General features: G+C 43.6%; 1 protein-coding gene and 2 long non-coding RNA genes across 6 annotated transcripts; 1 reads left to right on the top strand and 2 right to left on the bottom strand.

Moving 5' to 3' along the window:
- Nucleotides 1–51,496: 51,496 nt before the first annotated feature.
- On the bottom strand, nt 51,497–112,094 carry LOC106038680 (uncharacterized). The gene is made up of 4 exons (XR_010831297.1): nt 111,542–112,094; nt 69,233–69,299; nt 57,785–57,870; nt 51,497–51,733 (listed from the first exon to the last, which is right to left on the bottom strand). It is a non-coding gene; the product is annotated as an uncharacterized lncRNA (long non-coding RNA).
- A 4,133-nt stretch (nt 112,095–116,227) lies between these two features.
- On the bottom strand, nt 116,228–121,788 carry LOC125183095 (uncharacterized). The gene is made up of 2 exons (XR_010831296.1): nt 121,573–121,788; nt 116,228–119,057 (listed from the first exon to the last, which is right to left on the bottom strand). It is a non-coding gene; the product is annotated as an uncharacterized lncRNA (long non-coding RNA).
- PITX2 (paired like homeodomain 2) lies at nt 118,620–134,049 on the top strand. 4 transcript variants are annotated; one of them, XM_048066486.2, is made up of 5 exons: nt 118,620–118,930; nt 124,164–124,229; nt 129,650–129,918; nt 131,034–131,239; nt 132,706–134,049. In XM_048066486.2, the coding sequence occupies exons 2-5, from the start codon at nt 124,174–124,176 to the stop codon at nt 133,267–133,269; spliced, it is 1,095 nt and encodes a 364-aa protein (XP_047922443.1). In that variant the 5' UTR covers nt 118,620–118,930; nt 124,164–124,173; the 3' UTR covers nt 133,270–134,049. The 4 variants fall into 4 exon arrangements, with proteins under 4 accessions (XP_047922443.1, XP_047922442.1, XP_066852543.1 ...); XM_048066485.2 differs by lacking the exon at nt 129,650–129,918 and having other exon boundaries at nt 118,627–118,930; nt 124,164–124,219; XM_066996442.1 differs by lacking the exons at nt 118,620–118,930; nt 129,650–129,918 and adding an exon at nt 121,804–121,938 and having other exon boundaries at nt 124,164–124,219.
- Nucleotides 134,050–144,179: the final 10,130 nt, after the last annotated feature.

Here is a 144,179-nt window from a genome sequence, read left to right as displayed (position 1 = left end):
TTGTTACTTATTAACTAGATGGCAAAAATTTAGTCAGGATGCTTGAAAATAAAGTTAAAAAAAAAAAAAAAAAAAAAGGAAGGTCTGATCAAACATGCCCAAGGAAAGAATATCACATACTTGCTACCTGAAAACACTTTTCTATGAAAGGCAGCACAAAGAGAAAGCATTCGGCAGTGGCGCAGTTGCAGAACATTTGAAAGAAAAACAAATGACTGACTCTGCAAGTGCTGACACTTCTATGAACTGCTGCAATTTAGCAGTTGTTTGCTGGAATATTCCTCTGGAATAAACCGGCTTAGTGTACTCCAGATGAGACGTTTTTTTCTCTAAACCTAAAAATACAGAGGCAATTAAAATATGTATTATATCATCATAAACGCACACTAAAACTTTGCACTGTTAACAAGAATATTTATCTCAGATATTTGCAAAAGGAAAAAGCTATACTACCTCGTGTAACAGCACTTGGAAGAGAAATATGAACAAGTTAGTGTGCAGAGCTGTATGCCTCAAGAAGATGAATATTTAAGGTCTTTACATATTTACACACCCCTACACAACTGTCAGACGCTCTTTGTATGAAACAACTCAAGCTACTTTACGCACGCTAAAACTATTTTACTACAGTAGGGAGAGATGACCCTGGAGATTAGGCGATGCCCTTATCACTGCTAATGTATACAGTACAACTGGAAATCGCGCTAGCGCAATCTGCATAAACTGCTTGGGAAGATCCCTTCTCCACTGGTCAGAAGCAGCAAAGCGCATTGAAATGGCATTTCTTGCAAAGCCCAGAAAAATCTGGTTACGTGACCTGGAGAAGCTGCAACACCAGGTTTAGAGAGCCGGTGGCATGGTTAGAAGAGGAAAGACGAAGGTGGGGTAGCACTGAACGGCTTCCTCGGAAGAAGCCCTGCACTGCTGGTGTGGCCCAGGTGGAGGAGACTTTCACCTGGCGCTCACTGAGCTCTCTGCAATGGGATTTGTTTTCTCAAACACCTCCTGGCCCGGCCCCTTTCTCTTCCCCCAGTACCAAGAGGGGCAGGAAAACACACACCGCATCTTCCCCCCCACAACACCTCTGCAGTAAGCAGTGGAAAGGCGAGGGTCTGACCGCTGCAGGGATTTCTCCAGGCAGTTTGTTCGCAAACCGGGCGAGATTTCCTCTCTGAACAGGCAGCAATCAGAGTTTTGCTTTGGGGATTTTTTTGGGGGTGGGGGGATGAGGGAGGTGGAGGAGTTGTTCTTTTTCCAGCAGAAGAAACAGCTCAGACAGGCACGCCTAAAGCTCAGTGGCAACATAAAGAGCGTAACATGAAGGAGAGGGAGTCCGAAAATCCTGCATACCTTCCCTTTGACTGTCTGTTGTATGACATTTACCAGATGAGTATATGTAAAGTACTCTGTAATTAAGTTCATCTGATCATAATAACTTTAAGAAAACTTCAAAAACCTATGTCAAAACTCAGAAGCCAGAATAATTTGTATTTATTCTAAGTAGATGAGCATGTTGTTCCAGCATAAAGTACACTTTTGTTCAGTACAAATCAAACCAAACGATTTGGTGGGGTCATGCAACTGCATTCAGAGGGGACCCACGCTCTGCTGTGCTGGCTGCGCCCATGCACCAGGGTGCCCGCCTTCAGGCACAGCCCGCCTGCACCCGCTCCTGCAGCATCAGCCCAACAAGAGGGAAACTCGTAGAAGTTTAAACCCCTCCAATACGTAATTACAGGTGAAAACGCCAAATAGAAGACTTGAGCTTGGGCTTTTTGTAGCTCGCGTCTGACACAGGAACCAAATTCTGCAAATATGTCAATCCCACAACTATACTGGGTCATATGCATACACAAGGCTGCTAAATAGAAAGCTGTTCCCTCCTCGTATTCAGCGTGGAAGAAAAATAAGTTTATCAGAGGGAATAAATTTAGACACCAGTGTCTCTCAGCAGCGCATCCAAAAATAACAAACTATAAAAGCTGTACACTAATCTCAGCAGAGAGAGAACTAAAATTAAAAAAAAAAAAGAAAAGCATCCATCAACACATGTGCAGGGTATAAATACCTCCTTTTGAAATCCCTAAATTAAATTGTGCATGTGTGCATTTCCCTCTTTTTTGTTTGTTTGTTTTAAGCCTTTATAATCAGGGATTTAATATTAAATACCAAAGTTTCAAAAAAGCCCTGAGATGAAGTCCAATAGTGGAAGAACAGCTAAACCCTGCACAGAAACCAAGATTCGTTGTGTTTAGCCATGGAGCCCAAACAAAACACTCGAGGAAAAAGCAGTTCTAAACATCTCCATTTTCTCCCTTTGCTCAAAAGATTTTTCTGGACAAATACATAGTGCTGCCTACAAAGCATCTTAGCTGCCTTATGCTGTGAGTTTTCAGTGAACAGGAGAGTGAAGGACAGGCAGGCACACGGCTTGCAGCCAGGACAGCGGGCACACATGTGCTGCAGCACAGCCAAGCCAGCGCTGCTCTCCAGAGATGCTGCCTCTCCCCAGGCTGCTCGACACGCCACCACCACCTCGTGCCTCAGCATCCCAGATCCCCAAAACAGGAACAGTCCTGCTTTCCCACCTCAGAGCACCCCAAGACACGCAGATGAGTTTTTCTTTATGAAAGGGAAGATGCTGTTTGCATACAGTATGGAAGACGCATAAACGCATTATTTAGGTATTGATTGGAAATACAGCATGACCCAAGAAGCACGGTTTGCCAGTAAGCATAAAAATACCATTAAGATGTTCGGATTGTCATATCCCAAACCTGAAACTGAATCTATCATCAGCTGTGCTAGCAATATCTTTTCTGCCAAGTTGCTATGGGTAACAGAAATGCATGATGACAGCAATAAATAACTTTAATGACTGCTGATAATATCATGAAAAGAGCTCTGTAATACACTGACATCATTTAAAGGTTTACTAGCCATTATTAAGTGTTGTATCATGCCTCAGCTTGTCAGATAATCATAGCAAATCGCTTGTGCATACATATATTTTTATCCATTACTGTGTATATGTAAAACTAAACATTACAAACTACATGCTACACAGTTTATTCAAGTTATTTTTACTTAAGCAAATTTGAAATAGTATTCCCAATTACTTACACACCAGTAGAAGTACGTTTGGTACCTGCACAAACCAAATGCCTTTTTGAACAAAAGCGGTCCCTCTGCTGTGCCTAGCGATGGTGGGATCTAGCACCACGCACACAGCCTGTTCCTCTCACGTACGCATTATTTTGGAGGTTTTGTTTCTTTCTACTTGGCCTTCCTGGAAGTCTGCGGCATCACCACCCCTACAAATAAGCCTTGCTGGGAGCTGTTCAGCTATCAGCACAGGTGCCACAGTTATCTCAGCGATATTAATCTCTCCAGTTTTGCCTCTTGCTTGAAGAAGCCCAACCCCTGAAGCATGCCTTCATGCTCTGCAACACGCCAAGAATGGGATGACACATTTTCACAAATACCTGCAGTTAGAAAAGTTTCATAATGAAGTTTCCTTCAAATGAAATCATTCAGAGGTTGGCTGACCTTGCTATTACCTTTTACGTTAAAAAATACCAAATGCTTTACATTGTACCTTGACATGTCATCATAAAGGGTTTGGGGGATGAGAAGACAAGTACTACCACAGAAGCAAAGACTAAGATTGCATGGCTAAGGCAACATAACCCTTAAATACAAACATTACATTGTTTTCACTGATGTTTTCTTTTTCTTAAGGAGTAAAATACCTTTGCATTTTTTGCATCAATTGTGTTAGAGCATCTGTTACATAGGAGAAAGATCACTATTTGTATACATGACATTTTCATGATCCCCTTCAAGTCAAACATATTCTTAAGACGTAAAAATAAGAGTTCGCAATTTAAAACAGAATCTGAAAGCCACCAGCACTACAAATACGACAAAATACCTTTAAATAAGTGTCATTTAGCAATACATTATCAACACACAAGGACTTTGGAAGACGACATTAAGACTTGTGGACACACAACATCGGCATTTACATCTTCCCTGAAAGTTCCTCAGAAATGTTGATGTGCACATCAACATGGTCATGCCAAGGTGGGTTATGCAGCATCAAATATGGCTGCCTATCAAAGAGTTACAGATATTTTTCTTTCTTCCCCTTAAGCAACTGTTCCATGTGGGTTACATATCGTACAGCATTTAGATACAAGTAAGGGGGTTATTTTTTTTGGCAACTTCCAGTTCTGAAGTGACACTATGATCAAGATTTATGTCACAAGCATGCTTCAAGCTCTGGTTATTAATTGCATTTAGTCAGAGACAAGATTTTTCACCTGCACAAACTCAGGAAGAAAATATAATGCAGGTAATAACCATTCATAAGCATAACCAGAATGTTACGCTGCATTCACTTACACTCTTATTTTTTAAAGCCTTTTCAGTGTCCCACAGAAACACCATACAGAAATTTTAACAAAGGCATGGGAATAGACTTTTTTTTCTACATTGTACTGCATGTAAGTGGCTATTAAAAATAAAATACACCAGAAAGGCCAAAATGTCTTCCTAACAAATCCCAAAGACAGCATAGTGTACAGCAGGATGGTCAGTGGTCCTAAGGAAAATTAAAAACAAAAAGGAAAAAAAGATAAAAGTAAAAAAATCATTATGGCTAATTATATCACCTCAATAACTATAAAAAGGACCTGAGCCTCCACACTCTTTCTGATAAAGCTTCTAGTACATAACGACAGGATTTACAGCTACCAAGGTTATGAGGTGGCAGGAGTCAGATCCGTTTCTGCACCTCCTCTCAAGGGCCATGTAATGTGGAAGAAGTAAAGCCTGTGGGCCCTCGTTTGGCACTTCTCAGTCTGAGGAACTCCAACTGAACCAAATGAAAACCGAGTTCATTGACAAGCAGCATCCCTGCTAGGAAGTCTGAGTGAGGCTGGCCTCGTAAGGCTTATTTTGCAGCAGTGAGATTTTCTGTTCCCTCAGAATAAAGTGTTTGTGGAGTCATAAGATGCCTCCAATTCTCAAACCAGAGCCCGTAAGCTCCTAAGTGCCACCTCTGCCCCCCCCCAGTTTCAAAGGACTTTGCATCTGTGTGAGCAGCAGCGTGCAGAAATTGGTTAGCGTTGGCAAACAGCATGACAACTGCAACACAAACCCAAGAGGGGAAAATAAACAACCCTTCAGTCATCCCAATTATTGGAGCCATGTGGGCATTTAACATGCTGTGGGTTCCTTGGGCCTGGGAGAACATAAATTAGTGCAATAAGTGATACAATTAATGAATTTCAGCAGTCAGATATAAACACAAATAACATATCCAGGAATAAATCAGGCCGTCATTAACAAAAAAACCCTGTTGCTTCGGACTACCCTGGGTTCCCAGACTCTCCTTAAATCCACTCACAAGACAAAATTACTTTCCAGACAGAAATTGTAAACACAGAGGGATGAAGTTTCCTCTCAGACTCCTTTTTTTTTTTTCAATGCACCTGTTTCCCAGGCCTACCTTGCACCTCTCCCCATGGATCTCATGTTCCCAGGACCATAGGGAATCATTTTCTCCCCAACTGGCTTCACTCAAAGTCTTCCAAGTCTAGATTCAGCAAGGAAAGGATTTGGCTATCTGAACATCTGACCCTGGTCATCTGCAATTTAAGACATCTCACCTCCCTTCAAAAGACTGAATATAGTTTTTCCAAAATCTATCGCAATAGTTTAGGATGAGTGCATGCAGCAGTCTGTGCTGTACAACCCATGCCAAGCAATTCCATCAGGAGTGCAAGAAGTTCCATGTTTAACAACACAAAGGAAAAAAAAATCCCCTAAATAATGCATAAATCATATCATTTTGAAAACCATCATCTACAGCTTCATTATCTAAAACAATGCATTTTAAGACCAGTTACCTCCCATACAAATATCTGTCCTGCAGATAAAAAAAAAAACTTGCTCAGTTTAACAGTAAACTGTTCAGCACAGTTTATGAAAAGTGAAAAAAAATACCAAAGTAACAAAATCAGATTATTATTGCTATTTTAAAATCCTTGTGAGCATGAACAGACAAATGTAAGGCAGAAATCCATTTTGAAAAAGTGAATGAATTCAAGACACCACTTTGGAAATGGATTACTCTCCTGCCAATTTTATGTCAAAGTCATAATATTTTGGGTAAGAGCCCAAAATATTAGGAAAGCGACTTATCAAAGCATGGACTTTAACCATCTGGTTTCCTTTGTTTGAAAACTTAGAGCATTGGTAAAAACAGGATTGTGAATGATCAGCATGGATTTCACACTGTTTTAAGACAACCGGACATAGTTAGAAGAATCAGAGTCCATTTGTGCTCAGCTTTGAAACAATTTCCCTAATATTACAGCACTTTCCTTTCCAGTGTTTTAGGAAATAAGAGAACTGGGTAAACCCAAGCAAAAAGGTGACTGTAAAAAAAGCCTCAGATGCTGCAGTGGAGAAAACATGCATGTTTTTCAAATACTCACATCAGCCCATTGCAGAAAATCCTGCTCCCTAGCCTTCCTGGAAAGTCAATCAATAAGGAGACCAGAAAGCGATACACCCGTAAAACATCAAAACACTAAAATCTATCACAAAGCAATCCAAATAAAACGGTCTGAAGTTTTGCATCTGCTCAAATCACAATCCCCATGAGGCGCCTCTGTGGATGCAAGGGCAGAAAATGGCAGCTCTTTGCCATTTCCTTCCATGCCCTCACTCCTGTGGGACCTATGAGCCAGTGGCCACCACCTTCTGGACCAAACATGGGCTGGGGACGCCAAGGGGCCATGGGAGCCACTTGGTTTCTCACTCAGAGCTGGAAAGGGTGAGGTGTGGGAGGGCCCCACACGAGCACTTTTCTCCCCCGTTTTGGATAGCTTTGTGCAGAAGGAGCCATTTCAGAGCACGAGGAGGTGAACCACCACCGTGCGGGCTCCCCACCACGCGGGAGGGAAGCTGCTGGATCCTAAGAAGCACTCAGGAGGCTTTCTCAGGGCAATGGCCAGCAAGGTTACCTGAGGATGGCACGTACACAAGCTTTCTAATGCACTGGTACAGATTCCAGGCCTAAATATAGGTGCAGGCCGTTGCCAGCCCAGTTCGGTAACCTGAACCCCGAAGGGCAGCTCTGAAGGCCGGCACCCTTCCCGCTGCTCACTGGCACGAGCGCAGCAGCTGCTGGTACAGGCCCTGTTGCTGGGGTCTGCCAGCCCGGCACCCTCCTGACAGCTGGTGACGCTCTGACAACACCTTCTGACAGCCCCCAGGCAGGGCAGGTGGAGCAGGAGCGGCCTTGCCTGGTGGCTTGTCCCCTTGGGGACACCTCTGAGCTGGCACATGGCAGTGCGGCCTTCAGGCTGCTTAAACCCCTCAACCCACTCCTCCACCAGGCTGAGGCACAATCAGAAGCCCCTCATCCACGTCACCCTGGACACAAGTCTTACTCAGGTCTCCATACCTCAAAAACTGCTCCGAAACTTGCTATAGAAACAGAAAATTTTGGGAGAGTCTCAGTGATATCTGGCTTCTTTTACTGTGAGTCAGGGGACCGAAATCTGATGAAGAACTAAAGCTGTGGAGGACCAACAAAATAATGCACAGCAAAGTTTTCTCTGTCAGGTTCAGGGAGATATTTCCCAAAGCATGAATATGTCCCACTTATTCTGGAAATGTTTTGCTAGGTGGGGGTGAAGTGTTGGCCATCACTAGGCCTTCTCTCCCCACCTTCTCTGCAGAGAGCCTGCATTTTTCATAGCAAAAGCTCATACTTGTGACGTAGATAAAATAATCAAGCTAGGAGTAAAAAATAGGAAATTATCCTGGGGGTAGGAGGGGTGGGGACACAGATGATTAAATGTAATGAGTATACAAGAGGAATAAAAAAAGAGGAGAGAGAGAGGAACCCAAAGGGTGAGAGCACTGTGGAAGGGAACCAAGCAGCTTCCAGATACTCACACGCAGAGACTCGCAAAGAGTACTGAAGGCAACTCTGATCTTTATTAAGTTGACAGGACTTCAAGTTGGCCAAGCTTTTGAACCCCCACATAAGACTGTGTAAGAGGTTGATGAAAACCAAGCCAAGTTCTTCCAGATTCATCACATGCAACTCCACATACTTGATTTTCCCGATTCTTGACGTTTTGGGTGATGGCTGTCGGGTCCATTCCCAGCAGTTCTCCCAGTTCTGTTGGGGAACATCCCCCCCTTATCCCATGGTTTCCTCTGATACTCCCCGCCATCAGCTGGCTTACCCCGCTATCAAAGGCTTCTCCCACACACCAAAGCAAAATATAAAACCTACCATCCTCCAAAATACAGCCGAGGGACTCTTGGGCATTACCGATTTTTAGAGCTTCACTGAAGTACTACACAAAACTGAGGTATCATTTTTTACATCATTACATCAAGATGTATCATTTTTCCTCTGTCTTCAACAGTTCTCTTTCCCAGCCACTCACATGGCTTTGTTACCTCAGTCCTAGGGAACAACAGCTATGGCTGTCTTAAATTGTATTGGGTTTGATAAGAAACAGAGGGAACAACAAAACTGCTGGCCAATAGTAACATTCAAATATTTCAGCACCACAGACTTGGTTATCAGTATCAAGGTTACATATTTACAACTATAAAAATGTGTTAAAACGCTTCACCAAATTAATAAGCCTATATTTGTTCCTTTTCTATAGCCATAAAAAACGCAGCTAAAAGAGATAAGAAAGGTAAGAAAAATAACATGGGGGACTGAACGTACCTATGCATTTCATCATTTAACAAGAGAAAGAAGCCTTTATACCACAGGTCTCAATATTTTTGATGAATCAATTCCAGTAGCATCTTAGGAAGGATACCAGACAAACACATTATTCTGCATAGGTGAATTGCTTCTCTGCACATTTTCCTTAAGATTCTGGAGCTCTTGGATTATGTTTTGTAAATCAGTTAGCTTCCTAGCCAGAGATTAAGGTAAATTCTGCTAAGGACTAAAAGTTGACTTAGAGCATTAAGAAGGATTAATGTTTAGCTGTGGTGAAGCTGAAGTACTAGGTTAGCATGTTTACGCAGTGCTGAAGATCACAATTAATCCAAAATTAGTATAAAAGATCAACAGCAACAGCTCTTGCATGCCAGTTTGGCTTAGTCCTGAAATCAAGACTTACTTTGGGGGCAATCTGTGTGCAAAGTTGCTGTGCATCTGCCCTAATAGGTTTAAAGCTTTCAGGGGAATCCATGCATTTTAAATGTTTAGCTTCTTTGCCCTCTGCTTTGAGAAAATAAATGTAGAAGTCAGTACTTGAGACACTTCTGCTTCTTATCTGTGTCACAGATCTGTCGGAATAGATTGGTGCTAGCAATGAACAAAAGCAAATACAATTTCCTGTCTTACAAAGAAAAGGTGCTTAAAATATGTACTTTCCTTCATCATCAGGGATTAATAAAAATAACAGGGATCTTCAGGCAGAAAATATTCATGCTGTATAACAATAAAGATAGCAAAAGCATACATTTATGTCCAGGTATATTCATATGTCTATAGGCACAGGCATATACAGTAGTAAAAAATTATATCCTTAGCTCTATAATTCTACAGCTATAGAAAGTGTTTCTGTAGTGATATATTTAAAGAGACAGGCAGTTGATTTTACACGGCATAACTGAGTTGTTCTTGACAAAAACATTTAACAGCGTAGGTCAGGAGAGCTAGGTGGGTTTTTTTCTCCTGCTTCCGTACTTCAAAGTCAGTTTAAATGATGATTCCTAGCTCCATGCCCTTACAGGCCTGCCCCACATACCACCACCACTTCAGGGCCGTCCAGTGATGAATGCCATGGAACATCACCAAAGGCAATGTGCCTCAAGAAGTGGACTGGGTTTTGAGGTACCATTCACGGACCTGGTGGTCCTACAGTTGCAGAGCTAGCCTGGCCAGCTGCAGGGCATTCATGGCCCTTAAATGAGAACGCAGGTGCCAAATTAAGACGCTTAACTAATCTGCAAGCTGTGAAATTAAATAGATGAAAGTTAAACAAGCCCTTCCCTATGAGCTGGATTATAAGAGCCTTGAGTTTTTCTTGGGAAGGGTGGCTGCAGGGGGTTGGCATATTTTTGTAGAGGTTTTTGTTTATTTATAATTTTGGGACAGAGCCTTTTCACCTTTACATGTCTTCCCTTAAAGCGCTGTATCACTTTAGTTACATTACTACAGACAATACTAATTCCAGTGCTCATTGCTGAACTTGGTTACTAATGACCAATCTTTTCAGCTGTACTTCCATGATAAAGGAAGGACAGAAAAACCTAATTCTGAGCGTGTTTCAAAACTTTAAAATACACCGAAGCCAAAAGAAAGATCAGAGCGGTGCAGTGTTTTATTGGGAAAGACACCCCACACACATCCCAGCAACACAGAAGCTGCTGATGTCAAGCCGAGTTGAGAAATTTAAGTCTAGTTGCTGCACATTTCACAGCTGCAACAAACATTCTTGATGGGGTGTGCCCAGCACTGAAGGCTATTTGCAGAACTGTTTGGTAAGCAATTTTTTAATTTTTTTTTTAAAATAAAGTTACAAGGTCCTAGACTTACAACACAATTCATTGCTCCCAGTGGCAAGAGCATACTGAGAGATGATAACATCTGTGCCTATGCTTAGCTAACCGCATTCAAGCTGTGATGGTGATGACATTTGTGAAACCAGATTAATTTTTTTTTTTCTTTAATCCCATTCTTTATTTTAGAAACACACACACGAACAATTTCAGCTCCAAGTCTTAAAGGAAATTCTAAGCTGATGCTATTGGGCTCTTGCAAGAAACTTAAAAATGCCCTTCCTGGGGCCTGCCTCCAAGAGACACACAGGGCTTCCTGTTTATGCAACTATTCGTGCCCACAAGCTAAGTTTAAAAATAAAATAAATAAAATAAAATGGTATGTGAGCATAACCCAGGCGGCTTGCTCACTAAAAATCAAATCAGAGCAGCTCACTATGGGGTTGTGTTGGATTCTTCTCTTTGATTCTGAGATTTTCATTACTAAAGAGAGGTACTCATCCTCTACATTTGGGAAGTTGTTGACCAGCACTCTAACTCAGGCCTTCTCCAGCTTTCCTCTTTTGTACCCATGGAGAGGTTCTTCCTGCTGATTTTCATTCAGTGACCCTGTTCTTTTGCCTTGCATGGAGGAGAAAAACTTCCGAAATAACAGACGCACAAGCTAAGCCTCAACTTTGTTCAGTTAGTTCTGCAAGTGTTGCGGAAGAGCTTCAGAATTTGTTTTTTGTACCAGGAAAGCTCAGCTAAGGTACAACATCGGGTCCTCAAAGAGGCCTTGCTTTACTGCACGGTGACCGAGGCAAGCAGAGGTCAGGATGCTTGCCTAAGGTGGCACAGAGCTTAACAGGGTTTAGAGCACATGGCATCCACCTGGATCATAAGCCTTTATGCTACCTTCAACCCTACATGATGACCTTTGTTTATGGTATCCTCTGTTTCAGTAGCTTTGTATTTCCTGAGCAAAGGTAGGTCACTCTGACAGGCCTGCAAAGCCTTGCAAAGCTCTTATAAACAGACACCACAAGCAAAATAAGTCTGGTGTACAAGTAAAGCAATGCTCTCTTTGCCAAAGCTGCTTTGTTAGACAAAAGGAGGCACATGTGTGCACGTTCATCAGCTCTGCAGGGTGCTGAGGCCTCCAGGCAATTAGCTCAGACCTTCGGCACCTGCTGGACCAACACACCTGATATGAGGTGGCCCCACGTACATGTTAACTAGCTTATGTCTTGGAAGAGCACATTTTCCTTGTTAATAAAAGACAGCCTCATGTGGCAGCACGGGGTCTTTATTTCAATATTTTTTTCACTTGTTTAGCTGTAGCAGAGTTACATATCCCGATTAAAGGAGAACTACTGTTTTGTGGTTGATCAAGTAAGCACGCTTTCCTCCAGTTCAAAGCCACAAGGGCAGAACGCACAGTAGAACACGCCAGCTCAAAAGGAAAGGGTTACTAACCCCTGCTTTCAAGTATGAATGATTGATATGCAAATATAGTTTATGGTAATGCTCATGAATGCCTGCTCTTCTGGCAGCTTGGTGCTCCCGCATACATTATGCTCACAGATCAGGGCTCTGTAAGTATGTTTCGGGGGCACATGTGCACATTCAGAGGCACAGTTTGCTATGGAAGCCTTCCAGAAAGCCAATCGCTGCTTTGCACCATTAAATTAAACATATATTTAAAACTCCTCGGAATCAACAGAAGCAAATAGTATATCAAATGTCTTCGGTCCTATGCAGCAAGGGTACTGCCAAACCCCAAACATTCAGGGTAAATCGTGGGCAGAAACCTCAGATCATGAAAGAAACCTTTAAAGGAAGCACAAGGTAGGAGCAAAACTCTTACAGCACCTTTTGTAAGCCTAGTTTTGAGAAGTTTCATTAAGTCACATGTTAAAACTTTTTTTTTTCTAAACAGCTAAGCTCTCGCACATGCCTTTTTACACAATGAAAACTGTGAGTCAGCTCTTGTCACTTGCCTCCAAGAGCTAGGCTTTTGCAGAGAAAACACACAAAGCGGCTCAAGTTTTTGATAAGATCGTGAACTAGCAGCAGAGAAGTCATACGAGACACCACCAACACAACACCCCTCTGAAGACTGCAATAAACCCTTCTCTCCAACTAGTCAAAACATGTTAAGAAACTCCAGCTCTCCCAACAAGCAAGCATAAAACCCTATCCTTAATTTCCCCCGTATTTACCTCCTCCGGTAAGTGCCCCGCAACCCAGCAGAGCCAACGGGGCTGTTTCCCATTAGGCAACCATGTGCCGCAGCTTTCCCACACATGCATCCATGGGTATGGCTTTTCACTGGCATTTCTGTGCACCCAATTGCAGCAACAACAGCAGGAAAAATAAATAAATCAAGCTACAAAAGCTTAAAACCAGTACCTGCAAGCTCGAAGACAGCACTAGCAATAGAGCGGTCCCTGGAGGAAGAGCTCAGCACCCTGATCTCCATGGCACAGCTGCAGACCTGGCCCAAATGCCCAGATTTAAAGAGACAGAGGAATGAAACTACAACCCTTTTATCGAGGTTGAGGTAGAAGAAACCACTCTTTTTCTTTCCTTTTTTTCCTTTTTTTTTTTTTTCTTTTTAATGGACTATCTTTAAATAGAACACGGCCATAAAGTATCACTTTTGTGTACTTTGGTCTCTCCAGAGCCAACTGCAAGACAACAAGAAGTAGCAAATCACAAGTATATATCACAAGTCCTAATGACTTGAACATGTGTTTGGAGCAAATGTAAATATTCCAGTCTGAATGAGCAAAGCTCTTAAGCATGGGCTTAATTTTATCTCTCCTCAATAAATCATTTTTAAGCATATACCTAAATATAAGCCCTCGTTTTACTCCCATTAATACTAATAGGACTTAAACATGTGCTTAAAATTAAACATATACTTATGTGCTTTGCTGAACCTGGCCAGGAGACACCGTGATTATGTGAGTGGTAAAGTCCTGAAGACAGATTACTTGCTGGACCCTGTACACGTTGTGCATGGCTCACGGCGAGTCAAGCAAAATCAGAGGACCTGAGCCACTGGGGTGAATGGGCCCATGGCAGAAGGTGACTATATTTTGTACTTTTTCCACCACAACAAAGATGTTTACAGATGCCATGCAGTGAGATTACACAAAACCACATTGGATTTACCAAAGCCAGGCTAGCAGGTGTTTCTGCAACCACCTCTAGCTGAGGCCGATGCACGTGGGGAAGCTTGCTGCTTAGCTGCAGCAGCTGAACAGGCGGCTCCCATCCAGAGGGGAGGTGGGGGAAAGATCTTGCTTCAGCTTTGTTTCTCACTGCCCAACTCTATTTTAATGGGCAACAAATTAAAACGATTTTCCCCAGGCTGAGTCTGTTTTGCCCACGATGCTAACTGGTGACCTCCCTGTCTTTATTTTGATCCACGGTCTTTATTTTGATCCACGAGCTTTTCCACCTCATTTTCTGCCCCTGCCCTGTTGAGGAGACAGAATGAGAGTGGCTGGGTGGGCATCTGGCAGCCAGCCAAGCTCAGCCCACCACGGATCCCAAAGTTTCCAGCCCATTTTGGTCAGAATCATCTTTTCTTTCTTTAGGCGAGATGAAAGAGGTAATTCATGCATATACATATATACATACACCTAGATATATACAGACATAGCCTTTACAGAGTCCATATTGCATAGGTCAACGAGTATGATAAGATGCCTTCTACTCTGCCCATTGTTACAGCTTTCAGGATTATAAAATGATTTTTATAAAAGAAAATGCCCCCTCATTTTACCAACTGTTTATTTTATTTGCAAAACGTAGATTGTTAAAGACCTCCAAAGACAAAACTGGGAAACAAAAACACATGAAAAAAAAAAAAGTACAATTACTATTTATATGTTAACCTCAGACCCTCTAACCCACAAGGGTTATTATTTTTCAGCTAATTTTAGAAGATGCTTATGTCGCAGATGGGCACAGGTATTTCTGACACCATGTTACGCTGTGCTGAAAGGGGTAACTGTGACTACAGGGGGTACACGTGCACATCCAGCGCAGTCCTCCTGCAGTGCATCTATGTTAACACAGAGATATAGGATTATGAAATTACCCAAATGAAGTGCTTTTTCAGAAGACCAATTTGGCAACCCTAGCTGTAGGACTGGGGATGTGAAATCAAAGGATTTAGTATTTTCTGAATGCAAATTTTGAGTCCTATGGACTCACTTGTGCAAGTTGTTCCATGTCTGTTGGTCCCAGCACCCCATTCAGCCTCACAGTTGGAAGCAGTGAAAGATATCTTAGAAAATATCCGCTTGTAGGTATAAATCTCTACATCTCTTACTAATTTTTCTCTGACCATCAGGGAGCACGAGAACAGGAGTAAGAGCTACCAAGCCATTCTCCTGTGCTCTGCAGCACAAAGCTCATGCACTGCTGCAGTGGCTGGTGGGTTCCCTGAGCACAGCACAGTGGGCACATGTGACCACTCATCCCACACCTGTTATTTAACAGTTTCATCTCAAATTTATATGACTATTCCATGGTGAACATTCTGCATGTACATTTTTGCAGAGCACATTCCATATTTCTGTATTCACGTGTTTACATGCACACCATAATAAGATTAGGCAGTCAGTGTTTTTTTTTTAAAAAAAAAAGTCTTGAAAATCCTGCAGCAAAAATAAAAGTAGGACAGTATGAATTTTTGTTACCAACCTCTTGCTGGCAGACAAATTACACACAATTACATCACTGCTTCTTTATGTGGTTGATTTAATTACAACATTGGGCTCTTCAGAAGGCCCATTCTTTCCTACTGAAGTACAATATAAAATATTTTTACAGAATCACAGAATCATCCAGGTTGGAAGAGACCTCCAAGATCACCTAGCCCAACCTCTGACCTAACACTACCAAGTCCTCCACTAAACCATATCGCTAAGCTCTAAATCTAAATGTCTTTTGAAGACCTCCAGGGATGGTGACTCAACCACTTCCCTGGGCAGCCTATTCCAATGCCTAACAACCCTTTCGGTAAAGTTCTTCTTAATATCCAACCTAAACCTCCCCTGGCACAACTTTAGCCCATTCCCCCTTGTCCTGTCACCAGGCACGTGGGAGAATAGACCAAAACCTAGAAACCACCCAAGCCTAGAAACAGGTAATACAATTCCTTCGCTGCCTTGCTATAAACCATAGACAACTCAGACCAGGGGCAGAAGGAGGTGGGCACTGGATGCTGTTCAGTGTGGGGGATCTCGGATTGAAGAAACCGCATGTCCAGATGAAGGGCCCACAAAATCCCCAAACTGGCCTCACTGCCACGGTCATCCTTGCCTGCAGGCCACAGGTCCGTCGCACTTTCCCAGCTGCCCCAGAGCGGAAGAGTGTCTAAATGGAAGTGCTAACAAAAAAATAACCTTCAGCTTCCCTGGGGCTAGCTTACTTCCCATTGCAGTGTTGGTCAATCCTTTTTGCAAATGCAGATCCTCAAAACCATCAAGAGGCCGAGCAACAGAGGCTGCGTGTGGCAAAAATAAATAAATAAATAATCCTGCCTATGCTGACCTGAAAGGTATTTGGCACCTGTGAGCAGGGGAAATGTTTTCAACCTTGTCCCTTCCCCAAACCTGTACTTCTAAGTTCCCTTCACAGGATAGGCACCTCTGTTGAATCCATGGGTCCCAGACTCCAGCCTGCCTTCAAAGTTCTGCAGAACAAACAGCATGCCAACAAAAGACCTAGCACTTCTCAAAACAATCTAGAAAAATTGTTTCTCCAGCCTAAAAAGTGCTTCTGCATATTTTTTTGAGTACATGGTTTGTCTCAATATATTTCCTGCTGAATAACCTGCGTTTTTGCCAGCAATTTAAAATGTGTAAAATGCTTGGCTTTCCTGTTGACATAACTCACAGGCTGACTAACGCAGGGGAAAACGGCCTAATTCCACAAGTTATTTGGCATTGGAAACTTGCATTGATTTTTGACACGCGCAAAGTTTTTCCTAGTGCGGGCAAAGATTCAATCTGCTATTGTGCGATCAGTCTCTTCTTATATGTTTACCTCAGCACGTCGGCATTCTCATTTCAGTTGCCAAAATGCAAATTTGCTAAAAATCTTCCCCACGTTATTGACTATTTAACTATGTTTACCAGTGAGAGTCTTCCAGGATAGGGGAAGCCAACAGGTCTCAAGTTAGGACTGTAAAAATGAGATCATACCACACATTAATTTACTGCATACGGCTGCTTTGCAAAGTCTGCCATGAAGCATTTGGGGGGATTTCAGTGCCAAATAATCTCTGTAAGGTTGTATTGCTCTTTTTATCAAGTCTGCTTTCACCATATATTTGCTCAAGTTTACAAATAAAATAACTTTAAGAAGAGGTTCTTTCTAAAGCTGCTTCAGCCCTGGATTTTAAGAATTGTCCTTCTTCATCATGGTGAAAACAGGTTGTGCAATGAGGAGAAATAGGTCAGAGGGGGCTGCCAGAGAAAAGCTGTCATCAGTAATGGCACATATCTGAAAAAAAAGGCTGTGCATAAATCAAAGGTGCCCTAGGGTAGCTTGAAGTCTTCTGGAATGAATCACTTGCGTCTTCTCTCATACCACAATTAGCAATACAGAGAGAAAAGCTTCCCCTGGAACTCTGAAGTGTGTAGTATTGTATAAAGTACTGGTTACAGAAAATAAAGGATTCTCTGGAGAAATCCGTACAGTTACGTACTCTCCGGAGTAGTATGTGACCATAGTAACCTAATGAAACAGAAAAATTATATTAACTCAAAGCTCGGATTAAATGCCAAACTGAGGTGAACGTATGGATGTGAGGAGATGCATAAAAGCACCTGTGCACTGCTTTGGCTATGAGGTGGTTTAGTGCTTAAATCTGAAGGCAACAAGAGTGATGAGAAAAAAGCCTTGTCCAGAATTGTGAGTCCGAATTTTTGGGGTTCTTTGCAGATCAGAAACGAAATCTCTTACCCAATAACCCAACATTTCAGGAAAGACCAGTTAAGTGAAAGCTTCTCTGTGCTAGTCTTTCTCTCGCTTCTAAGAAAAGAATGGTTTAATTCTGAAACACAGACAGACATCAGTGAGAATTGTATATAAATCTGTGTCATGTTCATTTCTTTCGTATATAAGGACAAATTGTGTGAAGAAAGGAAAAGAAAATGAAAAGAAAGGAGGAAGCAGGAAGGAAGAAGGGGGGGAGGGGAGGGGAGGGGAGGGGAAAAGCAAAGAAGAAAAAAGAAAGAAAAAAAGGAAGGGAAGGGAAAGGGAAAGGGAAAGGGAAAGGGAAAGGGAAAGGGAAAGGGAAAGGGAAAGGGAAAGGGAAAGGGAAAGGGAAAGGGAAAGGGAAAGGGAAAGGGAAAGGGAAAGGGAAAGGGAAAGGAAGAAAAAAGAAAAGAAGGGAAAAGAAGGGAAAGGAAAGGGGGAAAGGAAAAAAGGCTTATCCTCATATCTCCTCACTTCAGGGAAAATTTTCTAAAAACTTCTTGTTAAAAAACACTTCTCAAAAACAAAAGGGGAGGGGAGTGAAGAGCTTTTTTTTCCATTCTTAAAATATTTCTATTTGAAAACAATAAAAATATTGTTTTAATACAAGTAGATTATATTAAAGTAGTTGTTCTGGTAAATAGAAAAATCTTTTCAGCAGGATAATTAAATATTGGTTGGGTTGCGTTTTAGTAGGTGATTTGATTACTAGTAGGTCTTGAAATTCTTACAGGGAAACAAACCTGCAAGTGGGTACACAGAAACTTACCCTTTCATTACGTATTTAATATAGGAAATTTCAGGAAGATTTTTCTCAGTAGCATTTCAATAAACCTATGTTTTCTTACAGCAGATTGTCACATGTGCATCCTGTTCATCTGTCAGTGCATTCATTTGAAAACAATTTTTTAAGGAAACAGTTTTTAGACAGTAGAATTGAAAAATTGGTTGCAGTCTTTAGCAAATAATGCATTAAAATTCCTTCAATTATGTCCTTATCAGCTTAAAAAGAATGAAAGAGAAGTGGTACTAAAACAAGGAGACATTGTGTTGTGAATGAAGGCTGGTAAACTGATTCCCTTTCAGACAAAGCTGAAAAACATCGCTTTAGTTGTGGCGAGCAGCACAACAGAACCTGCTCTAATCACATACAGATGATGGGAATTTGTCTAATGTTTTATGGTGAATCGTTGATGAGGCCTGCAGAAGGAAAATTTGTAGAAATAAAATCACCTTGACAGTAAAGCACCAGGGTCAAAAAGCAAAGTAAAGCCAGTGTTCTTAGCTTTAATAAAAACAGTATGATCTGTCATCAACACAGCATTTTTACACTCTTGGACAATGCACTCTGGGAGCTCCTGCTGGGTTTCATTTGATTTTCACCAAAACCAACAAAGGACAGCTTATGCCTGGTAATTCATTATGACAGCGGAGAAGTTATAAAAATACACATGTTTAGATCCATGTAAATAAACAGCCCACACTGCAATTTTCAACACAAAAACTGTTAGCCAGGCTACGTAAAACACACTAATAAACTAAAAAGTAGTTCTGGATCCCCCCCCCCCCCCCCCTTTTTTTTTTCCAACTGTGAATCTGAAAGCACAGATTTTTTTAATTTATTATTGTAGTTTCTTGCAGTTAATCTGCCTTCTGTACTACAAGGGTGTTCAAGGCACATTTTGGGGAAGAAGCTTGGCAAAGTGTAAAGAGGTATTGTTAAATACCTGAAGGGACCGTACATACATTGCATCACTGTCTAAATACTGACTGTGCAAGATTATAAGGCAAAGCAAACAGCAGAATAATTGAAAACATCTATGAACTAGGTAATCACCAAAGTAGGGTGATAGCCAAAAGGATAGACAATTCACTCTTCAGTGCCTGATTTTAAACTGGGGTTAGTCCAGTAAGAAAGAAAAACATATAGGAAAAAAAGAGGGAGGACAAAGTAAAAAGGAGAATAGAAAAATAAAGAGAACATTTGAATTGTGAGCTTCAGGAGCAACAGGGAAGTTTCAGAGAAATTAACCCTAATGTCCAACAGCCATTCTGGGATATCTTAAAATATGTAATTTAACTGTTTATATTTTGACAGCTGCAGTCATTGACAACATTATGAAAAGATATGATGTAAAGCTCATTCTACAAGGATATTGCACAGAAAAAACATGTAAGTACCTGCATGCATTCCTGTACTACTCATGTTGTTTCCAAATCAGTACTGATATATACATCCTACTACACACATAAACCATGGAGGGGGAGACTGGCATAAAGCACTTGCAGAAGTACGACCTGTGACCAGCTGATCTCTGCCAGCAGAAATCCTTGTAGACACAACACTACTGACAGCGTGCGATGCTATCAGCGCATCTGGTTCAGCTGGTGGTTGGGATACAGAGCAATACAGAGCATCTCTTTGCCTCGGTGAAATGTAGGTTGTGTGGGTGGTAGAGCACGTGTACACACGTGTACATTGAGACTTGACAATGGTTGGATTTCAGAAGCAACGAATGATTCCTTCTGTCCTGATTTTCGTGTTGCCATCCATTCACGCATTCCCCTAAGTCAGATAACTTTGGAAGGTTCCTGTGCTCAGCTATCCGTAGGCTGAGGCACCTGGATGTTGGTCACCACTGAAATGCTGTATGACTGCTGTAATAACTCCCCAGTGTATAATTTCCATAATTTCTGCTTTATTTCTCTATATAACTTTACTGAGAGATTGACAAGAATCACTGCTACATTTTCACAAATGGAGAAAAGGGCTCCAAGCAGCCAGCCACTGTGCAAGGAGACGCCATGCACAGGGAGGGAGGGATGGGGTTGCCCCTGCAGTTTGGGCAGAGACTACTGAGTGCACTGAGCATCCCTGCTCGGCTGAAGCTCTGGAGATTTTCCTAATCCCACCCAGGCACAGCCCACACTGCTCACCTTGTTCACAAGCAAGTTCCTGTTCAGATAGGTGCAAAGGCTTGGGAAATTTAAGGTCGCCATCCGTGTTGCCAGAGGGTTATCTCAGCAGGCAGGGGCTGCAGAGGTGTGACGCTTGACTCAATTTCTCAAACTCCCAGTCCCACTTGAGACATTGCAGTCCTTTTCTCGTAAGTCATTTCAGTGCCTACATCACTTAGGTTCATCACTTAAAAGTCTGTGATGGTGCAAAGAACTGAAACAATTTCCTGCATCCCAGCTGGCACCTTACCTGCCCTTCCCGTCATGAAGGGCCATGTGCAGCAGCTACATATTGGCACAGATTCTTACTCATATTTTTCAAATTCATTCTCTATTATGAAAAAAAAAAATAAAAGTAATACAGACAGGATAAATAAGATTTAGTTTTACTGGGGAAAAAATAAATAACAAATCTCTAAAGAGGGGATAGGGTGAATAGTGAAAAGATGCAAAACCATTATACAAATTGTACTTGTCTCCCAAGAAATTCCTCCTCGTCAGGTTTTGGGTGCACTACTTCCATTGGAACTTCCTCTCTCCTCTCATGCATTTGGAAAAACACAACTGACGGTGTGTTTTGTTTTGTTTTTCCTCCAAAATGCACTGATGACAGACGAGTGTGATTTCTACTAGAAGCACCCAGTGCAACAGTCCTGATTCAGCCACTTGTCACTTGCTCTGTCTTTTTGTTCTCTGCCTTCTGCCCACTGAGCAAAGCTTTTTTACCTGGCCCATATTTCTGTCTGAGCTTCCCTGGTTTCTGGAAATTCAATTTACGTCTGCATACATGCTTATTTCTAAACACCTGAGTGGTGCCTGAAGCATCACAGCTTTCAAAAATGGCAACAAGTGGAAGTCAAAACTCTACATTTTCTGGCACGCTACCCACTTCTGTAAGTATCCATCCCCCACCAACAAGGAAACACACAGTTTTTACCAAACACCAGGGGCACAGGAGGTAGAGAAGGCAGGAACCTCGAATGCAGGCTGGAGCAGCCCAATCCCTTACAATTTCACATTTTCTTCGCCGATCTCAGGCATATGCTTACCACAAATCTCTACCAAACTCAAAGACAACTGCACAAAAGACAGAGTAGATGCTGTTTTTCCTCCTCTTAGACCTCATCCTTGAAAGTCTGGCTTTAACGGGCCTTCTGCCTACATAACAGCAGCAGAAATGGGCCCTTGTGGAACAAGAAAACAACAGCTCGGCTCATTTCAGACCTGCGATGTTTTATGGAACTGGCAAAAATTTCATGTGCAAGGGTAGCCCTAGGAACTAAAATAACACTTAGTAATAGCCAGGCCCAATGGAAATCAATGGGAGCTTTGCCATTGGCTTAAACAGAGCCAGGATCTCACTCACTACATATATATGTAGAAGCAAAAGATGAGGGAAAAGATCTTAAATAAATCATCTCCCAAATAGGAATGATTGCTTTTCTTTCAGTCCTTCTGGAAGGAAAAATGATTATGCTTTTTAGCTGTCAGAACAAAACGCCAGGGTAATTCATAAGGTATTACATTAACACATATAAAACAAAATGAAAAACAGCTCTGGAGAATGACCTTTCACTCCAGCAAAAGCTGCAGCAAGTGTATTGCAGGCCAAATTAATACCCATTCTACTAGGCAAATAAATTCAAAACAGCAAATTCATTCGGGCAGACTCTCCTTAGTGAGTTGGGACACAACACTTTCAGCTCAAGGAAGACTCAAAGCAGAAACTCAAAATACCAATATACTACACATTGACAATTTTAAATCATCTTTAAAAAAAAAAAAAAAAGGATTTTACAAATGTATCCTGTATCACTGCATGATGGCCTGTAATTCTGGAATCAAGTCCAGGATTTTACTGTCAGCACCCTGGGCCTTGGCCTTGTATTATCTTCAGGCAGCAGCCCTAGAAATCCAACTTACACACATGCACTTGTACACATGTAGCTCAAAAAAGAGGTCTTTAACTCAGAGAAGACGTATGATAAATGGAAAGAAAATTACAATAAATATGCTTCATTAAAAGGAAAAAAAATAAAACTAATCAAATCCAGTGAGAATTAAAACAGAATTCCCCAAAATCTTAAGAGTAAAATAAACCGGGCTTATGTAAAAATGCAATGAGGGAGATTTTTCGTTCCTAACTGAGCAAATGGTGCAGAAAATATCGTGGGTTTAAGTACAGTATACTGCATAATGCCATATAAACAGAGGAAGTATATTTACTATAGAGGAGACAGTCTGCTATAGCTCTTCAAAAGCAGATATTTAAAGTTTACTTTCACATGGGTTTTCACTTTTTGACCTGCTCTTGACCTGGGTAATACTTGCAGACCAGTGAGTTTAAGAAGGCCTGGGATCTATTAAAAGAGTAGTAGCTTGACTTTTACTGACTATCACGCTGATGCTTTAAAGTAAATGTTATGGTTTGTCACAGGAACCAATTTGGTTACCGTTTGTTCTTCCTGCCCCTGCCTGCTGATATTTTTTCAAGTGTTTTTCATTCTTTAAATTCTATAAAGAAATCTGCATGCTGTTATTTTAAACTTCTGTATCTTTCTTTCGAGTAGTTCATATTTAAACACCGGGCTGCACACCCAAAGTTTGACCCAAGAGCCACTTGGTAGGACTCAAACCCAAAGTACACTACCATTATCACCTTCTTTTCTGGCCATTCGGTTATTATAGTGAGGGATCCCATTTACCTGATTTCTAAAGGCTGTGCTTTTTCTATCCCAAAATTAATCAAAAGGGAAGCAGTACCCCACATGCAAGTACTTTGGAGAGGATAAATAGCTTCATCACCTGTTTAAATTTACACTTCAAATATTATTGGCTTGTTTTTGTTAACACGATTATTCCCTATCAATACTTTGCAAGATTTATATAATATTTAGTCAGAAACTTTGAAGAGTTTGGCTGTACAGGGGCCAGATCCATCCCCTAATTTTACAGGGGAGAATTTTTATGCCTACCTTTAATTTGTTGTCTTACTAATAGTTCTATTTCATGCAACATGACAAAAAAATATAATAATTTCCCCTTAAAATCACAAGATCTTAAAATCTGAGGTTCCTAGTTAGCAACATGCGTGAGAGGTCCTGCATTTTGGGGGTGGGATAGGCATATGGGAAAACAGAGGATGAATCGTCTCTCCCCAGACATCAGCAGATACTTGACATAAATGCAGGAGGGGCTGAAGCTCTCATGGGGCTGAGCCCTATCCTTTCCTGCAAAGCATTAGTTTCAAAGGCGTAGGAGTTGTGTAAATCCTCTGACTTGTATTTTTTTTTTCCAATGTCTCATTTTTATTTGCCTCAAAACAAAAGGGTTGTGTACCAGCCATGACTTATGTCCCAAAATGATATCAACTGTGTAAGTTTATGTTCACAAAACTAATCACCTGCGTTCTCCCAGCTCGATGCAGAAGGGGATGGAGCGCAGCTGGGAAGCTGTCTCTCCTGCTACAGCAGCTTTATTGGCTTGAATCTTCCATGAATTATGTCTGATATTATATAAAGGGGATTTTCTGTGGACTGTTCTCCAATATTGCGGAGTCTGTCAAACAAAAGAAATCTCTAGGTTTTTGAAGTTTTCTATATTGCACCTTTAAACAGCAAGAAATCCCAACTTGAGAGAGTTTGTCTGAGGCAGAGCCACTGAATAACTAGCAGGGTTGAAAAATTCAGTTAAAGAAACATGAGCAACTCCGATGGTGATGAAAATATCCAGTTACAGCCTCAAGACGCTTCAAGAATGAGATGGGGCAAAAACAAACACAAAGGAGTTACTCTGCTAAGCAAAAAGATGCAAACATTTCTCATTTCTCCTAAACATTTTTTCTTGCTTATACAGCTTCTGAAACAATCATCCTCATGGCCAAAATTGTTAAGACCTTGCCTGCATTTCTAAGGTATAAGCTGAAGACTATTCCTTTGCCTTTTTTTTTTTTTCAATTTGTTCTTCACAGATTAGAGCTACAGAAAACAAATAAACAAACAAAACAAAACAAAAAACACACAAAAAAAAGAATATGGGCAAATTTCAAATCTGCAAAAAAAGTCTTTTGACATTAAATGTTTTTGGAGGTACTACCAGTTTTAAAGGCTTTATTTTGAGTAATGACAGTCACAAGGCTACGAGACCTAAATGCAGTTTGGGTGAGTAATTTAAGCAGACTTTTCCCATGTCAGTTCTCTCATCATTATTAACAGTGAGAAGTACCTTCACCATCACAAAGTAACACCACGTAGATCCATACTTAGAAAGCATTTGTAAAAGTTACTGCCACTGTACAGTGTCATGAAAAACTTACTGAACTTGCAGATGGACTAAGATGAATCCTGCTACATAAATCAGCTTGATTTGGTTTTGTTAAAGTAAAACACATAATTGGATTGTGGCTAACTGAGGTAAGGACTGTGATTCTTCAAAGAAATCCATCCAGTCCCACTGTGTCTCTTCTGCAACATAAGAAGATGTCACTGCCTTTGGTAACTGATTTAAGTATGATTAAGGAGGCTACACTTCTGCAAAGAACTTCCTATTGCACAAAATGAGTCTATTACCTGTGCAAGTGGAAGGGGTCAGGTACTGTAGACAATATAAAACCACACTAGATTTGGTAGTAAAATGTAAAAGTAAATTATTATTATTAGTAGTAGTAGTAATAATAATAACAACTCAGTGCTTCCCATTAAAGAATAAATAACATCTGTAATATCTACATCTTCTATTTAACTTAATAGCTTACCATTGCAAATGGTTGATTCAAGTTGTTGGTTTAAAAAAAAAAAAGTGTTCAAAGAACAAACATTTCCTTAGATTTAAAATATATATATATCCATTGTTTACCTTTTAATTTTTTTAAAGAAAAAAAAATAAATTAAAAGAAAAATCATTTGCCAGAATTTTCATTTTCCAGACTAAAGAATCATTGCTATTCCACTGTTAAATGTATAGCTAGAAAACAAACCAAAGGCTGCTGCCATTCATAGCTCTTACAGGCTGCTGTAATCACCAAAGTAAAGCTACCTTGAACCTGATGAAAAACCATTTACATGAACAATGGCCTCCAAGATTTTAGAAACTTAATTGGCAAGTAGAGGTTAAAAAGATCTACATAAGGGATTAAAGGGATAAGAGAGTAAAAAAGTATAGGTATCATTCATAAATAAAATAGGTATAAAATTGTTTTACTGATGGTTACTCCATTCCCATATATTTCCCAGTGTAATGGTGATTGCGCATGTAAAAAGATCAATGAGAAATAAATGGAGTCTCAGTGAACTACCAGCACGTCCATTGGTTTCTGGGATTTACTCAGACACCAAGATTCAAATTCAAAGCTTAAAAACATTAAAAGTGTGATCAGTTTGTTAACAAGAGCTCAGATGGGATTTTGTAGTAGTGAAGACAGAATACCAGAAAGACAGTATTTCATTTCCAATAAATCAACATGCTAACTGGAAAAGGGGGTGCATTTGTACAGCTGGAGCAGAGAAGATGGGGGAAAAAGCTACAACATTTAATTCATTTAAATTATTTTGTCAACAAGAGCAAATGGGTCTTTTTCCTAATGAAATGAGAGAGTGCTGGAGAGGGCAGGATGGGCTAATGCCATCTCAGTATATTTAAAACTGGAAATTAACACAGTCACAGCATTTGGTTTTGAATCCAAATGTATATTCCAGTTTTTGAGATTTCAGAGGTGTTAACCTCTGGGGTTTTGAGTTCAGGCTCCTGTAATGTTAGAGATCATACAGACCCAGTAATGACTTGCTCTTGTACTACAACAAAGTCAGCCAGTGCAGAAAAATAATCCCAAACTAAAGGCAGGTTGGAAACCTGAAGACTCTGACTACATTTCACTGCTGCTTTCCATCTTGTTCTGGAATTAGAAGTAGAAAAAAAAAAAAAAAAAAAAAGCCAGATCCCCAAAATATTTGCAGCTGGGACTTAAAGCAGAGTTCTTTTCTTTTTAGATTCTTGTGATCTAACAAGAAACCTTTTATCGCAGAGTGGGCAGGTCGTCTCCGTGGATCAGAATCCTCCTTCCCTGGCTCTTTGAAAAGCAATGAGAAGTTTGCCGCTTACTTCAGCACAGACAAACTTCAGTCCAAAGCTCTGATGTGGGAAACGCACGTAGGCTCTTTGGTATCAGGTTATAGACTGCATGGCACGACTGAGAAATGCCGAAGTATCAACAACAAAAACCTTTCATTCACAAGAGCATAGGGAAACTTTTAGAACGGCAAAAATGCTTAGCTCACATTTCCTTGTCTGCTCCTCAAGTCAGAGTAGCCCCCAGTTCTCCTAATTTCTGACTACACATTTTTACCAGATTTCAAACTCCAGAAAAAAAAAAAAAGAAGAAAAAAAAAGAAAAGTCCCAAGGTATGAGGTTCACTGAAATGTTTCTCAGCATACAAAACTGCATTATCTGAGACCTCTGTATGAAGACCTTCAGAGAAGGTGAAGCGTCACAGGGGGCAGTACAGCAAAGCTGCCTGGTAGCCAGCTGGGAAACTACAAGTCACCTCACTTGGTGTGGATGCATGGGGAAGAATGACGAGCAGGAAATTAAAGCAAAAGAACCACACACCACCATTTAAAATGAACCCAGAAAAGGGGAAATTTAAAGGATTTGAAAATACAATGGGTTTCCTGGATCAAAGCGTTGCAAAGGGGATACAGAATCTTTAACCTTTAGGTAGCCAGTTCAAAATCCAGCTGAGGTCAGGAGGGATGAAAGGTTATCATCCTCTAATGACTTTCACAAACTTAATTAAAGTCTCCATCAAACTCCTTATGTCCAAGTGCATAACCCTAACTTCCACTGGAGACAATAGCAAAACTCACACTGACTCAGAACGCAGCCAGCCTTACACACCAGTGTCCATAAATAGGCATCACGTCAATGGCCGGAGATAAGGTTATTTAGAAAAAAAGTGCTGAACACACTCCAGATGTAAAGTGATTTTGGATCTAGACATGCATTTCACAATCTTAGCAGCAACAAAATGAGCAGTCTTGCTAAGAGGATGAAGAAAAAAACAAGCAAGAAGCCAGTAAGACCCAAACTACTTTAACGCACAGTCAGGCTGTCCACAGGAGAATGAGCACCACTGGGAGGACAAGAGGAAAAAAACTGGGAATAAGGCTGTACTGAATCTCTGGGGGGTGAGCACTTTTTCCCCTTTCACAAACAACCCAGGTCTTGATCTATGGTGTCACAGGCGCAAGCAAAAACACTTGTCATATCAACATAGTTTTCTGTTTTAAATCGTGTTACAGTCTGCAAATGCAAATCTAAGGAGGAAATGCCATGTCTGTGTGTTGATTCAGCAAGAAATGGAGGCAGAACATTGAGCCTTGGGTTAAGCCATAACTCTGAGAAAGAGATTTGCGTTCACTTATACATTCTTGATGCAAACACACAAAACTTGTAATATATATTACAAGTCCACATCTCATTTGGCTGACAAAGTCTTTGCATCTAAACTTACGAGGCAGTACAGGCTGCATTATGCCAAAGGGTTTTGACGAAGAGATTTCTGTACCTTCCCATGACCCCACAATTACTGTTCAGGTTTTCTCTGACCGTAATGAAATTCATGAGCTAAACTTGGAGCAGGTGAAAACTAAGAGGAAGAACCAATGCATATGAGATGCACTCAAGAGAAAGCTGAGGAAGCTGGGTACCACCAAGACCTCTTGGACCCTTCTTGAAAAATTGCATCTTTCAGTCTTTCACCCTATTTGCATTTGCTGCTGGAGCTGCTTGAAACCCTTCTCAAGGCAGTGCCACATCAAACAGGAGTGGGTAGAACAAGAACCAGGTTAAGAATCAAAAACCCACCTCTTTAAAAGTGTGAGTTTTCAGCCTTTCACCTAGCTAAAGGTTCTCCTGAGATTTGTAGGAAACTATATCTCTTTTCACCTCTTGTTGCCCAGTGTTGTTAAATAACAAGTGACTTCAAAACTTCTGTAACTGACACAAATTGAAGCAAAGAGGTTCCCTGAGAATCACATGAGTTAGGACAAGCACACAGATCTGTTACATTTCCTCAATAATTTTGGGTAGTGTGAGCATCTTCCTGAATAAACACTTAAGTGTTCAAGATAAAACTGAGTCCTTTACTGGCTTACGATCAGGATTTATGCCTTACAAGAAGTCTGAATGCTTTGGGATTTGCCCCAGGCTGGAAAGAAAACACATCTAAAATTGGTTTCCAGCAACTGAAAATTTCAAAAACAAAACAGACAAAAAAAAAAAAAAACAATGCTGATTGAGTGCCTCTTTCAATAAAATCAAATCCATTTTTTTCCCTCCATTTTCATTTTAAAATCTGACGTTATAGCACCAAAATGATGAAATTAAAAAGCTGAGCTTTCCATTATAATAACCATGGTTACATATTTGCCTGGTTGATGGTTTTTCCCAGAAAAATTCTAGGAGGATGAGAGAATGAGCACATATTTTTTGTTGGAAAATAACTCTTCATTAAACAGCATGCATTGATGGAAAAACATTCCACCAAACAACTGCACCAATCTACCCTTAACCAGCTGTTCTTTCACAAACAGAAAAAAAAAAAAAGACTAAGAGACCATTTTTTTTTGCTAGAAACCTTGAAAATATGAAAATGTAAACTAAAATAACTGTTCAAATATTTATTGATGTTAGAAACCAAAGTATGTGTTGTCATTTATATGCTGAACTGTTTACAGTACTTGTCTTTCCTGAGCATCTGAAGACCTCTTGAGAAACCAATGGGGAAAAACCAGAAAACAGGACTTCATTCCCAGCATTCCTTTAAGTTTGCTGGAGGAGATAACCCAGACTTATTTGTGCAAAATCTCACTAATTTTCAATAGTTTCCTATGGAAACAACAGCTCACAGTGACATGAGACATCTGATGTGAGATCTGCATCGTACTACGGGCTTTGGAAATGGCCACGGTAGCTGGAGCCCTTTTGGGTTGAATTCTCTCAAGATTTACGGCATCTGCAGAACCTCTATGTAGCTTGGGATGCCCATGCAGCCCGGTGACGAATACTGCAGCAGTCAATGGATGGAACAAGAACCAGAAATTCCTCAGATAAGACCCTAACATTTCTCTATCTGGAGAACTGCTGAAGCTTCCTGCCGCCGTCTCCCCACCCGTTAAATGCAGAGGATAATACCAATTGCTCCAAAGGCACCAAACACTTAAATCAATGGCAGAAAGAAAAAAAAAAAAAAAGAAAAAAGAAAAAGGAAAAGGAAGTGCTGTAGAGACAGAGAGGTCTACACCTTTTCCCATGTGAAGGAAACCTGAATGGGCACTGCAGTACCTCTTCCCAGATAAGTCTCTCTTCTGCTGTCTTTCTGACCAGTCTCAGTCAGATCATTTATCAAACTAATTTCTTTAAAGACAAGCATTCTTAGGCAATCTGTTCCCTCTCCGTATTTCCCATTACAGTCATTGAAAGTAATGTGTGCAGATGAAAATGATAACAGGCTCGAGCGCCTCCAGAATAGTCCTTTTTAAACAAACACTAAAAACTCCAACAGCAAACGTGGCTGAGCCTGGTCCAATCTGACAATACTCGGAGTAATGACATGTAATAGAAATATTAGCATCAAGCAAATGATCCCAGGCCATTGTTTACGCAGAAAGTTTCAGGGATGATTAAACACTCAGCTTGAGGTCCAGAAACCCACTCAACAATTGCACCCATGGAGCCGACTGACGACACATATCGCCACCATCGCCAAGTCCTGCGAATAGTCCTCATGTTCTCTCTTTCTGCTCTGGACAGACAAAAATTAATTTGACACCAGCAAGTGTGAATAACTGCTGAACTTACCCAAGATGCAGTTTATGTCAATCTGCCTGCAGATAAATAGAGACATTCTTGTGCAGAACTTCAGAAGATGTACGTAATTTATTCAGGAAAAAAAATAGCCAGCTTTCAGCAAGAAACTACCCTAGCTCACAGCCTGTGAGCATCGTTGTGGAAGGGAGCGGACACAATGCTTGCCAGCAGGTCCAGCAGCCAGCTGGCTTGTCCTCAGGTGCTGCAGACCATCACTTCATCATTGTGGACACCCCACTCCTCGACAGGACTGCCAGAGCTGCCTGTCCCCTGGAGACTGACATCACCCTGCCTCACGGAGGGACCATGTCTCCATCACACAGCAAATCCAGCAACCCCCCTGGTCCCACCGCTCCCCGAGTACAGGATGGAGCAATCAAGGGCTTGTAGAGTTCGAGGCAGATTATAAAAGTACAGGAAGACACAAAGTTTCCCTCTGCTTTGCCTGTGATAAAAGATGCTTTTTTTTGTGGCTTTTTACTCCTCACAAACAAGGAAACAGTCAAGTGCTGAAGTCTTTGAAGAAGATAATAACCAGGCATGTTGACCGACCTTCTCTGCTGTAGGGCTTGCTTACAGACATGGTTAAGACAAGACAGACCTAAAACTACCTTAATGTGCTCCTCCATTACAACCCTGCTGTGCTCAGAAATACAATATGCAGAGGGACAGTAAGCGTCATGGCACTCTGAAGAGGAAAATATTCAAGTACTATATTAATCACTACAAGCAGATAAAAGATTACATTCCCTCAAAATATAAAGCACTTAACAAGATATATAAATTTAAACCAAAAATTTATCTGAAGGGACAAAAGAACATATGTTTTTTTACTTCATTCCAAAACTATCCAAATATTTTTTCAAAATGAAATAATTTAACACAGTTTTAAAAAGTATGTTTCCATTAATTTATTGATTTTTACTCATGAATTTGGGAAATTGTTACCTCTCATCCCAATTCTGCACTAGCCTACATTATGTTACGTTCCTGTATACTTTGTAATGCACTGCAATGACAGGATCAGGCCTTCCATAGTATTTTAAGCTTCCACTCAATATCCAGTGGTATCAGTGAAAGAACTTCCACTGACTTCAGTGACCAGTGAGATAGTCTGGGGTATCAACATGTACGAATATATAGGTAAGATAAGCATTTTAAAATCTTGCACATTGCTAGAAAGACTTACTTGTCCTCAGAGGAAATAAATAATGTGCTGTAGAGTTATCAGTACTGTTCTATAATGATGGTAATTAAATAGCTTGATTAAAGTTTAACTGGGCGAAAAAAATCAGTGGTCATTCTTCAAAGAGGAATTGCAGAGGTTTCTAGAAGTTCATACTTAAGCTAAAATATTAACCTGATTATAAAATAATAATAAAAAACAATTTTCTGATGTGTTCTAGGTGTTATTCCCTATGTTGCATACATTTGAGTGCACTTCTGTTTCTATATGAATGCCATTTTTCTTGGCTATTCCCCTTTTCAATTATGAATTTTATGCCCCCATTCAGAAGGACATAGAATCACAGAATCATTTAGGTTGGAAAAGACCTCTCAGATCATCACGTCCAACCATTAACCGCCCAACTGCTGTGGGTACTCTCTTCTATCCCCGTGACTGGTAAATCCCCTTTCGTGATACTTTTCAGACGCCAAACGACTCAGTCATCGTGGTATATTTATATCAGCTTTGATGATGTGATCAAGTTGCTGACAGCTTGCTTGTGTTAAATAGACCTCGGTTGCAGACCTGGCTCAGCTCAGAGTCCACTGATGTTGATTCTGTTCTCCTCCAAACCTCCAAGAAAACTGCAGGTCCCTTTGAAATATCAGCAAACCCTCAGTGAGAAGGACGTGTCGATGTCACCTAATTTATATTCACTTTCTTCATCACACACACGTTTCAGTGCCTTTTTCCTGCTGTGCCCGTAAGTTCTACCTGGAAAGTTCAATCCGCTCTGCAAGGCAGCTGCCAGTCTTTTTCATGTCCATCATTTTATTCCACCTATTTCACCCTCTGTGATGTGCAGATCCGTTCATAGACCCAGAGCAGGATTTTCCTTCTTTGTTAGTTGCCTATAAAGCAACTAGCACAATTAGATCCTAGTGCTTTTTTGGGTGTTTGCAACCTCACAATAGTCATTATAAACACTCGAGACACAACTCTGAAATACATTCCCTTAGATTTTTTCACACAGGACTAGATGTGTCACAGGGGCATTCTGAAATATTTATAAGTTATTACAAAGAGATAAAAAAAGAAAAAAGCTGAAACCATCCTGAATGTTCCCATGCATGTTTGAATCTACTCAAAATTCTTAAGATTCTCCCAGAAAACAGTGTTCTACCAATGCAGGGTCATGGTCTTTGGCCTCTACATTGCCCCAAGCACATTTACCATTATTATAAGACCTGTCATTCATCTCTTTAGATCTCTGGCAGAGAAAAAAAAAAATGTTTAGCTATTTTATCTATTTAGACAATATCTTGATGCAGAAACAAGCACTCCCAAGCCCCTGTGTGTCAGCCACAGAACATCTGTGCTTTTGTGCTGGTGATTTTGTGACACTTAATACATAAAGAAAAACTTCTTCCAACTTTTGCAGTAAAGATGTTTTAAAGGCATTGTAACAAATGCAGTAAATGCAACACCTTAAATGTCCCTGGTGCAAGAGGAAATCTGTGCACAGCATGTAATGTGATGATATATCCATCCTACAAATGATTTCTCAGTATTCCCAGTTTTCAACAGAAGCTGAAGTTGCACCATAAAATTATTGTGGGTAGGAATGAGGTAGGAACTGTTTCAGTTTTATGTGTATGGTATTTAGTACTCTAAGGCAATTCTCTCTCTTTTTTTTTTTTTTTTGATCTTTTAAGCACTCATGTAATACAAATAACTGATAAGTTGACAAAGAGTACAAATAAATTACAAGTCATGTCCAAGGCCAGACTCTCATTCTCTGGATGTACAGGAATTAGTTTGGCCACTCAGCTGGATGCTCCATTTCCTTAGTGAAGACAAAGTATTGCAGGGGAGTCCAGTGCTCCAACTTTAAGGCTATGCTGCATGTGTTGAAAGTACTGTACGTGTGAGAGAGACAGAATGAAGGATAATTATACTGTACAGGAAACGTAGCTATGTTCTCAAAGTAAATTGAATTACTTTAGACTCAAAGTCCATGCATAAGTCTTAGTATTCACATAGATTGTTTTAAGTATAACAAACTGTGCGTGAAAGTCTGTAAGGGAGCCTCTGAATTCAAAGGCATTAGCCTCTTATTTCTCTTAGACTTTTAGTCCTGAGACCATAAGCCTGCCACGAGCTTTAACAACTGAATCACAAACCCGTGAATTGTTCCATGGATCAGTGAAAGCCAAAGGAGTAACCCATTTCCTGAAGGATGGGGTGAAGGAGACACAGAAAGTATGGACAGCCCCTTTGTGTCCTCCACTATATCAACACCAAGACAGCTCTGCTCATACTTCAAGATCACAAGGTAGGAAAACAACCAACACCTTCAACCTTTCCTTTCTGAACCCGCTTGTTCCTGGCTCCAGCTTACACAGAGCAGCAAAGAAAGAGGAGGTTATACAATGGCTAGGAGAGATTGCCTTCATTTGTGCTCTTACTCTCTCAGGTAGGAGAGGCTGAACCAGTCTCTGGGATTTAGTCATGGGTTGACAGGAGATTGCACGTAGTGGCTCGGGGAGCATCTCAATACCCCAAATCCACCTGTAGACCTTCCACCAGCTTCTCCCCACAACCACCCTCAGAGCAGCAGAAACCACGCTTGGTGGTTCTGCAGCTGGTTGACCAAACGAAACCACGTCTGCCAAGCAAGTCCACATGCTCACACTCTTCAGCTCAGTAAGCTGGTGTTTCTGCAACAGAAATATGAAGAGGGAGAGGACATCTATGTTATTGTTTGAAGGCTTGAGAGGACAAGGAGCCAGCAACTACAGAACTACTGGACCTTATGAAATGATGGGAAAGAAAAGTATGTTGTTGTAGCTCTATCAGGGAAAACAGGATTCAGGTGCAATTTAAAAAGACAATGCAAGATGGATCACCCAAAGAAAATTTTAGAGTACTAAAGGATTAAACCAGATGATGCAATCTTTATCAGAAGTTGAAATGTGAGGTAGAAATCAGACAAGCTTGGGAACAGCAACAAATCTACAACAGAAAATTAACACATCACAGGATCAGTGAAAAAATGTGAGAAATAAAGAGAAGCAAAACCTGAAATTTAAAAGCAAAGGAGTTTTAAAAGAAAAGAAGATACAGCTAAAACACTTTTCCAACCTATTACTCTGCCATTTTCTCAGTAATTGTAAATTATGTGAGTTAGACTGTGACACTTCAGGGCATACGCACGACTAATTTTCATCCCACACATTCTTCCTAAGCAAATTACTCATTTCATCTGAAAAGACTTTATAAGGGCATCTCTTTTGTTGACCTGATCTACCAGTGTAATTTTTAAAGGATGTGTGCGTATCACCATCTGTGCACTGATCCGGAATAACGGGAAGGAGGGACCGGCGCAGCTCACCTCCCGTGAGCGAGCAGAGCCGCGTTAACGCGGCCAGGAGCAGGAGCACATGCCACTGCATCTCAGCTAAACTCTTATGCAATAGCTGGGGTGATGCAAGATCAGGCTCAAAGCGGGAGCTGGGCTTCCTATTCCCCGTCCTGAGAGACGCAGAGCATTGCAGAGGTATCTGGTGAATCTCCGGGGATAAGGTTCAAGCCTTGTCACTACAAATCACCCTCCGCCAAGCAATTTGTGCGGCAGCTTATAACAGCAGTTAAACAAAGGAGTCATGGGGCCATCCTCCGGACTGAGGGCAAGGCAGTTGCTACTGGGGAGAGGAGACTGGGAGATAAAAGCAAAGCAAACATGCCAAAGTTAATAGGGCAGAAAAGCCTCAACCTCCCTCCGATGCCGGCTGCGTGGCAGGAAAGGACGGCGCACGGGCTATGAGCGGGTGCATACGTGAGGGCATCGGCACGAAGCAGTCACGCTGACATCCGTCAGCTTTTTTCAGCGCTCGCCCCAACAGGTGGGCTTTTCAGCCACCCTCTGCAGGCAGGATGCTTGCAGCGGTGCCCTCGGACTCGGTGCAGGAGCGGCTTTTTACAGACTCACTGGAGCAACTGCAAATTGATTTACACGGGGAAAGCTATATTTATAGCAGAAATGGAAAGTATTTCTCGCAGGTCGGATTGCTGTCTGCTATCGTGATGTAGCAGATGCCGCATTATGCAAGAAGAGATTTTTGTCTTAAGGGCTCTAAAACGAAATTGTAGAAGCTACTAAAAATCATGGAAAGAATTAAAAATGTGATGTTTTGGAGAGCGTTAGCCTGTTGCTCCTGAGATATTCCCTAATTGCTCTGGGCATTTTCCAGAGCACTGAATACCGTTTCGGAGCACTTGAGACAGGTTTTCCAAAACTCACTAACTCAGAACCAAGTGATGATTCCAAAAAAAAAAAAAAAAAAAAAAGAGAGAGAGAGAGAGAGAGGATGTGCCTGAAGGGCTTTTGCTGCATAAGTAAAAGCACTCAAACTTTATCTGCCACTCCAGCACTCCAGGTGCACTGCCTGGTTGCTCTCTTCATCCTCTAAAAAGATGCGTCTCATTCCTGGCAAACAGGGCTCTTCCAGAAAGTTTCATAGTACACCCCATGATTCACCAGAATACTTGAATAGAGCCAAATGTCCACATACTTCGAATAGCGTTTTGTAAAATATACGAAGATTAGGTCAACTTAATCGGACCCACATTAATAAAGACTATGACCTACAACAAACCAACCCAAATGAATCCTGGAAAGTACCCAGCATCTGGGGGGACCGTACCGTGCAGGCTGTGTCAGGTACCTGACAGGACTGAAAACTCTCTCAGTGATGCCCCTGCTGCTTAGACAATATGTGTCAATATGCACAACCATATTACACTCCCTATACCACTCATATAGATCTATACGGACACACAGGAACCCTGAAAGTACTGAATGAGCCTCCAGGCACTGCAGAGCTCTTGGCTTCCCCCCACCCTCATTTTTGTGAGGGTACTGCAGGTGGCACAGCAAGTAGACCAAGCAGAGGAGAGAGACATCGATGTGGTGGACTGACCCATACGAACTCCTGAAGACACTCCATAAATATGCATTTTCTGCCTCTGGGTAGGTGTTGCTCCTCTATGCTCCCCCCAAAAGCAGGGATATATGCTTTCTGTGATCACTGGGTATGGGGTTAGAGGAGAAGCAGCTCAAAGCCTGGGAGGGAGCAGGGATTTCCCACACGCACGCTTGATCTCATGGGATTTTCTTCTGTGTGGAAAGCAGAGATCACTTAGAGCCTGATGGAGCAAAATAAGCTTGGGGCTTAAAGGTTTCACATTGTGGACAAGTTCTGAATGAAATCTGGAGGTTGTCTAACTGAGCAACAGATATATGCTATTAAGGATATTTTAAACTAAATAGGGGACTGACAGAGTGAGGGGGATAACAGTGGAGTAGCTGAGCATCTCTCCCACCTTTCAGCTGAATACAAACAGCTGAAACTGGGGGAGCTGCCAAAAAAAAAAAAAAAAAAAGAAAAGGTGAAGTAGCCTTCTGTCCTTGCCAGGAGAGCTTAGCATGTTCAAGTACAGCAACCTCTGTCATCGTGGTGCAGTTAAGGTTGCTCATTTTTTCCAGGAAAAGGGAAATTTCTGGGTACGTTTCCTACAGCTTTGCAAGAAGCTGAGTCAGGGATATAATTCCAAAGTCATTAATAAGAAACATCAGGAATTTTGACATTCCTGCAGATACCTTGAGCCAATAAATTGAACAATTGCAACAAGAATTCCTCTTTTCCATCGTTCTTTAAATAATGGTTTAAAAATGAAATGTCAGTACAAAAAATCTACACTTTTTTCCAGATTTTGCCTTAAATTTTTCACTCCCTTAATATCATAATGTGTGTTTCCTATTATCATTTTGATTCCTTTCTACTTATATGTAAAAATTACAAGGCACATAAATATTGCACATTACCTTGGATGAACTGTAATATAGGCGAGATCCTGAAACACACGAGAAAATATTTCAAAACCATCAAAAAAAATTTCTATTGAATTTTGCCACAAGTTCTGATATTTACATTTCAGCATCTGCTTTCAAACAGACAATATACTCCAAGTACAAGTATTTATTGCAGTACCATAGTGATGCAAAAACTGATTTTTCAAAAGTCAAGCCAAAAAGATCACAAACTTAGCAAGAAAATGCGTTTTTACACATTGTGCATTTGCTGTTATGTTTTGCCACAAACCTTGCATGTTCTGATAAAAACAGTCAATGAAATAGTAAAGCCAGTTGTTTAAATCATGCAGTAAAATTAGAATAGATATTTAAAATGAGCAAAACCTGAATACATTAAGTTCTAAGCTAAAGTAACCCTTTCCCTCAGGAAATACTGTCTACAAATGTGTTATATTACACAGGTATTTTTGAGACTCTTTTTAGTTACAAACTGTTCTAGTGTTTTTAGTTTTTTGGGTTTTGGTTTTCTTTTGGTGTGTGTGCATCCTTTTTTTTTGTTTGTTTTGTTCCTTTGATTTTGGATTAATTTGTTTGGTTTTGAGTACAGAAATTCTTTTGATCAATACTTACAATTTCATACCTGACTTGCAGGAGCAAAACCATCACTCAGCGCTGCTCCAAACTCCAGCCTGAATTATGTAATAGTCAAAACCAGAAGCATTACCCAAAAACCATAATTGAACTTCATTGTTCCAGGGACAGATTCTGTACCACTCTAGGAAACCCAGGGGACCTCCAAAGCTATGACAACTCCCTTCTCAACAAGCAGTGTTCTTGTCAATTATTTATGTTCGTACCACTGTGACACAGAGATAAAATCTATAATATTCGTCAACAGGATTCCACTTGTGATATTCAGCATTTGGAAAATTTTACATTGATCCTGTAAACACATGGCAAAAGCAATCAAACATGAGCACATCTTGTTATTTTCAAACGCAGCTCCACCTTTGACTAATTTTCTTGGCAGTAAAGTGTTGGTGGGGCCTTTTTGGTAGCAGCACAGAGCTGCAAAAGGCTGCTACGAGTCACATGGAAAAAGAAAAATTCAGAAACAGAAAATAATTGAGTATATGCATAAAATCCTAAGGGCCAATCTGAGTATGTGGATACACGGTTAACAGGGATTGTTCCTGATGTTTCAAGCAAGGCAGGAAGGTACACTTTAACCCCCCAGTACTGGGTCTTCTCTTCAGGTAAACAGCTCTACGAGAGACTTTGAGGCAAACTCCAGCTTCCGTCCTCTACAGCTGAAGATATTAATTTTAACAGAACTAAAAAATCAGCCCCCCATGTATGAAGCGTTGCTTTCAATGTTGCACTTCAGAAGGGTCTTGCAGGATTAAAAAAAAAAAAATCCTTCATAGAACAAACAAACATGCCCAATTCTTTTTCTGCACTGAAACATAAAGTTTTCATCCTAATTTAATTAACGTGTTACCTTGGGGCAACAGAGCAGTTCAGAAAAAGGTAGAAGGAAATTAAAAGGGCAACAGAGCAATCTTACCAAATATTTCTCCAAAGGAAAAACATTAAGAGACTCTGACAAAAGTTTATCCTCTAAGGAGAGATAAAAGAATTCACTCAAGCTGGCTAAATATTTTTTTATTTCATATGATAACCAAAAATGAGGCAAAAGCTAAAGACACTCAGACATTTTACCACATGGAGAATGGTTTGTGGCAAAGCTAAAACAGAAATCTATGGCTGCATTTTTTATTTATTTTTTCTCTGTGGAGGCTCGCTGTGGAAGAGAGGAGATCTACTTGCATCGGGGTGCGCATGAGCTGTGTTTAATGTCAGGCCTAACTTCAGAGCTTTGCTTTGCATTTCATGGCACAGCACTACCTGCACCCTGGTTTCTGGGCAGCCTCACACACGTAGTCCCGGACTTTGAGTCCCCAGGCGTGGAAGCGCCCTGACCTAGGGGTGAGCCTGAGGCCATCACAAGGAGATGAAATATAGATGTGGGCAGCTTCTCGCAGCCCATCAGTAGCATTAATCTGTTTGTCTGCCTGTTTATCCTCACTTGGGTTGAACAACATCAAGACAAAGCAAACGTGGACATGCTGTCGTTATTCAGTCTAGCCTCAATTGCTGCTGCCCCGCTCCCGCTGCACCTAAATCTCAGCTATCTGGTGTTAACTATATACAGCAGCATGGGCTATATGGAAAAGCAGATGTACACGCTGCCACCTTTTGGTGATAACCAACTGGGTGGTTACACGTTCCCCAGGCTCAGAGACGTTGCACCTGTCTCCCAAAGTGGGTCTGGCACATGGAGAAATACCCTTCAGCTCTTGGCAAGCCCTGGAGGTAGGCAGAGCTTGCCCTCTAGAAAAGGCTTTAAAGACACATATATATTTAAATTAGGGTTCTTCTAAAGCCACCTGGCTGTGGAAGGAGCTGCTGCAGTGCTTTAGACTTTTTCTGAAGAACGACTGCAGCACAAGTCCACCCCAACAGCTTGTTTCAAGGTCTTGGCATGGACAGCAAGTAGGCCCTTTACTCACCAGCCCTCTGCTCATTAGTAGTGGCTTTTACAAGTAGCCTCCTTGTGTCATCTTCCACAAGGTATCACAAGAGGAAAGAGCAGGGATGCCCCGTAGGTAGCAGAAAGCTGTTGGGAGGAGCGCTCTCCCTGCTGGGAAGTAGAAGGATGCCTGCCATCCTCACCCACCTCCACCACACGTGCCCTCGTGGCCTCACAGATTAATTCGACCCCAGCTGAGCGGGTCCCTTGAGCAGGGATCACACATTTCCCTCTGTTCCCTGATCGCTAATGCTTGGTCTCTCTTTCCAAGCTCACCTGGCTGAAGACTTTGAACCGAATTACATTTGTAAGCTGTGAAGGACTTTGTCACTGCTACCTGGGCTATCCAGCGACCACCTCATTGAACATGAAGCTGCATTACTGCCAGCCTTCAAAAAGTTCAGGAACTGGGGAACAGGTAGGGATTTGCATTTCGATCTCTCCACCCTGTAAGGACGATGTAAGGGTGACAACAGATTTGTACTTCAAGGAGTAACCATATGGAGGACCAAGATCCTGATTACTTCTGGAAGCACACGGTCATACTTTTTGTGCGACTGGATAAGAAACATGAATGTTCCCATAGATCAAACTAAATATGGCCCATGGGCAACCAAAACTAATGTCATACAGGGAGAATTAACACTTATTAGACTCATCTCTCTCACAATGCAACTTCTCCTCTCTCGAGAGCTTTACATTTGGTCTACAGCTAAAGGTTTCCATTATTTTTAAGTGAAAAAAGATACATTAGCACAACAGATTTTTAACTCCACTTTAAAAAATAGATTTTCACAGGTTTAACTACAATTTCTCAATCATCTATAATTTTACGTTTTTGAGACATCACATTTCTTTATGATACTGGTGAATGAATTATACTGAAAGGTTATTTAGCACTAATGCTTCAAATAAAGCTGAGGTTATTTGTAAACAGGTGCATCTAGGAGTTAACATTCTTAGTTATACTGGGCAGGTTTTATTTCACTCAAATGACGAAATAGGTTTAAATGTGTATTTTGTTAAAATATTAGAGATACACAGTGACATTCTGAATGTGGAGTCTTAAAACAAACGCCACACACGCAACCTTGTCCAGATTATTTGTTATATTTTACAGGTATTGCATGTGAAAATCCATGAAGTGTTGCCACAAAGTACATACACCTTTCAAAACCAATCCATGCTTCTCTGGCACTCAGTTGGTGTCTGCTGAAGGAAACTAGATGGTAGTAGTTTTAAGCAGTAAAAGCCTCCATCTCTCCTCAGCCCCTATATCCATGCTTTTTTCATCCTTTACACTCCTAGACTACGTGTGGGATAGTTTACGGTTATCTAAGAAACAAGAACCAGCATACCTAAAAACTGGTATCTGTATTGCATCTGAAAGTATGCTGGGGCAAAAACGAGCATTGGCTCCCTGAAAACTGCCTTAGCCCATGGATTACAAGCATTATTTAACTCATAAAAAGGCATTTTCAATGCTCTCTAACAAGAAAAATAATGACAATAACAACAAAACAGCCCATTTCGGAACTCTCAGGAGCAGGTGGAGCCAGGGCAGTGAAAGGAGACCAAAGCTTCCTCCACTGCATACTGCCACCAGCAGGGAAGACGCAAGGGACTGGACGCCTGCACCAGGCAGCTTTACCACCCACTGGGCTGGGAACAGAGCGGGCTCCCCCCTGGCAGCAGCAGGCACCAGCCCAACCTGCAACACCAGCCCAGTTATACTTGGACAGAGGTTCCTGACGTTCACCTGGTACAAAGAGGGGTGAACTTTGCTCCCACTCCGATCCCTTTTTCCCCCCTTGGTGCATCTTACCTGCCTGTCCGCATTAGCGCGTTAGGTCACAGAGACCACCAAGCCACCTCTCGCCCTGCATCCATCTTGTCAAATATTGGTCCAAATCCCACCGGTTATAAAGGTTACCTCACGAGGCTGTGACCACAGCATGATAAACTGATTCCTGAAAGGCAGGGCCTCTGGAAGAGAGAAGCCAGGACTCCTTCCCAGGCAGCGAGCTGGGCAGCAGGTTTACCATGCCAGGCGGATCGTTTTCATACATATTTAACAGGTATGTCCCCTGCTGCAATAAGCTGATACAGATATTGTCCAATATCCTCTCAAAAACAGAGCGGCTACTGTAACATCCCATTAACTTAGCTGCTTTTGTAACTTCTTCCCTTGGAAAACACTGACCTGAATGTAAACATACTGTGCTTTAGCATGAAAGAGTTGCACCTCATAAAAGAGTAGCTGACTTTATAAACCTACTCAAAGCCTTTTACTGAAGAGGGAATTCTTGGTTTCTGTGAAATTGATAGGTTTAATGAATATATTCCTGTCATAATATGACATCTCATTCTTTTCCATCATAAATACTTGTCAGGTTTATGATTTTTCACTCATTGGCCGGGAATTGTGTTGCACAAGCTCAGATTGTGGGTGCTCATACCAAGTTTAATTTCACTCACAAGTAGAGTTGACAAAAGATCACAGCCACTAAGCCCTGGAATTACCCTAGATATTGCCCTCTGTGCTCTGCAAATGAAATCCTACAGAAGACCCTTTGGAAGAGGAGAACACGATGGTTAACACTCAGAAATCCATTTTGCACAGGGCAGCGTCGGTACACAGAGCCTCGCTGAATGACAGGCAGCTCTGCCGGCTCCTGGGTGACCAAAGTCAGATGCTCAGCGCCGCGCTCTCGCTGTCCGCCTGTCTCAGGCTGTTCCTCTCCCGCTCTCTCTCGCTCCTCTCTCATGCCCTTGATTGACTACCAGGTCAGATAAGAAATTAAGACCAGTGAAATCAGAACCAGACCGCACCTGTCCCCGGCGCAGCCAGGAGAGAACTGAAATTAAGCGCTTACGAAACTGCTGTGATTGTAACCTTCAAAACACCCGGCTCCCCCAGCTGTCTGCTTTCTCACACCAGGGCACTACAATGGGGAGCCAGGGAGGAGGGCTCAGCAAGCTATTTCTAACGAAATGCTGTCACTTTGGGAAAGGCTAAAGCAGTCCACAGCGCAATGATCTGTTTTTAGCAACAAAGCTTCTGAAAATAGACATGACTCTACTATTCAGTTCATCAGATTACGACGCGGTAATAGAGGGATCGCTTTACTTCTATTTAATTGGATGCTGTAAAGGGACAGGATACTGCTATTATGAACAGGGGACTACTTAGCTATGCCAACAATTGTCATGGCAAGCATTTATTCTAGCAGAACATGTTTTTCTCGTAGCTGAATCCTTAGCTTGAAGTATTCTTTATGAATTACATGAGTTGCGCTGCAGGTCCTGATCCTAAAGGCACGCATGTGTAGACTGAAATATAATCACTATATAAGCACGCATTTTCCATACCCTCAACGCTGCACTCCTCCTTTTATTAGCAGTGCATTTCAGGAGCAGCCTGATTTAACTGATGCAGACGTAGCACTAACAAGACAACTGCCCTGGCTGAGGAGCAGGTAACCCCCAGCCCTACCAATTACTGGCCAAAGAGACCCCAGCATCAGAAAAAGCAGCAGGGCTGCTCCAAGGAAAACACAACCCGGCAATGACAATGGTTTAGCCCAGAGACACACAGGAGATCACCATCTCACTGCACCCTGCGACAGGCAGCAGGGCTCCCAGCCCCATGGCAGAGGTGGGAGAGCTGGGGCACGCCAGGCTGGGCAAGCGAGGAGGCAAACCTCCTGCTCACAGCCCTGCTTGTGTACACCAGCCCAGGACCCCAGCCTCCACCCACAGGCCCTCCAGAGCAGACCATGTAAATCACTCTGCAAAGCCAACAGAAATATGCATTTATCAATGAAAGAAAGCAAATTGTGGATTAAGGGGTTAAAAACAGGAGCACCTGGAAGAAGCTTAGTGTCCCCCAGAATCCAAATACCTGGAAATACAAATGCAATTCAAGAAAGTGGAAGAGGTACTTGCAGAAGTTAACTTCATGTGAGCAGATGCAGCTGAAAACAGCACTTTTGTGTTTCAAAGAAGTATGAAAGCACCAGCTGTTTGCAGGGCAGAGAGAAGCGTTCAGTGTCACGGAAGACAAATTATCCCAGCACAATGATGCCACATAATGACACACAGCAAATAGATGTTGCAGGGATTTTCCTTACGGTGGACAAAATAAATGGGTTGTTTAAAATACAAGGAAAATAAAAAGAGAATCTCAGAAAGATATGCATTGCTGATGCAGAAGTGCATCTTTGAAATTGTTTACAAATAGCCTTCCCTGCTGAAAAATACATCTCCCTGCAGATGCCTCTCCTGTGAGCACCATAAATTAATATTCTCTTTGTGAGTGATATTCACACATAAAGAGATATTCTCTTTATCTCTTTATAATTACTGACTGTTGCCTTCTTATAGTTGCCACAGGCTTCATTCAAAGTCCACCTCATATTGAAAATCTGAGATCAAGACAGTTTGATCCTTCGCTGGTCACAATTTGCTTCTCCTTGATAAAGTTTAAGAGCCTGACTTGAATCCTACTGATCTACCATTTGTAGGGGCGGGCTCTCTGTAAGCGTGTAAATTCAGAGAGTGCTTGAGCAAATCTCCCTTTAATTATTAATTAGTTCACAAAGGAAGAAGAACCAACATATTCACAGGGCACAGAGTTGCACCATGCAAGTATTTTGCATTACGTAGCATGCTCAGGAAAGACGGCTGAGACGTCTTCAGGTTGGGACCCCTCAGTTTTAGCTGCAGGTTCACAGCTCTTGCAGTGAGCTCAAGGCTGATAAGTTAGATCCCTGGGCTCCACTCAGTGCTAGCAGAATCTCAAAAGCAAATATACGTGTGTGTGTGTATGTATATATATATATATATATATATATAAATAAAATTTGAGTTCTACCTGTTTAGCATCAGGTAGCCATGGATGGAGTGGCAAACACAACAGGGAATACCCTGGGCTGAGGTGTCTTATTAAGGCAGCTCAGGATGTAAAAAACAATTTTTTTAATTTTTTTTTTTTTGCAGTATAAGTACACTCATTCTTTTGAAAAACAGGCAGGGATCACTCCTTTCTTTGAAAGGACCTTGTACAAGCCAAGGTAGCAGCAATCCCTTTTGTAAAACCTTCATAATACAAGCACTAGCATAGAAGAAAAAAAAAAAGTACTTAAAAAAGGGAAAATAAAATGTCTTCCACACTGTACTCTGAATTGCTCAAATTCAAATTTCCTTCATAAATCCAAATATTTGCAGCTTCAAAATGAAATGAAGTTATGAAACACTCTTGCCAGTTGGAGAGAAATACTGTCAGATGTGCAACAAATGCTACACTTCAAAGCAAGAGAGATGCGCGCTAGTTTGGTCTGAAAGACAGCAAAATGAATAGAAGTGGAATTTCATTAGGTAGTGGTCTGTTTATGGTTTGTCTGGTTTACAACCACAGCATAACCCCTTTGCTTATTAAGTTGTCAAAGGAACACAGATTAGCACTTAGATTAACAAGGAAAACATATACTACCTTTCTAAAAGAATTACCCATTTCAATTAATCACTGAAGTGTGAATGAAGTCACAGGGCATCTGCAAGGAGTTTTCACATACTCTTTTTTGGCTGCACACACAGTTACACGCATTAAGATATACATTTCAAGATCACCACTGATCTGAGTAAAACAAAACAAACAAACAAACAAAAAACCCTAACATTATGTCAGCATGCAAATAAAATACAAAGTACTTCCTGAGTTTCAACAGAGAACAACAGGGAGTCAGCAACAGAGCAGCAAGTGAAAACCTCCATGGATCTGGCTCATGTGTTTACTGCTGCTGCCAAAGCTTTTTAGTGGAAATTAAGAGAAGTGTATATATAGGTAATTTCACATCAAATTTGTTCGTGCTTATTGCAATGGTTATGATGCTCTCTATCGATCCTTCATTAGCCTAGCCTCTCTGTTATACCGCTGTATCGATATAGATTACATAGCTGAACACTTCTGTTACAAAGCTGTAGTCAAGGAGAAAGGACAAGACACTGATGCCTCAACCCCAGCCCCAACACAAAAGCTTCCTCTTAGTTTGGGGTTGAGCAAGTTCTTGCATCTCAGAGCCAAATCAGGACAACACCTCAGTAAACCACTGAGGTTAGCTAGTCTCAAGGGTTGTAAGGCACTCTGTAAATACAAGCTAATTTTAAACAAATTTGTGGCTACTTAGGACTTCACTAATACGTTCTGGGAGCCTCCTGTCACAGCATATGTCCCTGGCACCTAAACTAGAGGCAGCACCCAGTTGTTAACTGCATGCACCCCTGCCACAAGACCGAGCGCTTCATATCCCAACCAACAGAGAACATGGTGCATGCAAGCACCGATGCAGCGGCCTGGTCACCATCCCTGGGAAGAGACCTGAAGGAAGAACCTACAGAACAAAGGATCTTAGTTGTATTTTATGTTTATTTTTAGTTCAGAGTAATAATGAGAAGGAGAGTGTGTTAGGTACAATTTTCATCTTAGTAGGAGCTCCAGACCATACACTCCATGTTGGACTCTGTCCCCATCCAAGTGCAAGGAGACTTTAGGGAAAACTAGGCAGTGTCAGTGATTTATTTTGCACCAAGATTTCAGACAAAGCAGCAGCAGCAGAGAAAGGTTAATGAACACATGCAAGACTGTATAAAAGTTTTGTCCGTGGACAACAGAAATCAAATGCACATAAGTTATAATTACATGCACTACGAGATCGGTTGTTATTTCAACGTTCATCAACAATGGAATAACGCTTAGCCACGAAGGAAAATACAAGCATACAGACAATCTAATACTCTGAGACTTGTCCACAGTTTTGGAATACATTGCAGATTCTCTGCTATTTTAAAACACATGGATTTTCAAACAGAAGACTACATAGTTGTTTATGGGTAATACATGACTACATCCAGAAAAGTAGTTTCCATTTTACGAGGCAATGGCATACAGCAATATCTGCAAAGGAGCTCAGTTTGAATAAGGTAATTTAATGTAGTCATTTGTAATAACCCGAGTAAAATACAAGCCAAAACTAAAATACAGACCAAAAAGTTTTAACAGGCGACCAGCTGTGTGTGCCTTGCTCTTTATCCCCCTGGCTACTTCTAGTGGACAAGACCAAAGATGCTCTCACATCTTTGTGGGACCTGCAGCTGAAACCAGCTCCGTACTAGTTTATTCTCTAGCTTCACCAAGCATAAGCCATAATCCTAAAATTCATGTGGAAAAATATTTCTTATTACTCTGGTTGTGTACAGAACTGCATGTTTCTTTGAATCTGTCAAGCAATTTTTAAACATCTCCATAACCTGAGTGTCATACTTTTAACCATGAGATCTGGTTTGAATTTGAAATAAGGAAAGGTGGGGGGAGGGAACAGGACTGGAGGGATAGATAAATCCTGTGTTTTTCTTTATATTTTACAAATTTTATTACTTCAGTCAAAAAATGTGACTGAAGCAATAAAATGTTACTGTTGCTCAGTGTAATGGTATGTGTTTGAAATACAACCCATTTGCTCTTCATTCACTTCATCAGAGTTTTTGGCAACCGCTAACGGCTTCGAGTATGTGTGTAGAATATTCTTTATGCTATCATATTCGTATTATTTCTCCACTTGCCATTTCTTAATGAGCTATTTTTAACGGTTGCCCACTTATCAATTTTCTATTTACGGCTATGTGCCTTCCTCTGTCTAAAAACATTTAATGAGATTTGTTTATGAAACCTGTTTGCAATGCTTTGAATGCTGGCAGCCACTACAAGAGGGAGATCAGGGACCATAGGTACAGCTCTTCTTCCAAACCCCCACCTGACTACAGGCTAGGAGTCACTGCCAACTCGCATGAAATATGGTCAACGATGCAATCCCAGCAATTATGCAGATGACAGGACACAGCTTGAGTTTATATCATGACATTGCTTCATTGACCCTCTCTCCAACCTTAGGGACACCACCTCCAGGAATCATGGAAAGCAATGGCAACCCTGAAGAGTAAATATACTCTAAGTTCAGTTGGATATTTGGGGAGCTCCAAAAGGCAATGTGGCAAGCTGATACTCAGCTGCCTTGTTTATCCCTTGTTCTGGCTCCCAGTGTTTATCTAGCTGTTTATGGACACCTAAAAGCTCCAAAAGCTGTTTTCTTTGGCTGTGAACTCCAGTCTATAAAATACTGCTCAGTAAGGGGATCGTATTTGTGTCCTTTAATACCTAGCCAGGTGCTCTTCACAGTTGGCAGCGGTGCCTTCACTGATATCTTTGACTGCATTTTATGTCTTTTCCTTTGCCATTACAATGTGGACTGCTGTTCAACTATTGCTCTCTCTAAATTGTGCATGAGTTTGGATTGTGGTAAAAGTAATTCAAAGACAATTTCCCCCGAGCAGTATGCCATACTTGCTACAGGAAAAGAAATAAAAAAGGGGGGAGTACAGCAATTCCCACGTAATTAAAATGAGCTGGGGATTTTTTCTTCCCTAATTTCCTAGTTACCTAAAGGCTGAGAATTATGTTTTGTCATAGCTTGAAAAACTCCATTTCTGAAACCAGAAGAACAAGATCAGTACAGAAAACACTGCAGAATGGTCCTACAAAAATACATTTGGTCAGAACACTCCGTATTGCATTGCAATCTTTCTGGCACATTTTGATTCCAAGTGCATTATTACAGTAGAAGACCAGCTGCTGATTTTACTATATCTTCAGTAGAAGAATGGCAATAAGACCAAGACACAACAATTTCCAGAGAGGGACAGAGAGGGATACATCTCAGCCATAAAGTTTAGTGAAGAATAGGGATTTTCATTCTGACCAGTTTCAGTCATTTTTAGCATTAATTTTCCTGCCCAGTTCTGTGCTGGGAAGTTTTTCCTCCGTCTTATGAAACGGCACATTTTATTAGATCACATTAAAGTGAATGAGTTATGGATATTTTATTGTATGCTTCTTGCTGCTTCATAGGAACAGCTCGGTGGATATCTGTGATATGTGACAGCTGTCAAGACCGGCCACATTCCTGGAATGCAGCACAGAATGCCATCCACAGCACAAGGATCATCTCTTCACATAGCCAGGAAGGGTACACAGACCTTGGCTCTGTTCAGACACGAGAGCTTACCGAGGACCTGACACAACAGGTTATCTATTCGCCAGAGTCACCTAGGAAAACTTGCATACTGTGACAAGGTCTCAGGAGGTCACTCATCCTGTTTTAGAGAAGCATAACAGGACACTGGTGCCTTGGAACCACTGTAAAGGAATTTTAAATAATTTCTAACAGCATTGGAAGTAAGCATTGAATAGGCTTTTCCAAGAATTACCTGTTTTCCTGCAAAGTTTGACATAAAACAAACGTAGAGGTGGTAAACAATTATTGACCAAAAAAATTATTATTGACCAAATTAATTATTATTTAATTAATGACCACTGATTATTGACCAAAAAAAAAGTAAAATCACCAGAGCAGTGTCTCAGGCCAAACACTGAGATGATATAAGCTCTCTGTTGTCTACATGAGGCACATCGGAAAAGTATAAATTTCTATTTACCTTCCAGTACCTCAGCAACATGCAATTTTTATTCCCCTGAAGCAAAATATCTCATCTTTCTTAACTAGCACAGGGTTCACAAGGCACATCTTGTAGCACTACTAACATCTCTGATGTGGCCCATTTACGTAAATGACAACTTACATTCAAGCCACTATTCACCCCTTGCAGAAAATGTGGGATTAACAGACTTCCCCAAGTTCTTCACAATAGTACTCTTTCACATAAAAGTACCTGTTCCACAAGCAGGTCAGAACTGATGAAAATACTATTTTATAAGGAATATTATAATTTTCTGATCATCTCATTAAAATTAAATGTTTTTCTGTATTCCACGAGCACCGAGCTGAACATGGATCACTAAAAACAGTGCTCTGAGGGAAGTTCACGTTATGTAAGAGAAGACAAGAAAATTCTGCTTGTTTGCAGCTACATGGGGGTAGATAAAAGTGTCAAAATAGGTAATTTCCCTGACACGTATGTATGCGCACTATCCCTGATTGACCTTGGCAACATTTCAAAGGGAAGCTTTCAAGGATTAACTGTTCAATCAATCAGATTTCATGACATACACCAACTGGTTCCACAAATGAACTTGCAATCCAATTGCAGAAATAACAATTAAAAAGTTTTAATCTGTTGTTAGCTCTTGCACCAAAATGCACATGGAGAAGTTGCAGGCTTTGGCAGAGACAATCCCTGGGTTTTAGAAACTCCTTACCAGATGCTGTCTGCAGCAACAGTAGACTGTGAACAGCTCACATAGGTGTTTGGAGATACGTTCGTATGTGAGGGCACCCTTCTGTGCCCTTCTCTGAGAGTGCTGAACCGCAGCAAAAGGCAGTTCACCCCTTTTGTGGCCAGAGGACAGGATCCTTCCCCAGGTCCCCTTGGCAGGCACACTTCTTCCCAGCACTCCCATCGAGACCCAGAAGGCTGCATACATGCAAAACATGGAGGTAAGAAGGAAGAGGCAGCCTGAATAGATATCTTGCGCATGGAACGGGGTCTGCCTCATTCCTAGAAGAGCAGAATTGTACCTACGAGCCCACATCAAGGCTGGAGGTTGCAGCTGTAGGCACAGTCATACTGAAAAGACAGTCTTGCCCCCAAAGGGCTTGAAACCAAAAGATAGAAGCAGACAGGTACAGAGAAGCCAAGAAACAATGCCCCCAAACCAGCTCCCAAATGACAACAGCTATCAGACAGATGGAAATACAAGATAAAGAACATGATCTTTTATCAACCCTTCTTCTAGCAAGTAACAATTTTAACAAGAGGAGGGGAAAAATCAACTATTAATTCAGCTCTGCATTACTGCCTCGGTGAGAACAGAGCCTGTCATGACTCAACAAGGTGTGCTTTATTTTACACATTATAGTGATGCAACAGATTTCAGGCATGTTAGCTGACATCAGGGTAATCAAATATGTAAGTGCTTTGTTGAGTGAAGGCCAAAACCCACATACTTCATTGCAAAACATTTGAGTGAGATCAGGACAAGCAATGACAGTCTTCTCATGCTCAGAGAATCCACACAGAGTCTCACTGAACCCAGTTACCCACCAGTAACATCCATTTGGTATCTCACATCTTCAGCTATTTCTAAGGCTCTTCCTATAAAAATAACTAACAAAGAGTATAGCGTATTGCAGGGATGGAGAGAGAGGTTTGGAGCTAAAAACAGGTAAGAGTAAGACTGAGATGCTCTGGCCCCAGACTGTTCTTCCTGTAAAATCTGGCCTTCCAGGTCATGGCCAAACTCAAAGTATGAGCCTGGAAAAACCTTCCTACATTTCTACATTCCTGCTTTAGTCATACCAGAATATGGAATATCTACTTCATATATATATATATACACATACACACACACCAAATATACGTTTTACATATATATAATGCATCAAATACCTTTGTAATAAGTAATATGTAATTTATCTGATTTATTTTTCTTTAAAATATCAATAATCTTCATTTTAACACTTTGTATCGAATATCCTGATGAAAACAGATTAGCCAAAACTTGATACCTCTGTTTGGTTTGATTTCCATTCTACTAGGGCTGCAGCCATAGCCAGCAAGTTCTGGGTAGAAAACTATTTGACCTGAGCAGCAAGCAATCATTCACAGTCCTTAACTCAGCCTGGATGACAGGTGTGAAGTCACCTTGGCCTACAAAATGACAGGTTTAGTTTAACAGCTTTGCCCCCCTACTTGTAAGAAAAGTCCTAAGGACCCTCCTACAACCTCTACAGCTACAACTTCCCCCAGTTTTCTGTGGAGCGCTCTGAGCAGAAAAAATCTGAACAACAAAACATCCTCTCCTCTGTAGCACTGACAATGAAATTTAGAAGCAAATTCAAAGCTCAGGAATGAAAAGAAACCTTTCCACTACATTACCCATATATTTTTGTCTGTGGTTGATACATTAATATCAATTAAAGTCACTGCAAACCCAAAAGGAAGAGACACTGAGCTACACCATTTTACTAAATAAGGAGTACTTAAGCTAAAGGTTTGAAGCATGAGTTTGTGTTTTTAACAGATAGAATTGAAGAATCATGGAAGAGATTAAGCTGGAAGATGTCTCTGGAGGTCATTTGGTCAAGCCCCTGCTCCAGCCATGCCCAACTAAGAGAGGAACCGTGAAAAGGAAATTCAAATATGCATTGATTCTTGAACCCTTTGATATCCACAATTAAACGAGAAGTTTACCTCTTTCTCACAGTGTATATCTACTAACACTTTCTTATTTGAGCAATTGTTTCGTTCATGCTTTACCATCTCTTTGAAGGTGTTAAACAGTCAAACAGCAACGATGCAGCCTTTGCCCCGCACTGCTTACAGTCTGGACTTAGCTAAAACTTAGGTGAAGTAGTTGAAAAGCTCTGAAGCAGACTTGACGTCTTTTTAGAAGGAGAGCAAATAAGACAGCCAGAATCAGGGTTCAAATATACATATACACACAAGGAATAAAGCATTTTTCCTCACCTCAATATATTTTCCAGCTAAATGTCTTCCAATAAAAACAGTGACCTATTGTTGAGTGATTTGCTCAAAAACTGTTCGACTTAACTGTATTTAAAAAATTAATGGGATAAGTTTATTCCTCTTGTAATTTTCCTTAGTTTCCAGTCTCTACAGCCCAGACACTCAGGGAGAGGGAGAAAAGGAAAAAAGATGGGGAAGAAATCAAGAATATTTGAAGTATACTCTTTGGCAAAAGCTCTAGATCAAACTGATAAGCCTGCAGACTGCTGTGCATTCTCCATCACAGTCTTTAAAAAGTGAAACAACCATATCATACTTCCAAAAATAATATTCAGAAAATAAGACTCAAGATAACAACCCGATTTTATAAGAGTCCCAATAGTATAGTCAGAAGAGAAAACCACTGCCTTGTATTCCTGCTGTGCTTTTCGTGTCACCTTACCAGGCCTAAAGCCTCCATTACTGGAGACTAAAGATTTTGAAATTCTCGTTATTACACAAGACAAAATAGCATTTCTTGACATGGCAGAGTAGCTACCCTTAGCTCTCCACTCGTGCAAAGAGCACCACAGTGGTACAAGCTGTAGTTCAGCTGAGAAATCCCCCGACTAGGATAAGCAATCCTTTTCTCTAGGAACACAGATGCTTTTTCCTGCGGCCCTCCTTTGCCTTCCCTCGTACACCCTCTAATGTATACAGCTAACCTGATTCACCTCGTCAACACTCAAACGCCGCGAAAGCGATCATTTTGCTCAATTGTTACCAGTTTTTTTCTTTATATGCATGAAGAAAATGAGACACAAAAAAGTGAAGATTAGTCAAATACATGTGCTATGGGTAAGGAAGGAATACGCTTACCTTCTGACCCCCGTCTCACCTGAAACTTCCTTCTAAGAGGTTTTCACTCTGAACTTCTTTTGGAAAGAGGATAACTAGAGAATGTTAAAGTGTAGTAGTTCCAAATAGAAAGGAAAAGAGGAAAAGGACATGTGCCTAAGACACCAGCCCAGCCAGAGCTTGAGGGAAAGCCTAAAAGGTCTGTGCCTCAGCAGTCCTGTGGTTTCGAGCAAGAGCTACCCTTGCAAGGCGTATCTGCTCTGGTTCTGCCAAGGCCCATGCACACTGCTCCATTGCTCCACTTACTCTGGTGGAAGAGTAGGGCATCTGGAGATTTTAGCAGAGCAGGTGGAAAACATAGGTGTCAAAATTATACCCATTGATGCTGGAGCTTTCCTTAGTTCGCTTTATTAACAAAAATCTTACATTTTAAACAAAAAAATATCATTAAATTTGCAAAGTCAAGGATTCAAAGATGCATGAAAAGACCATAGTTTAGGCTTTCAGTGCAAATTAAATTAGTCTCATAAGACACAGGCTCATCTCTTTCCTAAGCTGCGGTCTTTCATTACTTTATTATCTGCATCACCTCTCTTCTCCCCCCCAAGTAAGATCAAATGCTGCTCACCAGTTCTCAAGTGGAAAAGCATAGAGACTCTAAAGGTTTTCTTTTCCAGCAAAGCAAGATACAAGACATTTTCCCTTTGTAACGTGGACAAAACAATGTCATTTTCTGTCAGCTCGTTCAGAGAAGTGACTGATTTAAGTTTGGCTGAAATTCTCCCCTGCCACCAGCTCTCCCAGACAAAGATACCTGTCTGGAAAATCTCAGCTTAAACTATTTAAGCTTTGGCAGAGTTAACAGACAGTTAAAAACACGACCTTCTGGCTGAAAGCGTCAAGCAACCTTAAGCATAGGTAGCATTAGCAGCCCTGTCCGTCACACAAACAGAAGAATGAGATCCTAATAATCTGAACTTTCCACAAAGCAGGAAGGGGATCCATTAACAGAGTGAGGAATACATTTAATGCCTCTTCCAGCCAATGCAATGGCATCCTTCAGTAACAGAATTAATATTTGCACATTTCCCTGCAATAGTTCTGCCAAAGGAACTTGGCCCTGGCCTTCCAAAACTTGTCATACCTTCAATTACACTAGCCCAGCTCTAGGAAACATAAAATATTCCCTTCCTTGATGAATGCTCAAAGAATTCCCTTCTATCCTCCAGAACTACAAATCTTAATCCTAGCAACAAAGAATTATCCAGAAGCTTGTCCTTACTTTAGTGCTATTCAATTAAGACAGCTATAACATTATCAACCTTAACAGTTTAATTTTTAAGAGAGAGCACTGCTACTTTGAAAGGATTACAGCAACACAAATGGTAGGAAGTATGAATCTAGCGTTCACTGATCATCAAGCAGCATACGAACATAAGTTTATGTCAAGCAATGCCACGGAGATAAACCATGCCCTTCGTCTCCCACTCTCTGGTTGCAAAAGAGGTCCAAACCAGCTGCAATAGGCTGCCAGGTATTTGCTCCCCTGGCCAGGGCACCCTGAGAGCTGCTCCACACTGCTACAGCAGGGGGGAATGACCACAAGCAGCTGGTGGGCTGGCGACAGGAACAGCTCATTTAGTGCTGTTCTCCCACGTCCTCAGACTGGAAAGTGGCTAAGTTAATTCAGCAGTGAACAGAGGTGAGTATTTTTAAACATAAAGCTCATCAGTGTGCCCTGCTGGTATTTCCCAGGCTGTGAGGCGCACCTCCCCATCCTGCTCAGAAATTTGCATCTGTTATAGTCATCCCCCAATTCAACGTTGTGACAATAAAAATAAAGAAGCAGGCTGAACTGGCTTGGGGACGGGTTTACAGCCAAAACTTCCTTTCAAACCACCTCTCACCTTCTTGTGCTCCCTCCCCTCCCACCAGGATGGTTCAAGTTCACAGCCCGGGCGATCTCCTCAGCTGCCTCATTGCCTGCCTTGGGATGCCAGCCGTGAAATCGCCCCCTGCCAGCATCAACACAGCCCAGCAGCCTCCGAGCTGCTTCATGTAACCACTCCCAGGCGGCCACAAGGTCATTTGGTTGAAGAGGGAAATGTTTGGTTTGCGTTAGCTAAAATTAGTCGGCGGGTGGAAGGTATTCTTATACTTTACTGTTAGAAGCTTGAGAGTAGCTGGATGTTCTACATGGAAAATTATTAACGACAAGGAAATATCTTCCTTTGAAAAACAGCGTGTCCTCCACGTGGTCCAGTGCTCACAGTCATCCTACACAGAGTAGGGTTATAAACACAGCAGGAAGAAAGGTTCTGGTTTTTTATTACATGTGTGTGCATATATATATGTGTGTGTGTGTGTATATATACATATACACACACTTTTTAATGCAGGTTTTGTAATGATGGCCCAAATAAATGCTAAGCGGGAACAGAGCTCTGTTTACAATCATTGATGATCAACAGCTAATATATTATGCATTTAACTTTTTCTGTCACAGAAAAAGAACATTCGACTTTTTTCTTTCCTAAAGCTTACTCTATTATTTCTGCTTCCTTTAAGAATGCAGTTATATAAGAAACTGTATGTGGAAGTGAGGGAAGTACATGCACTGACCATAATAAGAGAAATAAGTAGCCAGCACTTATTTTTCTTTGTGGTGCAGCGTCACATTTTACCATCTGCAGCCAGCTTATGATGAGGGTTTGCATAGCATAACGTGCTGCCTCCCAGCCCACGCAGAGCGTTTGGGCTCTGCATGGGGGCAGTTACATGGGAGAGCTGCTCTCTAGGCATGCACGCTCACAAATCCCAGAGCTGGTTCAGGCAGCAGCAGATTTTCTCCCATTGGCCCCTGGATGGAAAGCCTTTGCCTGCAACACACGCCAGTGGGGCTCACAAAAAATCAGGGCTGCTGTCCCTACATTGAGATAATTGCATGTTGATATAAGCATGCTTTTCACAGAGCTACAACCTTCTTGTCTTAAAAATATATTATTACAACAATGAAGTAATTCTGCACAGGACAATCTGGTATTTGGGACTAGCTGTACTAAACCTTTGAGAGCTGAAGAGCCACTTCATTATGAGTACAAGTGATGAAAAAAGCAGCTTGACAGACTGGTACTGGCACTCTGGTACAGTAGTACACTATTTTTTGACACAAATTAAAGTGTTATCTAATAATACAAAAACAGAAATTAATGGTTTGCTATTTCTATCCATTCCCCCCTTTGCTTCAGAGACTGATTCATTAAATGCAGCTTCAAAAACAAGCAGATATATGCCTGACTTTTCTCCAATTCACCAAAAAACACAGAGCTGGAAAAAAAAGTCAAATCAATGTTTCCCATTTTCCAATCCATTTCAAGACTCTACATGGTCTAAACCATGTCATAAATATCTCAATTAGCAAAAACTGTGGGGGTAAAGCTGCATCCCTCAGTCTTTTGGCATGAACAGACTATACTGTAACTCTAAGTAGCGGTTACTGCACCGTTAGCGTGATGCTAGAATTACATCAATAGCGCCACCGCAAGAAAAATCAAGCCCTGACACACCAGTTTGCCCTTATCAGCCAAGCTGCCTGCCTGGACTCTCTGTTAGCTGCACTCTCAGCCCCAAAAAATACAGACACTTGCAGTGCAGTCTTCCTTACAGAGTCTACCCAGAATTTGGCAAGATTTGGAGAGTCTTAAATGGTTAACTCCACATCTGCTTCCATATGTTGGCATTTATTTAATTCTAATTGAAAAAATGAAAAGCTGTAAACTGGATGACAAACATGGACATCAACTATTAATGTTCCTCTTCATTTGCCACGCAAAGGAAGAATTCCAGATTACTACTTTATTTTTAGATATTGCTTGCTCATAAGCAGCCTTGTATCTTCCTTTTGGGTTTTGGACTTGAAAAAGTCACACTAGGTATAACATTTTAATGTCATTTTAAAGGTACCGATCTTTACATTCTGCCAGCAGATGTGCAAAAATAGTATTTATTATTATTTTTAGAAAGAAGAAATATGTTAAGATCTTTCTCTTTGTCACAAATAAGTTACTCCTTAGGAAAAAAAAAATAAAACAGATGATAACTACAAAAGGGGAATGGAGCAATGATAGAGAAGAAGTGCTGATGTGCAGCTGCTGCTCTCATCGTCTTTGAGGCTTCTGGAGGGAGCTATAATGGACAGGCAACTTGACATATGCTCTTAAATGCCACCCGGCAGAAACATGAACCAGTGGGTTCTTGTTTTACACATGTGGGGAGGTGAACTTGCCTTTGGAAGTTTGGCAAGACTGATGTTAAAAATATTGCATGTGCTGGGGAAAATGAACGGCAACAGCACAGATTTCTCAAGAATAAACAACAGGATGAGTGATCACTAACCTTCCTTTTCCACTCTGAAGGTGTCCATTAAGGGTCCAAAATTAACCAAATCACTGGGAAGTATAGCGGAAATCCACATCTGGGTGCTGAAGTCAAACCAAAGAGAGCAAAGTCACATTTTTTTTCAGTAGAACTAGTAATCAACCAGTGGCACAGTTATCTCCTGGCATCTCTCCACACAGACTAGATACCTTTTCAGGTTGCCTGCTCTAGTTTAAAAATAAAAGTTATGGAGTTCAACATATACACAGTGAAAGGGTAAAATATAATGGCCTATAGCAGCCTATAATTCAAGGAACCTTATTTAAATCATCTCTTAGCCTCAGTCTGTGAATGCTCTCATCAAGTTCAAAGAGTAGAGTAAGAAAAAAAATTAAGGACAGCTGCTCCTCTACAAAACTATAACAGTGCAATTTATTTCTCTTTTTACTTAAGCAACTTCACCTACAGAACATAAATAGTCTGGTCCATAGCACCTAGCCATAAACCTAACTCCTTGGGGCATAGCAGCAAGAAACTCTACTAAAACTGAGAAGTAGCATCCACCCCAGAGGGAACCCAGGCTATCAGTCTTCTCTTTTAGAAATTTATTATTTATGGCCTAGTCTTATTATAGCAACATTCTGCAGATTTTTTTCTGTGTCAGAGCATTTAATAAATGCTGTATATTCTCAAGCTATAGGTGCATGGTATCAATAAACTATGCAGTGAATGTAACCTTTGTCTTCTAACCCATGTTTGCAAATGACTTTCTAACATTTCGCTGAACAGGTGAGAAACACAAACTGACACGCAAATAATGCGGCAATTGGACACTCCAGTCTAGATTTTAAGACTTCAACAGGGGCTCAAACATATGAAAGAAGCTATTGTAGCCAGTTAAAGTAATCCATTGAAGATAACGAACATTTTAAAACACATCATCTGAGAATACTTCTCATTTCAGCTGTGGGCAGGTTTTGGTCCAGAAGCAGGATTTTACACTTTCAAAGCAAATACAATGAGCTAACAGAACAAATAATAAAATGCATCTAATTGAATCCCTCCCTGCTGAAACCAAATAAAGTCTTCTTAATCATGCCAATATCTGTGATCCTATCCCACTTTGGTGACTATTGAGTCTAGCCTCCTTTTGTTAAAAAACAGAAGCTAGCCACACACGGCTCATCACAATATAAAAAAAATATAGAATATAATCTCAAAGCAAACACTCTGCTACAGTATCTGTGCAAAGCAAAATAACACCGAGGTGCCACGGCCTCCTCTCAAAATATGCATGAAATTGCCACTGACATCTGCTGGGACTCAGCACGCAGCAAAATAGCAGGATGTGGCCTCATGAAGCAAACTGCTTCGGAGTGCTTCATAAACAACGTACCAGACCAGGGCAGAGCCCTACACCTCTTGCTCATACAGAACACACACAGGTCAGCGGGAGAGCTTCATCTGGAAAAGCAGTCAGAGTTTTATGCTATTAAAAGTTAGATTAAAACAAAGACAGATGTAGACTTTCATTTATTTTGATTCATTTTAATCATTTAGGTTTTAATTCGTTAATATGAAAAGTGCTTTCCTTAAACAAAATATGTTAAATGTTACAGCATTGGGCTATGGCCCCTTTTCCTTGTATTTTGCACTTATTACAGGCTGAGTAATATGAACCTAACCATATCCTTTCCTTTAAAGCTAAAAAAAAAAAAAAAATCTGGATATTCTCTCTATCAGCAAATAAAGATAAGAGCAGCATGCTGAAAATGCCAATTTTACTGCATATTTCAGGATGCGATAATACACTTTTCATAGTAAATTCTCTTTTCTGTATCCAGAAATCAATAATTTAACTTTGTTTTGCTCTTTTCTTGCAAAATGCTGGAATTTATAGAAAACATTAATTACAAAGCTATCTCTGACTATTACTGCAAATTTAGCATGTCTCATGGAGCACAGAAGTTGTAATTATGGCTTAGTGGAAAATGAGTAAATAGCTAACTATTTGTGGTGGGAGAGCTTTCAGGAAAAATAAACTTATGCAAGTCCACATGAAAATGCTGAAAACAAATTGAAGAATGTGAAACAAGAGCATTTCTACCTAAGCAAAGGTTCATAATCAGCCAAGAATTCCACTTGAAGGGCTGGAGCCTACAGTGATTGAATACATGACATTTACAAATAAAAGCAGCTGGCTGTGAGGAGTCTCTTAAAACTAATCAATTTTCCAATACGTTTTATTATGGTTGTCAAAAATCCAATGCCGCAGGTTAGTAGCATGCAGCTATCAAAAACCCACCATGGTGGCTGCATAATCTTTGCTTATTTGAAAGTCTGACAGTTTGCCTTGATTAAAATAAGAATACTTCATTAAGAGTATTAAGCATTGCTTTATGAGTTATGTAAAGTTTATGATTTTTCATTTATGCTTCAGAATCTTAACCACATTGTCTCACTTATGCATAATCCATCAACCCAGGTGACAAATAGTCTTCTATATTTGCACACTAGGAATATACAAGGAGCATACTGTATTAGCAGCTGAAACTACAAACGTCACTGTCAATCAAACCAGCTGGCATAGGACCATATTTCTTGTCACCAAGAGGCTTAAAGCAAAGAATCTGTGCCTAATTCTCTTAAACCTTACAGGTCAAAAGGTTTTAAAATTATTTTTGACACCATTTCTTTGCTTTGTCAACAGGCCTGAGTACTTTTTAACATGTAAAGGATATCAAAAAGCTGCTCATCAGAACAGTCTGGCATTAACAATTTATGGGTTTAAAGTCCAGAGTGTGCAGCAATTCCACTGGCATAACAGCACGCCTTTCTGTAATGAAAGGATGGAGATGCGGCTGGAGGGCCATAACTTTTATTAACGCAAAACCTCCGAACCTCCAGGCAGCCAGCCCTCGCTTCGCCAAAGCCTCCTCACAGCGCAGAGCAGCAGTGCAGTGCTGACACCCTGCAGGTTCTGCCACGCAGCCACCTCCCTCTCCCTGCTTTTTTCCTCTTTCAGTGCCCCACTTCACTTCCCCACAAACCCCAAGCACGCACAGCACATCCCTGAGCTTGCAGCAGTCTCACCCATTTCATTTCTTGAACTACTCTGCACCCAGATGACACCCACCGTTGAAAAATTGGGGCTTTTTCAGGCTTTGGGGAGCCCAGCTGTTTTAACCTCTCTCGGTGAAGGCGCTGCTTCGCAGCAGAACCCCAGCTGAAACTTTGGCCCTGTCCTGATGGGCCAGCAGGAGGAAACGCAGTTCCTTCCCAGCAGAGTTCACAGCCCAGAAATTCTGAAAATACTGAATGACTGAAAAGCAATCCCCCTGTGCATACTGCTGGCCGCAGCTCTCGGGGACCGTCGCCAGCATCTCCCGCTCTCCGCATTCAGGATACAGTCCCTGAGCCCTGGCAAGGAGCGCAGGAGCCACGCCACATGATGGGCAGTACAGCACTTCTCACAGAGCCAGGAGCTCGGGCTGGCATGACTGGGATCCACCACCTCGAAATCCCTACACAAATCCCATCCCCATTTGCCCGGTAGAGTGAGCCTGGTGAAGACACCCAGGAGAGCAGAAAGCTTTCTGGCTAGAGAAAAGCAAGAGAACAGACTGGGGTGACAGACTCCACAAGCAATGAGAAGCTTACAGGGTGAAGAGGAGTAAGGTGAGATTTGAACGACAATAGGGATGAGCTTGAGCGTGGTGAGGGGAATATAGTTTTGAAGAAGAAGGAAAAGAGATGGTGGAATAATGACGTGGGTAGAAAGGACAAGATAACAAAACAGTGGAAGGGGAAGGACTGAGGGCACAGAATAAGACAAAAAGAAGCAGACCATGTTTACACTGAAGCGATCATCAGGAGGAGAGCCCAGTACCTGGACACTGCCTTCAGATGCCAGAATAAAGAGGAGCACTGCAGGAAACCCGCAAAGTTTGGTGTAGTTTGGTCCATTTGCCTTGCACCAAGGTACGTCCCAGGACTTGTTATCAAGGTTCCCCCTTTCTGTTTCAGGGTACAGGGATTTGACATCCTGTAGCGAATGGTGTTACAAAACTAAGAACACTAAATGCAAGTTTGCTTCTTGCGCAGGAACAGAGCTGATGGCCTGGTGCCACTGAAATCAGTGGCTCTAAATGCTCTAAGAGAGGTGGTGGTGGGAGTGGTGCTCTTGTCCCCACACCTCTGCGCTGCTGCAGAGCTACCCTTACCAAAGATGACTTTCTTCCCCCACCTCTAAAAGAACAGGCACCATTTACACAGATTTGACCCCAGACTTTCCCCGATGTTAAACCTCAAAATAATAAATGATAGAAGTAGTAATAATAATCAGCCTGGAAGACCCCAGACTTGCTGGAGCAGGTACCTCCACGTCCTTCTCCACCCTTAAAAGAGTTAATTCTCTTGTCTGCCAAACTACTTAGCTCAGACACTGGAGCAGAGGGAAGAGGAGGAGGGAGGAGGAGAAAAAAACAGGGAGGGTAGCCAAGATGACAACTTCGTGCAACCCCCGGAAGTGCTCTGGGGCTGAATTTTGGCCTGCGGCCCAACGCTAGCAAGTACCACTAGCTTCAACTCTATTAGATGAAATATTATCATAAGGTTATATCCATTTTCCTCCCTGCGCTGTATGTGTGCACTGAGTCTGGTTTTTATTTTGGTTAAGGGCAAGGACACTGCATTCAACAACCCAAACCGAACCTCCTGATTAAAACTGTATTTCATTACAACATATGCGCAGGGACATAAGTATCTAAATAAACATGGGTTTGATAAAAATTGTCATGAACCAAATCAAAAGGGAGACAATAAGCTGCAGAGAACTGCACACAAAGATCACGGCTCAGTCTTCCTTAACTTTACCCTTCCCTAGCTTTCACAAGAAGCTCAAGCCTTGGGTCCGCAGAAAAATTACTCGCCACTGTTAGACCTCCCTTCCTTTGCCCTGCCATTTTGCTATGTCAGCTTGCTGCATTGAAATTCGAAAAGCAGCACAGCCACGAGCTTCTCACATCTCCCCGTAAACTAAGAGATGGACACGAATCTCACCCCTGGTTCTGACTTTTGTAAAGGTTGCAACCAGTCTGTCAGGATGGGGTAAGTGATAGATAACAGCCCATCTTAAGGAATGGGGAGAGGGAATAAAGCACATCTTCCATAGTGGGACGCAGGAGAGATGAAAGGCAGAGATACAGGATTCCCATCAAAAAGAGAGGTGAAAAAGTTATAAGTGTCTTTGGAACAGAGACTGCAAAATTCATGAAAAGCAGCAGAAACAGAGACTCCTAGTGAGAACAGAAACAGTCCAGGAGAAGAAAGACAGCAGTCCTATGATGAACCCATTCCAACTTCAACAAAAGGAAGTACAGGAATTTCTATTATTACTGGATGAAAAAAAAAAAATCTGATGTTTACAAGGTAACAAAAACACCACTCTTGGTGGTGGATTATGAAGTGCAACTCATACTTTCTGAACACTGTCAAGGTTTTCTTCTTCTCCCCTCTAACATTTTTTTTTTTTTACCATCTTTCTCTTCCTATCCCTGGTTTAATTAAATCCTTTTTTACTACAACATTAAAACTCAAGTTGGTAAAAACAACTCTCCCTTTCACTGAAATTGCAAAGGTCTTTTCAATCCTTACTTCTCTCTTTTCCACCTTTAACAACTCCACTGAGTTCTAGTGTGCTCCTTTCATCCTTATTAGGTGACATTTCAGATTGTTCTGCTTTAATGTAATGCAAGTGTACACTTTTCTGCTGATTTATAGCTGAACATATATATATTGCTTACAATAGTACAGTTTTATATGCAACATAGAGCTGCTTATGGTCCCTCTGATCTCTCTAGAGATCTAGGGTACTTTTTCCACATTGAAGGAAAGGATAACACATCAGTAAAAGGACAGTTAAGAAACAACTGAGAATTACTTTCCTGTATGCACGTACAATAGAGCTGTCAGGGTTTAAAGTTAACAGAAAATCCAAGGAATTCTCTAGAAACTGGGAAACATTACTGGTCATGTGGTGCCTACTTTGGGTTTAGAGATTTATGAGGGTCTCCCCCCACCCCATCTGTTGTGAATGCAACCAAATACATGTCACTCCTAGATGCTGACTGTACCTGGTGCCTTCCAGGTTTTCCCTGCAAAGGTTTCTCTTGGTAGGGAGCTCTGACTGCTTTCAACTCTCTTTCAGCTAGAACAGTTGTAGTGTAAGGTACAGAATTCTTTGGAAATATTTCCCTTTCTTACAAAAGGTACCGAGAAGTCTCACGTACAAGAAAAACAAGTTACAAATAGGCAACATCAGGTTTCAGTAATAATCCCTTTTCCATTGTCTAACTAAATCTGTCTAAATCTCAGGCCTTTTGCTTGTCTGTGTTTTAGATGCTTCAAATACAGAGCACACAGAAGAAACTCCCAAACACGGAAGATCTGAAGGTGGTAGGCAATGCAGCAAGGCTGTCGGACTTGTTAAAACAGATTCAACATTGATTCAGTGTATACTTTGAGGGGGGCCCAGGAACAGGCTTTTATCCAAACCTACTGAATTCTGGTTCGATCTGACGTTTAGGCTGAGGTTTGGACATGTTCTTATTTTTTTGGGAGTGATTCATCCAAAACTTTAAGTTATTCAGGAAAAAATGTGGGATTAAATTAATCCTGGATGTTAGTATTTAAAAAGGAAAAACCATGTTTAATATGATCTGAACAGCAGTAGAAACCTGAAGCCACAGAAAAGCGATACATATATGGGAACAATAGCACAAGTTATTAAGATCAGCGCGTCTTGAATACCAAAACGCATCCAGAAACAGCATTCAGGAGAGGCATCCTGCATTGGACAGAACTGGCTAGGAAAGTAAATCTGATAAACCTTGCCAGCACTAGGACAGAGTCGGAGTGAGAGGTGCTTCGCCAGGCGTGTACCAAATTAGCCCCACTAACCCAGCTGGGTACTCCAGAACAGCTGCTTCTGGTTGCACACGCAGTGCAGGCAGGCGAGGAGGCCCTGGTCCCATTTACTCCTCTACTCACATCCCCCAGCAACCCACACAGTAAAAATAAAAAGCTGCTGCACTTTCTTGCCAAGATCCTAAACTGCGGGATTTGAATCTAGGAGGAAGGGAAGGATGAGAGGCAAAGCAAAGCCTGCAGCTGGTTTGGGTCTCGAGTGGGAAAAAACGGAGAACCTGTAAACTATTCTATTCTTCAAGAGAAGATGGGCTCAGAAGCTTGAAAAGAGATTTCTGATTGCACTGGAAAGATTAAAATGATGATAACAAAATAAGTTTCAGAAATGGAAAATGGTCTGGAAAAGGAGTCTCCATATCTGCATATCTAATCTGCTTTTCTTCAGCTGTCTAACCAAATGGCAATTCTGCACTGTAGGTTCCTATTAGCAAAATCACAAGGAAGGATTGGGTGCCAAAACATTTATTTCCACAGCAAAAGGCACATTAAGTGTTGAAAAAATCATCAGTTTTGTTGATGTTTACATTGTGAATAGTTAAGCTGTGGTAAAGTCTTAAGCGATCATTTTTGTTATGAAAAGCAATGACAGAACATTTGTATTTTGAAAGCATCTGAGTTTATCAGATTATGATTTTTAGCATACTTGTGGTCTTTCCCTAGAGCATATTGTTTGTGTGTGCATGTGCAGCTCAAGTGTTCCTATCCAGTTAGCCAAAGCATGCGTGGAAGGAGTTACTTTTATTTTCTAACAGGGGCTATCCCTCTGTACGCCCTATGCCTGGTGCTCCTCTCCCCAGCTGAGCCCCACGAGCCACAGTCCCCACAGGACCCCTGCTCCTGCCCCAGACCAACAACAGGTAGGGCAGCCTTGAAACCCAACTCAGAAGTTCAAAACCATTCAGAACTACTCAGGTTTACCTTCCCTTCCTGCCAAGCCCTCCCTGGCAGTTTGTCTGAATGCACCCGCATCGATTCGCTCCAGCTTCTGTTGCTTCAGTGATGTGTAGTCTTAGGGAAAAATAAGAGAAACCTTATCTGACTATACTAGTGCTTACAGAAAGTTTTTAAGGATCCAACAAGTCAACACAGCATAACAAGCCATGCGCTGAAGATCCTGAAGCAGTCCCGAGGACAAAGGGGCCATCATCTTTTCCTCCATACATCACCACCTTATCTGTCCCTTCAACAAGCTGCCTGAAATGAGGGATTGACACGGCCAGGCTGAAAATCCTGGTCCCATATGAGACGAAGGAGGTCACCGTCCTATTGCCTCTAAGTGTGTGCTGAGGGGGGACGGAGGCCGCAGTCTGCCACCCGACAGGATGCACCAGCATCTCAGGGCAGGCTGAGAAGTGCACGTGCCCCAGTGCAACTTTCCCCCGTTCCTCTCTCCTCTCAAAGAAATATACACCACTGCACTGTAGGACTTTTACCCAGAAAGACTCCAAAGCTCTGCAGGCTGACAACGTACAGGGACAAAGCCCAGCTGCTGCACAGACATCTTGCAAAGGAATGCACTTCCATGAACATTTCTGCACACACCTAGGGTGTCTTAAACACAGAGGGGTATAACCAAAACAGACCCCTTCCTCCAACCTGTCAAGCTGCACACATTCAATGTGCAACTCTCAGATCCGATTCCTTCTCCAGGCTTCCCTCCTCCTGGCCCCAAATCCTACATGTTTCCAGCTGAGTGCCTTAACTGCTTTCTTCCTCACTGCACAAACCTGTGTGTCAGCAGGAACTGCCTGGCATATAGAGCACCCGGTACTTTGGGTGACCAAGTGGGAGAGAGGCGGCACCATCTTCTAGGAGGAACCCACAGTCACAAGGGCCTGGTAGAAGGCAAGTCACCCAGTTATGGTTAAGGTCCAGTGTACCTCCCTGTGCACTGCCCCTTGCCAACCACACATCCCCATCACCATGCATCCATCCAAGTAGGAGCTCACAAGGAGCGAGGAGGCATCCACATCTCTGGAGGAACGCAGCTCCATAGTCGTGGCACTCCAGGAAGGAGAGGACTGTGCTCCCAACCCTGCTCCAACGCCCATTTATGCCCTCCCATGAAATGAAAGTGACACACCACACAGGTTTTGTACTGGTTTAGACGGTGATTTTACAGACTTATACCCAAATGAAACAGATAAGAAGACAACTTATGCATTTCCCTTCTTGTACAGGAATAAATAATTGTAATAACAGGTCCATTTCTATAGCTCAGCTAGACAAAAGCTGCATCACTTTATGGATATGGTTAAAAAAAAATGAACTTCTTTACTTGGACAAGCATGGCTCTGGATGAAATTCCTCTGAAGTGAATTTACCGTCAGCATAAAATGCAGGTCAGCCAGTGGAGGAACCAGCCCCAAAGATCTGAATAGTTACCCTACATGATCAAGAAAAGGAATCCATGTTCCCATCTTTGCAATGCACATTCAAACACACCATTAGCCAAATGCTGCCCAGAGGCCATTTCTCTGCCGTGCATTTTCAATGGGCGCGGTGGGAGCACGCAGGTCTCCCCACCTGTCCCCTTGTCCCAGGAGTAAGGCAGAGCTGGCACATTCCTGCTTTCAGGCCTGTGTGCTCTAAGGCGGCTCTGCAGAACGGTCCCTGACTATTTACTTGAGAAATTTAGCTCCATTCTCTTTAGACACTTATGTTAGGACTGCTACCAAGAGTTCTCCGGGTGAGTAGTTTTAAGTACTACAAAACAACAAGCAGCAGCTACTTCAAAACTCTGATTCTGCCACCCTTAGACGTTTAGGCAGCTGATAACCTGCATCACCTCTTGTGCGGCATACCATCATCCCAACACTCACAGCCAGACGAACAGAACCAAGACAAGTCAGACAGGGATGCATCCCAAAGCCTGTGCATTGGGCGCATCCTCTCTTCTCTGAGATAATCTTAGTGGATAATAATTTTAAAATACACATACAAATAACAGTCTTAAGGGCTAGAGCATGAAAAATGAATTTGCAGGTGTTTACACATGTAAAGCTGTGCACACACAAAGGAGACTGTGACGAGACCCCTTTGCAAATCAGATCTTTATGGAATTTCAGTAGAGAAGTAGGAAGGGGCAGGTTTACTTCCCCTGACCTCGTGCAAAGAGACGGGGTGAGGGAGTGTTTTTTTTTCTTTTTTTTTTTCCTCTCTTTTGTGTGTGCATACAGATACTTAGTGCTGGCATCCAGAGACTGAATTGAAGTTAAATTTATATAATTTCCAAAATCCTTCAATATGTCAGTAGCAGCGCGGACCACATGAAGTGCCAAAACACAGCTGTCCCACTACGGATTACTTTCCTCTCTTTGGTTGAGAAATCAAAAGGTTACTTTTCCCCTTTGTAACTCAGCCAGTGTTGGGTTGTGTTCACCCCCAAAAATCAAACAACTGCTTTCTTCCAACTTAACTGATTTTGACTTTTTCCCCCCTTGATTTAAAATATTGGAATGAAAATATAATTTCCAAATGTACTCTGGTTTGACCTAAGTTTCATTTGGCCTGTTGTATCCCTCACATGCAGACATCTGATATTCTGAATTTGCAGTGAATTTACAAATTACCTGCTCATAGAGAACCACTCAATTTTTAATAGAGAGATTTATAAAAATTCCATATTTCTTAAAATCCCCCTATTTGTAAAATCAAAGGGTACAAAGACAAAGCTGCTGAGTAAGAGAATACAGTAGGGAAAGCACCTTCCACAGGGTTGGAATTTGAAGCATTTGAGTATGTTTCATACCAGAAGCAGCTAGAAGCACCACAGAAAAAAAGTTACAGAGTGGTGTACACAGCAGATTGTTACAACAGCTATTTTTCCTTATATAAATTCAAAACCGAGAGGTTTATACAAATTTGTTGGCACCTGGCAAATTCAAAATTATCCAATAAACATTACCATGCACTATATCATTACATCAAGAAATTATACTCTGCAGGAAATAAGAGAGAAACCTGGGCAATACTAAACTGGAATAGAATAGCAAAATATATATAGGTGGATATGTGGATATACAGCTAAAACTGGCAACTAATTTCAGAAAGTTACTAAATCACATCCTACAAGGTTCAAGCCAAATTCTGGCTTAACAATAAAAAAAAAAAAAAAAAGGAGAACTTGATGAAACAATATTCCACAGACTGTTTCTTGGTTCTTACCAAAAGAGGCAGTCGACTATCCTAAACTGGAACAAAAACCAAATTATTAACAAGTGATTGAGAGAGGGGAAAAAAAAAGAAAAAACAGGGATGACAGAAGAAAATTTTGACTTTTTGCAAAACACAAGTCATAATCCTGTCAAGTCTTTGTTTACCTTGCATCTCTCTACTAATGTCATTCTTTCATTTCGTCTCATCACCTGGAAAAGACTCCATTATGGAATGACACCATAAAGAAAACTTAAGGACTATGAAGCAGCTGAAGAGGAAAAAACAAGCCCTAATCCTTACAAAGAAACCCTTACCACTCACCTGCAATGGTGTGAACAACACGGCTGGTGAAGCTTAAGATTTGGTAACAGGTCTTCACATCATAATCCTGTTGAAAAAGATTATATGAATGGAGAATTCCACTTCTTATGGATCATCTCAGTTGGACACTAGCTGAACACTGAGCTTGGAAGGCACATAAGCAAGGAAATTGCATTAGCAATCCGTGGAGAAAGAAAAGGGCGGAGGAAGAATTAGGCAAAGCACAGCCCTAAATCACTGAGGTTTACATAATCAGATCTTCAAAATGGCCAACCTTGAAAATGAGAAGACTGTAAGATAACCTAATGGAAAGGAAAGAAACAGAAATTGTAACAGAAAATTAGCAGTTCCAAAGAAATAATTAGTTAAGCAGGTTTAATTGATTAGGAGAAAAATGGACAACTACTTTGCCAGTTCAGAAAGGGTTGACAGATTTAGAGAGGAAGAATGGGAAAAAAGGTAGGTTTCTTCTGGCTTAAACCAAAAGTTTAAAGACTGAGTACTGAAAAAAGATCTGGGATCCAGACTATTTTTAAAATATGTTGCAAATTTGAAATGGTGCAGGGAGGAGCCTCAAAAACCTTCTGAAGGCTGGAGAAAACGCTCAGTAGACTTTAAAAGCTTAATCTGTTTGGTTTACTAAAGCAGAATATACTAGTATCCTCACTGAAATAAAATATACTAGATCCTAGAGGACTTGTTTTTGAATGAACAGCAAAAGTTATAAGTAGTATCTTGCAAGTAAAGACTGGCAAATGCATTTTTTTTTCCACAGAGAAGTTGATTAACCATTGTAGCAACTACAAGAAATGGAAAATTTTTCATTTCAAATTAATGTTTTGTGTTCAAAACAGTCCCAACTGTTTTGGGAAGCTATGTTTTGACTAAAAATAAGGAATGGGGATTGATACCTCTGTATTGAGAGTGATACTACACAAAGTTTTCTCTCTTAGCACAACACAGGCCATTCAACCCAGTCATATCATAATCTCTCCTGACTATTAATTCTGTGCATTTTGTGCCTGCAGCTCTGGTTGCATGTCCTGTAAGACCCCAAAACTGAGCTTCAAAGCAGTGCTACTTACGCCTGAAACTAAGCCATATTTACTAACCTTTTGTTCCCCTTTCTCACTATTGGCAGATTAAATATTACCACTTTGCACTGTCCACTCAAATATTACTTCACTTTTTGTATACAGCTCCCTATTACATGATTGGTGCTACCACATGTTTCACACCATCTCTCTCCGGTAATAATGATGATGTTAGCAGAGTTGTACCGTCCTCCACCTACTCTCTGCTTCTATGTAGTTTAAACAAAAATTTGGAACGTTTCTAGGAACCTAACATTGCTCCAGCTTTTGAAGTTACAGCACACAGAAGCATAAGACCCAGACTTCACTAGGTCTTCTTAAACACAATGCTGAATCGTGATCAAGTATACCTGAACTGCCCTGTTTAAACCACTTTTAAGACCTACTAATAGATGGGTCCCACAGTCTGCAAGGCAGCCTGGTAAAGACCAGAATTAATCTGTATCTTGGGGGCTAGATCACCAGCTGGTGAGAACAAGCACTATTCAGTGGGCTGAAGGAGTCACCAAGCTACAGGACAAGGTCTGGCACGCAGGTGATTAAGATGCCTGCCATCCAAGTAGCTCCAGTCCCAGAAGACAATAGCTGTAACTCTTGGTAGCAATTCTGTCACACATGCATTCCCCCACCAAGGAAACAATCAGAACCATACAGAATAAAAATCTCAAGCGCAACTCTACCTGCGTCTTTCAAGGCTGATTTTTGCATGGGTTAGCACCGAATACCAGGCACTGTATAGTAAAACATGTTGTTCGCTGAATGACCTCAGCATTTCCAGTTTCACACTGTCATTTTTCTCTCTAAAATAGACAAGTTCTACTATTGTATTTCATGGGATGCATCATTTCTGTTCCCCTGACAGATGCTCCATAGCACCTGGGAGAAGGCCAGCTATTGTCACCTAAGTTCATTCATTAGACTTCAGTGGAAAGGTCACACCATTCAATGGAAAGCTATCCCTCATGAGTTAGTTTTGCAGCTCACAGAAAGGGTTATCCCAAGACCCATGCCACTGTGTTGCATACTGTTTGTGTTTTCCTTGCATCTCCTAACCCTGTCATCGTTCACACAAGATGTTTTCAGCTGGTTTAATTTGTGCCCCCACGATGAATTAGAATCTGAATGCTCTTGCTCCTAATTACACTGTCAGCACCAGGAGCCAAGGAAATATGGATTTAGGTGCTCAGATTTATGCCACAGCTGAAAGAAGCAAAACCAAGCGAATTGAATGAAACACCTTTGGAAAACGAGTAGCAAGCTATGGAAAGCACGACCAGAGCCCCTAATCTACAGAACTGCAGCAGAACACCAAAGTCTATGACATGTGTCAATAAGGATATACAAGCGTCCTTCACAGGATTTACAATGTATATATTAAAAAGCTAGAAGGATTTAGCAAAATTGCTGTACTGACAACCTTAAAGCTAACTGCATATGTTTTGACATCATATATGGTGTGGCAGGATACCACCACAAAGAGGTGCATTCCAGAAGACTCATGCCAGTGTTTTGAATAAGATATGATTTATATTTAGTTTTGTTGTGTATTTTTACTAGGGGATAAATAACAAAATAAAACATGTCACATTTTGTTTATTCTTTTTTGGCCTTCCCAGCCAAGCATGCTCTCAGTCTGCAAACATTTAACATTTTCAGCATCAGTGCTTTACCGCAGAAGACATCTGAATGTTATCCTCTTCCCTTTACTCTAATAAATTATATAACTCAAAGGTTGATCAAAGCACTCTCTCAACTTGAGCAAAGTAATGAAAGAAAACTTTAAATTAAAATCACTTAAATTTCCTCAGTATTGAAAATGTGGGTATGCATGGGGTTTGGGTTTTTCTTGCTGATTTTTATTTATTCTTATTTTATTTTTAAACAGGCATGATCAAGTTTTCTTTAAAGTTACAATTAACTCCTAGCTGGGAAAGGGCGCAAGCCATATGGAATTAAATTTCTCTTTGGAAATCATATGTTTGCATTCCTCCTATATGATGATTTTTACCACACCAGAAACTTCCTAATTAATTGCAACCTACTTCACTATACTGAAACAGATGCATATAAGTATTTCTCTAGTCATTATAATCATTCCTCACTAGGCGTGTGGGTACAAATTAAAGGAGGGCACTAGAAGCCTCGAGCACCTACAGACTAAACTGCATTCACCACCTCCTGCAGAATAACTGCAGTTTTCCCAGCTAAATGAAGGACAGAAGCAAGATTAAACAAAAAAAAATCTGCTCAGAGGGAAGTCAATGCTTAGACAGGCCTCTTTGAACATCCCACCTAAAGCAATCGACGTATTACAGAAAACGGTTCAAAGGGATGAAATGTAAAATATGACCATGGAAGAAAGACTTGAAAAAAGTCACCCTTACTATGTTGTGCTTCAGAAACAAGGGGATTTTATCAGAACCTGAGCATTTGGGAAAATCTGCCAAGTGATCGAGCTTGGTTTTAAGTAGAAAAAGGCTGGCAGGATCACAGGAGAGCTTATATTATTGGAGAACTTAAAAGTGAGAAAAAGTTAAAGCAGAAAAACCCAATGAAAACAAAATACTAGAGAATGAAACATGCCCAGGAGAGGCACATGTGGCCTAATGCCAATCATCAGCAGCTTGAAAGATGGTACTTATTAAGGAGAGAATTTCATACTCAAGAGACTGTTTTGGAGTAAGCTGTGGAATCAGGTAAAGGGGAGCTCAGATGATCGGTATCGCCACTGGAAGACACAATAGGTTTGCTAACAAAGCCCCCTGAAAATATTAAAAAATAAAGAACTAGGAAATAACAATACTCTCCTTGTCTAACTCTACCTTAGCATCTATTTTCCTATCTAGAATTCATCAGCTGTAAAGCAGTCTGCAGCCCCAGTAGGACTTTCTCAGGCATTGGAGGTTGAAGGTCTGCAGAATAAATATCTGGAATTCTGAAGCCAAACGACCACGACTTTCACTACATAAAGGTAGCAACCTTAATGGTATTGCATAAACTAAAAGTGAACCATGACTTGCAAGATCAGAGCTTTTAATGCAGTGCAACCCCAAAAGGAAAGAAACCTCCTGTTACACAGCCTACGGCACTTTTGAAAGGAGCATTATTAGGTTAGGAAAATTCAGTCAATGTGATTGGTATGAATATCTGATTTTTAGATCTCTTAAGGCACTGGATCAGGATTTGGGAAACCTGCATTCAATTTCTGTCTCTGCCAGAGACTTCCTGTGTGACCTTGGGAACATCACTCCATTTTTTGGGTCTCATATGCATAACGCAGATGATATTTCCCTGCTCTGCCATATATACGCCAGCTGTAAATTCATACCACAGCTGCTGCAGCACCTTGCACCAGGTTGTCTCAGGCTCAGTGGAAGACGAATACAAATACTAACTCTTGCCAAGTCTTTTGCTTCAGTGAGTGCGTACAATAATGGTCACTTCCACGGGCATGCTTAAAGAAAGAGTGCCTATCCTGCTTTAACAGGCAATCCTTTCAGAACAACTCTAACCTTTTTAAACCTCTTCATTGCTTCAGAAAGGCAATGTCTCTCCTACAGTGATTTAATAACTTCCAGGGAAATGTATCTCCAATGATTTTGTGCATTTTAAAGGGGCAAAGCTGCAGACAACCAAGAGAGAGGCCTCCTTTTCTGACACCAAAACAGCTTCACCACACAACTTTTTTCTAATTCCCTCCCCAAAACTATTTCTGTTTCAACATATGCAGTGGTTGGCTGGGAGCAGAAGTCATCCTTGCTTTAAATGGACACAATATCTGCTCTCTAGAACTAAAACTTAAATTGATAGTAAATTCGTATAAAGGCGAACAGCCATTTTTTCAGTTGAGTATCTTGCCTCAGCTAGTCTTCTGTTCAGCTCCCTCTTCACAGAGTACGTTCAGGACTCAAGGGCTACTCCAGTTCTTTGGGATTCACAGTTGACACAACTCCTCCTCACGCTGCAACAGACTCTCACTTTCAACCACTGACACATCCCATTCCCCACCATCCGTGTCAGGGGCGGCATGAGCTTAACAGCAGTGTCTTTAAAAAAAAAAAAAATACAACCACACCATGTTTAAGAACATCCAACTGTTCCACATCTGCACTATGCTCAGCCAGACCGAAAATGTGTTCTGAGTAAGTGATGGAAACAGGTCAGTGTAAATACTTGGCAACAACAACAGACATGGCAGTGTCCCGCTTCTTATTTCAAAAGCTAGTACACAGCCTCTGTAATGGAAAGAAATCTCCGAGGACAAGGTGATTTGCTCCAGATCGCCATTCAGGCTGCCTGTTTTGATGTTCAACCCTAGAAATCTATTATGTAAACACACCTCCCCAGAGCTAGGATTTATATTTCTTCATTTGATGATCAGAAAGGTCAAATATATTTAATTTCTTCAAGTGACATTAGATCTAATGGCCTATCATTAGTATTTTGAGCTGCTGTCACTGAAGCCAGGCATTTTAACAGCACAGTCACTTCTCTCCTCCCCATCCCTTTCCTTCCTTTAGGATGCTCCCAAAAAATTACAGCAAGCAAAATTATCAGTGTAATCATCTTTGACTTGTACTTGGAGGGAACCTAGCTTATTTTTCACACATAAAAGCTACTCAGCTTGTTTGAACACTAAGGACAAAGAGAGCAAAACCAGATAGAGGTATTTTGCTCTTGGAAGCAGCCCTTAAAAATGTATAACTTCATGGTAGTAGGGGGATATGGTTTCAATTCTAACCTGGATCAGACTCTAAATATTCTGACACAGATCAAGCAGAATTGCCAAAACATATTCTTCCCTTTCAAAACATTCCATCGGCTCTGGCCTCATTAAACAGTTTAAACGCTATTTCATTTTAAAAAATTAAAAATACAATGTTAAAAGTAGGTTACATTGAAACAGCAAAAAGATATGAAACAGTATTACAGCTCCACCTTAATTATTCTTCTATCGTATCTCAAAGTGCACAAAAGTGTTAGCTGTCAGTTTAAATTAAAATTAGGTGTTAATGCAAATGATTGACTGTTAAATTTACCAGGTTAATTTCTAACGGTTATTCTGGAATTACTAGAATTGTTTTCTCCTCAAACTTTCAGCCCCTTTCATGGCAGGCTAGGACAGCTTGCTGTACACACCACTAGGAGAAACCCTTCAAAGAGGGCCCACAGCTGGTCCTCCTTTAGAGTGGGATTGGACCAGTTGACTGTTAGAGATCCCTTTCAGCTTAAATTATCCTATGACATGCTTAAACACCTTTTTCCACATTTTTTTTTCAAATTAATTTCCCAAGCATTTTCTTGCTTGCACCAACAAATACATTAGATTATATCAGCCACATCTTCTACTGTCCACGCAAGCTGCTCAGTCACATTTTCATTAACACTACGATACCAATCAGAATCACCAAATTTCTTTCACTGTGAAAACTTCTGTATCTGGTCACTAAAGCAAGCAATCCAAATGTTCTAGTTTAAATACAAATATATATATACACCACACATTCATGTTTTCTTTTCTGTCCACATCTTTATACATTTTTCAGACTTACTGGTTTCTCGTTTGCCTTTCTGCAGTGCAAAGAAAGAAAAGCACTTCAGTGAGATCAACAATACCATGAACCCATAATATTTCTTATCACCTGCTTTCTTCTCTTGTATGACAGGATATTCAGCACGGTCGTGACCTGAGTATCTTTGTATTCCTTAGTTCTCAAGAAAAAATCCTGATATCACTGGTGTTTGCCATTAGCCCCAATGGGAATTGCAATGATTTAGACCAAAGGATGTAGTTAAAGAGGCACAGACAAACAGAAACCAAAAGAACCTACTTCCTGGTGGCAGATTTGCCTACTCACACATCTGTGGTTAAGTTGTTCCTGTAACTCTACTGACTCATAGCTCTGTTTGGTGACATCCATTACACAATGCTCTGAAGAAACCATGCTACTATAGAATTAGAGAGAAGGTCCTTTTACAGACTATGACTATTTTTCAGAAGATCAGGGTGGAACAATTAATCAGCAAGTAATCACCTTTTCACCATGGAGTCCTACAAGATATTATGCACATTATGTTGGTAAACAGTCTAAACACAATAAATAGCAAAATTCCTATGCATACCTACTTCAATACAAGGTTTATGTTCATTATTATAATTCAGAAAGACCCTGGAGCACTTGCAGAACATCCCCCCAAAATACCATCTGAACAGCGAAAGCATGAGCTAAATTAAGAAATTATTAGGAATTTACTAGTAAACAAATAGAAGACCATGGTATAAACTCAAGGTACACTTGTGGAAAAAGCAGGAAGGGTACACCACAGGAAAAATTATTTCATATTTACACTGTTTCTTAAAATTCTACTTATTTACGGCTCAACAAACTCAGAAACGTTGTAAGGTCCCAAGTGTATCTTTCGTCTGGATCACAAAGCCCATTCTTAGGCTTACCTTAATGACTGAAGAATTTAACTGCCACAGAAATGAAATGTTTCCCTGACTTATTTTAGCCAGATCTCTTCATGCCACGTTTTGCAAATTGCAGCGACAACCTTGACAAGCAGCAGAGAATTTATTGTGTTTCCTTGAAGTGCTTCTAGTCCAACACATCAGCTGGACCATAGGTACTTCATACTAGGCCAGTCACATATTGAGAGAGCTCAGAAATGTGCACGTAGAAAATAAACAGAATAAAAGTAGTGACAGGAGAAAAAAAAAAAGAGGAAAAAAAAACCAAGAAGAAGCCTATTATACCAACTTAAAAGTCACTAGAGTAGCCTAGGCCAGCAGTACCAATTCATCTAGTTAAATGACACCAAGATATGCCGTTCATACCCCTAATGAGGATTAGTTTGCTGATGGCATTCTAAAGATAGCATTGTTAAATAAGCCAAATATACCCCAGGAATCAAGCTCAATATATAATGCCAATCTATGCCCATCAATTAGGATGACACATAGGCAGCTAAAAATATACAAATCCATAACAACCACTGGTCCTCTGAATCCAGTCCAGCTCTCTAAACCTACAAGCTACAGATACAAGCTGACACCAGCGGGCTGCGAAGTCCAACAGTATTTGTGGTCAGCCGTTCTCAGTCAGCAGTCTGCCTGGAGCACAATACTCTTACGTTATCTACACCTCGCTAGGTGAGATATTTATCTGCTGTATAGCTGTAGATGGCAGATGTATTATTTGGTTTTTAAGAGGATGCTTTCACGTAGTTTAAAATTCATAGCTCTCAAGCAATTAGAAATATCAACTTTCTAAAGCAGCCTTTACAAGAGAAGAAAGCTCTGGGAAAGTACCTTAGTAAGCCAGTCCTGTGGGGCTAAATCTCCAGGTTCTGGAAACAAGTATGTGATTAAATGCCCTTTCGCCCTCAGAAAGAGAGGTTTCTTCTTGCTAGCAAAGAGACAGAAGAGACTGAATACGTTTTCATTCCACACAAGTTAACTTACATTCTACTCTACTTTTTCTTGAATAAAACATAATTGGTAAGGCTGCTTATTAACCGAGGTTTGCTCAATAGCGATCACTGGAAAGAACTTCTATGGAGAAGAGCTTAGTGTGCCTACACCAGCTTGCACAAGGGACGTGAACCGACATGGACCTCTTTGGAGCTGAGATTCTTTCATTTGGAAAGCTAAAATTTCAGTTGCCTCAAGCCAGCTGGAAAATGCAGCTGCAGAATAGTTTCATCAGTAGAATTTATTTTTAAGAGAAGTTATTTTGAAGGCTAACAATAAGTTACAGAGCTGGTTTTAAATGCCTGCAAATTGACTGGACTGCAATGGAGAGAAATTTCAGGTTGGAAGAATTCAAGAATTTTCCTCAGTGTGGTGACCTGAGGCATCATGCATAGCAAAATAACTGTTTTTAAGGACTTCTAGAGTTGCTGTGAGAAACCCAGAAAGCAACAAAAACCTTGACTTCAGTAGGAGCTGACCTAATACCCAGTAAATGAGATGAGATGACTCTTTAACAGGGGTTGCAAAGGTAGGATGCCATTTTGCACTTGTTATAAGGCAGAGTGTGTTTGAGCAGGGTGGTTGGACCAGATGACCTCCAGAGGTCCCTTCCAAGCTTAACCATTCAATACAATTCTGCAGGTAGTTACACAGTTTGTAGGACTGTGTAATATTATTGAGCCTGAAAAAAGTTGAGATTCAAGTTCATACCATAAGGCTCATGAAACTGCACATTAAAGAAGATATGGTCGAAAACCAGAAATTAAATGCTTTCTCAGTGTTTGCTGCAAATGTGTATCGGATTTAAAGCCAGCAATCCACTCCTGGTTCTTAGTGGTATAAAACATTGCCGTGAACTGCGGAGTAGCTATCATGCTATGCAGCCTGGCTGCTTTCCAGTCCTGGGTGAAGCAATCCCCACAGCATTTGCATGGAAGAAATGATGGGTTCCTTTGATGTGAAGGACTGTGAGCAAGTAAAAGGTGGGTTTGGGTTTTTCTGGCATTAATATGAATTCTTGGGTGATGCCTCTCTCTCACAACTGTGGAAGGAAAAAAAAAAAAAAGAGATATGCCAGGTGTCCCAGAAACTCTATCAAAATGTTTAAGTATTCTCTCTGAAGTCCCATGCAGAAAACCTCCAGTCTTCACATCATATGTTATGCTGTCCTAGAATTTTTTTCCCCCCTGTATACTCAGGCATTGTCAGCTGCAAGTATGCTGTGAAAAAGACAGTGCCTTTGATACAACGCAAGTGTTTTTTATCGAAATGCATTTGTTGGTTTAACTTTACAGCTTTAGACAGTTTCTGCAAATCATTTTTGATAATTACTTAAATGTTATTTCATATGAAAGTCATTACTACTAAAATCTGCAGTATCCCACCAGCAAGAAAAAAAAAAAAGGAACAGGCAAGTTGCAAGCACAGCTCATCTATTGTTTCTGACTCAAGCCAGGCTGAGAATGCCAGAGACTGTTGGCATTTTGAAACGTCTGGAGACTCCTGCAGTTTTCTAGAATTACATGGTATGGCTCTTGGCGTTCCACATGCATTGCAGCTGATTTACTGAAAAAATTAAAGATGCATTTCTAAAAATTTGTGTAGTATGCTCCATGCCTGATTGAAAACAGGAAATCTGTACACTGATGGCTGCTCAGGCAGGCAGTGAGCCACATGGTCGCAGTAGATGTAGAACAGGTATAAATTTTGCACCATAAACAACATAGCAGAGAGGTGAAGCCTGAGGTGCTCAAACGTTTTTGGCCTCACAAGGTCCACCACTACTCTGAATTTTGCTCTTTTGTAAGAAAGGCTGCTAGTGCTAGAGATTTACTGGAGGAGAGAAATGGCACATCTGCTTTATGAGCAAGTCTACCTTGAAACAGGATTCCGAAAAATAATCCAGTAAATCCTTACCCTGACTGGGAGGCATTCCTGTCCTACCAGTACCTCCAGTTACCCTGTGTACCTGGCTGCGAACTACACTGGAAAACCCACTGAGACAGTTCTGAAGAGGCATCTCTGCAGTGTTACATATGGAGTTAAGTTGGGGGGAAAACACCCAGGTTTATAGCATCTGCACAAGTCCCTCTATATTTATTGAAGGGGTGCCAGGCAAGCCAGCAGCAGGGACCTCCACACTCTTCTGTGCTGAAGTCAGCCATGCCTGGACCCTGGCACCAGTAGAACTGTATGACAGCTTGAAAACTCAGGCAAGAGCAAGTTAAGCATGCTTTCAGCCTCCTCACCCTGCAGCTTCAACTTCACAGCTTGAGGTTTTCTGTCCTCCCAGGCTTTTGTGGTTTTTATTTTTGCCCTACTTCCATTTGTTTCCAAACTCTGTCACAAAGTAGTTGCACTTCACGTGCAGAAACAGGAGGGAGAAGAACAGCATGAGTTTGGTGGGAGCTTGCTCCATTAAGTGTTGTGGTCCTCCATTTTCCCTTAGAAACCCAACAGTCCCAGATTAATGTAGTCATTAAAGGAAGATGTAGGATTTGATCATCTTTAAGGGACTTTTCTAATCTGTATAGATAGATCCTCAATCAGATTGAAAAAAACAACCAGACTGTCACTAGAAAGTGAACTAGAATTAACCCAAAATAGTAGAAAAGCCATCCAAGGAAAGATGTTTCTCCCAGTTTTGAGACTTATTTTATAAACAGAAAAAATATTTTAGATCCTAAGACTTCCCCAGAAGTTCAATGTGAATCCAGAGAAAAAAAATATTGTCTGAGAATGAACCACTGCTTCAGTAAAAAGAAGTCTTCAGGTAAAGCAGAAGATTCTTGAGGTATAAAAATAAAACATTTAAAAGCAGATCAGGTTGTGTCTTTCAATGACAACTAAGCAAGAATGAATTTTCACTTCTGGTAGAGGTTTTTTTTTTTTCCCATTGTTTGTGTGTGTTTTTTTTTCTTCTGTAATTGTAAGTGTTACAAATACTAAAGCCTTATATGAACACATAGGTTTCAAAGATAATAGGCAAGAACCAAAACTTGGGAAAAATACGCTGTGACCAAAAAAAACACCATCTATCTCTTCATAAGATCTGCACAGAAACACTGGTTATTCAGATGCCATAACGACTTGAATTGTCACCAAAGTTAGTGCCAAGACACTGTTCTGGCTTTAAAAAAGGTAGTTTCAGCACAGGTTAAGTCAATTAAGTTTTGCTACTGACAAATTATGAATGGGATGTCCAAACATGGCTTGTCTCAGCTAATCTGGTTCTAAACCAACTTTAAACTTAAGCAGGGCAGGTCTCATGTTTAGACAGAACATACACATATTTCTGGGATAGCTTAAACATTCTCCAGTAAGTAGTATTTTAGTATTTATGTTTCCATATTCTATAATATTGAAAGTCTCCTGAAAAACATTAGGGCTGTTAAGATCCTGTCAAGTGTTAGGATTATCTTTGCACTTCCTTGTTCATGTAAGAAAAGACAAAAAAAAGCATTGGTATTCTTTTTCCTCCATATTTACTATACACTTACACTAGCCTTATACCAGTTCTCCAAAAGTTTTCCAGCACATTTGTTAATATTCAACCACAAAGGAAATTCCAGTGCAGAAAAAAATGACTATATATAAATGCATTTCTGAAGCAAGCAAACAGAAAAGTCACAATAAAACTAGGTGCTCAGAATTCAAAATTCTTCCACAGTTTTGACACCTGATCTGAGTATAAGGAATTTAACCTAGTTTTGCTTTTTTGATTTGTTTCTATAATACAGCTTGAAGACAAAAAATAAAAAGAAACACTCAGAGCTGAAAACATGTATTTTTCCTTGATGCTGCTAGCACCAAGGAAGTGTTTTATTAAATAAAAGTTATTCTTAACCATCCACAAAGTTCCATGATCTTCTCCTTCAAATCCATTTGTAAAGCTCTCTTCTGTCACAATGGTCATGAAAGAAAAATAATCTTTGAGGCCAATGGATGTGCAACGTCTACATCTGCATCTACTGTTGTCATTTGTCAGAGATTTTAATTGCAACCATTAAGACCTGTAGCACCTTTCCCACACCCCACGTCCATGGAGAACCTTGTGGAACAGTGACTTAGGCTTCATACGCATCATCATTCAGATGAAGAGTACATTTAACCAATGACACCGAAACCAACAGGAAAGGATGTTAAAGTGGGGAAAATACAATGGGGTAGGGACAGAAATTGACCAGATGCTTTCATAAGAGGCTGCAAATGTTCCATGAATTTGTGCATGAGTGCTGTAAGTGCCATTTCAGTGCTGTCTTTGGAGAGATTTGTCCTAGTAAGCCTGCATTTTTATGGTACCAAGACATACCCTGGTCTTGAAATTAATAAATTCAGGACAGTTTAATACTTAATGCAGTGTATTCCATTTAATTAGTGGATAAAGAATGTGCTTTTTAATTATGTACAGAGACAGACTTGATTTAACAAAAAATAAAGTGTAATCCAGAAACTGGAAGTAGTAGGTGACTAATAACATTTACCCTTTCAATAATCATGGTCAAGTTCTCTTTGTGTAGAGCTCTAGGATAAACTCAAGAGATGATTACTCTAATTAAGGAATTTATAGATATTTCTTTAGAGACAAGCTATTTGGCAGAGAATTGTAGTCTCTTGAATAAACTCCCTCCCATCTCTGAACTTGCTCTCTTATGCTCATTAGATTCCCAACCAGCATACTCACGTCGTCGATGCTGATGCCAGTCAAGGACCTATCTGAGCCAAATGGCTCTTGCAAACAGACATTTTTCCAGCTATCTGACTTCCCCCATCACAAAGGGACGCTTCCAGTCTCAGGGGAGGAGGCAGGCTCCAACAAGCTCCAACCCACCAAATACTTGCTTAACCATTACACAGCCAGCCACTCCATGAGACAGTTATAGGCCCAACTATACCTACGTCCACCCAAATTGCATTGAGAACACCAGAGAAATCCCCCATTTAGACACATGTAACTGAACTCAGACTGTGGTGTCCTCAGGGGAGGTTCCACCCACACCACCCAAGTTATTAGGGGTTTATATGACACCAATGGGTATCTTAGACACAAAAGCAGATTATCCCCTACTAGGAAAGATGGGTTAAAGGCAGCACACAAGCCTGAAGTTTGGAAGATCTTCCTTCTGATAAATTACATCTCAGATTTCAGCTGGGAATAAGAGCATCTCTTATAAGACTGAAGGAGCTGGATATATCTCCAGATATAGTGCATTTATCAATGCCTTAACCAAAGCGGTAGCAAAATATCTTTTAGCTTTAACGTAGTGTTCAAGTCCAAAATAACCCAGGCTCACAATTAAACCAAAAATATCTACAGAAGTCAACCAAATCAGTGGTGAGTTTTTCCTGAGTCAATTATTTGGGCTGCCCAACAAGTACCTCAAGAAGTATGATTTTTTACAAGATAGGCACGGGAGAGGTACTGATTGTTTGGTACACACAAAATTACCAGTGGCCAAAGTTGTTAGACAATCCTCAGTCACAAAAGGTGGAGATATGCCATTGGTCCCCGCATTTAGTCCCCGCATTTAATTTTTTTTTTTATTTTTTTTTGGACTGTGAAGCCATCTCATTTGTAATACACTTGAGGAGTTGAACAGGAGGAAAGGGGACATTCAATTAAATTAGAAAAAGAATTTACACTGAGTTTATCACACTTCATGCAGTAGGCTCTGAAATTCATTGCTATAAGTAAAGAAAATCGCTAGTATCCAAAGGCAGATCAAATCTAGACACAGATAAGAATATTTAGAGTTATAGTCACTAACCTAAGAAGACTGCTGGAAAGGATAAAACCTCCTGCTTCAGTTTTAGCTCAATTTCTCATTAGAAGGGATTAGAATGAAATTTTCATAGAAGCCTCTAATTCCTATGGGGTCTACCATCCTCATCTCAAGCATCTGGTATGGTCATCAGAGAAACGGAAGTACATTAGACAGACCACAAGCACAATCCAATATGGCAATTACTACACGGGCTTTTCTGCTTGATAAAAAGTTAAACAGCCCATCTGATGCTGCTGTCCAAACGGAATACTGGAACAAAGCACCAAACAAACATTTGTGTATGTACAAAAGAAGGACTGGATACGCTCACTAACAGCAAAAATTAATATCCGATTCAGAAAGAGATGCAAGATTACCTACCCAGACCACAGTCTATCCCACTGATCCCTTTGGGAGGTTTTTTTTTTTATTTTGTTTTGAGGATTTCCTATTTGAAATATTTCTTTAGGTTGTGGTGAAAGCAAGCATCATCACTGGACTATACAGTCAAGTTAGGAAAAGGCAGAGTTCACAGTTTATTTTTTAGATTAATGTGAGCATTTCAGTATGATTTTGCTGCTTGGTGAAAGAAGGTAAAGGAACAAGCAAATTATTTTATTTTTTTTTAAATAAAATTTATTTTCTTCACAAAGCAGGCAATACAGAAAGTGTCTCAGAACCAAATGAAAGGGATAACAAGGAATATTTTAATATTAAAGTTACAGAAAATATACTTGAAGTTCTCCTTTAGCAAAGGTTGGGGAGGAGAGGGGAAATACTGTTATTGTTAACTCCTTCCTCCAGAAGGAATCTCTTTCTAGTAATACATTAAAGAAGTGACAAATGATAGTCCAGTGACCTCTAACAACTTCCTCCTCTACCTAGCAGCACAACTGTGTAGGGATTACTTAAACATGACAATAGATTATAATTTAGCAAAAATATTATAGAGGCCAAATACATCATTCTTGGAATTGAGGTTTAAACTTATGCTCAGGTGAAGAAAAAAATTTCTTAGGGTTGGTCCAGGATATTTAGCTTTCTTAAAAGCTGAGCACTAAATACCCCAGTCATGGTAGACCTACAATGTAAGTGATGGAGCTGTTCTCAAGCACTTTGATAGGTGAAATTCACACCATAACCATCATAACCAGTGCTTAGCACAGCAGTGGTGATAAACCGGTTTTACAAACCAAATCTAAAAGAACAGCTTCTAATGGTGTATCCATGGCATTTTATTCTTGCCACTGTATTTAGTGGAGATTGAAAGGAAATTACACCAGAAAAAAAGTGATGTAAAGTCTTACACCTTTCCACATGAGGCAACTCATAAGAAAAACTTTCTAGCTCCTTTTTGCTTAGAATGTGCTAAATCATGAAAAAGTAGTGGTAGAAGGAATGATAAGATGACTGTTCTTCAAGCGGAAGAAATGCACACTTGCGTAAACTGTACAGCTCGGCATCAACAACATGAAGCCTCACTTGCTTTTGGTGCATGTGGAACAGGGGGAGTCACGCAAGAAAACACATTTGTAAAGATGCTTAGTAATTCAACCAAGAAGCAGCAAACAGAGAAAAAAGTGACAGCCTTTCACAATGTCTTCTGCCCTATAATCAGAGCCTAGAGTATGGGCACACTTCCCCACGTATGGAAATTCAGAAATTAGCGTGTGATGTTAACTTCTTTCATTTCAGTGGCTGTTAACTCTGATGTTAACAAAAACACTAACACAAATTACATTTATAGTTTCACCGCTAAGCGAAATAAACACAAAGTTGAGGACAATCTAGGGCTATGGAAAACTACTTGACTTTTATTTCAGCCACAGGAACCTCTCAGCTAAACTATGCTTTCTGGCTAACTGTTGTGTTGTTGGGGAAAGCCTGTAGCATATTTAGCTCTATATAAAACTGAAAACATGCACAGAGACACTGGATATTTGCTTATTCTTCCCCACAACACATTCGTTTATGCATCTGTCTGAAGCACCCTTGGAAAAAAGAAATGTCTGGACAAGTTAGAAAGAAATTCCTACACTTCAGAAAGTATTCAGCACTGGGAAGCAAAGAAGAGGAGCCAGGAGAAACTAAAGATGGATAGGCTTTAGGAAGATGCAGTGGAGCTGGAAGGGATATGATTAGTTCCATTTCTTGAAGAAAGGATTCAGCTTTCTAACACATGGGGAGAAGTAGTTTATGCGGTGGGGAGGGGTAGGAGTCGAAATCAGAGCTTTTGTCAGTCAGTAGGCTGATTCTTGCTCTAAGGCTACCTTTTATGTGCATATTCTATGGTATTCACCTAAAAGTTTAATGTAACATCATCTTTACAAACCTAAAATGTAATTTAGTTTTTTTTATCTAGGATGATCCATGAGAAAGAAATTGATAGCTAACACCATTATTTTTGATACCCATGAAATACTTCAACTGAGCAAAGTGAAAAGGGAGATTTCCTACCTACTAAGCTGACAGAGCTCTCACTGAGAAATGTGAAATTATGCAAATGTAGACTTTAAGAGCAACAGAGGAACTTTCTTCTATTATGCACACACAAGTAGGAACAGAAGGTCACACAGTGGTTAGCTAAGCTTCACTGCAAATACAGCCTATTTAGGAACCACACAATGGTGTATAAAGACTTGACATAAGTTAGCAGCAGCTACAGCAATGATGTAAATTTGACTCTTCTGAGATGACTGCGAATTCTTAGCTGATTTAAACAGAAATAAGTTGCTCTTCTTCCTGGACGCAGATGAGATAGGAAATACCAGTGCACCTTGGACAAATAGTGTTCTCTTCTAAAAGGAGATTGACTATTTATTTCCTCAGGTCGAAAAGAATGAATAAATATGGAACACCTCAATTAAGGTAACTTTCTCCATACTTAGTTATACCCATGGCTTTTAACTTTTTGTTTTTTTAAATAAAGTCACATGTCTTTCTGTGATGAGCAGCACATGCATAAGAAAAACACTTCAGTGTGCATGAGCCTGAAGCTGCATTTACTCACAAGCCAAGTTAGAAGACAGTGAAATTCCACTAATTCTAGTTACTAATCTGAGAAACTGGAACAAAAAAAAAGTTTACATTGCTTTGAGATTAGGACCCGTAGTTCAAAGCTCGTGAGAAATAGGATCGCCATTTCTGTGCTTTCAGATTTCAGAAGCATAGGTTTACATTTTAATATTTATTAATAAGACAGGCCACAAAAGGATTTGCATCAGAAGAGAACCATTAGGCAACTAAAAATGTATCAATAGGTGTTAATTTCTAGATGAATTATCTAATAAATTCAAAGTTAACATTAACATGGTATGCCAGTTTGACGTCCGCCCTAGATGTATTTTAGATAGCTTGGGCTAGTTCCCGCATTTGGGGAAACATTTTTTACATCGTTTTTTCCACTGTTAGTTACAAGGCTTTACTCCTCACAGGGTAGGTGTCTGGAATCACAGCATTTTTAAAGGATTCACAGAACTTTGTATTCTTATAATTGCAGATTTCATTGCATCTAATGATGCAAACAGATCATCTCATTAAATACTCAGAGATCACTGGTTTTCATTACTTTCCAACACAGTCAGGTGCTGGTAGCACACTGACCTTTACAAGTGACTTGAAATCGCATAGTAGTAATTTAAATACAGTAAAACTAAGACATTTCATTGCAAAAAATCCTGGTCTTCATACTGAAGAGTAAAAATAACACAATATCTAACGGAAAGAGGCTGCCCTTAAAGCAGCACTATATCTCACACTACAGCATGTTGCAGGACTTGTTCATTCAAGTGATCAGGTATGAACATAAGTGTTGAAGCCAAATGCGCAAAATAAGAAGCTGATCAACTCAAAGCTTTTGAAAATCTAGTCAGAGTTTTAGCTCCGTTTAAAAAAAAAGCTAAAACCATCTCTGCTAAGCAGATAACTCTGGTTACTAATCTGAAGACAAAACAGTTGCTTATGTTCTCATTTTAACCATAAGCTTTAAAACTTTTTCAGAAAACAACAAAAAAATTAAAAAGTCTCCAAATCACGTGATATAGTAACTTTTCATACTTCCACAAAAGATAGTGGCTTCTAAGGCACGGCTCTCTCTCTTCTTTGCACCACAGCAATAACAGATAGCTTTTAGTATACAGTATTAGCACATGCTAGATGGACAGGAGAACCAACGGGAAATTCATTTGCATCACTGGGTCATCATACCCCTCATCTTAATCATTTTGCAACAGAACATATGCATTAGTTATTTTGGGGTAAAATGTTATTAAATCTGTGATTGAGCTTTGAGAGAATTTAATTTCTGTCCTAGTTCAAAGGGGATTAAGCACTTCAAATATCTTACATTCTTCCACTAAAAGCATATAATGCTACATTATAAATAACAATTTTAGGCAACCAGAGTATTTCTCAGCCTTGTGACTTCACTCTGGTAATTCCATTGTCCATCACAAATATTTCCAAAAGCTTCCCATTTAGACTGAGTGTAAGCATTATAATTACAATAAACCTATTATTCTAAAATTAACAGCAGGTAAATAGGATGCAGAAATAGTAACGAGATCAGAAGCCTTTAAGTCTTACTGCTACAATAACCCTGTAACCTGCCAATAGGTATGATGATTTTCTTGCCTCTGAGTAATCTCCTCACCTACACCAGCATTTTGCAACATCACGTGTCCTATGGGCTTTGCCTGTTAACCTGAAGTAATCTATGGTTAGCTAACACATAGCAGTCTTCCCTTATCCCCTTAGAAGGGCTGGATTTTATTAAAACACTATTTTCTAATAAAAGGTAAAATTACTTGAGCTAGTTTCCCACTGGGCAGTACATTACCTATAAAGAAAGTGATTTAGCACAGGAAATACACAGGCAGCTCCCCCCCACCATCCACACATACAATGAGCAGCTTACTGCCAAAATGACACTTCTGTGCATTCACCAAACAGGTTACGTTTGTTTTGATTTTGCCCAACTGCAATTACGTCTCCTGTCTTCAGTGAAACTTTATCTGTTCTGTCCAAATCTGGATTTCCCTTGTGGTTACACCAGCACCTGAGCTTTAATGAAAGCTTTTACTAAAGCTAGGACTAACTTTTACGTTGACCACCGCACTCAAAAGTTACAAGACCAAATCCCTGAAAATCCACCCAAGCAGCCTATCTTCTATTTCATTGTCTGACGAACTGACTTTTCAACAGTCATACACAAAGGGGACTCCGGAATAGGTTGTAAAATGGGTGCCCTTGCCACTTGTATACCAACACCCCTGTTCCAGCTTTACTGACAACATTACATATCTACAGCATTTTATTATAGAGGATGGACTGCAGCTTCTGACTTCCAGCACAGAAACAAACATGCTTTAATCATTCTTCACAGATGCTTACTTAACCTCTTCTCTATGTTCTCCAAGGAAAGAGACTGTATGGGCTCCCAACAGGATATTCCAGTTTCATAACTTTTCCATCAAAATAAGTCACACAAAATGTACTCCATATCCATCCTCCTAGCGTTCAAGCCCATTGCTACTAGCCCTACTCACCAGGAAGGCCATTATTTTGCTTTTAAAATAAGTTTGAATATTATTTTTTCACCCTTATTACTCTCTTCCTCAGGTTCAAGAACCCAGTCCACTCAGTCATTTCTCATGGATCATCTTCCTAAGCATCTAATGACTCCCAGTGCTTTCCTTTGGTCTCCCTTCGACTAGTCTAATTCTTTCTTGAGAGGCAATGCTTGAAACTATGGCATTCCAGATGAAGTCTTACAGTGACAAGAGAAAAATCTAAAGTCCGCCCTGTAACAGCCATGTTCAAGTTTTGGCAATATCACAATGCAGTTGTATCGTGTTTCTCTTGTGACTCACTTTAAGCATTGGATCTTTTTTTGTTGCAGAACCTCTGCTTACCCTGCTGCTTCTCATCCATACTTGTATAGGCAATTACCACCAAATAAGCACTTGACTCCCTTGAATTCATCCTATACTTTTTAGATTATTCCTCATTTACAAGAACGCTTAGAATTCTAATCCCACCCTCAAACAAAATTGCAGCTCTTCCCATCTTCGGTTCATTGTAGACTTTAAAAATAAAGAGTCAAGTCATCAAGGAAATCTTCAAACAGAAGCAAGCTCCAAACAGACCCCTGAGAAAGTCTGTTTGATACAGCTTCCCACTGAGGCCACAAATCACTGGTAACTATTCTGTGGTACCATTGCCCAACTGATTTTGTACCTACCTTACAATAGCTTCACCTAGCTCACATGTCTTGAATTCATTACAAAAGTGTTGTGCAAGACTTTTAAAAGCCTTTCTGAAGCCAGGATACAGGAGGATTTATTGCTTTGCCTCTATCCACAGATACATTGCCCCGCCATGGAAGGGAGTTGCATTAAACGTGATTTGTTCCTGAGATATTTCTGGCTGCTATTCATCCATTATTTCCTAGATACTTCCAAACTGCACATTAATTTGTTCCAAAATTTTGCAAGAGACTACAGTCAGTCTGACTAGTCCACAAGGTCCCTTGCTTCTCTCCTTTTGCCAATCTTCTCTATTTCAAGTGAGAAGTGAGCATTGCCCCTTTTCAGTGTCTCAAACCACCCTCAACAAATTTGAGAGATACTTACTAAGAATTGAATAAATCACTTCATGGTCAAAGACAAGGCCAGATTACATGAAAAAAATCCAAATCTTACTTTCCTATTCACACATAAGCATTGCCCCTTTTCACAGTGATTTTAACTGCATCTGCATTTAACAGAGTGATTTAACTGCATTATAAAATATTAACTGCACTGGGTAGCAGCATGCAATTGACCCATTCAGTGATGATGGATACAAAACGGTTAAAAACTTTTGCCTTCTCAGCATCCATCCTCAGAGGCACAGACCAACATGGTGTATTACACCGCAGAATTTTACCCTCCTGAACCACAGGCAGAACAGTACATCTCAACCAGTAAAATGGAGGAAGAAATCCTTCAAGCTTTCAGACCAGATTGATCACTCGTGAGACACAGCTAACTCGGATAAATGTCCAAACTCAAGGTTGCTTTCTGAATTGATGCTCCTGAGGTTTGTTCATACCAATCATTAGTCACTACCATTTATTAGCTTGCAGATAAACTGAAATAGATCCTGGGAAAGAGAGAAAAACATTCTCCCAGGACCTTGGTTATTAGTTTTATTTATTAACAAAACTCGAGCTAAGGCAAAATTAATAACTTTCCGCATCTGTAGCAGAAACTTGGAGGAAAGAAAGGAGACTATAATGCTGTGTGAAAGCAGGTCTCTCCCATTTGTACACCTCTGAAGAGGTCACCTATCACAGGCCTCACAAATTCGGGACCATAAAGATCAGTGAGCTTTAAACACCGGTACGCAGGAACAAGGCACGCACCGGGTTATTTGGGAGGCATACCAAAGGACTGCGCCAGCACAGCCCTTCGAAGTGACCCCTGCCACACTGATTCTCGGACCCTAAGCAAACAGGCATGCACGAACAGACACTGAATTTCTCATGTCTGACAGATGGGAAATTTGGAGCTGACTAAACACATGCCCAACCCCATATTCTTAACACAGATAGCACTTTATTGACCCCTGGCTGATGGAAATGCCAGAAGAGTATCATCTGAATGTGACCCCTTAATGTAGTCCATGTGTGAAAACCTTAAGAAACAGTTCCCTTTCCAGTGGAGACCAGGAAATGAATGAAAAACATCCACTGAAGTCAAGGGATTTACATTGGCATAAATCTGACACACAGAAAGATTAGGGATCCAAACTCTGTCCTCCAAACTGAGGCCAAAGGCATCCCAGGCAAAGAGCTTCTCCATTAGTTTCCATACACAGCCACATCGATCCATTTGGAAATGGAATATGGCACTGGCTATTTTTTTGCAACATTAAGAAATAAAATATTGCCCTGAAATAGGAAAAAATCCTTAAAATACACTTTTTTTTTGCATGCCTAAACACCTTTCCAAGTTAATTAAGTTTTCCAAAAGAGCCTAGGGGCATAAGGTACTGAAATTGTATTGAAATTCAATGAGAGACTGGCCACTGTGTCTTATTCCAAAAATCCTAGTGTAAACTAATTAACTGTAAAGAATAGATCTTCAGAAACATGTAATTTACTAAAGAGATATCCCCAGTACATATGATCTTTGCCAAAAGGAGTTCGTATTTGCTTCAGCGCAAGTACATCTGTACACCAATATTTATAGATTACGGCGCTGTGATTCATTATCAAATAAAGTCCATTTTCCGCACACCCAGTTGAGTTAAAGAATATTAAAATGAATTCTAACTTCCTCATTGGTTATGGAAGAGCATCCTCTTATTGACATCTTTATTTAAGAAAAATGCTTTGAGAAATGTGTTTGGCAAATAAAATTGCTCTTACAGATCTCGTTGTTTCAGAAACATGACTTCTCTGAGGAAACACTAGATCTTGTAACAGAAATATCTTTAAATCTTTTAGATAGCCAGTCCACAGGGAAAGGTTTAAGAAAGGATCAAAGCTTGTCCTTTCAGCTTGAATTATTCCATTACAGCTGAATGTGACATAATTACAAAAGATGTTGGATGTGGAATCTCATCAGGATTATCTGACACTCATCTTTGTTGAAAAAGTCTCCCCAGCTGTTGCTCTGATAGCACAAATGTGACAGGAGTGCAGAGCACAAAAGTAGCTGCGAGTGACCGCTGCTTTGGGGCTGGTTTAGCTTCCTGGGGCCACGTTGCAACATTTCAGCCACCACAAACATCAGGACTGTTTAGGACTGACTTGCAGGTGAGAGGGAAGACCAAGCATGCTACTGAATTTGAGTAAGAAATTATTTCAGAACAAACAGTAAACGAGTAATTATGTTATTTAGCTGATGCGCACAAACAATTCATCTTTTCTTATATGATAGTCAACGTAATTCAGTGCCTACATTTTTTCTTTACCCACAAACAACACAAAAATCCTGCTATGTTGACTAAGTTTGTTTTCATTGAGGCACGAATACAGCATAGCCTATAACATTTAAGATAAAGCACTCTCTCTTTACAATCTACATTTCTGTGGACCTACTTGATGCCTTCTAAACCAGTATATGCAAGCTCAAATGTCAAAGAGCAGTTTTTTGTATAGTGCCACTATATTTGTGTGGGTGTATTTTTCTCTCTTTTTTTTTTTTCTAATTCTGTGAAGGGAGCTCAATTGTAAACTATAACATCAAACATAAAATCTTGAATAATTACCCATTCCAGAGGATTTGGTAGCTGTAAAAATACTTTTCTTTCCTTCCTTGTCATGGATTACATTTCCTTCATACATTATTAATGAAGTTAAACTACTAGTAACATGCCAAATGTGCTGCATAGGAGATTTGTGCCTAATCCAGCACAAAACAGGCCCAGTCACATAATGATAGAAAAAAAGAACAAATGTCAACAGTTTCACACTGGGACTAGATTAAGCAGACCATACTTACTGATTTCTTACACAGGGATTATCTCACTTTTAGTGCTACGAGAAGACAGGCCACACTTCTGTGTTATTAACACAGAACTGCACCTTAAAAAAAAAAAGTCCCAGGATCTGCTCCCAGACAGACGCACACACAGGCTGCTGTTTATTAAACATAGCAGTCAAACTCTCCTTTAGATGACAGACAAAAAAAGGATACCAACAGTAACATATATCAAAAAAATGCCCTCTTACTGCTTTAGATCTCAATCCAACTTTGAAAGGAATTTGTGGATAACCCTTAAGAGGATATTACTTACAGCTAGACTCCAGCTGAATCCCAATTAAATTAAAATAACTGGTGTCTATAAGACTTACCCCACTACCATGGAAAACTTCTTCTTTGGCTTAGGACCCAAATCACAACAGCTAACAAGTGTTAGCCTGATAACTTAAGTGCTCACTGAAGCCAACAAGACTATACTCACTCCTCAGCACTCACAGGACCAGGCATTTGGCACAAAACTACCTGTCAACTAAGGAGTAGAAATTTCCAGACAGACTAGAATCTGCCTTTTTACGTTTGTTTTAATCTCCCATCAGCCATATTCTCTAAACACCCTCTCGGCACATACAGATGTTTGAGAGAGGGTGCTTAAAGGCATGGTTTTGTGAGCTGGATAATACAGCTTTAAGATGCTTACTAATGCATCAGGAACACTGAAGCCATGACACAGCCAGTAAAAACTCACTTTGTCATCTCAGATTTGTTAAAAATGTTCAAGGAGTAGCTGTCCCAGCAGACGAGGCGAGATCAGGTGTCATCTGTCTACACCACCCTTCGCTTCGTGCCGGATCAGGTATCATCCCGCTCCCGCAGCTGGCACCAGGCTGGTAGCAGCAGCACACCATGTGCTGCGCCTGGCTCCCAGCAGCACAGCCGAGCGCTCGCGCTGATCCAAACCTAATTAGCATTAGCAGAGATCTGGTGGCGCACAGATCTGGCAGGAGGCACCGTAGGATCACAGAGTAAATTCGCAGACCCAAGTTGCTTTTTCACAGGTAAACAGGCTGTGAGCGGTCCTGCCTCTCAGCTTCAGCCCTGTGCAGTCACAGCTACCTGGCCTCTGCAAGTTACCATCACCTTCCTGGTGTCAATTCACCTGCTTGCGAGGCTGGACTCCACACCAGACCTTTGAAGGGACTCTGGTTTTAAAGGACAAAATGGTAAAAGCATGCACGGACATATATTTGGCAACTTGGATCTCTTCAGAGATCCGTCCAGGAACCTACAAATGGCACAATGACCATGCAAGGGCAAATCATTTGTAATGAAGGGATGTCCTGAGCCAGTTCTTCTTTCACCAGCAGAGATCCATCCCACAATCAACCTGCCATCCACTGAACGGATGTCCCACAAGACATGGGAACACAAGATGCTTTAGAATAGATGGAGCAAATAATTAAAGTCAAATGAAAACTTAATTCAGCATACTGTACGTTCATTCCTAGTGCTCTTTCCCTCTAGCGGAGGAAAGTGAACAAGAAGGAACTGTAAGGTTAACTTGTGGCAAGGCTCTGAAACGTTAATAAATCCAAATAACGATACAGTCACTTGCACATAAAAATTAATTTGCTTACTAAGAGCCTGTGCTTATACTCCCTTACCGAGAGCATGAATCATTGTGGTCAGGGAAAACAGGCCTTTTAGCTTCTTAGGGTCTTGTACAAAACCCACGTATAAAACACACTGCATCCACCAGGCAACCTTCCTGCCATTTCTTTTGCACACTCTGCCCATGGCAGGAACCGAATGGGGAACAGCTGAAGGGAGAAGAGGAAGAAAATAACCTGAGCATGCACTTGGGAGAGGTGAGTGGGGTGCACCAAGCTCTCCATGAGGAAATAATCCACAGGCTGCTAGAAGGTGCAGCAGACACCACCTCCAGGGAGCCCCTCCACTCCACGCCAGGCATAACGTTTCTTGTTCATATTGCATGCTCCAGACTGCCTCACTCTGTGGAGCAGCTCTGTTGGAGCTTTCTGCAAATACCCCGTGAAATGCAGTTTCTCACTGCAGAAGGGGGCCCATGAAGAAAGTGCTAGTCAGCATCAAATTCTTTCCACAGCCTATGGACATTTATTAATCCAGCCCTTTTCCTCCCTGTGTCTAGGGCCTCAGATTTCTCTAAGCAACATTTGGACCCCACAGGCAGCAAGAAATGGTGTTTTTGTAGAGGCTGAACAGGAAGGTTAGGAAACATCACGGTATAAATATTCTGTTTTGCAAATCTCACTGAGCTACGTGACTCCATTGCATTGTCTGAAGATGGCACTGAAAAAAATAAAATTTAAGTTCAAGTTCATGCAACTTTTCTGTTACGCTTGCAGTTACTTAAATATTGATTTTTGATTTCACGAAATGTGTTAAGTATGAAGTGTCTGGCTTCAAAGCAACATAAAGCCATGAAGTGCATGCTCAGCTTCGGTAAAGTCTAGTTTATAATTGCAGCCTATGCTTTACCCAGTTTCAAAGTAGTTACCATGTCAGAAAAGTCGTTACATTTCATTCAGTAAAAAGAGCACATCCCAAATGAGGTGTCTTTAAAGAAAAGAAACAGGACAACTTGCACTGACATTTACCCTTTGTACTATGCAAAGCTCTCCTGATTCATCACCTGTTCATCTTCTGCAGCCACGTCACTGGCCAACATCTGTTTGCATCTTAAATCATAGCCTTACTGTGAACTCACTCCAGTTTTTTGTTCCCCTGGTAAAAGTCCCATTACTATGTTGTCTACTGGGAGGAGCACTAGGAACTACAGGAGAAATAGTATAAAAATACAGTAACTTTTTTTTAATTACTATATTTCTAGTTACAGCTAACTTTTAACAAATAAAGAGAGATACTATTTTGTTTTTTTGTTGTTGTTTTTGTTTTAAAGTACTTCAGGTCAGAAAGATCTGAGAGCAGTAAAGGATTTTAACTCAGAAAAAGACAGTTTCCAGTATTAGTTGATTCTGGAGGGAACTAGCTGAAGTTCAGGACAGTGGCCCTTTTCATACCTTATTTTTCTGATCCCTCGCTTTCCTCCCTCCACATACCTGGTCCTGCTCCAGGCATTGCACAGCCACCTTGTAAGCAAACATCCATCAGTCATCAATAGCGTGCCAATTATCAGCCATAGCAAAGTTAGAAAACTGTAAGTGAAACAAGTTTCAGCAGCTAACGTGGAAAACAAACCAGATGGCCAGTGACTGGAAAATACTGGCCAAGTGAGCTAATAGATGTAGTGAACAAGAATATTTTCTGAGCTTTGTAGGCTTATAGAGTTTCACCATCATTCAGGATCTGAGCCTTTAATCAGCAATATTGGCATGTGCAAAATCACACGAGGTTTTTGACAACTTTTTAAATGTATATATTGATGCAAAAAGATTTCCCTGAGAAGTATTAGGGAATGCATGCTGCTGAACCAGGGTACTTTTCAGCCTGTATGGGGTCTCAGAGGATACAGCTTGGACATTCACGTCCCAAAGCTACAATGCCTTGACACAAGTTTTCCTGAAGAATTCCCTTACTGTGCCACATACTCATACCATTCTCCATTTAGCTAGTTCCAGGAGAAAGTGAAGGCACTGTCTTGTTTTTCCTAGTTCCTTCTTTTCTCCCCAAGAGGAGAACAGAGCCAATCCCCACACTTTCCCATATGCAACAAGCAAGACTGCCTATACCCGCTTCTGCGGGAAGACCCCCCAAAAAAGGGAAAAAAGTATTTCCCTGGAGGAAGGCTAACACCCCTAAGCGATGGGCAGAAAGTCCCACGAGTCTTTCAGAACACAGCTTTCACTTGTGCTCCAGGTAACATTTCCATACGGCAAAAGCCATCACATTGCAGGCTTACAATAAAAGGAAGTCTATTTGTTGAGCGCTGTTTTATGTTATACGTGGTTCAATAAATTAAGCCCGTGAACATTTTACAAGTGAGATGTTAGTATTCTGTAAGAGATATTTCTCCATTAGAAAATCCTGATACTTAAAATGGATTCAGAGGGACTAATAAGTTGGTCCAGTAGGTGTTAATCAATAATATAAATGAATAACCAATGAAGGACTGTCACTAGTATGCCAAAGGGGAAATCATCCAAGGATGAAATCAGTGCAATAATACAAGTGCATTGTATCCTTCAACAAATACATGTAAAGCATGCTGGATAGACATCAATTCCCAGTACAAAAGCGTGTGCTCTTTACACTGCTCATAACAACTAATTTCATAAGGTATTTTTCAAGGGGGTAGTTCCGTTTTCCTAATTGTAAGCACTGAAACTGAATTCAAAGATGCACATACACTTGTATGTGCACGCCAGAATTTTGCTTAAATGTTGTAGGGTTTTTTTTTTCCTTCTTATTCTCACAGACAGGTTTTTGCCAGAGCTCAGAACCCTAGAGGAAAATCCCTGGAGATTTACATGAAAAAAGCTGGCATTCCCTCTTATTTGCCTATTGAACAGACGCACAATGACAGATTGTCAGGATGGGCAAAGCCTATCCTGTTTTAACATCTGAAACATCTGTTCAAGATCCTCAGACAGTCTCCACGCATTTACAAAGCCCTGACTTCAGTCAGGTTAATAATATTCATTTTAACTCTCCACAGCTTGCTGATTTTTGCCGCTCAAAATTCCTGCTCTGGTATAAGCTACTGGTCTCCCAAGTTCACAGCCCTCTGGCTGCCCACATTAGGGCTCATAGAAAAAAAAAAAAACAAACAGAACACCCAGGACAAATTTCTTTTATCTTTGAAATTAAACCAGGCCCCAAGCTATATATGAAATGCATGAAGCTTTTGGAATTACTCTCTTTGATGAAGGAGGGGACAAATAAACCAACACACTAGAGGATTACTTGTTTCCTTTGTATCAGTGCTTCTTTCCCCCATCACCAAAAACCCTTTGGCTCATTTCACCAGCCATGTCTCCGCATTCTCCCATCTGATGGTGCTGAAGGAGTTGCTGCTACAGCACTGGAGGGAGGGAATTTCTCTCAAGATTTGAAGATAATGTGGCAGTATTGCCAAAGGCAGGTCAACAATGCTTAAGATGGCCAGAAGAATCGTTGTTCAAATCAGTGGAAATTCAGATCTCAGATGAGGCTCCCAGGGAAGCTTTGCCTCTCTGGTTCTTCACTCAGTAACTGTTACCAAGTCTCTGCATTAGGGATCTGATGGCTTCTCTGTCTTATGACGACACATTCCTTTTTACAGCTTATAGTCTATCCTACCTATCTCAATACAAAGAGTACCTACAATCAGGAACCAAAACATAACATACAAAATGAAAGAAAACAGCCAATTCTGTATGTGCCTGAACTAGGTGTATGAGGTAGTGGATATGAACTCTCCCCACCTCCATTTACCCTCATTCCCACTCATCCCCATCATATCTCAAGTTATATAGCAAGAGCCCTGCTGTAGAGAAGTTGGCCCCTAAATCTAAGCTGTATATGCTTTTTGTGCCTCCTCACAGGAGGGAGGCTCAAGCAGCAGGAGGAGTTTTCCATTGTATTCACATTTGCTTTCCTTTATCATTGGGCTGACCCCAGGCACAATAGCTCACACCTTGCTTCGAATGGACTCGGAGCTGTTCTGGCAGCCAGGAGTTCCCGGCGCATTGAAACATCGCAGCCTGCTCACTTTTGCTCAGGAAGGGGTGCTCATCACACTGAACAGGAAGGCAGAAGCCTTATCAGGCAGCAGAAGTGCCATTCTGGTGACCTTCTGTCAACAGAGGAGTCTTCCAGTCATGGGTTAAGCCAATATTACAGCTACTTCGCACTGCAAGGTAACTAAGCTGGAGACCTGTCGGCCCATCTTTCCTGCAGTCTTGCAAAAGGCTCCATCCACAAAAAAAAAAATAGGAGGCCTTTGATGAGCAGTACAAACAGAGTATGTTTTGTCAGTAACGCCATGTAAATCTAGCAACAGATATGATATGTTGACACAGATGTAATAATGTGCAGCAGGAGCACAAGTGTGCCTATCCCTCCCACAGGTATCCAGAGAGCTTTTCATAGCCAGATCTGCAGCCACTGGACACATATGGCAGGTGCAGGAGGTTTAAAGATCGCTCCTGCATCCCTGCTGCTGCACAGAGATTTGCTGGCTTTATTTCAGGCATTTGCCAGACTCTGCAAGCCTTTCTAGACTTGGAATTGATAGCAGTTGAATTGCAAGCAGGAAGATGCTCAGTAGAGCTGATGTTAAGGGAACTATCAGCACTTTATGTTTTTAAAATTCTGTTCTTTCCTACCTCTGGATTCAAGAAAAAAATTAGGGCTTGCATTTTTGCCAACAGTGACTACTGTGCCCTCTAAACAAAGCATACTATAGCAATAGCCATGTACTTGTGGGACGCAAAGTGGCAGATAATTCTTCAAGCCAATAAGAGACATTCAAATAATATAAAATACATCTTTCAGCATGCATATTCTCCTCCAGTGCAACTGAAGTTAAATTTATTATTAGCAATCTACAGAGAACTTCCCCTACCCCCATTTAAATGTGATAGTTATAGCTCCATACCAACAGCTATTTTAATTTTACAAAGTTTGTGACAATACAATAATGAATGCTCCGTGCATTAAAGAGAAAAGAAATGTATTAAAAGACATAAATGACTTATTTCCCTTGGATTAATACCTAAATAAACAGGTAAATATCTGTTCATGCACCTTGTATTTACTGGAGGTTTCTTAATTTGTAAAAAAGAAAAAAACTTCTACACTGAATACCTCAAAAATATAGTTTCAACCTATTCTTGAACAAAGATGTAAAACACATACAAGGTTTATTTTCTTTAGACATTAGATTAAGATTTTAGGTCATGTTAACATTAGAGGTACAAATTCATATTTGAATTAGACTGATATTCTTAGCTACTCATCCATCATCATAAAACAAAACCCATTAGTAACTTTTTTAACATCAATTATACAAGTTCAGCTCAAAATTCCTATTTCAACTGGAAAAAGCATGCACAGCCTTACTTCAACTTCGTTTTTGCAAATCTTTCCATCTAGCTCCCCTTCAATCCAAATTATTTTCCTCAACCACATACAGTATCTTGAAAAATCTGCGGTAGTAAATTTGATTAGTGTCAATTCTGGCATTCCTCAAAACCTCTAGGACTTCAGAGACTTGTGCTTACCCAGAAATGTTTTCAGCTGTTGATAGAAAATGTATCATAACATTATGGTTTGCAGAATGATTTCCTGCACTTATTTAGACATGCCTAAAAAAGTGACAAGAAATCATCAGTTTGTATCATTCAGGAAATGAAACAATTCACAGTTAGAATAAAGCAGTCTCCTGAGCACCTCCAAGACAGCTGGTCTCTAGCATCCCTATTACTCATTATTTGAAACTACAGGAGATAAATAACAGACGGTGAACTGAAGTGTCTGCACGATTCAACCCAAATCTTCTTTTGGATCCCCTTCTAAATAGGATTTACAGCATATTTTTTTTATGGAAAGTTAGTTAGGTATAGCATTACCACCACCTCCTGCTTACTTTTTCACTAATTAACATGCTTCCATAAAGTTGATAAATGAATTACATACCTACACTATCCAAGATTTGCTCCATACTTCCTGTACTTAAATCTATATACCTCTCTGAACAGACTATTTGTCTGAAGTGACCGTCTGTACACAGGTTCTTCAAAATACACATATCTAATTGCATCTTGATGTCACCACTATCATGTTTACAAGCCCGTATTTTTTGCACACTTTTTCAGATTTCAGCTTCACCTGATCTAGAGTTTCCTGCAGATAATTCTAATCTCACGAGGAGGAAAAAAAAAGCAGGTGTGAAAAGAAAAGCATCTGTGAAACCAGCAAAATAGTCACATGAGGTATCTGCATCCAAAGCCTATTAGGCTGGGAAAGTCATCACGGATAAGAAACTCTACAGATTTGAACACCAAGATATCCATCTCAACCTTGTTTACTTAAACCACTTTCCATGGGAATGGGTTGAAACTGTCCTTTGCCAGGAGAACTTGGACATCTTCTCAACCACCAAGATTTTACCCAAGGGCTTCATAAAAATCAGTTTTCTGATCAGGATGAGAATGTGATGTCAGTGGCATTTGACAAAAAGGGATAGAAGAAGGGAAGAGCTTAAAGAAAAGACATTTTCTTACCTGGCCCAAGCAAGTGATTTTAGGTTGAAATGGTAATTATTTATGGAAGAGTTGGAAGGTTTACAAGATAAATACTTTTTAAGTGTGTATGTAAAAAATGCAAACAACATGTATAACACTTAGCCTTCAAGTAAGGATGTTTAGTTTTCTGCATGAACAACTTGATCCAGTAAGTCTTACAAGACCTGTAACATTTTTATTGATAAGGCAGACTAGTGAGGGAGCCCTTAGATGCTGTTTTGTTTATACCCAATGTAAAGAAACAGCTACACAACCTATTAAGGATCACTGATTTCCTCCCTTCCTCCTGCTCCTCAGCTTGCCTCCCACAGACAGGTAGATAACTCCTTCAGCCACTGCACACTTGTTTTGCTGGTAGAAGCAGTGATCTACATTTGCTCCCTAATTTGGTAAATGATTAATCACCAACAAGAATGATGGCAATGCCTGACTCTTCAGTGGATTATGTTATCGCTACGATACTTTACACTGGTGAATTCATGTGTGGTTCAGCTCACACTTCACTTAAATATTTGACTAATGAGAGCTTTCGTTGGATATTTCGTTGCTATAACAGCAGCCTGTCCAAATAACGGGAGATCTGTGACCAATAGTCAACAGCACAATGATCTGAATAACTTAATCTTAGCAACTAATTATTTTGTTTGTTGTTTTTTTTTTTTAAAAAAAATGACCTAGAACACCCTAACTACTAGCAGTTACTTCCAGAGCAGCAACTAGATGAAAATAAGGCGAATTAAAGTGAAAGGTTAACTTGCACTGAGACCCTTACAGGATCACCCATATTACCTCTCCTCCACCACATGAACACACATACTCTTGAACTTTTCAAAGAAAAGTAAGGTACACATAATGGCACTTGGTAAGTAAGTCCATAGTAAAGACATCCATCCGAAAATAAATTCCAGACATCCCAGGACAGTCAGCAATCTTTGGGCCTGTATTTGGCATATCATCCTTGCCAATTACACTCCCTGAGGATGCAGTCCAGTGAGATGCTACTCAACTGAGTCAATCACAATATTCAACTCGTGCTCAGGGTCCTGTGTCAGAATATGTGATCTCCATTCACCATCACTTACAGACTTGAAGAGAGCATTTCACCATCTTTTCTGCCAAATATGTTGTTCCCATTACTGAGGAAACAGATTTTTACTCAGGAATTGCAGACATAGCACTCCTTGAAGACAAGTTGGGAGTAAAACTTCTTTTAAAAAAACTGCCCTATACAGGAGAACTTTGGTCACTGCAAGACGTCCATACAATATAAAACCAATGCCTAAAAGCCAGCATGACATTCTGACAGTGATGTCTTGCTGTTCCTTATGGCAAGGGAGTGCACATCTCAACAGCTGGCTGATGCAGGAATTGGACACACATCCTTTCACTGGAACACAACCTCCTTACGGACCCTGCCTTCATTCCAGCTTGTCAGGAGAATTTCTTCCACTGCACCCAAACATGCTGCAAGTATTTTCCTGTTTTGTGGGAGCAGGACTCTCCATTTATTTCCTCCCAATGTACAAGATGTAGCCCCAGTGAATCTTCCTCACACACATACAGTATTTGTAGATAGAAATGCTATTTAACGTAATTGATTAAATAATAAGCAAGGTAAGTTATGAGAGCCTCAGCTACCAGAAGCAGTGTTTGTTTGTTGTTGTTGTTTTAAATTACCTGTGGGACACTTTCCACCTAAATACATAGAATCAAGATTCCACATAGATTTTTTCCATAAATTTAACTTGAGTTATAGTTTATGACAACTCTATTATGAGAGTGAAAAAGCACTTAGTAATAGCATCGTTGAATATTGGAATGTAAATCTCTGAGCTCCTTATCTTATGAAATAAGTCTTTTTGTGTGCATAAAATACAGTTCAATGTTAAGTATTTTCTAGAAAATGGGGGACAAATCCCAGCATAATCTTTAGACAAAGTTATTTCAGATGCCTAATGCCTGTAAAATTATAGCTGTGCCTGGTCCTAAACTTGAGGGTCTTTCAACGTCCCTATTTTAAAACCAGTTTTTCCAGGGGCTTACAACTCAACCATAGAAATTAGATTCAGGGTGAATCTTGGTGTATGAATGCTCAGCCTGGAACATACTTCTGAGATGTGCCCACAGACACGAAGGAGTTTATTTTTGTCTGGGAATAGGACCAGCATCTCTTTAAAAGATGCTATTTGCATTCAAAAGAATTCACACTGGCACCATTCACATATATGGGATGGATTTCGAGAGCACAGCAGACAAGCTACATTTCCAGCTACCTGCCCTAGAAGTCTGCACTGGGCAACTGAAGAACAAAAACCCTCGCTTTGTACAGTAATGGTCATGTGAATTCAAATAATACTGCACCATATTTCAAAAAAATAAAAGTGAGAACTTTCAGGAGAAAAACTAAAGCCTCTTCCCAAAAGAGATTTTTCCTAATCAACAATTTTAAGGTTCAAATAAGAACCATTTAGACACCGTACTAAGTTCTCTGAATTACTATTTTTAAACCCAATAAGGAGACAAATAAGAAGGCAGGCCACCCTGACAAGGCCTTCCTGCTGGCCTTGGGCAAAGGAATAAGGTAAATTGAGAAGCCAAATCTGATCCTAAGAGCTCTCTTCATCAACATGAGACTCTGGCAAGAGCAAAGGGACAGGCTGGCTGGTTATTTTAGCCAAGTGCACGTGTGCTACTGCCTGCAGCTCACAGCTGCTGAATTAGGCAGCGGGAGCAAACAGACACACGGGCAGGCATCTTTAAGTAGAAAAGGATACAAGCAGCAACGTTTGGATTCAGATTTCAAATGTACCACCATCCAGTGGCACTCTGATCCAGCACCAAGGCGGTAGGCACGGCTCTGCTTTCCGGGCATTCAGCCTCAGCTACAAATTCAAACAAACAAGGGAGGAACGGCGTACCCGCTCCACAGTATGGCACCCTAAGGGACTGCCAGTGAGACTGGGGTTAGGGCTGCTCACTCCGTGAGTCTAGGGGAGAAGAGGGGCAGTTGTAGTTGAAGAGCACCCGAGTGCCCAAACCCAGCCACCCTCATTTCTGCGCTTTCATTGAGTCTTTTAAGTACAATGACAAGCTACCTGCCAGGCATTAGCTCCATAGCATAACCAAGAAGCATCTAACTCTGTTTTCCCCACTCCTGTGCAGAGTTTGCAACATAACTAGAGAAAAAGTGCAAGCAAATGTGGGGAGGGGTGGAAAAAAAAAGAAATATCAGGGATAATAATTATAAATACCCACATGTAATCTGACTATAGGAACTACTCAAGTAACTCAATCCTATTAAAATCAGCAGGAGACAGAGGGAGGGCTCAGCTCAACTAGTTGGTGCTGTTTAGGTTTTGCCAGTTTTGAATGCCCTTTGCAAACATCCATTTTTCCTTTCCTGGCAGCAGCCCACTTCTATTACATTTGTGGGTTCTACTGAAGAGGAGGAAGGGTCTGCCAAGGAGACCCTGACCTCTGCTGCATGCTAAACAACTCCAGCCAAGTTATCTCCTTCCATTGTTTTTGGAGCTGTCCTCTAGGCAACAGCTTCCCCCAGGACTGCCCACACACTTCTGCACCAGGCAGTCTGTTACGATGCCAGCCTTCCTCCCCTCTGTCTCCGCTGGGAGGCTTCAGTGCCCTGGGACGTGCTGGGGACATTGCCAGGTGGCTCCTGTCCTACCCTTCAGTTGTGGCTAGCAAAGGTATGTTCATAAAAAATATGGACTCTTTACTATTCACATGTGGCACTAGATCTCTACCTTGTTGAGCTATGTATCAGTGGGCAGACATCCACCCACTAAGGAGCTCCCAGGAACTGGAACGCTTTCACAGCCGGAGAAATAAGAACCGCTATTTCAAATGGCAATTCCAAATGCTGCTGTTTAGGGCAGGATGCAAATCCAAGTCAAAACAGCTGCTGAACTGCCTAAACCAAACCACAAAAAATTGGATTTTATTTTAATTTTTAAGGATAAAAATCAAAATGTTTCTCTTATACTTAAGAACCACTTAAAACCTAATGAGTAGCCCAAACTCCGCTTCTTTCAGTAGGTAGCTGTGTAAGTTCTCCTTTCCCTCCACATCTCCCCAGTACATTTCAAACTCTTATGCTCTATCAGTTAACATAAATAATGCCACGGTGGCTAGGTCTCTAGTAACACATCTTAATTTTCTCATTAGTGAGATAACTTGACATACGTCTTACTAATGACAAGTTTAAGATACCATCTGATATTTTATACGCTTGAATTCATTAATTTACACGAAAAAGCCTATACTACTGCAGAATAAAAGTATCCTGTAGCAAACCTGTGTGCCTAAAGGATCTGTTGTGCATTGGTCAAGCATGAAGAAAGGCTTACATGCCTAAAAGCTTGTCTATTTTCTACCCCTCCCCAAGTCAGCTGTCTGACCGGTGGGAAAGTTACATTTCCTTGGGAGAGACAACATGCTCCTGCTCCTGTATTTTGGAAGCTACAGTGAGTTTGCATCCATTACATGTCAAACTGATAACACAAAGATTTCACAAGTGTCTTTCGGTCTAATAAATTTAGAAAATACAGCACTACAGAATATTCAGTATAATAGGTAACAATATTCAATCCAATCCAGCCCTTGTCTGGAGCAGGGACCTACATGGGGCTCCACGCTCATCCTGCAGCACAGTGCCTAACAGCACCCTCCCCAGAGGGTTAGAGAAGAATTGTGACCTTCATCTTTCATTAGAAGAGGACAGAGTTATGTTTTAGATGCGTGGACAGGAAAGCCAAGAAACAGAAGATGAGTGGGGATTGTCTCTCAGGTAGGGCCGCACGTAATGCTTCCCCTTGCACAGTCTGTGACGAGTGGTCCCACTGGCACACATGCAAAATAAAAGCTGCTTGGTGAAAGCCTTCCCGAATCAGACCTACCAAATTCCAAACAAAGTCAAGAACGCGAGCAAACATTAACAATTAACTCCAGGGCACAGTCACCTGGAAAGCCGATAGTCTTTATATAGCTTTTCTCCACATGACTCCTACAGGAGTTTCACCCACAGAACCAGGGTTTATGCCCTGGATGTGTTGCTGTGCTGAACTGCTGGCTAGGGCAAGGATATAAACAAGTCTAACAGGCAGCTCCTTGCTGCTTTATATTTCCCTTCAACAGTTGATTTTTTGAAAGTGTAAGACATTTTTCTATTCAAGGAAGAACCTTTCTATTGCAAAAGCAAACTATCTGTAGATCTCTACATCTCTACATTTCTTAGAACATCCTCTACACCTTCCTTACTGACATCAACTAACCAATACTCAATTTACAGGTTTTTTAGGCAAACATGGATACTGTGCTTCCCAGGCTTTGCACAGGAGCAGTCGAATGAAGCTCAGGAACACACTGAATCTATTGAGCTTTTACCTCTTCTCATCCTCACTGACGGAGGTAGCGTTGTGATGGGCCACGCTCAAAGAGCATAGAACCTGCCCAGAGATGTACCTTCTGCGTGATCAAATATAGATGTACTTATAAGAGCAGCATCCTGAAAATACAAGGGAATGAGATCAAAGAAAACTGAGGAAGAACTGAAAGAACAGGGTTGGCAGAATGCAGACAGAAGAGCGCAGGGTCAAAAAAGAATTACGTTAGCAACAAACTGAGGACATCTAGTGCCTTGGATCCCTCAGAAAAATCAGCACATCACCTTTGTGTTGAAGAACAGACTTAAGAGTCCTATATACCAAGGTCAGTCTATGAGGGGCCTACTAAAGAGACTGACAGGAAACAGGGGATAGGGAATACAAAGAGTCAGGTATCGAGGGCTTACCCCACTTTGAGCAGCAAAATGACTTTTAATAAGTGTGAATGGTTTCAAAGCAACAACAAGGTAAAGAGGACATCTATCTGTGGTAGGGGGCTCCAAACCACTTGTCTTTAGGTGCCAAATCATGCAAGTCCAAAGGAAGAAGCAGCCTTAAAAATCATCATGGACAATGATACTTCAACACAGAGCATATCTGCTGGCCTTACTGATGGCTAAGAATGTCATGGTGTTCTCTGTGACAAGAAGCACAGAGAAGTACACATCTCAAGATTCTCTAGTCTTCAATTCTGTATTTTGCAAATTACAGAACAGAAAGCATGTACTGGCCTTATTTTAAATATTTATTTATTGTCTGCATGAAAACTAGGTTTACCGTTACAATTTAGGTGGGTTTTCTTTGTGTTCTCCCCTCCAAGGGTGCCAGTTGTTTTCTGGTCAAAACTGCTCTATCCAAAGCATTGAGAACCCTAACAAGTTGTTTGCCTTTGTAAATACACCCTGTGAACACGTGCATATTTCTGTTTTGTACCTGCTGCCAAACCTGATAATCATACAGCTTACATCCCAGGACATGCTCAAACCAGAAGCGGATAGTGGGATTTTATATAATATTCAGATAGTATACAATAAAGCCAAGTTCTCAGTTTCACATGCAAGTCCACAGGAGATTTTCAGATCAAATGTGTTTTAAAGTATCTGTTTATACTCTAAAGAAATCTTACATTATGTTTACTTAACACTTACCATAGGGAAAATTAGATAAAGATGCATGCTTACTGGGATACTATAAGAGCAACTATTCAGTAGAGAGATTTTTAATACAGTTAAGTATTGTACACACTGCTGTGAAATGTTAAGGTGCATGCATACAGCTCTATAAAACAATGCCAAAAAAACATCCAGAAGGAAATGCACAGGTAACAAGAGGTTAAACTGCACAGTTTGGACAAGGTCCATTTTAAATTGCAGTAAATTCTGATGAGAACAAATCAAAATTCAAAATCAAAACCATTTTTTCAAATAAAGCCCCAGTAATTTGCTTTTATTTTTTCCTCCCCTCTTAATTCCCCTAGTATTCTTGGCTGCAAAAACACTCTCACAGCCAAAAGACAGACTGCAAACCAGAAAAGCAAATTATAAATATGCCTGTGTGGATACCAAATTAAAGGAACTGCACTCTTTTGATGTGAATTACCTAGAGTAGCATGCATCCTCATTTTATGTTCGGCCTCAATGCCTCCAATAGCCTACATTGGAACTCTTTTTTTTTTTTTTCTTTCAGGGATCTTAACACGTTTTAAGCAGATGTATCATCAAATGTATTACATGCCAATCTGTTTATCATTAAAATGAAAAATCAATATGCCTGATTCGAGCGTAAACAGGAGTTGAATGTTCAAGCTGTCATTGAAGATGACATATAATTATAGAATATGATTTGTACTTGGCAAATCATTATTTCCTGAAAAGGGCAACAGACAGTAGCAACAAACTTTTCACAGCAACTCAGTGCAGTGCCACTTATAGCCAGGGAATTAGTTTTATGTATGCAAAAAGATACCTATGCAGCCAAAAGGAGCAATAAGCAAACAATCACTGTTAAATTTAATCATTATGTATGTTTAGCTGATGAGAGAACATGTAGCTTTATGTTACTGGGCTGAGTCCAGATTTTTATTTAAAACAGAAGTACTGAAAATAAGAACTTCAAAAAAAATACTAGAGGGTTTCTGTTCTGGACCATTAATTTTTCAGTCAAATCAAACTATCATTTAATTGAATCCTGATGCTAGAACTTGGATTCTACATGAAAAACTTGAAACTAAAGCACATAGAATAATTTGTTATGTTGAGCTATTCATCCCAATATGTCAAGAAAACAAAAAAAGACAAACTCACAATAAAGTTAGCCCACTTTTTGTGATGACACAGAGCTAATAACAAAAGGAAACAAACCTTTGTCCTGGCCAAGAAACCAAGCCATTAACTACCATTTCCTTCTAGCTGATAATTATTTTTAAAAACACATGCTTGCACAATGAAAGAGAATACTCCATGAGAACACAACATCTCTCGATACTCACAAGATTTGCCTGAAAAGCCAAAGACTTTCAAAGGCAACTAGGAATTTTAGGCATCTTCTTTGAGCCAGTACAAAATGTTTGGCTTTCACGAGTAGCAAAGAACGATCTCCGAATGAGGAAAACTATCTTTAAAACTGCATCACATCAATTATTCAGATACTATAGGGAGAGGGGTCATTTCACTTCTCTTACAGGTATCAAGTTGTGAGTATGGCAGGGAATTCTGCTTCAGAAAAGAAAACGGGAATCCTCCTCTGATTTTGAATCATGACTTACACAAGCCTCCAAACCTGGTATTTGGGGGTCTTCAATTAATATTTTTCTCCACTTTGCATCTCATCATCCTATTCTCCCACTCTGCTAGCTCACTAGAGTGAGCAGCATCTGCAGAATGAAGGAGGAAAGTTGCTCCATTTTTTCTGGAAGCAATCATTCAACTAACCAGCTGTGGACTTTTTCAAGCAGACAAGAACATGCTGGAAGTATATGGCAACCTTCAGCTGTGGGATCTGAAAGTGTGTCCTGGTTCTGCACAACAATTGACAGCTTCTATCAGCACATGAGTCAAAGAAGCTCTGTCTTGGTGCACCAGAAATGATCCAGGACTTCAAACAACAGTGATAAGAGTACGCTCACTTAATAAATATTAACAGAAACCTAGAAGTCCCCATCAAATCTTCTTAATGTTGGTCAAACACACTAGGGCAAAAGGAAAGTGGGTGTGGAAGTAGGGTGGGAGGAGATCAGTGTTCTATGATCTTGCATTTTTGCCTCCAAGTCACATTCTTCTCTGATTACAGAGTTCAGTTTCTATTAAAAAATAAATAAAAATCTATTTTACAGATAGAAGAAAGCATTAGCTTCCAGAATTGCAAAGTAAAAGTAGTACTGTTATCCCAGTCATCTGAGTAGGAAGAGTAAATTTTATAGTTGTGCCCTCCCACCACATCTTTATTTTATTGACACTAGTAGGAGCAACAACCACTTAGCACAGCTGCAGATTGTATTGGAATTTTGACTCTAGACATATTCTTATTGCTACATGTAATTCCTTCCCATCAGGTCAGGCTGTATGCTGAACTGAAGGGTACATTTTAATACTACAGGTGCTTTTAACAAACACCCACCAAAGATGCAGCAGCCTCCAGATACCCAATTGATATTTTAGCTTGCACATCAAACAAAATGATTTTCAAACTGTGGGTTGAGTTAGCAGTTTATCAGTTCCTTATATTCAAGAAGAACATGCAAACGTTTTAATCTCAAGAAAATATTTGCAAAATACTTAGGAGTATTATAAAATAGATTCAATTCTAATAAACATAACAGCTCAATGATTTAAAGTGCTAAGCTTTGCTAAAAATCTTTTTAAAATGCTAGCCTGACAACATAAGCTTAAAATTCCCTAATACACTAAAAATTCAGATTTATTTTGCTTAAAAAAAAAAATCACATTACTTCTAAAACTAGGCCTGTCTAACCTTTAGAAAGAGAACAGAAAGGAGCTCAACATATTTAAGACAAGGATATAACAAGAAGAGAGAAAGCAGATGAGTTGTTTCCAGTTACTTGCTGTTATAAGAATACTGTACAAGTCACTTACAAATTCATTTACATCTACTCAAAGTATTAACATTGTTAGATGAGAAATGCTACAGTCTGAATGAACTCAGTTTAGTATCAGAGGCCTTAATAACACAGGCAGAATGGAGATACGAAAGAGTATATTTTCCTTCCTTTCTTGCAACAATAACAGAAAATATCAGGTAAAACAGAGGGCCATTGTACTAAAGAGCAGAAATAAAAACGTTCTAAAAACCCCTGGTGTCACTTTCCCTTGAAAACTTTATGCCACCTAGAGAGCTAGTGAAATAACATAAAAGCGTAAACTTGGTGTCTCAGTTATACACAGAAGTTGCCAAACCTAGTGGTAAGGAAGGTCTTGAGACTACAGAGAAGCAGTATTTTTAAGCACAGTAGAAACAGACTTAGCTAAGAACAGCCTACAGGTTTTACCTACTACGTCTTCCATAGGTAAAATCCTGTTGGCAATAGGCTAACCCAGCCTACTCCATGTACATGCAGTGCATCCTAGTTCCCCTTTTGTCACATAAGCTATCCAGAAGGCACAGCATCACACCAGCAAAAACGTTCTAGTCCCCCCTAGTTTGCACAATGCAGCTATTAGGAGACAAGAACTACCTTGGCCATCCACACAAAGATGTCAACTTTGAGAGGGAGGCAGGGCGAGACATCAGCACTATTAATTTATAATATCTACAGCATAACTTCTTCAACAGAGTTACTTAATTTTAAAGTTCTCTTCCGGTTATAAACTCAAAACCTTGTTCTGCTTGTTATTAGGATGTGCAAGGAAGTAAACTTTACCTCAAGGGGAAAAGAAGAAACTTCCAGCAAACATCAAATCCCTCAGGAGTATCAGATCTTCCAGGTAAATATATATACACCCTTACCTATGCATGCTCTCACTAGACTTTAGGATATGAAAGAGAAGGAAAAAGCAGAGAATGCTAATCACTTAAAAAAAAAAAATCTGAAATATATATTTTAAGGGTAGAACACAGCCTGTTTAAGCCCTGAACTTCTCAAAATGAAGAAATCCTCATCCCCCAACAAAAATAGTCCTCTCAGAGATGGTATTTAAAGATCCAACACCTGACTTGGTCAGCAGGTGTTAGGAGTTACAGAAATGATGCTGTTGATTACTGATGGGTGTATTTTCCTCTACTACTTACAGTTCCCTTAAACTACCTGTTGCTAGACCATTCTTTTTGGTTGCCTGTAAAAATGCTAAGTTTTAAGCAAGAAGACAACATGTTTGTGTACTAAAAGAGCAATCTAAGAGGAAAAAAAGTCAACCTTTGATAAGCCTGATGTTTATCAGAAGAAGACAAAGGGCAAAGTATTTTTCCTATACTGAAAAATTATACATAAATAAAAATGTGTCAAATCTTGAGAAGTTTCAGCATATCAACATTTTTTAAATAAGACCCAGCATTTGGGGGGAGGTCTGGTTCTGCACCGGGGTAAGTTTTCCATAGGAAAATACATCAGGCTAAATTCTAATCCTCATAGAAACTATGTGTAAACATTCCCCAAATGGGAAGCTGGAGTAGATGTGTGAGACCCAGAGTCTGGAGAGCTGGTGTGGGAGAGAGAGACCAGAGAGACAAGGAAAGAGGCTCATAAAGCCAGTCCTCTGGCAGGACACTGGGACAGGAAGATCATAATCAACTCTGTAGTTCATCCTTCTCAGTCAAGCACAAAAAACTTTAGGAATGCTTAAATGACCTAAATACGCCTTCCTTTTATATCTTCGTATCATCTGCAAATACAGGATTACTTACTGTTTGTACCATAGCTCAGCAGGCATGACAAGCAGTCCCGAAGTGGAACGCTTTGTGTTTCATTGTGCTTCAGGAGATTAGGAAAAATGCACAGACAGGTTTCCTAAAGAAACAGCCTGACATTTGATACAGACTGGGCAGGTACTGCCTCCGCTGCACGTAAGCTGACATTGCTGGGCCTTTTTGGGTACTGGGAAGAGCCAGAGTTTGGCAGACAGCGATGCTGCTGCGTATCACACCCATTTCTCTGCTCACTGCCACTCTTTCATCCTGCCCAGTCGCTACTGAGCTGCCTACCTGCTTGTTCCCAGGAAAACTTCTGCCATGGCAGCAGCTGCAGTTCCTGCTTTAGTATCTGGAAATCTTTTTTCCTTTCACCCCCTTGTCTATGAAGTGCCAAGAAGGAGCCCAGCTGTTCAGCATTTCATTGCTGATTTCTTTGGGAAGGCCTGGAGAAGCCACAAGTGGGCTGCCTTCCTTCTTCATGGGAGAAGAGAAGCCTTTTTAACTGAAAAAAAAATTAAATTGAATAAAATTAAAAAAAAAAAATGAAATGCAACTTGAGACTTTTTTTTTTTTTGCTCTCTCACCCTGTATGAACTGAAGAATCGCAGAATCTTCACACTCACCGTATCTTGAGCCTCTCTCTGCCCTCTTGCAGGTCTCAGAGCAGCAGAGGGAGTGCCTCAGTGCCTCTGCCTGTTACTCATCGCATGGCTTTACATAAGGAGAAGCCTATATTTCAGGCTTCCCATCTCTTTGCAGAGACAGTGCAGTCTGCTACTGAGCGTACTCAGAAGAGATCTTATCGTGCCTTTTAAAAGGATTTTTCCCCCAAACCAAGCAAAGTGGGAGTGGCCAGTGTCATCTATATTCATGCCATGTTTTATAGCTCAAACATCAGACTGCTCCTGCTGTAACTCCGTTTGTAAAGAGTGTTTGGGGGGAATGAAAACAAAGCAAAAAAAAAAAAGTTATTTTTTTCACTGCTTGTAGATCAAAAGGCTTACATGCTGTACTTTTACCACAAAGCAAATGTTTGTGCTATGTAAACTCCCAACAACTGAGATTATAATGAAAGCACTAACAGACATTTTTATTGACCTACAGCTCACTTATAATCACAGGTATGTTCAGTAGCTTTTAAAATCCAAGAGGACAGAAATAACTTCCTGGCTGTTCTTACTACGCAATGTTTTCTGAGCCTCCCTGCTTTAATTTGGGCTTTCATTTCATGGCGAGGTGGTTGCCACAAAGTATTCATTGCCCCTGTGTTCCCAGTGCTCTGAGGCAAAAAGGAAAATAAATTAAAGTCAAATGGGCTGTGTGAAAATGTTTGGTCACAGAAATCAGGAGGGGAAACAATAACCAGAATCAGCTATAGCTGCCCAGGAGCAGGCAGAGACAGAGAAATCAGCTGCAGAAAGATCTCCTTATGACCCCTGCAATTTTTGTCTGCCAAATTTAAAAGGCCTCTTTCTTTTCTCCCCAAAGGGTACATGGGGAATATGGTCATTTAAGGAGCGCAGCGCTAAGCACAGGAAGGCAGCGTGACTCTTATCCCCAGAAATGGTGGCATGAGTAAACCCAGTCCAGGACGGGAAAAGCCTGCAAAATAAGGCCAGTAGACAGCAGACGGAAAAAGTGAGATACGCCCGTGTGGAAAGAGTTCAGTCGTGAGATCGATGGCTGCAGTTACTGCGAGCGACTCCATAAACACACATTCCTCGATAATCCACGGAGCATAGTTAGTTACGGTTGGCGGATCGGGGATGGCCTGGCTGAGTGGAGAAGTGTTTTACATGGCAGGCTGTCCTCACAAGGCTGCACCGATACCGCCAGCGAATGCAGCAGGAAAGGAGCGGGCTACACGCCGTAATGGACCTCACGTGTGCTCAGGAGGGCAGGGTAATGCCGGCAGCACCAGCGGGCACCTCGCTGTCCTGGGAGGCAAGGCTCCTGAAGGGAGAGAAACCTGCTCAGGGGTTCTCCTCTTCCCCTTCCTTGTCTACTCGAGCGGTTTGGACACACCAAATGTTTGGGTGGTGGGGTTTTATTGTTGTTGTCGGTTGGTTTGTGTTTCTCCATGCTTGCCAAAAAGGAGCACTAAGAACCCTTTATCTGTCCTCTTCAAGTCAATGTCTTTCTGCCTGGGGGAAACGAAGACACTCCTATAGTCTACCTATAAACTTGTCTTTCAGTTTATGGTTTGGGCGTTTTGCTGGTGGGTTTTTTTTTGTTTTTGTTTTTTTCTTTTTTTAACCAGGATATCTTTCCAACTTTACCGTGCATTTTATTATACCTACATTCTGTTTCCAAACACATTTTGATAAGCTGTCCAAACATGCCTAAAAGTATGGCTTTATGTGATTGCCACTATGTCATCAGGAGCCATTTTATCTAACCTACCATGTTAAGCTAACCATAAATTTGAATAACAGATCACATCATAAATTCCATCAGAACAAATATTTTTCTAAAAGCATTTAACATTTTCTCTGATGGGGGAATGCCAGAACTGCTTCATATAAAAGTAGTAAAAGGGGAAGAAAAAAAAATGAAGCGGTGTTGAACTGGTGAAGAAAATTTACCACCACGTTTCCAAGCGAAACACTTTTTAAAAGCGCTGTCTAATAAGGAGCCAGCTCTTTGACACGCTACGTTACAGTGAGTAAGCGGGCTTGGCCGAGCTCCCAGACAGAGAATAACCCTCTGGATGCCACCGCATTTGCCCTTACACGAGCGATTTCCCCAATCACCGCTTAATATTTTAACCTTTTCGGGGCACTTTGGGGAAGGCCGAGACACTAGGCCAGGCCAGTGCTGGGTGCTGCTCTTCTCTCTCACACCCAGCAGGAAACAGTGTTCGGTGACAGCGCGCCTGCACCCGTTTCCCCGTGAGGAGGCACAGCGGTGGCGGTGGCAGCGAGGTGCTGGCGGTGGCACCGTGGTGGCGGCAGAATTGCCGGGCAGCTGCCCGTGAGGCGGCCATGAGCCGGCCCAGGCCTGTCATGGCGCGTTCCAGACGGGCAGTGGGACCGGGCCATTGTGCTTCAAAATCTTTTGCTCTGATACTTCAGAATTTCTCAAATGCGCACAGCACCCCTTTCCAAACATTTTTACAAAGAAAAGATCGCAGCCATGGGGCGGGAGGCGTACTCTGGGGCCTCCGTGGTGGGTGGGGAGTACATGCTCCTGAGAGACTGTGGCCATATTGTGACAGGGACAGCCCTGAGGGTCTGTGGTGATCCACACCAGGCAGGGACACCCCAAAGAGACTGTGTCTGGGGGGCGACCCGCACATTGTCTTGCCCCACCACAGCCACAAAATGGCTTTCAAGGAAGCCCGGTGCCATTTCCCTCATGGACGTGCCATCTTGACAGTGCAGGTGGCCGCATCCATGCCATACCGCCTATCACCTTCCAGCGCAGGGAGTGTTTTGGCAGAAAAGGGTGTGCAGCCTGAAATGTCAGCTTTCTCCCTCCGTGGCTGGTGGGAGGTGAAGCAGGGGAAGGGAACATGACCACAGACAGAGAAGACCCTCAGTACTTTATAGTGTGTGGCATCAGCTGCAGTTGGAGCACTACTGCAGTGATCTCAGTGACCAGGCTAAGTTCGAGGTGGGTGTTTTATAAGGACAGTTTCTAATTCTGCTAAGGGGAAAAAAAAAAAAAAAATAAATCTTAACTCTCTTAGCAAATCAACTCATTTTTGAGAATTTTATTTTGATGTTATTTGCTTGGGCTTGTCTGACTCTTTAGTGAGAAATTGTGTGTGTGGGGAGAAGAGATCTGTGGTGAGAGATGGAAGATTTCTGACATATTCTTCAGCCCTAAGTCGTTTTACACAAAAACCATGGACTAGTGGCAACTTGAAGGTGTTGGAAAGTAGAAAGAAGAGAAAATTATTTGCTGTGAGGGACAACATGAAATCAGGTGGGTACTTACTGTGCACATCAACCTTTTTGGCCACAGCAACATACGGTTCGGCAGACACCAAAGACGACAAACAGACTGGACACAGATCATCACATTGGATGAACACAAAACTGTATGAGAGGAGAGCGAGGCGTGATACATATATACCTCATCTTCTTCAATATGCTTCTTCATAGTTACTTCACACCCAACAAACAAAATAAAAGTAAGAAGAAATACTCTCTTTTGTAACAAAATAATATTTGGATGATTTGGGATCATCATTTTCCCTCTTCTCCTTCAGAAACATTTACAGGCCACAGCCAGGTACCACACACGAACACTTTAGGCTGAACATTTTACAGCTTGAGGGATGGAATGGCACCAAAAAAAAACAAGCGAAGTACAGGAGAAGCGGTTGTGTGACAAGCACGACAGAGGCTCCCTGAAGAGGGTGAGCACAAATACTGCGAGCACTCACAGCATGAGGAATGAGTCCCTGCACGCCGTGGCAGACAGAAGGTGTGCCATCTGCATGCTTTCCGGACAAGAGCAAGAGAGAGGCCGGTGAGCTGGGACGCTCCAACAGCAGCAGCACTGTTGCGCTATACCTGTTTTTTGAAAAATGTGACATCCCCTTCAGCCTACACCTGCAGCGTTTAGCAGAAGGTCTAATTTTACCAAGTATGGACGAAAATGAATTTAGCAACTACAGAGAGATCCCAGGTTTCTGTAAGCTTTGGAAGAGATGTTCAAAGCAGCATAGAAAGCCATGTCAAAAAAACTCTAAGTGGCACCCCTTCTAGGGTTTCTCTGCTAAGCTCCCAAATCCCCCAAATTTGGATCCAGCTCCTATAAAATAACAAGGAGTAGTTTCATTCATTCCCTGGGCTACAACATGACACTATTGACAAGGAAGTCCAGTGACAGTATTGCAGAGTCAGACATTTAGAGAGCAGACAAACATGTTAAGTATACTGCGCTGGACACGGGATATGAGCAAGCTATGGGCTGAAAAGTCCTGTCACAAATGACTGAAGCCATACAATGAGGCTTGAAAACTAGTGCTAGGCCGCCTAATCCTTATTGATAAGTGTTGCCACCGTACAAACCAGACTTTGAGGAGCTGAGGCTCAACAGAGAGTGTAAGGCTTGGGTCTAACCAGACAATTCTGGTTGCCATAGCTCAGCAGCTGACCCACTGGAGACACACACCGACTGGTGGCACACGCTGACAACAGGGAAGTTGCCAGCCCTGCTCTGAGGGGAGACATGAACTGGTTGGACTGGCATTTGCTGAGAAAGGACAGTGCCGCCACAAAAATAACGAGCGTAGCCAAAACACTAAACAAAAGCCTGCTGAGCATTCGCAGCCCGGGTCTGGATGCTGCTGTGGGGTGGACAGAATGAGAGAGGCCAAGGTAGGTGCTAATCCCATCCCACAGCTTCTTTACACTGAAACAAAAAGCAAACACATATGAAACAGAGAAGGGAAAAAAAAAAAAAAAAAGGGAGGGAGGGAGGGAGGGAGGGGGAAGATGCCCAGAAAGGATGGTTTGCATTGTCCTGGAGAAACAGCAGCCAGAGCAGGAAGAAGAAGGAATGTGCCTGTGTGTGCACACCATGTGGGACAAAGGCAGCGTATTTGTCTCCAGCCCTGCTGAAGAGCCCTGCTGACATCTGTCAGCACTGTATGTCTGCGTACAAGCAACACTGAGCACGATGCTCGTTCTAGTGCTGTCGGTAACAGGTTTTTCGTGTCGATTCCCTCATCCCAGTCGTCCTTTTGGCTCCCCTCCTCAAGCCCTGTACATCCAGTTTCAGTGATACCCCCTGCAGACAAGTGGCAGGCTCGCGTGTGACACGCACCCCGTGTCCTGATCTCTCTCCCTTTTTAGTCCTCACCCCACTGCATCCGACCTGCCTCCTTGCCTCCTGCAGCCCGGGGGGACGGGTGCTCCCCTCCCCCCCCCGCACCCCTGGGACCCCGCACCCTTGGGAGCCCGGCTCGGGGCTGCGGGGGAAGGGGGCGACGGATGCAAGGCTGCGACGGCAGCGGTGGCAGCGGGAGGCAAGAGGAGTTTCTGAACGGTTAAAAAAAGTTCTCGGTGAGCAAACTGTGCTGCTGTCAAAGATTCTCCCCCCGCACACACACCACCCCCCTTCTTCTTCCCTCCCCCCGCTCCGTTTTTATTTTTAAGGCAGTTGATGCGGTAATTAAGAATTTGGTGAGAGCCCGGTCAGGTCACCTCGTTTCTCAGATCAGAGCCCCATCAGAAATTCTTTCAAGTGTCCTTCTGCGTCGCCAAAGATGACAACAGCAAATCAATAAGCGCTTGAAATGAAAGGGGCTGCCGGCTAGCCCCCGAGGCTACAGATTTTCGCACCGCCGCTCTTTTCTATTTTTTTTTTTCTTCTTCCCTGAACTTCTCTCGCCTTCGCACTGCCTCTCGCCGAGGAGCTGCCTTTTCTTGCTGGTCTCATGCCGGAGGTAAGCTCTCTGCTCGCAGATCTGTCGCCGTGCGGTTGCCACCCGGGGACACCGGCACCGGGCTGGCCCCGGAGAGCAGGGGCGCCGAGCAGCCCTGCGGTGCCGGCGCTGCCTCTTCTTCCCTCTCCTTCGGGGAAAAAAAAATGTATATATATATATATATTTAAAATATATATATATATAATAACGGGAGAGGGGTGAGGGATCGAAGCGAGGACAAACAAACACAGGACTCGCGGTGCGGAGCTTGGGGTGCTGCGTGTTAACGGGGATCGCCCCGCTCCGGTTCGCACCCCGTCCTCGCTCCCGATGCGCCCCGGTTTAAGCAGCCTGCTAACGATCGACAGCCAAACCCGGGACCTTTTAATTAGGAGACTCATTAGGGACTCAATACGGACGTTTACATGTTCCTTTAGCTCAAGTGGTTAAGCGCTAATTTCGAAACGATTATAAAATCCGCGAGGCACGGTCTTTTTAATTTATATGCAAATCGGTGGGTCCGCACGAAACGCTTAATTTTTTAACAATTATCGTAGCGGGGCGTCGGGATCAGCCGTCCGGACGAGCGGGTCGGAAAACCAGATCTGGGCAGGGAGAAAATATTCGGGCAGCCCGACAGATCAACAATGCCTGAGCGTGTTAAACACGGCGAGCTGTAGGTATTTACATGCTCCTTTGCTGTCAGATAAGGAGCTCGGAGGGGTGGGAGGGGAGGCTGAGGGGGGCAGAGGGAAAGGACTGCTTGCGAGGGCTGCGACCACGATCCGGGAATGAAGAAAGTAAGTGGAGGGGAACTGCCCCGGCACGCACTTCCCGGGATAACTCCCTTGTCCTCCGCTCCCTCGGCCGCTGGAAGATGCCGAGGGATGCCTGAAACGCAGCGCCCCGGCCGGGCAGCGCCTGCCTGCTTTTGGTGGGTGGCCCGTTTCTTCCCCCCCCCCCCCTTTTTTTTTTTTTTTTTTTTTTTTAATTTCTTTATTTTATTCCCTTCCCTTTCCCCCGTCGCCGGGCCCCCTCGGCGGCTGCCCACCGGGCGGGCCGGGCAGGACGGAGGGAGGCCGGGGAAGGAGGGAGGCCGGAGTGGGTGCCAGCCCCTCGGGGGTGTCGGGGCTGGGGGGGCCGGGCTCTACATACCGACACCGCGGCCTCCGCTCGGCCGGCCGACTGCGACCACATTTATCGCTTCGACAGAAGGGGGGAGGAAAATGGAAATCCTGGTATTAAGTCGGCTCCTCGGTTTCCAGCCACCCTGGACCCCCTCTTCCGCGGCAGCATGGCTAATGTATTCCCCGCTGACTCCGGGCATTAATTAGTTGTTTAATAGGAGTATGACTAAAAATGTAAAAGGAGGATTAGGAGCGTGGAACGTATGTCCAGCTCCTTCCACACGCTCTCGGAGGCGATGAAAATCCACCCCCCCCCCCCCCCCCCCCCCCGGCCGATGTTTTCTCCGGGAGCCATTTGCATTTCCCACCAGCTGCTCACTTCGGCTCCGCGGGCGCGCAGCGAGGGGGAGCCTCCGAGGGGGCTGCGCACCCGCGCAAGTCGTTGCCAGTTCCCGGGAACAGCCCGGCAGGAGCCGGCAATGCCGCCCGCTCCCTCGCCTTCTGCAGAAAGCGCCGGGAAAATGGATTTGGCTCGGCAGAGCCGCCCCAAGGACAGAAACGCGGGCAGCCAAGGACACGCTTAATTCATTTATTCCCCCCCCCCCCCAACTGAAAACTCCCGTTTCACGTTTGCGCGGCCGGCGAGGGGAGCCCAAAGCCTCCGCTCCTCCTGGCGTGTAAAATCCCTCTGCCCTTCCCGGAGGGAGCCGGCGGCGAGGCTCGGCCTCCCGGAGCCCCCTCGGGCAGCCGCCACATCTGCCCCTGCCCCTGCCCCTGCCCAGCGGCAGCTCCGAGCCACCCCCGGCCGGGAGGGGCTCAAACGGATCAGGTGCAGCCTCTGAACTGGGAAAGCTCCTGATTTCTTTTTTTTTTTTCTTTTTTTTTTTCCTTTTTTTTCTTTCTTTTTCCTTTTTTTTCGTTTTTTTTCCCTTTTTTCTTTTTTTTTTCCTTTTTTTCCCCCCCTTTTTTTTTTTCCTTTTTTATCCTTTATTTCTCCTTTTTTTTTTTTTTTTTTTCCCTCGGTGGTCCCTCTGGAAACAAAACCCGCTGAAGGCGCTGCGGGAGAAGCGATCGCTTCGCTCGGCTCCCAGCGAACAACCCCGACTTCGTTAGGTTGGGAGGCGTCGAAAGCGGCACGGAAACGAAATCGGCTTGCTCCCCGGCGCAAAGTCGGTGTCGTTTTGGGGGGGAAGAGGGGCAGAGAAGCAGCCGTGCTATTTTCTCGCTGGCGTCTGCAAACGAGGCGCGGCGAAAGGCGCGGAGCAGCGGCGGGATTGCGGCTCCGCGCTGAGCGAGCGTGTACGGGCGACACCCCGGGGGGGGGGGGGGGGGTGTAAAAATAACATAAAATAGAAAAAAAGAAATATTAAAAGAAAAGGGGGGAGGTGTGGGGCACCTCGAGACCTCGTCCTCGCACACCTGGAGCCAGGACAGCGCCGGCCGGGGAGGCTTTGCCCGCAGTGATTTGTGCCCCCAGGCGAGGGGGGGGGGGGGGGGGGGGGGGGCGCAGGGATCCCCGGGGCCGTCCTCGCTCACCTCGCGTCTCTTCTGCCTACCGAGCCCTGCTCCTGCCGCTGCTCCGCCGCCTCCTCGCCTTCCTCCTCCTCCTCCTCCTCCTCCTCCTCCTCCTGCCGCTCCTGCCCCCTTCGCCCTGCGCGCCCCGCGCAGCGCCGCGCAGCCGGGCCTCGCCGCGGGGGAGGCTGGCGGCCTCGGGGGAGGCTCCCTGACGTCAGGCCGGGGGCGGGGCGGGGGCCGGGGCCGGGGGGAGGCCGGGGAGGGAGGCCGGGAAGAGGCAGGGAGGCGGCGGAGGCTCCGCGGCCCCGCAGCCCAGCGCAGGAGCCCGGCGCGGCCCCGCCGCCCCCCTCCCGGCAGCAGCGGCAGCAGAGGAGCGAGGCCGGCCCGGTGAGTTAAGGGGGGATAAGGGGGGGGGGGCAGAGGGGACGGCTGCTCGTCCCCGGAGGCTGCCCGGGCTCGGGGGGGTAGCAGCCGGCCCGCTGGAGCCTAATTTTGGCTTTTTACCCCGCTCCGTCGTGGCGCTTTACCCCGGCGAGGAGGGCGCGGGGACGGGTCCCCGCCGTGCCACGGCCTCCTCCGGTGGGGCGGGCAGCGGGGAGCCGGCCCCGCCGCGCAGAGCCCCAAACGGCGGCCCTGGGAGGGCTCACGGGGGGGGGGGCCTGGGCCCGGTATCGCCCCCGGGGAGCGGCGGGGCCCGGCTGCGGAGCGGAGAGGGCCCGCACGGAGCCGAACCGCCCGGGCAAAGCCCTGCGCCGAAATCACCGGCCTCGTTATTTCGGGCGCCGCTGAGATATTAGCCGGGGGTGCTCGGCTAGTTGTGTATTTATTGATTTGTTTTCCTCGAAAGAATTGCCATAGGTACGAAAAAGGAGGGGGGAAAAAAAAAAGCAGAAAAGGAAAAAGGAAAGAAATCTCGTGCGGCACCACTTTATTGTTCGCGTCCTGCAGTTTTTATAGTGGCGGGGCTGCGAGCAGGTTGTTCCTGAGCGGAGCCGGCCCAGCAAGAAGGGAAAGGGGGAAAGGAAGGGGAACGGGAATGGGAAAGGAATGGAAAATGAATGGGAAAGGGAAAGGAAAAGAAATGGGAAAGGAATGGAAAAAGAAAGGGAACGGGAAAGGAATGGAAAAGGAATGGGAAAGGAACTGAAAAAAGGAAAGGAAAATGGATAGGAATGGGAAAGGAAAAGGAATGGGAAAGGAAAAGGAATAGGAACGGGAAGGGAAAGGAAAATGAATAGGAATGGGAAAGGAAAAGATAAAGGAAAGGAAAAGGAATAGGAAAGGAAAAGGAAAGGGAAAGAAAAGCTCGCCCGGTGTGTGCGCTCGCCGGGGCTGCGAGTGTGGGGCTGCCGAAACATCGAATTGTGAGCGGGGAGCGCACGAAGAAATGGAAATGGAAAGGCAAGCGGCGAGCGGAGCCGCTTTTAATTGAGGCGCCGGGCAGGAGACAATAGGAAAATGTTTCTCGCTCCTCCCGGCCCCGCTCTGCGCTGCGCTTTCCAAATTTAAAAAAATAAAAAATAAAAAAATCAAATATAGGGGGCCTGGAGGTGAGGCCGGAGCGGGCGGTGGCAGTGGGGCCGGGCAGGGCTGTGCCCTGCGGGGGGGACCGGGGAGCTTTGCAGGGCTCGGAGGGGACCGGGGAGTTTTGTAGGGCGGCGGGGAGCCGGGGCCGTCCCGGAGCAGGGGCGGGCGGCGCTTTTCTCGCCGCCGTCCCAAATAAATCGGGCGCGGCTCCTGCGCTAGGCCCGGCTGCTGGGGGAGCCGAGCTGCTCCCAGGCCGCGGGTAGAAACGCTGTGTCATATCGGGGCTCACGGGACTCCCCGTTTTCCGCCCCTTTTCTTCCTTTTTTTCGTTGCTTATTATTTTTCCCCGTCCCCCTCTCGCCCGTGCGCAGCCTGGGGCCGCTCGCATGGCCGGGCAGCAGCGCGCCCGCTTCACCCGTCGGCAAGGAGGCGAAGAAGGAGGCTCGCCGAAATGATGGTGCCATGCAAATTTCCCCCGAAATTACCATAAGTAAACACTTGAAGCCTGGGCTAATAAAATCCCATCTGTGTTACTTCATATCGAGTTAGTAGGGAGCTGCGATAATGAATTTTGTAATATCTCCCGAACAGACATCTCAATCAGGCGCTAATCCCGTGATTTTACTACCCAGCCTCGCCGGCCGGGGCAGGCGCGGAGCCTCCGCGGTCGCGCATCTCCCTCCGGGCAGAGAGCCCCGCCGGTACCCTCGCCAGGGCCAGGGCTCCCCGGGCTGGGGGGCTGGCGACCCTCCTCCTCCTCCCCAAAAAAACAGGGGCGGAGGGAGGGAGGGAGGCCGAGGCTGCTTCCCAGCGGGGAGAGGCCGCTCGGGAGATGCGCAGGTCGCGCTGCGAGGCATCTCCTGGGCAGCTGGGCTTCTTTATTACTGCTGCTACTACTATAATTATTGTAGTTTTCGTTGTTACAATTATTATTGTTGTTATTATCGTTGTTACTATTATTGCTATCATTACTATTGCTATCATTACTATTGCTATTATTATCGTTTCTTATGTATATGCATTTTTCTTCACGGAGAGTGAGGAAACCACAGTTTTACCAACCCAGCGCCCTTCGTCTCTTGCAGATACCGGGTGATGGAGTCCAACTGCCGTAAGCTTGTCTCGGCCTGCGTCCAGCTAGGTAAGACACACCATTGTCACCGCGGACCCCGGCCCGGCCGGTGCGCAGCGGGGCGCGCAGCGCGGCAGGGATGCTCCACCGCTCGTCGCCGCGCATCGGCCGCCGCTTGACGGCCTGTCCCCCGTGTCGCCCCTGTCCCCAGGGGTGCAGCCGGCCGCCCCCCCGTCCCGGTGGTCGATCGGCGGCCCCTCCGCGTCCCTCCGCGGGCCGGGAGGCTCCGCTGCGCTGCGCGCCCTCCTGCGCGGCACCACGGCGCCCTCTGCTGCCCGCACCGCGCTGCGCGCCGAGGTGCGCGGCTCCGCGCAAGGGGGGCGATGGGAGGCTGCGGCCGCAGCTCCCCAAAAAGCGCAGTCAGCGCTCCCCCCCGCGCACGGACGGTTTGGGGGTTTTGGCCCTTCCTTTCGGGCCCCCCCTCCCCAGCCCCGGAGGTCGGCACCCCCCTGGTGCAGGCACCTCCCGAGCCCCTTTTTGGGGAGCCGGGTGGGCGAGCCCGAGGGGCGGTAAAGCAAAACAGCAATGCAAACACATTACAAAGAAGAAAACAAGCGCTCTGTATTCCGAGAGACTGTTTAATCCAAGATAAACGTAATTTTGTTTAAATAAAATATATTAACCTGAATTAATAATACGGGAAACTAGACTGAATTAATAATGTACGTATTCCTGGTCTCGTGGTTAAACACTTCCTCGTAAGAACACTGCATTAACCCTGTTTGGCCAAACAGCTCGCTGTTGCTCCAACAACAGGCAGGCGTTTGGGGAATAGCCACGTCCCATCCCGGTCCCACCCTCCCGCCAGGACCTGGGGCGCGGTTTGGGAGCCGCTCTGCAAGCCCCGGGAAGGAGAAGAAATGAGGCTAGAGGAAGGTTAGCGAGCGAAATCCGGGGTAATTCCAAACGCGGAGGCATTAGGAGCTAATAATTTTTAATCCCGGAAACATACGTGATATTAAATCGGGCGCAAATAGGCTTTACCGGGCCCTGGCAGTTCTTCCCTCCGCCCGTAATAAGTGTTAAATAATGTGGAAAGGAAGGGTGACATCGCTTTATATATGGTTTGGAAATAAGAAAGGCCTTTTTACCCTCCCCTGACTTCTCCTCCCGCTGAACAGGTGGTCTTAATCAAAGCCCTTAGCGCGATCTAATGGGAAAGTGGGGACCTTTCTGATATAATAAATTTATGAGCCCTTCCACGCCAGCTTTATTCGGCTAAGTATTTATAAAAGTAATAGCCACATATGCTCCCTGACATGGTAACTTTTACTTCCCCTGCCGAGAAACAAATGGTTATTTTCTTAACCATCAATTATGAAGCCGGATTATTGTCGTACACGTAAAATTTCCTGCCTCGTTACCGTATCAGGCAGACTGCTTTTCTACCCGTCGGGCTGGAGGGGAAATCTCTATCTAAACACCTTTAATGCCATTCATTAAGAGAGAAGTCTGGAGTAACGTCGGGCTGCCTGGCCCCTAAAACCTCCCCAAGTGCGGGTGCAGATCTGGAGCCGCCTGGGCACAACCAAAATCGCGATTTTTTTCCTCCGATTCCGAGAGGGTTCGGCCGCGTTTTGTTGGTTATTTTGTTTGGTCGGGATTTTTTTTTTTCGCCTCTTTGCTTCGCTTTGCGTTTAATTACGGAGCGCCCGTTGATTCCGCGGTGCCAGGACTTCGGCTTTACGTCGGAAAAGGAAAAAGTCTCGTCCGTCTGTCGGCCCGATATAGGGGCAGGGCAAGAGGGCAGGGATTTGGTGGGGGGTCCCTCTTCTGCCAGCGAACCTTTTGGGAAATCGCCGCTGCGGGGAGGTGATTGCGCAAAATAGGCGCACAAGGCGGGGAGCCGCTCGCTGGCGCTATCGCTGAGAACGGGGGAAATGGGAGATTTGGGGCAAAGCAGCGCTTCTGCGGGAGAGAAACGGCGTGGGAGCTCCCCGGGGTGCGGCGAGGCTGCGGGAGAAGCGGCCCCGGGGCCGTCCGTGAATGGGGGGCACCCGAAATGCGGCGGGACGGAAATAACCCTGCGGCGAGGGGGTCGCCAAAAATCGGCTTCTGGGTGCCCGGCCCCGCGCGGTTACGCTTCGGGAAGCACCCAGCGGGCGGGCTGGTTTCTGGGGGGGTTTATCCCGCCAACTTTTAGGTGGGGAAGCGGGGACGCTGAAATTACGGCCGCGTGCGCCGAGTTGTGCGGGTGGAAGCCGAATTCGTTAGGTGCCCGAGTTCTGCTGGAGGAATCCCTGCCTGAAATCGATAACGCGGGGACTGCTGAAGCAGCAGCCTCCCGAGATAAAGCGCTGAAATTACATACCGCCTTGTAGCGCCAGCCGGCATCGCGAATTGATTGTTTCAACCCTTTTAACAAAACAAAATCGTTCCTCGGGCTCAGTAGGCACTAACTTAGCATCGTCTTGAAAAATAAAAAATAAAATAAAATTTAGATAAAATTTAAAAAACGGAGCTGATTCAGCCAGACCTCCGGAGGGAAGGTGCCCGGTGTCCTGGCGCAGCGGGGACCCGGTGGGCGCCCGGCTTGGCCAAAATAGAAATGCAAAATAGAAGTTATTCGATGCGCTTCCGACGTGTAATTTCTTTTTTATTATTATTATTTTTTTTCTCTCTCTCCCCGCCGGCGTCTGAGGATAATATATGCAGCAGTTGTTAGCCTCACTCCAGGGAAAACTAAATGTATAACGAAAGCTTATTCGTGAGTAGGAATATACTAATGGAACAATCTGATGTCTTCTTAATCCTATGTAAAAAGCTCTGTAGTCTTCCTAATATTGACTGAATGGGTAATTAATGGCTCTTCATCTCGGAGAATACCCGGTAATCCGAGCTAGGCGAAAGACAACAAGCCAAAGGTAAAAGACAACAGGACTAGCTGGAGACTCCACAGAAGAACCGATTTATCCATTTAGGAGAGTATTACGCCTCGAAACAATGATCCCATAAGTAGATAAAGGAAAAGTGGGAAAATAAATACCTGCGGGCGGCTCTCTCCCCCCCCACCACCCCCCCCATCCCCCGGCACGGCGGCAGGGCTGGCACCGGCGGCGGGAGCTCGGGAAAACCCTCGGGAAAAACAGGATAAAGTAGGATAGGGTAGGGTAGAATAGGAGAAAGTAGGGTAGGGTAGGGTAGGGTAGGGTAGGGTAGGGTAGGGTAGGGTAGGGTAGGGTAGGGTAGGGTAGGGTAGGGTAGGGTAGGGTAGGGTAGGGTAGGGTAGGGTAGGGTAGGGTAGGGTAGGGTAGGGTAGGGTAGGATAGGATAGGATAGGATAGGATAGGATAGGATAGGATAGGATAGGATAGGATAGGATAGGATAGGATAGGATAGGATAGGATAGGATAGGATAGGATAGAATAGAATAGAATAGAATAGAATAGAATAGAATAGAATAGAATAGAATAGAATAGAATAGAATAGAATAGAATAGAATAGAATAGAATAGAATAGAATAGAATAGAATAGAATAGAATAGAATAGAATAGAATAGAATAGAATAGAATAGAATAGAATAGAATAGAATAGAATAGAATAGAATAGAATAGAATAGAATAGAATAGAATAGAATAGAATAGAATAGAAGCGAGCGTGGCCCGGTTGGTACGCAGGTGAGCCGAGCCCAGCAAGAGAAAAAAAAAAAAAAACAATTGAAAAAAAATAGAAAAAAGACTTCTGACGTTTTAATTGAAACCTTTACCGCTAATACATTGCTTGGGCGACTACAATTAGGTTGTTTTTCGGTTGGCTGACAGCTTTTAAAATGTGATTTCACTCGGGAAATAAAAGCTTCATGTGAGCTTATAGGTGGGTATTTTTGGATTTCCGTGATTTATGGTCACCATGACAACTACCGCTGCCGGGTGGCTCCCCTCCTGCCCGGGGTGGAGGAGTTTCACCCTTCTCCCAAAGGGGAGGCCGGGGCCCCGTGTTACTCTTCCCAAAGTAAAGCTATACGAATACAAGGGAAAAAAATAGAAATCGGGCTCCTTCGAAAGCTGCCGGGGGGCTGCGCTCCTTCATGTGAGTACCCCCCCAAAAAAAAAAGAAAGGAAAGGGAGGGGGGCACCGGGTCCCCCATCCCTGCCTCCCCCCCTGCCCGGGGGGATGCCCGCGGCCCCCACACGGTAGGGAAGGGCCTGGTGGGGGGGTCTCTGGGTGCAGGAGCACGGCGGGAGCGGGAGGCTGAGGAGAAACGGGGATCCGGTTGGTAAACAACTGGTGCGGAGCGGAGCCGGATTCATATTGACTTAGTTATAGGTCATCTGCTGCCGGTGCAAAGGGAGGAAATATTTACTTTACACATATACTTTATGATCTTGGGGGAATTAGAGGAAATTCAATAAGAAAACGGCTAGAATCATTTTAAACCCCCTATTTAAAAGACTTAAGCAAATTAGAGTCTTATCAGATTAAAATCCACTACAAATGTAAGAGCATTGTCTCCGTCGAAACGCTGTGGGGTCTGAGGGAAGAGATTCTTTGCCAAATCTCAGGGATAAAAACACGTCATTTAAACACCAGATAATGAGCAGAATGTAAATTAATTTAACCTTCTTTACTAACAGCCCCCGCGAAAGTAATACGGCTAATTCGGCGATAAGTAAGAAGGGAAGGGGAGGATGCGGATCTCCCGGGGACGTCGGCGACCGGGAGGGGACCTCGGAGGGGGGGAAAGGGGAAAAACAGCGGGTGCAAGTGCGGTGATGGGGATGGGAATGGGCGCAGGGATGGCGATGGGGACAGGGATGGGGATGGGGACGGGGCTGGGGCTGCGCTGCCCACCCGGGGGCGCCCACCCCCGCGCCCCCCTCCCGGCCACCTCGTCCAGCGCCTCTCCCTCCTCGCCCCGCATCCCCCCGCCAGGGCGCACACGGGGTCCGGGCTCCGGGGGCCGGCAGCCCCCCGAGGGGCTCGGTGCTCGGCGCGGGGATGCCCGGGGGGGCTCCGGCTCCCCCCGGCGGGGCGCGGGCGAGGCGGGGCGCGGGGCGGGGCGCGGAGCGGGGCGGGCGCGGAGCCCCGCGGAGGGGCGGAGAGGGGCGGGCGCGGGTGACGTGCCGAGCGGGGAAGGCCGCCGCCGGTTTAAGATGTCAGGCCAAGAGGGAAGCGGCTGAGCTGATGCGGTGCGGGGCTGGGGGCGGCGCGGCGCGGGTCCCCGCCGAGCGCCCCGCCGAGCGCCGCCGAGCCCCCGCGGCGGGACGGGGGCCGCCGGCCGGGGAGCAGCGGGGGCGCCCTGACGGCTCTCGACGGAGCGGAGCCCCCCGATAGCTTGCCACCGTGTCCCCCCCCCCCCCCCCCCCCCCACTCCTCCCCGTCCCCGCCACCGGGGGCTCCCGGCCGCGCCCGGCCGCCCCGCCGCTAGCCCCCCGAGCGGCCACGGGTGCCCCCTTGCCCCCCGACACCCCCCGGCGCACGCACGCCTCCTCCTGTCATCCCCCAATCCGGCGTCTTGTCGCCGATGAGCTGCATGAAGGACCCGTTAAGCCTGGAGCGCCTGGGAGCCGGGACTAAGCTGTGCTCCTCCTCACCTTCCTCCTCCTCCTCCTCCTCCTCCTCTTCGTCGTCCTGCCACCACCACCACCAGCCCGCGCTGGCCATGGCGACGGCGCTGGCGCCGGGGCAGGCTCGCTCCTCCCTGGAGTCCGCCAAGCACCGGCTGGAGGTGCACACCATCTCCGACACCTCCAGCCCCGAGGCCGCAGGTAAGAGGGGGCGAGCGGCCGCGATCCGCGACGTCGCCCCCCTGCCCGGGAGCCCTTCGCAGAGCCCCGGTTCCGAGCCCCGGCGTGTGGGGTGGCGGCGGGGACACGTAGAGGGTGGGCGAGTGGTTTGGGTGCAGGGGGAGAGAGCGGTATGCGTACAGACGGGCGAGTGGTGTCCACGGAGAGGGCGAGTACTGTGGATACAGACGGGCGAGTAATTTGGATACAAATCGTCGAGAAGTGTGGATGCAGACAGGCGAGTAATTGGGATACAAATGGGAGAATAATGTGGATGCCGACGGGCGTAATGTGGATACAGGCTGGCGAGTAATTTCGATACAAATGGGCGAGTAATGTGGATACAGAAGGACGAGTGATTTGGATATAAATGGGCGAGTAGTGCGGATGCAGAGGGCGAGTAATTTGGATACAGAAAGCGAGTAATGCGGATGCAAACGGGCAAGTAATTCCTACACAGAGGGCAAATAATTTGGATAAAGACGTGTGAGTAGTGCGGATGAAGAGGCGAATAATTTGGATATAGACGGGCGACTAGTGTCCATGTAGAGGACGAGTAGTGTGGATACAGACGGGCGAGTAGTGCGGCTGCAGAGGCGAATAAATTGGATTCGGACGGGCTCGTAGGGTGGGTGCGGGGGCGAGTAGTGCGAATACAAACGGGCGAGTAATGTGGATGGTGGGGGCGAGTAATTTGGATTCAGACGGGCGAGTAGTGCGGATGTGGGGGCGAGGGATTTGGACACAGACGGGCGAGTGATTTGGACACAGACGGGCAAGCGGTGCGGACGCGGGGGCGAGCAATCCGGCCGCGGACAGGCGAACACCGCGGGCTCGGGCGGGCGAGCGACCGGGGCCGGGGGGCGAGCAAGGCACCGAGCGACGGGGCGGCCCCGGCGGCTGCTGGCGCCCCGCGGGGAGCCCACCCATGGGTGCCGGCGGCGGAGGCCCGCCGGCGGAGGCCGTCCCCGCGGGTTAATCATTACCCAGCCTCTCTCGAGGCGAGGCTTCGGGGGCCGAGGTGAACTCGGTTTTGGTCCCGTCCTTTTTTTTTCTACACCCCCCCCCCCCCCTTCTCCTCCTCCTCGCCCTTGCAGAGAAAGAGAAGAGCCAGCAGAGCAAAAGCGAGGATGCGGGGCCCGAGGACCCCTCCAAGAAGAAGAGGCAGCGGCGGCAGCGGACTCACTTCACCAGCCAGCAGCTGCAGGAGCTGGAGGCCACCTTCCAGCGGAATCGCTACCCGGACATGTCCACCCGGGAGGAGATCGCCGTCTGGACCAACCTCACCGAGGCCAGGGTTAGGGTGAGTCCCCGGCTCCGGCCGGCGGGGGTCGGGGGGGCGAAGGGGAGGGGGCCGGGAGGTTTGCAGCTGCTTTCGATTTCGGGTTGTACGCCAGCCTCAGAGCCTTTGCACAAAAGCAGCGCGGAGCGGGACGTTTCTGTCAAGGCGAGACAGACTGGGATCTTTCTCTCTCTCCCTGGACTCCGGCTCGCTGAACGTTTCGCCCTCGCCGAGCGCCGCGTCCTGCTCCTTTTGATCGAAACCCTAATGAAAACATTAGCCAAGAAAGCGACTTGGAACAGGCTGCAACCTGCGCCGCCTCTAATGAGAAAAAGATGTAAAATACACAAGGGCTTTCGCTTCACTCGGAGGCGCTCCCGACGTGCCCTTCCTTGCGTTTGCTCCCGCGGTTGGTTTCACAATTCGACGAGCGCCTCGCCGCCCTTTCCCCCCTCCGAGATTTATGGGACCCAGCGCCGCGCTACGCAGATCCCCAGGCCAGATCCTGCCCGCGTGCAAACGCTGCGGGGAAGAGGAAAAAAAAAATACATTAAAATAATATATATATTTTTTAAAAGGGTCGAACCCCCAGATTTTCGGAAATCCCACCTCAATCCTTCTCTCCGCTCGGAGCAGGGCTGCAGGACAGGCGCCGGGGGCTGTCGGCTCCGGGCAGCCCCGGCCCGCCTGGGGAACCCCCCCCCCGGCCAGGGGGGGCTCGTGTAAACACCCGGGGGGGCTCCAATACACACAGCGAGGCTGCTGCCGGCGGCTGCCCGACGGATCAGACACCCAGATGTGGATTGGGAAAGGGCACGTTTCCCCCATTGTCTGCGGGGAGGGTCCCTTAGATCTTCCTTAGCACGTTGTTAAAAGGCGATTTTCTTCTTCTCCTTTTTTTTTTTTCTTTTTTTTTTCCTTCTTTTTTTCCCCCTTTTTGCCAAAGAGCAGTCGAACAAGTTTGTTTAGAAGTGGTTTTCGGCTCTGGAAGCTTTCGCTCAGGAGGAACTTGTAGCTTTAACAAACTGAAGCAACGATTTATTAGTTGCTGGCTTCCCTCTCCCTCCCCGTAATAGGAAACATTGCCTTAAAATTCCGCCGCTTTCCAGGCGTTTTGCCCTCGCTTTTGCACTTTTTGTGTTTCCCCTGGACGACTGCAGTTTGGAATAAGCCAAGGAGGGAGGAAAAAAAAAAGAGAGAGAGAGAAACGAACAAAAAGCTAAGGAGCAGAGAAGGACGCGGCGCGGAGCGGGGGGCCCGGCCGTGCCCGGCGGCCCCGGGTGCGGGGATGCTCGGGGCCGGGGCGGCGATGCCGGGCTCCATGGAGGAAGAGGAGGAGGAGGAGGAGGAGGAGGAGAAGCCCACGGCCACCTGCGTGTCTGTAGGGCACGGAGACGCGGGGACGCGGCCCGGGCTGTGCTGGTTGGTGACGGTTCCCCACTAACCCGCGTCTCGCATCTCCCTTCCCTCTCCCCCCGTTTCCAAAGGTTTGGTTCAAGAACCGCCGAGCCAAATGGAGAAAGAGAGAAAGGAACCAGCAAGCCGAGCTGTGCAAAAACGGCTTCGGCCCCCAGTTTAACGGCCTGATGCAGCCCTACGACGACATGTACCCCGGCTACTCCTACAACAACTGGGCGGCCAAGGGCCTGACCTCCGCCTCCCTCTCCACCAAAAGCTTTCCCTTCTTCAACTCCATGAATGTCAACCCTCTGTCTTCTCAGAGCATGTTCTCCCCTCCAAACTCCATCTCCTCCATGAGTATGTCTTCAAGCATGGTACCCTCGGCGGTCACCGGGGTCCCCGGCTCCAGCCTCAACAGCCTGAATAACTTGAACAACTTGAGCAACCCCTCCCTGAATTCTGCCGTGCCGACGCCAGCCTGTCCTTATGCTCCTCCGACACCTCCGTACGTTTATAGGGACACATGTAACTCGAGCTTGGCGAGTCTGAGACTTAAAGCCAAGCAGCACTCCAGTTTTGGCTACGCCAGCGTGCAGAACCCCGCTTCCAACCTGAGTGCGTGCCAGTACGCCGTGGACAGACCCGTGTGAGAGGCAGCAGCACGAAACACTGCATGGGAATCCCTCCCCAAACCCCCCAGAGACTGAGAAACGCGCTAGAAAGTGATGGGCACTGGAGAGCGGGAGAAAGGAGGAGAAAACAGAGAGGAAAAAAAAAAAAAAAAAAAGAGGGAAAAAGGAGGGGGGGGGGAGAAAAAAAATAAAAAAAAAGGAAACCACTGAAATAAGATAGTTCCTTTGTTTTCAAAGGACCTCCTACAGATTCTGAGATCTTTCGCTAAGAGTATTTCAGCAGTTACAAGGACATATATATATATATATATGGACAAATGTTTGACTGGATATGATATGACATTTTAATGTTACTATAAGCTTGTTATTTTTTAAGTTTAGCATTGTTAACATAAAAATGACTGAAAGGATGTATATATATCGAAATGTCAAATTAATTTTATAAAAGCAGTTGTTAGTAATATCACAACAGTGTTTTTAAAAGGTTAGGCTTTAAAATAAAGCATGTTACACAGAAGCGATTAGGATTTTTTCGCTTGCGAGCAAGGGAATGTATATACTAAATGCGGCACTGTATGTTTCTAACATATAATTATTAAAAAAAACCAAACAAACAAAAAAAAAAACATTGTGTGAATATCAGTTTTAGAATAGTACCTCTGGTGGATGCAATGATGTTTCTGATATTGCAATGTAAAACATGCCCTGTGTATAACATTTCGTACAATATTCTTGTTTTCCTTTTCAGCGAACATGACAAATGTGTTTTATTTCATGGGAGTAAAAATATACAGCATACGCTTTTGTCTGGATTTTTTTCTTTCTGAGGGGCGCAGCGGTGACTCGTCTGCAGGGACCGACCGGTCGCTGCCACGGGATCTCGTTCCCCGAAATTGATTTAGGGGCACCGCTTTAGGTTGTAGGAACAAATGCCAGCGTTTTTCGCGTGGAAAAAAAAAAATGTATATATAAAACTCACGCTGAAGTCGCATACGAGAAGCGCTGCCTCCTGCGTGCGCCGGGCGGCCGGGCTGCCACTGCTCCCCTGCGCAGCCCCGAGAAAATGGATTATTTGACATCGCCGGCCTCGAGAATTGCCAGCCCCGAAGTTGCTGTATCTCGAGCATAAATTTCTCCCTCTGTGAAGGAAGCTTTTATTACATTAAAGGAGAGGGAGGAGGGGAAGGGGGGGGGGGCGGAGGGGGGGGGGAGAAAGAAAAGAAAAAGCAAAGCCGGTTTGCAAACAAACCGCTCCCGTGCGAAATAATCTGTCCCCTCGGCCGCCCCCTGCGATCACCTTCTCCCCGAAGCGGGGAGATCCTTCATGTAATATTACATTTCTGCTTCCAAATCCCCTCGCAGACATTAAGAGAAACAAAGAGCAGCCCAAATAACCGCAGCCCCGCCGAGCGCGGGGGGTGAGAGGTTAGCCCCGAGTTTCCTGCGGCTCGGCGCTGCAGCGTGTAGTTGAAGGGAAAGGTCGTGCTCTCGCGTGTTTTGTTTTAAATAATAGTGACCCATTAATTCTAAACCTGCTTGTTCGTGAAATTATACAGGATTATAGTTCGCCAGCTCCGGACAATGAAGGCAAATCAAGATGAATTGCCGCTCGGCCCTCCCATCGGCTCGCAGCCGGGCGGCCAGGAGGGGCCGGCGGGGGCGGGGGGCGGCCGCAGGGACACCACCACCGCCACCACCACCGCCACCACCACCGGCAGCGACACCGACACCGACACCGGCAGCGACAGCACGGGGCGAGGTGCGCGGGGGGCGGCCGGGAGCGAAGCCCCCGCGGCCTCCCGGGGGCCGTCGGGGTGCACGGGGGCGGATGGGGTGCGGGGAGCCGGGTGCGGGGCGCGGGACTTCCCCGTCCCCCGTCCCCTGTCCCCCGTCCCTCCCCGCGGAGCTGGTTTCGCCCCCGAGGCCGGGGGGACCCGGAGGAAGGGGCGGCGGGAGGGGGGTGCCCGCCGTGGGGGGGGGGGGCAGGATGGACTGGGAGAGGAGCAGAGAGGGGGAGAGGGGAGAAAAAAGAGGGGAGAGAAAAAGGGGGAGAGGTCAGGCCCGGCGGCTGCCCACAGAGAAACCTCCCCCCAACCCGAAAGCGGAGTCCCCAGCCTCCTCTCTTCTCCTTTTCCCTTCTATTTATTTATTTATTATTTCCTACTTTTTTTTTTTTTTTTTCTCCCCGGCCCCCCGCCTCTCTCCGTGCTCTTTTCCCGTGTGCGAGCTGCGGGGTCGGGGTGCCGGTGGAGCCTGCAGCCCCCGTGCTCGGGGCGGGGGGGAAATTTGGGGTGTCCCCCCCCCTTCCGAGGCCGCCTCTCCCTGCCTCGCCGCCTCCCCGGCGAACGCCGCTCCCGTCGGTTTTCCTGCGCCGTTTCAACACCTCGCCAGGGTGAGTGCCGGGGGCTTGCGAAAATGTCCCCCTCCTCCTCCTCCTCTTCCTCCTCCTCTTCCTCCTGCCGGGGCCGGGGACGAAACCGGGGGCCGGAGACAGGCGGGTGCCCTCCTGCAGCCCCCCCCGAGCCGGGGGTGTCGGCACCCTGCCTTCTCCCCGCCGCTCTTCTCCGTGCCATCGGCTATTTATAATCCTCCCCTCGCTCCATAAAATGCCTGTATATATATTTAGAAGACGTGCGTGCGCGGAGGAAGAATATACATATCTAATATATATATATATATACACACGCACACGTTTGGAATAAAATCTGTACCGTTTCCGGACCAAAAATATATTGGATCAGAGTTTTCCACTCTACTGTGTAATGGCTCAAACGATGAAAAATCAACGTGACCGCTCAGAGAGGACATAAATCACTCCGAGTGTAATCTGAATTTCTCTTTCTCCCCCTAGCTGAAGCCTTGAGGGTCATCATTTTTCTGCGCCACTTGACCAAAGATATAATGTTTTGATTAGGTCGTAAATCAAAATCTTGGGTTGTGCGGTGGTTTTTTTTTTTTTTTTTCATTCTTTCTTGCTTGCCCTTTTTTTTTTTTTTTTTTTTTTTCGGGGGCTTTCCTCCTTATCAGCGGTGGCAGTGTGAACCTGGAACAATGGAGGCCGTACAGAGGAGGTTGGGGGGGGGGGGGGCGGTGGAAAACACAACGAAATGGGGACTCTGCACAAGGCCCGCTGCGGGAAGCGAGGGGCGGGGGGCTCAAACAACGTCCCCCAACCCCCCCAGACCCCCAGACCCCCCCCCCCAGCCCCTCCGGGAAGGCCGCTCCCGGCCGCCCGCTGCGCCGTCTGCCCCCAATCCACATCCCGGCGCGCAACCCCCGCGCAGCCTCCGCCGCAAAGCCGGGGGGCTGCGGGGCTGCGGGGCGCCGAGCCCGCTGCTCTCTTTTGTTTTCGGCCGCCTCCCCGGCGCACTTTGAACCCTGGCGGTGTGCAGGGAGCAGCCCCGCTCCTGTCCCGCCGCAGTTCCCCCGGTGCCCGCTGCCTCCCTCCTTCCCCCTCTGCCCTCTCCGCCTTATTTGCCTGCCGCCCCTGTGTTTTCCTAAATCCCTCCCGCTCTTGCCCTACCTGCGCTTTTTTTTTTTCCTGCCTACGAAATAAAAGAGTTTTTACCCCTCTCGCTATTGGCGCAGCAGCATTTTCGGAGGGAAGCGACCTCCCCGGGGAAACGGAGGAACGGAGGACGCGCACCGGAGCCCGGGGCAGGGCTCGGGGACCCGTCCCGCGGGATGCGCGGCTGCGGGGCTGGGGTCCGAGCAGCCCCCCGAGGGGTGGGGATGGGGCCAGCTTGGGAGCGAAGCCCACCTTCGCCTTGCTCAACGCCCGCCGTGGGACGCGTGTTTTGCGGGGGGACGTCTGAAATCTGCGCGCCCGGCCGAGCGGGTCGGTGAGCACGACCCACGGCCACGAAGGATTTCCATCTCCGATTAGCTCCGTCCAACGCCGGGCTAATCGGCTGCGAAATGTTCGTTTTCTATCTGCGAGCCCGGATTGGAATTAACTGCTCCGGACGGCCGCGTCTTCTCCTCGAGGAAGAAAATAGAGGGGAGTAGATAAAGATCCTCCCCAAATAAAGGCAAAGCCTTTATTCTTAGCCCTTTTATTTCTGAAGGTCTCCGAGGTCGGGTTCGGGGAGCCCGGCCGGGCACAGCCGTGGGGGCAGCGCGGGGGATGCTCCGCGGCCAAGGCACCGGGACGGGGACAGGGACGGGGGAAAAAATTAAAGGAACAAAATAAAAGCCCCAAAGCAAAGCCCCCAGCAGCCCGCCCGCCCTTCTCCGCCCGGGGTCCGGAGGGATGCTCGGTGGGCGCACCCCGACTGGGACACGCACCGGGCTGCCCTAAAACCCTCCCTGTCTGCTTCCACGAGCTCTCGGCGAGGTTTTTCCCCTTCTCTCAGCCCTGCTCCCAGTCGGCCCGAGGTGAACATCCACCGGCCGGAGCGGCCCCGCACGCTGCGGGGAGGAACGGGTCGTCTCCCGACTTCCAGTAAAACGTCCCGTAAAGTCCACCTATAAATCTTGGTATGCGCTTCGCGTCCTGCCCTTGCGACGGGGTATTTGCCCCCCCCCCCATCCCCCCGCTCCCACCCTCCCCCCAAATCCCTCCTGCGGTCTTAACCCCGGCCCCGCACGGCCCGGGTGGGGCGTGGGGAGGGGGAGAGCCGCCCCCCGGTCCGGCACGGCACGGCACGGCACGGCACGGCCCCGCGGGGCTGCCCCCTCGCCCCCCTCGGCCCGATTGGGTGCATGTGGGTCACGAAGAGATGCCCCTATATAGCAGCAGGACCCTATATGGCTCGGTCGGGCTCCCCGGTGCAAATTCGTTAGGTGTTTTTCTCTGGGTTAAAAGGAAAAAAAGAAAGAGAAAAAAAAAAGATAAAAAGAAAAAAAAAAGATAAAAAGAAAAAAAAAGATAAAAAGAAAAAAAAGATAAAAAGAAAAAAAAAGATAAAAAGAAAAAAAAGATAAAAAGAAAAAAAAAAGATAAAAAAGGATGAAAAGAAAAAAAAAGGAAAAAAATAAATTAAAAAAAAAAAAGAAAAAAGGAAAAAAGAAGAAAGAAAGAGAAAAAAGATTTATTTCTTTTTTTTTTTAATCTGGAGTTGCACAGCCTCGGTAGTCAAAATCGATGAGCACGCAGCGATCGATGCCGCCAGCAGCCCAAGGCCGTGACCGAGGTTTAGGCAAGCGGGGAGGGAGCCGCTGGGCAAGGCCCCGGCCTGCTGGGTGTGCGTGTGGAGCAGTGGCAGCGCCCGGGGAAACATGAGGGTGGAGCCGGGCTCGTCACTTGATGTGTATATTTAGTGCGCTGGTAGTCCCACGGGCTCGCAGGCGACTACTTCCATGCTTAAAGTTATTCGCATGCTTGAATGATTTGCTGGATTGTGGCCATATGTAAAGCAATAAATATAAGTGGCTACTTCTGTGCAAATAGAGATCCAGAGGTCTCGCAAGTAATTTTCCAGCAGATCCAGACCCTGTACTGTACAGATGAAAGCCAACACAACTCTTTTCTTTCATTCCATTAAAAAAAATAAAATAAAATAAAATAAAAACCAACACACGCACCCCAATTATGGTCACCGGGACAATGCAAGCATAAAGGAGCGTGAAGCCTTTCCCTTATGCAAACCCTCACAGAGCACTTCCGAGGCTGCATTACGGGGAGAGGAGCAGTGATCTGCAAGTCCCGCACCCCGGCTTTAGTTCCAAGCCCGTTCCCAGTCTTGCCAGCCACAAAATCCCACACCAGCCTTGCTGGACGCAGGGCCCGAAGAGCTAGGCGATAACTTGGGTGGCATGTCGGTGTGAGAGGGGGCCCGGCCGCCGTGGTGCTCCTTTGAAGTCCGCAGAGTCTGAACTGGCAGCACCACGGGGTGGGAGAGGAGTTCCCAGGCAAGCAGGGACTCTCCCTCCGAGGTCTGGGGCAGCCGGATTCCCGGCGTGACTCCGGGGAAGGCCAAGCATGCTTCCAACCCCTTGGTGGGGATGGGAAGACCCAAGGAGACAGAGGTGGCTCTTCTGCCGTTTCTCCTCTATCTGCAGAGCCCAAATCTCTGGCAATTCACTTTTTTTTTTTTTTTTTTTTTTTTCCTAGTGCAAAGTAAAACAGAGTTTGATTAAAATAATAATATCCAGCTTTTGGCAATGCTTCCTATAAATTCATGGCTTTAGCCTGGACTGTCTCATGGCCAGACTGTAAATTTTTGCATTTTAACTCGCTGTGACAAATCTCTAGCCCCAGTCATTGTTATTTCCTTCAGCTTTCACATCCTGCTGGCAAAAACCTCCAACTCTGGTATTCTTCCCCCAAAAACAGAAATTCCTACCACAAGGGCTGTTACCCTGAGAACATTTTTTAATAAACATATTTGGAAAATGAAAACAAGACACATAAAATCTACGAACACGGCTAGCATCAAATGAAGCCTTGGAAGCAGTTTCAAGTAGTGTTACAAATAGGAAATAGCTTTCCAGAGATAAAACTGCGCCACGTGTTTTGTTAACGCCAGCATTCGGCCAAGCTTTGCTCTCCCGGCTTATGAGGATGTTGAGGGACACCTTCGTCCTGTCTGAGGGGGCTTGTGACTGCTGGCTGAGCCACGAGGGCAGGGGCTCAAGCGGTGCGGGGGCGGCTGGTCACGTCCCTGCCAAAACCCGGTGGCGTGATGCCGTCGGGGTGACAGCCGTCCCCACACATTGACAGCCATGGCCTCGCGGCCAAAGCGAGGGAAACAGAGAGGGGCACCTGGGGTGTCGTGTGAGGCTTCAGCCCCTGACAGAGTGGACAAAATGGCTCCCGCTGGCAGCAGTGGGTGTCGTGTTTTTTTTTTTTCTGTTTTTTTTTTTTTTTTTTCCAGCAAAAAGGGATATTAATTACCCTGAGAAGCAGCCTCATGGCTGACTTAGTGACAGTCGCAGGCTCTCAGCGTCTTACAGGGTGTTTCCTTTTAATTGTCTAGGGCACAGGGAACGTTGCATTTTTCTGTCTTCGTAACAAAAAGGCTTCAGGAGCCGGAGCGCAGCTCTAACAGCTCTCCCTGTGACAATAGGAGGCTTAATTCTTGCGACGGCCAGACACTGCCATTGGAGACGGCCCAAATCCCCTCCGGTGGAGCTGGGAATTCTGGGGACATAAATAACACGGCTCCGGGACCCCGGCGAGCAGTGTTTACACGGCCGCCTCACAGGCCCGCCACGCTCAGCGCCCTGCCTTCCTCCCCGCTCGCTCGGGAGAAGGGGCCGCGACGGGCTCGTGGGTCTGACGGGGCTCGGCAGGAGCAGGCCGAGCATGGCTGCAGGCTGAGGAAGAGCTGAGCTTGGCCTGGGCTGCAAGCAGGCTGTGTTATGAAGCGCCCTCCTGTCGCTTTTCTCTTCTGGTGGGACAAATAAAGGCAAAGGAGGAGCAAGAAGAAAGGGTGAAGCAGCTTGGGAAGAGGTAAAGAGGTCTTGTTTCTGGTTCCTCTGAGGCTTCTGGCACAGAGGTTGTCACCTTTGTTGAATACATCACCGCAGAGGCCAGTGCGTGGTCATATTAAGAAAGGCCTATACGCTGTCCAGATCAGTTCGGCACGCTGTGCTACAGGAGAGATAATTACGAATCTCATTCTTAGTTGATAGCACCCAATCCGTCGTGTTTTACTGATTATTTTTTAATGACAGCCTTCACATTTCTTCAAAAAATATGGTCAAAATAAGCTTGTGGGGTGGAAATGGGGTAACTAAGTTGGTGACCCTAATGCAGTCTCTGTAACGGTGATGACGAGTCTCATCATTTGATTATTGTTACTCTGTATGGCACCCAAGTAATTTCACAGCAAAATTAAGACTATACAAACATGAAAGTGGAGTGTGTGGGGAGATGTGGGCAGAATGCCCACCACGAATGTCCAGACCATTGCAAGACCTTTATGAGGAGAATTGCAGAGCCCAGTGCAGGCCCAAAAAATGAAAACCCAAGGTTCAGCCCCACCACAGTTTGTGTTAGAGGGATTTGTGGGGCCCTTCCCTCTGTGAAGAACCTGCCCAGGGGGCCGTCCTTGGTGTGGCGCGGTCTCCAGCAGGGCAAAGAAAAGCCTGGCTCTGCCCGTCAGGAGACGCCCGGCTTGAGGCTGCCAACACGGGCCGTAGCCAAACTGGCAGGAAGGATAAAATCACGGAAAGCAGTCACTGATATCCTGGAGAGGAATTCAAGGCTGCTTCTGAAACTCCTCTGCGCATAACGCTACTCTGACAGTACTTAACTCCTCAGGGCATTAGCTACAGGGTCCTGGCTGGGTGGCCCCTGGCTTTAACGTGCTCTCCTGCAGCCCAGCTCCCTCACCACTGCTGGGGGAGGCTGCAGGACCCCAAAGGGCGCTTCATGCTTTAGGCTGTGTTTAGACACTCCTGCAGGAGTGGCAAGTGTACTGACCTGTCTTTCAGGGACCTCTCTTTTCCTCAAAAGTGAATTCTTCTGCCCCAATTCCCTCTGAGGACAAGCAGCGCGACCCCAGGCTTGGGTCCCTTATGCAGCGAGGACATCTGCCAGCTGCTGGGCCTGACGCTTGCAAGTGTGGGGTGACCTCATATCCTCAGCATGAAGAGAGGGTCAGGTGGGCACACCGCATCTCCTGGACCCTCCTACATGCAGACTGCTGGCCTCTCCTTCGCAGCAGCAACTCCTAAAGCTCGTCCCAGCAGACTGGGTGTCCCAGTGGCTGTGCATCTGCTGAATCAGCCAAACGCCAGACGCCAAGGCTGGTGCCTGCTTCAGGCACCAGGACGAGGTGAAGCCAGAAAGGTGTGTTTAAGGTGATGGATATGGGTTGCTTCCAGACCGGCACCCGGAAAGCACAGTGTGATTCATATGGTGTGCAAGCCTGGTTCAGATGTAGTCCATCGTGTACCACTTTTGCCTGCTCTCACCTGAACTGGAATAACAATTGTTTTCCACATGGTGTGAAGATAAAAGTGTGTGAGTGGTTGTGAAATGCTCGGCTGACTTGGTGAGGAAGAGCATTTCGCTATATGGACATTGCATCCGTAATTTCTACCTAGCAATGGGTACTTACTGGGCATAGTGCAGGCATTCGTTTTAGTTAATATTTTTTTACTGGCATACGTAATATTAGCACTTTCAACTCCAGGCTTTTACACAGGTAAGAGCATAATCTTCATAAAAGGCTCTACAGACAAAGTGATTTGTTGGCCCGTCAGCTTGAAATAACCTACCTGCACTAAGCACCACAAAAGGTTTCGATCAAAAAGGTAAGCATAGCTGCAGGAGCAGCTGACTCAGAACGAAGCAGCCACCTCACTACAGCATCATTAAGGAAAGACTTTAATAGGCTGGGACAGATTTATAATAATTAATACAACTCGCTCATTATCTGAGACAAGGCATCTACAGCACACAGCATGTCTCTGCGTGAAATTTTAGACTTATTTGCACAAGTGTGGGCTGATTACATTACATGTAAGTAGCAGGGTGAAGCAGGACATTTGGTCCAAATGCGCGTAAATAGAGTACCTAATAGTTTAAAGAAAGCCACGTCGCGGGTGATTTATGCCTCCCTACTTTGTCAAAATCACATAGACCAAGTTAGACACTTTCTTTTCATCTCCCCGGGGAAAAGAGCGCAGCGTTTCAGAGACTCGTCTCCAGAAAAAGTGCCACAGTGGTGGAGATGCCAACTTCTCATTTTCCCAGTGGGTGGTCTGCTGTGAAATCCCCAAAAGGCGAAGGATCTCGAGCTAGCCAGGGCCTCCCTTAAGCTGAGGCGTTTAAGAGATTTTTATGTGTAATTTAAGATGTTTGCTGAGAAATAGAGACTCTGATTTAACTATTTGCAGCTTATGATTTTTCCATTAGAAAATCTTAAGGAACCATCAGCACATTCCATATTTGACTGACCACAAAATCACAATTTTTTCCCTCAAATCTATTGCCCCACAGCAGCGTCCTTTGTTCTTCCCCTCTCTCATTTGGTTTGCACTCATTTGGAAATTGCTGGAGAGGACACTCGGCCGCTGTTACTCACACTGAGCAGTATGAGTCCCTGAAAAGATCTCCACTAGCTTCTTCTGGGACAAATCACGAGGCAAGGGCTTCATCTGCGAGGCTGGCCAGGCTGGCTTCCCTGCTTAGCATTTCGTACAGCCCCAGAACACGCTCTGAGCTTTCACCCTGCCCTCTCCACGCAGGCAGCCCTCTTCTACACAGCGGGAGCTCAAACCGGAGGGAAGGCGAGCGGCTCTCCTGTGCCGCACGCGGCATCCCTGCACGTAACCTTCCCCTATGTGCCAGAGATCCCGGAGCTGCATGGCAATAGACAAATGCAACCGCATCTCCTCATCTCCCTTATTTGTGCGCTGTATTTTCGTAGGAAAAATGTTGTTTGTTGCAGTGCAGCGGGGTGGTCCTGTTTAAGCAGCGCAGAGAACCTGGAGCCGGTTTCCCCTCCTGCTCCCCCCAGTAAGCTCTTTGCAAGGAAGTAGATGTGTGAAGGAGCAGCAGACAAGACAGAGACCGGAGCCAGATGTTCCTCCGAGAGCTGCCTCCCGACTGGGATAGAAACCCAGCTGTTCGCTGACTCAGGGGGATCACAGGCAGAAAGCTCTGGGATTTGCCGTGTGCGCGCGCCAGAGGAAGGCACAGCCCCAGCTTTCCTACCCTGACTCTTCCCAGCTTGCAGATGGAGGGAGGAGGCGTGTGCTTGGCTGGGAAAAGGATGCTGCTGGGACGTGAGCCTCAGCTCCCCGCAGCATGCTGGTGAGGTAGGTGGGCACATATCTCCCAGGACTCGGTTAAGAAATCCTTGTCTGGGCAGTGTGCTGCTGCCTGAAATAGTCTGGCAATTTGTCTAATTTAGAGGAAAAATGCCGAGGAAACTGCTCTGCTATAGATATGCCGTAGGCTGACAGCTTGTGCCTGGCTAGTAAAATGTATTAGATATTTCTGGGCATATTTACAAACATCTCCTAGTTAG

This window comes from Anser cygnoides, chromosome 4, assembly GCF_040182565.1.
Source record: "Anser cygnoides isolate HZ-2024a breed goose chromosome 4, Taihu_goose_T2T_genome, whole genome shotgun sequence".
Taxonomy (NCBI): Eukaryota; Metazoa; Chordata; class Aves; order Anseriformes; family Anatidae; genus Anser; species Anser cygnoides.
This window is presented reverse-complemented; position numbering and strand designations above follow the sequence as displayed.

What these genes read in the sequence shown, in the direction of transcription:
- PITX2 (XM_048066486.2), top strand. Translation starts at nt 124,174, where the DNA reads ATGGAGTCCAACTGCCGTAAGCTTGTCTCGGCCTGCGTCCAGCTAGGT. An exon ending in GTCCAGCTAGGTAAGACACA is followed by an intron (nt 124,230 to 129,649) that starts CCATTGTCACCG and finishes TCCTCCTGTCAT; the next exon opens with CCCCCAATCCGGCGTCTTGT. An exon ending in TCACCGAGGCCAGGGTTAGG is followed by an intron (nt 131,240 to 132,705) that starts GTGAGTCCCCGG and finishes CCGTTTCCAAAG; the next exon opens with GTTTGGTTCAAGAACCGCCG.